Genomic DNA, 144,179 nt, shown 5'->3' on the forward strand with positions numbered 1-144,179 from the left:
TTCCTATAATTGCCTGATTTCATGTCAATCATGTTTTCAGTATTTCTTCAAAAGTTGTATATTATAAAATTAGTACAACTATACAAATTATGTTTTTAAACTTAAGACTACAAGTACAAAATGATATTAGCTTGTGTTCACCTCGTCAGATTGGCACGTGTGGTTGTGTGTGTCTGTGTTGTAGCAGTTACATGATCTCAAACAGCAAGCTAAGCATCCCGGAATTGTGCTGAAGATCCTACATGTACATTACATGTTTTAGGTTATAAATAATATCACATCAATGGTGCATCAAATCAGCCTTCAAAGGACAACCGAAAAGAGGAACATTGGAAAGTGTCAAAACACTCTTAAATTCTTTATTTGTGGTTTGTGAAGCAACAACAGGCTGCTGAGATGTTTCCAGCTGTGAGCCTCTGCCCTCTGGTCAGCTGATGTGGACAGGGAGGAGGGACTTCAGAGGATTCAACATCAGGTGCATCTTTATCATTGTCTTATATTAAGTGTATAGTTAGTCTTCAAATAAAGATTGTTCCTAGCATCTGTGTTGCAGTTTCTCTGAAGCTCTTCTGTTGATTGTCATCCTGTAGCCTACTTGAAACTCATGTTGTCTGTTTCTGTCTCGGGGCCTGGCTCTGGATGTCTGCTACAGTATGTGCCAACTTTTCAGAGGCGAAGGTCTGAACTTTTGCAGGATATTGTTTTTTAAAGTTATGTTGTGTTCGGGTCTCCCGTGACCCGTTTCACATTCAAATTATATAATAACTACGCTCTAGTTTTTTTTAACGGAACAAGGCTTCATGATATCCTCCACAACAGCTATATAAACACTACAAAACTGATTTTGACAATTTTAGCCAAGTCTGAAGGTCTCTAAAACATTTGTTGGACCAATCAAGATTCATTTTTGACTTTAGACACCACCCCCCTTCATCCACTGTAACAATAATTTAAAACTTTTTTTGGGGAGATTGTATTCTAATATTAGTCTATTATAGTCAGATAACGTAATGATCCACTGTCTTCACTATAGGAAATATAATGACTGAATTGAATCACATGTTTTACTTAAATATGTGGTGTAATGTTTTTTGGGGCCATACAATTAAATTACAACAGCATTGTACGGTTGTGAATGCATAATAAGTTAGTTATGATGTAGATAAAACAATATTGGATGATAGTCATTATTTTTGAGTGTTTTGGACTGAGAAAAATCTTGGGTTGACCCACCGACACCATGAACGGTAACAGCTTTTTAACACAACACAACGGTTAAGAATAAGATATTGCTAATATTGTAAGATACAGCACCAGGGCCGTCCCTCCCTACTGGAAGATTAGAGGCTCCACTAGCACCCCCCAAACCCCCCCCCCCAACGCTCGCGAAACAGAGGGTGTTTCTCAATGTCGAGGACGCTTGCTTGGTAGCACATGTCTTCCCGAGTCACTTGCTTCAGAAGCGAGGCAAGAAACCTTCCTAGCCTCGGAAAATGAAGAATTGTGGAATAGGCTAACACAGAGGTCTGCAACCTTTTTTAACAAAAGAGCCATTTTGCCCCCTTTTTCACCAATTTTTTTTGTCTGGAGCCGCAAAACATATTTGATGGCTTGATAGCTTATAAAGTTGTATATATTGTTATATCATAGACAAAAACTGCAGTTTTTTTGCATTTATTATTTATTACATAATAGAAAACTGTTAACCTCTAATAATAAACAAAGAACTCTTATAAGGAGAATTAAAAAAAAATACACAGGCCTCGCCTACTTTAAAATAAATCAACACAGCATGTTCTGCCCTTACGCGCTAGACAGTTAGCTAACATTTAAAAGTCCTCCAATAAAGATGCAAGGTTTTCTTTCTTGATGTTACTGTTCTTCTTTTACTTTGTAAAACTGTAACAATACAGAAATAAAACACAGATAAGTGTGCAGGCTTTACATAACATATAAGTAGCACTGTACAAACGACACACATACTACTATTAAAGGAATTAGCTATCATTAGCATCACTATTAGCTAGAAATAGCACAGATCACCATTAGCTATATTAGCACACATTAAACTAGCTTCAGACCAAAACTTACAAACTTCAAACATTCTGCACATAACACATCCAAATTGCACATGAATAACTCACAGACAGATAGTCTCCAAGGCTCAAGCATCACAGACATGAACACAGTTTACATGACGTCTCTGCTCCATGTGATGATCTCGTGCTCCGTTTACAAAAATCCTTGCAAAGCAGAGAGTCTCACTCTGACACGCCCCCAGCAAACCAACAAAACCAAGGAGCGCTCACTCTGATCCAAAAAACATGTCCCAACTACATAAACATAGAAATAGGCAGCACACTCCCCGCTTGAGATAATAACATTATATCACGACAAATGCAATTGAACTTGAAAGGGAATGTCCTCTGAAAACAACATATTAAGAGTTCTTTCTCTAAGACTCTGCAAGAAGGACAACAATTTCTGTTACAGGCCTAAGGAACACCTTGGCTGTCCCGTCCTTCACAATCCGCACTTCTACTTTGCGGACCCTCTTGTCACTGCTTGGAAAAGTCTTAACAACCAATCCCATTGGCCATTCGTTCCTATGGGCTTGACTGTCTTTGAGAAGGACGACGTCTCCTTCTTTGACGTTTGGCTCGTCTTGCGTCCACTTCCTGCGGCTCTGCAGAGTAGACAGATACTCTCCTTTCCATCTCTTCCAAAAGGTGTCGGGAAGGCACTGAACTTGCTTCCATTGCTTTCCGAGCAACTGAGCTGTATCGAAGTTTCCAGGAGGTGCTGAAACTGCACTCATTTTCTGAGTCAGGAGCATTGAGGGGGCATATCTGGGTCAGTAGACACAGACACAAGGGGTCTTGCGTTGATGATCGCCATCACCTCTGCCATGAATGTGCTCAGAACCTCATGTGTAAGACGTACTGGTCCACTAAGGAGCACATCATTTAGAGATGTTCCCTCATATTCAGCACTTGAGTCGAACACAACTCTTATTTGGTTTGGCTTTTGTGGGTGATACACACTGAATGTTGGTAGGTACCAGTGTTCTTTTCCTTTGACCAAAGGTGGCGCAGGCTCAGCTTGGTCATTGTCCAGCATCTTTTGCATGAACTTGATGTAATGTTCTTTCATTTCTGGCCAGAAGAAGGAGAAGAGACGTTTCAAGGCGTGTTCCCTGTTGCTTGAAAGGCGTCGTCTAGGAGAGCTGAATGGTAAAGGAGCTACCCAGCTGTTTCCTTCTTCTTGGTAGACCTCTGCATCCATGATTGCAAGGTAAGCTTTGTCTTCTATTGAGTGCGATCTTGTTGTCATCTTTGGACCTGTCGAACACCGAACACCCAAGATTGTCTGTAATCGCAGTGCAATCTGTGTTCTGCTTACATGCAGGGAAGGTGAGACTAGGATGCTGTGTCATTCCACTGAAGTCTTCTTTAACATGAATACTGTTTGGACATGGACTGAGATAAGATGTGCGACCGTTGTGCAGGATGTTGGTCTTGTAGACATTGACCTCTGATGGTTTGTGAGCTATTCCCAAGCATACTTCTCCCACAATGACCCAACCTAGGTCTAGCCGTTGTGCGTAAGGTCCATTGTGCGGTCCATTTGCTCACGTACTTTGTGCACCCTTAGGATGTCTCTCCCTAAGAGCAGAAGGATAGGAGCGTTTTGATCTACTGGATGAATCTTGTTAGCAACTGGCTGTAGGTGTGGGTGATGTAGTGCAATCTCTGGAGAGGGAATTTCTGCTCTTTCATCTGGCACCATGTCACACTCAATTAAGGGTGGTAAGGGAAGCTGTACTTTCCACTCCACAGACTCAATGACAAAATTAACGGCTCTTCTACCTGAAGTCTCCTCCCGACTTCCTAGAACAGGTTTTCAGGGTGTATGGAGTGGAGTTACCTTTAACTTCAAAGAGGTTGAAGAACTCTGTTTTGGCTAGTGACTTATTACTTTGTTCGTCCAACACCGCATACATCTTCATTGCCTTCTCCTTTTCCCCTGCAGGATATGCTTTCACCAAGATGATTTTGGAACATGAGCGTGAGCTGTAACCCTCCCCACAAACCTCCATACACTTTGAGGTCACTGATGAAGATGAGCTTTCACTTTGCTCCCCGCTTTCGTCTTTCCCAGCCGTAGCACTGAGCGTTTAAAGGAGGAGGGCCTGGATGCAGTGCGGCGATGTGTCTGTCACTGTTGCACTCGAAGCATTTGACAGTCAGTTTGCAATCTTTTGCCATGTGTTGAAAAGAACCGCAACATCTATAACAGATGCGATTGTCTCTGAGATATGCTTTGCGGTCTTCCACAGTTTTCTCTCTAAAGAGCTTACATTTTTTCAGTGGATGTGGCTTCTTGTGAATTGGACACTGGCGATCTGGCTCATCACATTTTGTAAAAGTAGGACTGCTTTGGGTCTCTGCTGGCTCTTCTGGGATGTCCGTTGTATGTACAGTTACAGAGGCTTTGTTACTTGGCGTGGATATAATAAAGCTTGGATCGTTCTTAATCTTTGCTTGTTGCTGGATAAACTTGGCGAAGACAGAGAAAGGAGGGAAGGCTACTCTGTAATCCTCCTTGTACTTGCTTCCAATGCTGGTCCACCTCTCTTGCAGATTATAAGGAAGCTTTTCCACTATTTCTCTTACCCCACGAGCTGTATCCAAGTACGAAAGCCCTGGCAGAGCACCTTCGTCCTTAGCACACTCAAGGAGGAGGAGAATGTCGCAGAGTTCTCTCAGTTTAGCATTGTCTTTGTTGGTGAGCTTTGGAAAGTGTTCTATTTTCTTGAGCAGTCTTCAATAACCTCTGGCCCCATAACACTCTTCAAGACGTTGCCAGACCATGTTCACACCTGCTGCAGGATTGAGTACGTGAACTGCACACATTCTCTTTGCTTGTTGCATGGAGTTGGGCCCTAGCCACTTAGTCATCAAATCTAGTTGGCTGTGAGTCCTTAGTGGCACTTATAAAGGAAGCTTTCCACGTCCAGTAATTTTCAGGCTTGTCATCGAATTGAAGAAGACCTGCTGTTACGGATGCTGTCTGTCTGCTCTTTAATCTGCCTCAGTGTTTTCAGCTGTGTGTGAGGTTATGCAAATGAGCTGTGTGGTTGCCCCAACATCATTGGCTGTCATCTCCTGGTCCACTTCCGAGGACGCTGATTGGAGCACGCCGGGCCCGACGTTCTCCAATCCCTGTGCAAGCCCAGCGCACACCTGCTGGAGAGGACTACAAAGCTGTGGACAATCATCACTCTGGAGGCTCTGTTGAGTGAACAGACGCCTCTCGCATTTTGCTCATCATTCTGTGGTTAATCTGGTGCGTTTATCTCTGTGTGATATTGTGTGTTAGTAGAGTGTAGAGTAGGGTAGTTAGTGTTTAGAGTATCGTTAGGATTTGTGACTGTTGCCTTTAGTTTAGCTGTGTGTTTTGTCCAGACTCCCTTTTGTTAGTTGTACCACTCTTGAAGTGAGGTTTTGTTTTGTTCTTTATTTAGCACATTAGTATGTATTTTCCCTGTATGCCTTTAGACTCCTTTTGAGTCCTCCCTTAGTTTGGTTATCTGTCAACCTGTGCCCTTTTGGCCCTTTTGTTTGTTTCAGGCTGCCTTCCTGCCATTTTGTTACACCTTGCTTTATAAATAAATCACCTATAATTATACCAATACTAATCTGGTCGTGTCGTTTCCCGTTTGTACCCCTATAGCCAAGTGGGAACGTAACACCTGCACTCACCATTTATTTTCTGGTATCTTGCGAAGTCTTGTGCACTTTGTGACTCATACTGTTGATCAGCGTGCTTCGGAGTACTGTGAGGGTAAGTATTTGAAGTCGGTTCATTTTGTATGTCTTTGTAGACTGACTTAGCTTGAGGTGGTTCAAACGTCTTTATTTTTCTTTCCTGTGCCTCCACTGCTACCTGTGTATGATGCGTTCCGGAACAGGTGTACTGAGACTGCGCTTGAACATACTTGGAAGTGCGTTGGACTGCACTGAAGCGCTCACCTTCAACAATGGGTTCTCGACTTAGCTTCACACTTTCAGCATCTGCTTCTTCATAAGCTATAGCTTTGGCACTGGAGCAGATGTAGACTGGCGTCAAGGTCGGCTTTTTGCTTTAGCAGGTCTGCCCTCTGTTTCATCACGTCAGCTTCTTTTTCAGCATAAGCTAATTGAGCACGAGCTGCTTGCCTTGGCATAGGCTTTCGTGGCGGACAAACTTGTTGCTGATGATCGCGGAGACGATCTAGAGGCTGCTCTGTATGAATATGACTTGGCATCAGAGGCTTGAGGATGTTCTTGCCACTTGGCTGTTTGATCCACAGTCTCTGCTTGCTGTTCTCCACTTGCTTCTTTGTGCGTAGTGGTGTCTTCATTATTATAGTTTTTCCCTGAGTGTAGACTCATGTTGGCTGTGTAGTGTACTATTACTTGAACCCGCCGTGCTCTTGTCTTTTTACTGTTCTGCCCTTACAGCGCGTATTCCTATGCGTAGCTAGACAGTTAGCTAACATTTAAAAGTCCTCCAATAAAGATGCAAGGTTTTCTTTCTTGACTTTACTGTTCTTCTTTTACTTTGTAAAACTGTAACAATACAGAAATAAAACACATAAGTATGCAGGCTTTACATAACATAAGTAGCACTGTACAAACGACACACATACTACTATTAAATGAATTAGCTATCATTAGCATCACTATTAGCTAGAAATAGCACAGATCACCATTAGCTAAATTAGCACACATTAAACTAGCTTCTGACCAAAAGTTACAAACTTCAAAAATTCTGCACGTGGACGTGGACTGAAATCAAAAGTAAAATTATATTTTTTTCTGAAATGTTACTCAAATTACATATCACTGAATGACTTAATACGTGAATAACTCAAAACTTTGTGAGACCCAATCTATTTCCTTAATTATTTGATATAATATGAACTTTTCTGTGCGGAAGTCCTAATAATTGTCTCCTGGTGTGACATTATGTTTAATGATAATATTTAATTCAGAGATTGTCAGACAGAGAAGAAATATATGCTCAACCATTATCAACTTGTTTTAAATATTCCCCTACAACCATAGTAATCAATTTAAATTTATAATCATGTTATTGCCCTACTAAATGATCTACACATAGGGACTTTTCATAAAAGTTTGGGTTATTTTCATTATAATAAGTATGAAACCTGATTGAACTAAAAACTATCTTTACATATCCATACTCTAAAAAACAGTGGGTTATTTCATCTACCCAACCATGGGGTTATGAAATGTTTAACCCATTCTGGGTTATTAATATGGTATTGGGTTATTTTTGTGAAAATGAGCCTGTACAGGGAGTTGAGGATGAATGGGATGAACTAGGGCAAGATGACATGACCAACCGGGTAGCCCTTTTTTTAGCTCATCTGAGGTCTAAACCTTCTTTGACATTCTCTAACTTAAACTTTATGGTTCAACACACCTCTAGTTTAATTGGTGATATTGTGGGCAAACTAGAATCAAAGACTATGTCTTTATTTCGTCATTTTGGTCTTGATCAAAGCCCAGAGGTAGAAGAGCTTGGGCTGGAGTTCTTGGAATTAGCCGAGCCTTTCAAAGGACTTGATACAGATTATAAACAGATGCAGTATTTTGCTAAATCAGGAAACTTCATTCAGCCAGTTGAGGAGATTTTCACTGGGGGGGCATGCTTTGTTCAGCAAAGAGCCTCTGCCACTGGCACTGTGCGACAAGTCTCAGTTCGTGAGTCATATCAGCGTATTCCGCTGCAGCGCCTTCTAACCAAGCTACTTGAAATTCCTGGGGTTTTACAGGCCATGCAAGAATGGCAGCAGAGAGAGAGTGATGCTCTTCAAGATTTATTTGATGGGCAGTTTTGTAAAACGCATCCACTGTTATTAAAAGAGGTTTCGATCCCACTTATGATTTACCAAGATGACTGTGAGACAGTCAATCCGCTTGGGTCTAAGACTGGGGTTCACAAGTTAGGATTTATATATTTCACCCTAAAGAGCTTGCCACCAGACCTGCTATAAAGTTTGCAGTCACACTTCCTTTTAGCAGTGTACAAATCCGATGACGCTGAGACCTATGGCCTTGATGCAGTGCTGCGCCCTATTGTGGAAGAGATCAGGTGTCTTGAGAGGGATGGCATCACTGTTGATACCCCCAACTTTCAAGGTGTTGTAAGGTTTACAGTGGTCCAGGTAGTGGGAGACAATTTGGGCGTGAATGCCATGCTTGGCTATATTGAAAGCTTCTCTGGAAATTATATGTGTCGGTTTTGCAGAATACATAAGGATGCCCGGAGGTCTCAGACGCTGGCAGATCCTGCACTATTGCGTGATGTCAATAGTCATGAGGCAGATTTGCGTACAGCCGACCGCTCCCAGACAGGCCTGAATAGAGACAGTGTCTTGAATGACTTGTCTTTCTATCACGTAACCGACAACATAGCACCTGACATCATGCATGATATACTGGAAGGCGTAGGGCCATATGAAGTCAAGCTTGTGTTGACTTCGCTGATTGAGCAGAAACATCTAACACTTGACAAACTAAACTACAGAATCACAAGCTTTGACTACGGCTTTTGTGATAAGGGTAATAAACCTTCTGTAATTAGTAAGGATGATCTAAAAAAGGTTAAAGGCGCCATGCATCAATCAGCAGCTCAAATGTGGTGCCTACTTAGGTTGCTGCCGACAATGATAGGTGACCTGGTCCCCATGCATTGCAAGGAATGGAAACTTCTCCTACTGTTACTGTTATGTATGGAGTTCATCTTCTCTCCTTCTCTTACTGTTGAAGCAACACTACTTAGCTAAAATCCTTGAAGAGCATCACTCTCTCTTCCTGGAGCTCTATCCTCTTCACTATTTGCTGCCAAAAGACCACTTCATGCTCCATTACCCAAGAGCCATTCAAAAGCTCGGACCCTTGACTCAGTTTTGGGCTATGAGATTCGAAGCGAAACACAACTTTTTTAAACGGGTTAGCCATGTAACATGCAATTTCCGAAACATTTTCAAAACCATGGCCTTTCGCCATCAGATAGCGCAGTGCTATCATTTGCTGTGTGGAACTGTGTTGAGCCACAATACAGAAGTTGGTCCAGGGCACACTACCTTTCTGGCCAACATTGAGGGAGTTAAAGACATCGAAAGTGGTCTAACAGGCATTCCCCTTTTCAGTGAATTGTATGAACCAGCTTCGGTTACCTTTAAGGGAACTGCATATCGAGCAGGCACGACTGTATTCCTGTCTTATGACCCAGATGGAGAGCCCCAATTTGGTCTCATAAAGTCCATTTTAGTACTAGACCAAACATCACACACACCAACAATAAAACTTGTTGTACAGAAGTGGGAAACACAATGGTTTGATAGGCATTTCTTTGCATACAGTGTGATTCCCACTCAAGTTTTGGCAGCTGTTGATGTGAGAGAGCTGCTTGATCACCATCCCCTACATGCAGTGAAGTCATTCAGCGAGACTGATGACAGTTTACAGTGTGAGAAAAAGTTTTTAGAGAGTACTTGTCCATGGACAAGTGAGTTTGGAAATGTACTTGTCCGAATACATTTTTCACTTGTCCAGAATGGACAAAAATTGGGGCCACTGGAATCTTCTTCTTCTTCGTCATCGTATTTTACATTTTCCCACGGTTTTTATGACACCGCTAACGTAAGTGAGAAGTGAGATTTTACTGCATCACACATAGGGTTGGGTATCATTTGGATTTGAACGATTCCGGTTCTGCTTTTCGATTCCGGTTCTTTGAGAGGGTAAAAATAAGTCCCATGACAAACTGGGAGAAAAATATAGTCATGAAAACATTAAGTCAAATCTGTATTCCTATTTACAAATCACATACTGTTTAATTTCTTACGGTTATTGAATACAATTATATAAAAATAATCTCTGCATTGTTTAGTTAGTTCTAAGTGGTGCAGTTTGAGAATGTACAATTGGCCCAGTCTCCTCTGATGTTACACTGCCTGTGAGACAGTCCAACCACACATGTCCAACACATAGGACATAACCTAATAATAATAATAATACATTATATTTATAGCCTATAGGCCTAGCGCTTTTCTATAACGCAAAGACGCTTGCACGCTTACACACGTCCTGCAATACACATGCTGCAGCTGCTCACTGTTTGTAAAAGTAAAGAAATAGTATTTTCATTTCCATAATGTACTTTCTATACCCTGCTTCATAAACAATACTGACATCCTGCTCCTCCGAGTCTGGGGTCCGGGGATGTGAGGACAGCGCGAGGACAGACAGGGAGGCTGCTTCACTTCATAAAGGAAATGGCGGTCAATATTAACAACACAGGAGTTAAAACGCTTAATAACCTTCATTACGTGTTAGAGAAAGAACATAAGAAAGTTTGACAAAGATGAGGCTGTTAAACTGGCAGCGGATCCGCTGTGTGTAGAAAGAGAGAGAGAGAGAGAGAGAGACGCTGAGCCACACCGAGCAGCGATCAGCTGATACGGAGCATAGAGAGAGAGCTGCAGTCCGCGGGGCTCGGCCTCGCCTCCTGTCCTCACAACTCTTATTAATCCCGGTACCGGAAAAATTGTTATTTGTTCCTACTCGGAACCGAGTGTTGCTTCCCAAGCCTGCCACTGTGCTACACTTCCCGCCCCGCTCCGTCCCCGTCTAACTGTACAGAAAGCGGCGAGATGCATTTCCTTAGGAATCGACAAGCAGAACCGAAACTAACACTTCTAAACGAACAATGGCGGACACGTACAATTTGCGAATGAGTTCTGCCTTTTGTAAACTGAATGTATCAATAATTTGTCAATAAATCAGGTCGAAAAACGTCACTTGTCCGCCGGACAAGACAATTGAAAGATCTACTTGTCCGATATTGTAAATAACACGTCCCGGACGGTGGGACGTGTACTTTTTCGCACACTGGTTTATACATTTCACTGCGCTATAGACTTTTTTAGAAAATCAGTTTACTGCCACCAGTACAGTAGTATGACACTTTGTAAATAGCATTTTGACTCGACAAGTCCATTTTTTCCTGCCATATTTGTTTAGTGGTTAGCTATAAATGCTGCTTAAAAGGTGCCTTTGGACTACAGGGATGATCATGCGATGGAGTACTGGGATGTTTCTGTAAATACTGGGATGGATGTGATAAATTGTACAGTAAGTATTTTTTGTTTAATCTGTCTACATATCGTTGCTGTTGGGCAGAAACCTTGTGTCTCCATATTTAAACTATGTTTTTTATATTTCTAAATGTACTAATTCGTCATAGTGTTGTACAAAAGTAGTACAAATAGATCTACAAGCTCCCAACGTCAAGAGCTTGTCGATTGGCTATTTCACAATTTTAAAATGTTAAAAATTATAAACGGAACAATTTTGGACATACACGGTTTCCACCCGACGGCGACGGGTAGTCACTGTCAGTTAAGAAGTTACATGTTTGTTTTATATCTTTTTCAATTTGCCGCAGATCTGCATGGTCCAAACTTGTCGCATTTTTCATTCACTCGGGTGAAGGGTTTCTGAGTGGTTTTGTGTCTCTTAGGGGTCAATATAAACCATACTTTACACAGGTCTCTGAATTTATCAAAACTTTGGCGTGGTGCATATCTTTCACACAATGCATACTGTGTGCAGTCTACTGAGTCTGCTGGTGTGGTACACTGATTTACATTACTGATGCTCATCCGGCAATTCTAGGTGGCTGTCACTGTTTGTTACATTAACCTGGGTTCTGTTTAGATTGAACCTGCTGTGCCACCTACAAGTCCTGATGTCCAACCAACTGCCACAACTCCACCCTCCATGGAGGACCAAACGGCACCTGTCGTACCAGCGATGATACCTCAAACACTACATATAATTCCACAATTTGTAAGCTCCACTTTTTAAGACTTGGGTTTCACTTTTTTCTTTAATCAACACTAAAGAGTAATAAACGATATCTGTGATGTTGTCCCTTCTTGCAATTTTCTCAGGATATCCGCCAGATTCTCACAGGCTCAACTGAAGGCAAGCTGATCCTGGGGAGCCTTGATGAGGATGTGATCATCCCTTCGCAAAGAAAGTGCCTTGTCCGTATTTTGGTATCTCACCTCATGGAGAAGTTTGGAGAGAGGTAATTAAAAATAGTGGGGTTTTTTCTTGTTTTTGCTGAATGTTATGTTGGTTTGAAAAAGGTATATGAATCTTCTTTCAGGGGAAAAGATAAGACGGGACACTACTTTCAAGTCTCACATTTACCTAGACCACCAACATAAACATGCACAACACATGTACCAAAACACACGTTCAGTAGTGTTTTTAATTTATTAGGATGCCTATTAGCTGCAGAATATGCTACAGCCATTATACTGGGGTGCAACACATGTTTTAGAAATACTTAAGATCTAATTTGACTCTGCTGGTAATTTAGTTTTTCTGTGTTTGCAGTCCTACCAGTGAGACAAAAAAGGCCTTGGCTGCAGCTTTGATTCATGGGTTTCCCTCCTTGAAGGACGAGTCGGACACAAGCAGTGGCTTCGTAAGTAATTAACATTTTATTGAGGAATTGATGCTAAAACAGTCAGTTGAACACAATATAACTCATCTCCCAGCACCAGAGTACTGGACTTCTGTGCTGTTTGATGCCCGGTGTTGTCAGACAGACATACAGACAAACCCTGTTCTAGATGGCTCAGCCACATGTTGTCGCCACACTATCAAAATGTGCCTCATCTCTATTCACCAAAGACTTTCATTTCTTGACAGGGATACTGGTTCACCCCAGGACGGAACCACCGCCCAGCCACTGGATTCCTCGAAGAGAGGCTTCGGAACGTCAGAAAGAGGATGAGAAAACCGGCTAGGTCACGGAGCACGCAGCAGACACCACCACAAAGTAGTGAAGCTGGCACTCGTAGGACATTCATACCAGGTAATCGTTGGAACTGAATAATTTGTTTAAGTAATACAGACACATCATTTGAGATTGTTAATATCCTTATGTGTACTTTTATAGAATGTACCATATCGGAAGAAAGAGCCATACAGTGTAAAGAATGGCTGAAACACAATTCGCAGCCCCTCAACCAGGTGGAGCAATACATGCAGGATACAGCAGTGTACAGGTCAGTAGGAATGCACTGAGGACACTAGCTGCAGCACTCATTCAATGTCATTTTGCCTATGCATGCACCTCATCATGGTACTGTTGCACCTCAAGTCATTCAAATCTGAACTACAGACTTCTCAAAACAAACTACTACTACACCTCTCACACCTATGACCTAACCCCTGCTCATTATGATGTTATAGTGGGATGGCTCAGGGGAGGACAGAGTACAGCAACTTGCAATGGGCCTGGTTTTCAAGGGACCAGTGCCATGTACCTGTCAAAAATAAAAGGGCAAAACACCAGTGGGAGCTCCATTACTCCCCCCCCCCCCCCCATAATCGACACAAACATGGGGATGAATGCATTTTACTATTATGCTACCAAAATGTGGAACACCCTACCACCAGCCATCAAGAAAGTGCAACTCCTTACCCTCCAAAACTGCCATACAAGAGCACCTGTCTGCAACTGCCCTCAGGGCTTTTTGTGTTATCCTTTTAACATTCTTGTACTGCTGTACTTTCTGCAAACTATCAAACAGGGCCAAGTCTTTAAGGGAAAACGGGTGGGACATTCAGGGGATCCGCCAAGAGTTCCCACATCTATTCACTCCAGGCATGGTAAGTTAGGAAGGAGTATATGTTTACATATGATGTGGATGCATTGTTTATAACAATCTTTTATCAGTATGTCAGCTGCCACATTGAATTTTCTTTTTCATTTAGATTGCACAGGACTTTCAGATCCTACATAGAGAGGCTGCGCCTAAGCTCTTCGAAACCTGGCTCCCTTTGTTTAAAGACAAGATCCTGCACCTGGCGAGACGGGAAGGGAAACTTATCTCGTCGCTTGATGGATTAACACCCGGTAATACATTGTTATATTGTACAGTAGACTTTATTTTGCTACTAAATGACCAATTCACAGATTTGCCATGCCACATATTGATACCTATAACATTGTCTTCCTACAGATTGTTTGGGGGAACTTGCTCTGAGCCAGTTACCAACACTGCTTCCACCAACTGTCTACAGGGTTGGCCGAAAAGTGTTCCGGTACACTATCGAGGAGTCTAAGGCTGCGGCCCCACGAGGACGAATTCGGTCGTTTGCGTTACTGTTTAGTGTCATATAGACCGTTCGGCCACACGAGGACGACCGAATATGGCACTAAACGACTGAGGAAACGACAACGGGTCCCAAGGTGGATAGAAATGCATACGCCACTCTCTGGGGGGTCCAACGGCTCCGTGTGTGCGCCCTATACGGACATTTTCAGATCACTGATAGTGATTGCGCAATAGCCCCGCCTCTCCCCACCTCTTCTGCTCACCTCCGCTTACCCCGCGCCAGTGCTGAAGTGTTTCGCCACCAACAACAACAACAATGGCGGATCGCAGAGTTGCTATCGTGCTCCGGACGCTATTGACCATGCTACAGTTGTTTGTGCAACATCTACAGCAATAATGATGAGGCAATAGCCCCGCCTCTCCCCACCTCTGCTGCTCACCCCCACGTCAAAGTAAACTGCACCCTGAATTCAGATTATTTATCTTTCTCTCGCGAGTGAAGTCTAATCTGACAGGACGGAGACACGCAGCTCTGCTCACCTGCAGCTCCTCCCGCTGCAGCAGAACACACACTTCAAGTCAGATCATCACCCTTAGCTATTTTAATTACCTCTCAAACTCCCTAAACTAGTTATAAATATGTTTATTTTTACAGTCGGCCGGGTCACTGATTACTGGATGAGCTGCTGCATGAGACAGACACTGGCGCTGTCCGAAGAGAGGGAGGAAAAAGAGAGGCTCCGTGTATTTTATCATTATATTATATAGAGTCGTTATTCATTTGTTTTAAAGCTCAATAAATAACAAAGAAGACCTTTTATAATAATAATTTTGTCCGGAAGATTTCAACTTTAATACACGCTGACTGGCGAAAAACTCTGCCCGGTTCCCTCGGCCCCCACCGCGGAGAATAAACAGAAGGGCAACCATGACAACCTTCTTCTTCGCTGCTTTTGTGGAGGAAGTTACAGTGCCACCTACAGGCTCCTGCATATGTACTGCAGCTTCTCCAGCGGTTGGAGCTAAACGGAGCGGTCTCGTGTGGGCAGACACTATCCGGATAATTATTGCATGTGGACGGAAGCCGTTTGCGATTGCGTTTGCGTTAATCCTATGCGTTTAGCCGTTTTCGTCCTCGTGGGGCCGCAGCCTAAGTTGGCCTTCATCGATCATAAGCCTGTAAGTCCCTCTGCATATCTAAAGGGAAATGTTATTCTTTTAATCCCTTGAACCCAGCATCCATATTCTTGGGGGGGTGGCGGGGACATTATCCAAAAATGGCAGCTAGATCGGCTATTTTTGGCGAAGAGATTTGGTGAAGATGGAAAACAGTGGTCTAAAGTACAGAGCCAACCAGGTCCAGTGGTTAAGAATGTGCCTGACTGCCTGTTATTCCTTGGCTCAAGAATAATTCAGAACATTGTTTCTGAATATGCATTTTATCAGCCACTGCCAAATCTTGCTTACTCTTTGCTTTTGCACAATCTTTTACTTTGTTTAATTTATCTTGTCTTTTGTTCTTTATTTCTTTCTCAGGTTGGAACAAACTTGGTGGAGTACCTCCATGAGGCGAAGGTGTCAAGACCTTACCCATATGTCCTGTCCCTGGGAAACGATATTTGGCACACCTCTCAGGCGTTCGTTATTCTTGATGGGGAGGCGTTGGAACAAAACACATTGCTTCAGGCAGTCGATGTCTGTTTCAAGGTATTCTATATCTTTGACATCGACTACACAAAGCAGTGTGAAGCTGTATGGAAATTCTTCCAAAATGCAGTGTACGAAATCAAGGGAGGAGAGGAGTCAAAACCGGCTACGTCCTTGCGTGCAGCAATACTCGCTTGCAAGTAGACTTGTGGTCTTGATCCTTTTCTTTTCTTCTGCTGGTCCTCCTGTTCTATTCTTTCTCTTCTTCTGCTTGGCTCAGAATAGGGTTCTATCTGGTTAAATCAAATATTGCAGGATTTTTGAAGTGTGTGTGTGTGATGTTCAAAATACTACCTAATGCTCAAAGTATTTTATGAGCAAGTTGTGTGCTGAGTTAAAAGAGCTAAATGGTGGAAGCATAAATTGTTAAAATGTTTATTTGCACATCTTAGTTTCCTGTCGTTCGGATCACCTAAAGGAGCAGTACATTTTTGTGATCATGTTGGAGGATTTTCTTTGTAACGTTTACATGGCCAGTATATGAACCAGTAAGTTCTGAAAAAACGTATGTTGCTATTAGTGGTTCTCAAACCAGAAGCAAAGATTTTGAGATTTAGAAAGGGCAGATCTACAAGCTCATAGCGTGGCACAAAGTGCTATGAGCTTGTAGATCTGGATGCTGTTATGATGTGTTTGTTCTAATGTGTGTTATGTACAGTACAGCCTGTAAACAACACACATAACACAGCCTGTGTTGTTTACAGGCTGTACTGTACATGCATAAATGTTAAGTTTTGTTTAAAGAAAGTTTTGCCCTTTATTGTGAACTGAATCTTTTGCCCTTTATTGTGAACTGAATCTTTTGCACTTTATTGAACTGTCAATTGTTATAACAATAAAATGAATATTTTTCTAAGATTCCAACATTGTTTAAAAGCGTTTATTGCATATTATATTATTTGCATGACCAAATATAGGATGTATTTTAAAAGGGTTTGTAATTTAAATGTTTAAGAGACATGGGTATTGCATTAAAAACATGACGATAATAACTTGTAGAATTAACCCATCGCAGCTATTATGACCCAGCATTTGGGTGTAATATTTAACCCAATCTATGGTAGAATTAACCCAGGGCTGTAATTAATTTAACCCAGCATTTGGATTAAATGTATAACCCATCTGCTGGGTTAAAATACACAACCCATTTCGTTGGGTCAAATTAACTACTGCTGGGTTGGTCCAATATTGATCCTGGCGTTGGGTTAAAAAACGACCCAAATGGGGTTGTTTTTAACCCAGCATTTTTTAGTGTAATGCTATTACTCTTCTTCTATTCAACACTTTTCTCAGGCATTTGAGAACCAAAATGCCTATTTTCTTGACTTTTCTTTTTGTCGCACCACAGGACATTCTGTCACACCGATGGACACCATTACAAAATATGTCAAGTTTTGTACAAAATCTTTATTATTTCATCTCTACTCTCTAAGGTTATATTCTGAACATCAGAACCAACAGTGCTATTTAAAAATGTGTATTGGCTAATAGCCATCATAACATCATGTCACATCATAACATGGACATAAACGGAAATGTGAATAACAATGGATAGCTTGAAACATATTCAAAACAATTCATTAAACAATTCATCCATAAAACTCATTAATATTCATTCATGAAACATTCAGTAGAGATAAGCAATTTCATTTTTCAGTAAAATTCATTGAACAATTGATAAAACTAATTAATAAAAACATTCAGAAAAGATAAACACATTCATTGTTAAGTACAATTCAGTCACATCTGTAGTTTGACTCGAGTGGTGAAACAATGTCCACTGTATAGCTTTTGGTGCTTGGGACTCGCATCATGTTTCTACATTCTTTCAGATCTCATTGAATAGTAACCAGTCATATTTGGTGAGCTGTGCAGCACGCTGGTTGGGCTCTGGCTGACCATTTTCTGTTTTCTTTACCCAGTTTTTATATGTTTTGTTTCCAACCACCACGTCTTCCTTCGTCCAGTGTTCCCATCTGGCTCGCTCGTCTGGGTTATAAGCCGCAGGCTTGATTTCATCATAGCAGCACTTTGTGCATGTTCGATTCATACAATGTAAGTCTTCAGTATTAGAAGTAATACTTGAGAGGAGATGTGATAGGCTTTTTGAGGAGAGTATACTCCTCTGTGACAAGCTGTCAATTCGGAGCAGCATGTTTTCATGCTGGTAGCAGGCACATGTATTACGATCATTTGATCGGGCTTCTGTGACAAAGAATGTCTTATATCGTACAAACTGTCTATATGATATTGCATGATGTGCTTCACATGTCTGGTTGTACTCTTTGTGCAAATCAACTAAAGATGTTGCTAGTACTCTCCTCTGCATTTTTTCTTTCCTACCAATAATGTCTTTTTTCCCAGGGAGAAGTCTGCTGTTCTCATCTCTAGTCTCCAGGACTCTAGGACTCCACTTGTGTTTTTCTTTGTCCAGCAATGTATCCTTGTTTGGATTGTTTTGTTCTTGAGGGACTTTTCCCACAAACGTTCCGTGTCTGTATGAGGCGTTGATTCTGATTTTCGTTTTTCTGCTTTAACTTTTTTAAGTAATTTCTTATTTTGAATCATTAGCTTCTTCAGCTGCTTTTTGACAGCGGATTTTCTTTTTAATCCCTTGGGTTTGATTGGAGCCATCTCATTGGGGGAATGTGTTGGTGTACTGCATAAAAGAGGTACTAGGACTTCTTTGACCTCTTCACGGCCAGAAGGTTGACCATCAGCCTGAGGTGGAGTTAGTTCAAGTATAGCCTTAATGGCCCTGTCCCTTGCCCTACATCTCCTTTTTGAGTTCTTCCATTTTTCTTGAAGCCGCTTTTTTGTTGCTGCTGACACAGACTTCACACTGAGGCTAACAATTTCTCCATTCACTCTTTTCTCCTGATATCTGCAGAAAAAAGGACAAAACCGTAAGCATTTCTGCCCATGTAATGAAACATTTTAGTCGTTTAATCATTCTTGGTGGCATGTTATATTTACTTTCTGCGTCTCTCTCTCAAGAGATCCTCTCTCCTCCTTGGATCTTCATTCAACCTCTCCCTGTACTTTCTTGTCCTATCCTTACTAGTCATCGTCTGCCTGTCTCATACCTTCCGCCTGGATCTCAAACTAAACAAATAGAAAACAGTAGAAATGTTTTACTTTCGGTGTACTCAAAAGGTTAGAAAACGTATTATATAAGTAGTCTAAATTAATTTTAAAATGCATCTATCTAGGCCTTATTTATAACCCACGTCCACTGGTGTGACAGCCATTTACACTAGTGTGACGTTGACTTTACGTCACACTATAGGACAATGCTGTCACACCAGTGGACATTTTCAGTTACATTGTCAGTTTGCGGCCTAGCTGTATGCTAGAGAGCCTTCAATCCAAACTTACAGTGTAAGGTTTGCATCATATTTAAATGTAAAATAATATACATTTATTCAAATGTTCATATCAACAATTTCATTTAGTCACACCAAAGGACAGCGTTATCGGTCCCATTTTCTGACAGTGCAAAAAAAATAGCAATATTATGATAAATATCTGAGCCAAAACTCACCCTCTGTTCATTGCATGTGGTCCAGGGATGTCTTCTGGAAGTTTCCTGGATAAATAAGGCCCTCTCTCAATGATGGGTCCCCAAATTAATGCCTGTTCTATATTCACAAAATGGTGTCACACTAGGTGGACATCTGTTTTGTGGACAAAATGTAATGCGTCATAAGCATTTGGATTTGGTACATGAATACTTAAAACCTATAGTTTCATAAAGTAAACATTGCTATTATGTGTATAAAAGGTATTTAAAGTATTTTATTGTATTATTTTGTTTATTACAGTAGTTTGAAGATTAGCAATGTGACCCCGGACAGTCACACCAGTGGACAATGTTCATGTTTCAAACCAAATATTTAAATATTAGAAGTATAGAGCTCATGAATTACAGATGGGTTGGTTATTGAAGATCAAGATGTTAATAAAAATAGAAATTTTAATAAAACATCACCAGTTATTATATATATTTGTCACCATGAACAGAAAAACAAGGCGTCACGTCAACCACCCAACACATCCAAATTGCACATGAATAACTGACAGACAAATAGTCTCCAAGGCTCAAGCATGAGGTCTCTGCTCCATGTGTTGATCTCGTGCTCCGTTTACAAAGATCCTCGCAAAGCAGAGAGCGCTCACTCTGATGCGCCCCCAGCAAACCAACAAAACCATGGAGCGCTCACTGTGAGCCAAAAAACATGTCCCAACTCTATAAACATAGAGATAGGCAGCACACAGCACTTGGGGAGTCCTCTGTACATTTGAAGAAAATTAATATAATTAAAATGGGCCCACTTTGAAATAAATCAAACATATAGCTGCACCCTAAAAAGAGTTAACTGATTGAATTATGTCTGAAGATCGTCAGTCTTTCTCTTCCGTGTTTTTCCTCCAATACGTAAAGGCTGCAGCACCTCTGACAACTTATTAGTACATATCAAACCGGTAAGCCAGCATCGTTTGCTGTGAAAGCATATAACTCTCGCAGCACCGAAGCTAAATAAGTTAATTTCAGGACAACTTTGGGAATTTTGTTTGTTTGTTATGAGTTTCAAATAGATTTTGAAAGTGGAGATAGAGAGTGAGAGAGAGAGAGAGAGAGAGAGAGAGAGAGAGAGAGAGAGAGAGAGAGAGAGAGAAGCAAACTATCTGCTTAGTTGCAATACTGCTCAAGTATGCAACTTAGGCCTATCAATTGTTTATGTAATTTATGTGCCGGTGTGTCCATGGTTTTGAGTCTGTGTGTGTGTTGAGCGCAGCGCCGTCTGCTTTTTGCAGTACAGTAACAGTAAAGTAGGACGAAGCAGCCAGGGGCGCCGCCACGGATTTTGGGCCCCATGAAAAGATATCACATTGGGCCCCACCACCAGGCCCAGGCCACGCCAACCAAGCACAATGCTGTAACCACACCTCCAGAACCCAACCCACTCATGTATGCTTTAAATAACTCTACCTGTACAGGCTTGCATCTATCTTGTAGTCCAATACTAACTGCACAATATTTACTGACACTGAGCGGTGCACATACAGTATAACACTGTGCAGACGTGCAACATTCTTCTGCAGTAGAATTCACTATTTGATACAACACTAACATTCCTGACAATAGACCTCAATAGTCACCTTTATGGTGTACATGCCTTTTTAATAACATTTTTTAATGGAACATTCAAAAATCAAAACATTCAAAAATCTAAATAAATAAATATAACTTGAACAAGTCAGGAGTGAAATTATTTATCTCTAACATATTCAACTGCCTGCGTCATCAATCTGTTCCCTCTGCCAAGGACAAGCGGCAAGAGGAATCAAAACAGGAGAAAGACACAACACATAGCGCAGAAAACCCTGAAGAATTATCACTGCACCCGCCTGAGGAATGTTCTGATTATGGGAGACATATGAGACACACGGAGGAGTCTCCACTGCCCGTCACCCCCCCCTGTCAACGCCTTTGAGGATACTCTGTTCACCCTTTCACCCTCGCCCACCCTCCTGGAGATCGCTGAACACACAAAGGAGATACAGAGGGTTGGCACCGATTCCTTCCTGGAGTTCAAAGACCAAACTAAGGCGATACGCAGGATTGGCACCATGTCCTTTACCCCCGCTCCTCAACGACGCCCACCAAAATCACTGCAGAGACTTGCACCATCTCCCCCGTCTTCATCACCGCGCCTACGTCAATCACCTCCCCCGCCTGGCAGCATGTCCTCTACCCCCGCACCATCTCCCCCGTCTCCATCACCGTGCCTACGTCAACCACCTCCCCTCCCTTCTCCGAAGCCTGATAAGGATGTGTGTGTACAAAACAAAACAAACTCTTACTGATATGTGATGGGTCCAGGCTCAAGGGCGTATGGCACTCTCAACTCTTTCCAGGACATGCCGGGGCCCTGCCTGCCAGTAGCTTTGCCGATATCTGTGTTGATAGGTAATAGATTAAGAGCGGTGAATCATCTTAGAAACAGGAAGCGCTCAAACGTTTGTGTGAGTTTATCTAATTTAGCAGTGATTCCATGTCAGCCACAGCTTGTTACAAAAACATGACTGATAGTGTGTTTAACAAACTTAAACTAGCTTTATTAAATGTCAGGTCTTTGGCAGGAAAAACATTTTTAATCAATGATTTTATCACTGAGCACAATCTTGATTTTATGTTTTTAACAGAAACTTGGATTGAACAAAATAACAGTGCAGCTGTTCTTATCGAATCAACCCCTCCCAACTTTAGTTTTATGAGTCAGGAAAGAATGCATAAGAAAGGGGGTGGAGTTGCTATTCTGTTCAATGATTCCCTTCAATGCAGGAAGACATCTTATGGAAACTTTGCTTCTTTTGAATATGTGGCCCTTCAGCTGAAATGCTCCTCTCGAGCTCTGTTCCTAAATATCTATAGACCACCCAAATACTGTGCAAGCTTTGTGATGACTTTACTGAACTGCTGTCTATAGTGTGTATTGACTTTCACCGTCTAGTCATTGTTGGTGATTTTAACATCCATGTTGACAACCCCCAGGACAGAGGGGCTAAAGAACTGTTTTGTGTTCTTGATAGCTATGGACTGACTCAGCATGTGACTCCTCTCTTTATATGTCTATGGTTTCATCAACGAGGCGTTTTGGGGAGTTCTTCTCTGTGTTAGAGTTGTACTCGCTACAAGGTGTACTTTGAGGGTTTTGACTCTGCACACCGTTTACATGCATAAAAACCTTCATAACACACAAGGGGACGGGTAATAACCGGAAAAGCATGACATGTCACCTTTAAGTTGTGAGCTTAGTGTTTTTGAACCTAAGAAACACTGATGCATTAATCAATAACAATAATCCACAGCTCCTCTCTCTGCTCCAGAGGATTTAAAAAATATATATCCCAATGCCACAAAAATGCATCAGTGACGTGGTTGAAATCTTGTCTCCAGAAAACAAAAAACTGAAACAAGCGGTATCAGTGACTGTGTGTTTGATGTGGCGCTTTGCAGTAACAGAGAAAAAATGTGGCTCTTAACCTCTGACTGGTTGGCCACTCCTGGTATAGGGAAACAACACTGTTAGCAGTAACTTGGTATGCATGTATTTCATGTTAGCTTAGCTTCTTAGCCTGAGCTAGCTTCTTAGCCTGAGCTACCTCTTTGCCCTTATTTGGAGCAGGCGGGATTAGACTCTGACGTCACAGTCGAGCCGTTAGTGGCCGACTCCGCCTACTAAGGGCTTCACGGCAACTCTGCAGAATCCTATGGGTCACGTCACGGACACTACGTCCATTTATATATACAGTCTATGGAGTAAACACAGCTGGCAGCCGCGGTGAAACTGAAGCGTATAGAGCGATACGATAGGAGCGATGAGAGCGAAGCGAATATTCGCATCGCGTCCGGTGTGAACGCACCATTATAGAGCCCCTCCTCCAACACACACGAACACGCACATGACCAATGAGCGCACGAGATAAGTTTGTGCACAGATGGAAGGCTGACAGGCAGGTAGGCCATCCAGTTACTTTAGCCGGGCCGGCTAAAATGATTGGCTTTTTACAGCGCCACGGCTTCCACAGATGACATTTTTTAATGGATTTTTTGTCAAAGCACTTCAGATATTCATTGCTATCGGGATGTTAAGAGCATTACATGGACAACCTGATCTCACCAGAATGCGTGACTCCACCACGACTCCTTAACACCACAATGCGTGGTGGACTCACGAACTTTGTTACATTTACGTGTCTGCACCACGCAAACAACCCCAATGTAAAGTGAATGAGGCTCCTTTGTCGTGGTGCACACACGCATTTCTACAACGTCCTTCAGGGAGCTTTTATTCTATAAAACGTTTTTAAAATCTACTTTATAGCTTGTAGTAACTCACGGGAGGCTTCTTTTATTTTATTTGTATTCATAATAATTTTTAGTTTTCGTCAGAATGTATTATGTTGCATTAGTTACGATTTTTTGTTCTAAAAAAACAGTGCATTGTGTGTAATACAACTGTGATTTTTATTACATTAGTTCGTTTTTAAGGAAGGCCAGAGCTTCAGCTGTGTCCAATAGATTGTTCCCTTTAGTTAACGTTTTTTTAAAAGAACATTATATTCCAATTTGATCATGTCCCCTTTATTGTATTACGGAGAGCAATTTGAGCATCCATTCCCATTGGATAACGGAGAATTTTACCCCGGAAGTAAGTATTATCCTTACTGTCGATTGATTTTACAGTGATATCTGCACGACTCATCAACTCAAAAACACCAGATTATCCTTGTTGATTACACAACATTGATTGGTTTAAGTTGTGTACAATACTTTTGTAATTTTCCCCTTCGATTCGGAGAAACAAAGATTTGTTCAGTTTAGGATGGCCGAAGACACTACACTACCCAGAATCCTCAGCTATTGTTCCGCGTTGCCTCAAGCTCTGTGATTGGTTGACCTCCAACTGCATTCCATATGAAAAAAAACGTTTCGTTAAAGATAAATCATACTTTATTCAGCAGTGCTTGCTTTACTCTTTGAAAGTCATCACATGAATGCATTGTAAATAGTACACATCTGTCGTAGTTCTTTCTTTATCTACAGAGATCTGGCCTCAAAATAGACCGGAAACTATTCTTTTACCGTTCTGTTTTAATTTCACAATAAAGTTAGTAGTAATAATTTGTTTGATATTATTGTTTTTTATTAACTACTCATGTTAAGACCATCTTTTCTGTGTTGCTGTGGGGTTTTTCCATCGCTTTTGTGTTACAAATATCAAAACAATAACTAAATATATCCGTCGTAAACTAAACCAGAAACAGCAGTATATTTTATTTTGTTAACACTGTAAACTTGACAGCTTTTTAAGCACGTTATTACACGTTTAGAGTAATATTGAAATCTTGAAAAGGGATGTCCAAAATAGCAATTATATACAGTTTTTAATTAACTAATTAATTTGTAGAGAATAACGAGTAATGTATATACTTTATAGGGATCTGCAGATAAATATTTAGTCTTCTCAAGCACCAACAATCATTACATTACATTACATTGCATTTAGCTGACGCTTTTATCCAAAGCGACTTACAGTAAGTGCGTTCGACCAACAAAATACAAGCTTGAAGAAAACAGAATCATAAAGTACATCAGGTTTCATAGAGCCAAACATTTCAAGTGCTACTCAACTGGCTTTAGATAAGCCAGTCCTCCAATCAAATATCTCTCCTGATTGTTGGCACTTGACAATCACCTTCCCTGAATTTTACTCAGGTGTAACTAAAGTCTGCTTTAAGGGTTGTTTATATTTCACATCATTAATCAGAATCTGTAAAGTAACTAAAAATAAATGTAGTGGAGTAAAAATACCAGGTTAACCTTAAAGAAAGCCCTCATACTGACGCTGTGTACAAGAAGGGGATGCGCAGACTCTATTTTCTGAGGAAGCTGAGATCCTTCCATGTGTGCAGCAAGATGCTGGAGATCTTCTAGTCTGTTGTGGCCAGTGCACTCTTCTTTGCTGGGTCTCCTGGGGGGGGGGGGGGGGGGGGGGGGCAGCATCAGAGCCGGTGACACCAGCAGGATCAATAAACTGATCAGGAAAGCTGGGTCTGTCATCGGCATCAAGCTGGACCCCTTTGAAGCTGTGGTGGAGAGGAGGACACTGAACAGGCTGTTGTCCATGATGGATAACCCACCCATCCTCTCCACCTGCAGCTGGACAGTCAACGGAGCTCCTTCTCCAACAGACTGCTGCAGCTCCGCTGTCACAAGGACCGACACAGGAACACATTCCTGCCCACTGCAATAACTCTGTACAATAAATCACCTCTGGCTGGAAGAGAACTCTCTGCTCCATAGTTTCTCTAATACAACATCGCTGTACATTGTACACATATATAATCTGTTCAATATTTGATATTCCATATTCCATTGTCATATATTTTTGAATATGTATATTTGCATATATAATATCTACATGTATATTTTTTATTTCAACACGTAGCCTATATTTTCTATTTTCTTTTTTTTCTATTCTTGTTTATTTGTGGTTTTGTTTTATTGTAAAATGCCTTTTATGCTGATGCAACAAAAACAATGTCCCAAATTGGGATCAATAAAGTACCATCTTATCTTATCTTATTTTATCTTACATCCGGACTAAAACCACCAGACTCAGGGACAGTTTCATCCCACAGGCCTTAAGACTATTAAACACCTGAACTTTGAAATAACATCCATAGCATTAATCTGGCTGCTACTTAGAAATTATTTGTTTAATATATCATATTCCAATACCTTGTATAGACTCTTATTGCACTATTTAACTTTTTACTATTTTACTAATTTTCTTTTTGTATTGACTTGCACTATTTTTTCTGTGTATCTGTTTTATTGCGTAGCACTGTTGGAGGAGCCTGTGACCTAAGGGGGGGGGGGGGGGGGGGGGGTAGGAGACGTTCGATTCCTGTTTTGAATAGTGTGCCGTCGATGGGTTTCATTCCATTTCAAAATGCTGTTTGTCGCTCAGCGTACACTTCGCGCACTGCCACTCCAACATCCAATCACAGAGGTTGAGGACAAATCACGGGGTTTGTCAAGCAAAGCACATGGTAATAATAATAATAATAACTGAGATTTCTATAGCGCCTTTCAAGGGACCCAAGGTCGCTTTACAGGAATTGGGGCGAGCACACACAAAACAAAACAAAACAAAGGTCAGACAGACAAAACAACAGATCGATTTAAGGGCCGAAAGCCTTGATGAACAGATGGGACTTGAGGGCCCTTTTGAAGGCGTCCAGTGTGGGGATGTTGCGAATCTCCACAGGGAGAGCGTTCCAGAGGGTGGGGGCAGCCACACTGAAGGCTCTGTCCCCGAAGGTTCTCAGTTTGGTGCGGGGGGTGGTGAGCAGGCCAGAGTCTGAAGACCGCAGGTTCCGGGGTGGGGCATGGGGGTGGAGGATGTCCGATAGGTACTGGGGGGCAAGGGCATGGAGGGTCTTGTAGGTCAGGAGGAGGACTTTATAGTCTATGCGGAACTTGACCGGCAACCAGTGGAGGTGGATGAGGGTGGGAGTGATGTGCTGCCACGGCTTTGTGTGTGTGAGGACCAGAGCTGCACAGTTTTGGACATACTGGAGCCTGTCCAGGGTTTTGTTGGGAACCCCGAACAGGACACCATTGCAGTAGTCCAAGCGGGTGGTGACAAATGCATGCACCAGGGTCTCAGCAACCGACTCCGAGAGTGACGGTCGGAGTCTGGCAATGTTCCTTAGGTGGTAGAACGGCCGATTTGGTCACATGACTTGACATGGGAATGGAAGGAAAGGGTGGAGTCGAGGATCACACCCAGGTTGCGGGCTTCAGGAGATGGGGAGATGGAGCAGCCGTCGACCTCAAGGACGAAGTCACCAACCTTCTGGAGCAGTGCCTTGGGTGCCACAACCATGAGCTCTGTTTTACCGCTGTTCAGCTTCAGATAGTTTGAAGACATCCATGTCTTGATGTCGTGCAGGCAGTTGACGAGAGACTGAGGGGGGAGCTGGGAGGATGGAGTGGTGCTGAGATACAGTTGGGTATCGTCAGCGTAGCAGTGGAAGTTGAGTCCATGATGTCGGATGGACTTCCAAACGATAGCTGAGGATTCTGGGTAGTGTAGTGTCTTCGGCCATCCTAAACTGAACACATATTTGTTTCTCCGAATCGAAGGGGAAAAATACAAAAGCATTGTATACAATTTAAACCAATCAATGTTGTGTAATCAACAAGGATAATCTGGTGTTTTTGAGTTGATGAGTAGTGCAGATAGCACTGTAAAATTAATCGACAGTAAGGAGAATGCTTACTTCCGGGTGTAAAATACTCCGTTATCCAATGGGAATGGATGCTCACATTGCTCTCCGTAATACAATAAAGGGGACATGATCAAATAGGAATATAATGTTCTTTTAAAAAACGTTAACTAAAGGGAACAATCTATTGGACACAGCTGAAGCTCTGGCCTTCCTTAAAAACTAACTAATTTAATAAAAATCCCAGTTGTATTACACACAATGCACTGTTTTTTGAGAACAAAAAATCGTAAATAATGCACCATAATACATTCTGACGAAAAATAAAAATTATTATGAAAACAAATAAAATAAAAGAAGCCTCCCGCGAGTTACTACAAGCTATAAAGTAGATTTAAAAAAGTTTTATAGAATAAAAGCTCCCTGAAGGACGTTGTAGAAATGCGTGTGTGCACCACGACAAAGGAGCCTCATTCACTTTACATTGGGGTTGTTTGCGTGGTGCAGACACGCAAATGTAACAAAGTTCGTGACTCCACCACGCAATGCAGTGTTAAGGAGTCGTGGTGGAGTCACGCATTCTGGTGAGATCAGGTTGTACATGGAATATAACAAAAAGTGTATCTCGAGCCGCTTTCTCAAACGTACCTACCCCAACTTTAATGTCAGCAAAACATTACAATTATTATTTACAATGGACTACGCTTAGCTAACAGACTAATTTCCACCATTCATGGACCACACCCACTTTTTCTTTTGAAAAACTGGGTGACATACTGTCGCCCTTTAGTCCCTCTCTCTTGTCTTTCTCTCCTTTCTATTCTTTCTTGAAAGCCTGACTTTGTTAGTCGTTGAGACATCGTACACACGTAAGTACTAGCATCCCTCCTCACATGCTCTCACTCTCTGCTAGAAAGGGCCGGTGCCGCACAGCGTTTGGAGGTAGGACCAAACCATTACATGTAAATAGAGGGAGGTGTTCGATGCTTTGGATAATTAACTTTTGGAAGAAAATAAGTTAAATGAATCGTAAGTTTAGTGAGTACATTATCAATATGACGTTATATTAATGTTAATTATTGATGATTGATGAAAGGTTACTTAAACATTTTTTATTAATGTTCTAAAGATGTTTGGGGCCCCTCTCAGTCACGAGCCCTTAGAATCGTCCTAACTTTTCACCCCCTTACGGCGCCCCTGTAAGCAACACACCGGTAGTTTCTGTAGACCTGTCTGCCCGTTGTGTGAGTGCACTGCGCGCATGCGCACTTGTGGCATTGTTTGGGATGACCTAATTAAAATAGCGTCCACCCAGTAAAGAAACCCCCACTACACCACACAACACTCGTCAAATCTGGACTGGATTATCCCACGGAGGCTAAAGATTCTTTATAACACAGTTTGAGATTTGTGAAACCTTTATTCTATTTGTGAAAATACAAACACAGGTGGAAGGCTGAGGTTGGTGCAGCAGGCCAGGATCAGAATCAGAGAGTGAACCTCCCTGCTGGGCAAGCCTTTATGCCTTCTTGTATCAGTCCAGATTTGATGAGTCTAGGTCTAGTGGTTTTAGATCAGGACCTGGTCTAATGTGGTCTACATGTAAAAAAAGCACTGAAATCTCCCTTTTTTGTATTTTCACAAATAGAATTAAGGTTTCACAAATCTAAAACTGTGTTATAAAGAATCTTTAGACTCTCTGGGATAATCCAGTCCAGATTTGATGAGTCTAGGTCTAGTGGTTTCAGATCAGGACCTGGTCTAATGTGGTCAGGATGCGAAAAAAGCACTGAAATCTCCCTTGTTTGTATTTTCACAAATAGAATTAAGGTTTCACAAATCTGAAACTGGGTTATAAAGAATCTTTAGGGTGCGTTCACACCTGCCTTGTATAGTCCGGTTGAATCGAACCCTGGTGCGTTTAGCCACTTGGTGCGGTTCATTTGGGTCGGTGTGAACACAGTCCGAGACCTCTGAAGTGAACTAAACAACCTGACTCTGGTCCGCTAAAATAGGTGGTCTCGGAGCTCTTGCTTGCGAACTCTGGAGCGTTTCATTGCTGGTGTGAACGCAGTCCGCACCAAAACATAGGAAGCGTAGTATTTACGTGTCACAAGCATGGCCGTATCCACCATTGAGGTCACCGAGGTCCGGACCTCGGTAATATTTTTCGAGCTGTGTAACAAAACTTGTGAAATAATTGCACTAAACGGGATTCTTTGTACTTCCATTTACTGACGATGAGGGCGCTGCATAACTACGTAGCCTCGATTAAAGCAAACAGAAGAAGACGACATGTATCAACCGGTATCAACAAACCACCGCAGCCCGGACTTGAACCGGAGCAGCGAAGGAGTGATGAGGTATCTCGAGATCTGAGTCCAGAGGAGGAGTGATGAGGTATCTAGAGATCTGAGTCCAGCGGGCTGCTTGTGTTTCTGTTCATCAGGACATCATATGAACAGCAGATCCTGTGTGAACGCTCTACGTTAGTCAGTGGACGTCCGACAACATGCACACTAACTTATATTGCAGCTATAGGCTATACTTTGGTTTACATTGCGTGAATAAACTAGCTAGAGAGCTGCAGTTAATTACATTCATCCAATGTCAGAAGGATTACCTTTTAACAAACGTTGTAAAGCTTTTCTTTCATTTCAATTTGAGTAAAACATTGAAAATATAACATTGTATTGTTTTCTTTTTACACTGACTCAGATATAATGAAAAGACTACGTCAGTCGAAGCTCAGCTTTGGTACGGAAGAGACAGGACAGGCAGAGAGAGAGAGAGAGAGAGAGAGAGATATGGAAGTCAGGGAGGAACTGCAGGTCCAGTCACACAAAAAGAATGTAGGCTTAATAAACCCATATTTATCTATCTGTTTATCTATTGCAGTTATGTCATAATAACATACAATTGTATAAAACACCGTTTGCTTACATCTTTGCTCTCTTGAGAATCAAACAAAACAGATTTAAATAAAACAAAGTGCAAACAAACAAGTGAAATGAACTAAATGGCTGAATTGCTTTTAATTCACTGGCAGGAGCGACAAGTGAGGAGGAGCAACAAGTGAACAACGAGGGAGAGGTTGAACAAAGAGAAAGAGTAGAGGACAGAGAGAGTAATGAACAGGAAGAAGACAGAGAGACTAATGAAGATGGAAGAGAGGCTGCAGGTTATGGAAAGGAGAGAGGCATGGAAAGTGAATGTTGACAATGTTTTGTGATCATGTTAGCCTCTTCTGCATGTCCAGATCATTAATAACAATCAACTGATTGTTATGCATTACACTTTCAAAAATAATTGATGCTGACATTGTCAGCCCACTGACATGTTTTGAAATCAATATATTATCCAATGTGTGACCCCCCACAGGACTTAAAAAGCACCTAACTAGATCATGAAAATCCCAAAAATCTCGGGGGGTATCCCCCGAACCCCCCTAACATGTTTGGACCCCGGTATTTAGAAAATCCTGAATACGGGCCTGGTCACAAGAACTGTCTTCAAAATCTTTAGCGAAAGAGTCTTTCAAGACATCCGCGGTTGTTAATGTAAAGAGTGAAGCAGAATTAAGTGTTGAACAGTGTCGTGTAAAGTAAAAATGCTCCGTCAACTACATAACAGTAAGAACACCTGTCGTCTGTGAAACACCCCTCCTTACAAAACACTGAAATCCGGAGTCGTGGCTGTGGTCTTGGATCATCGGTCCTGGATGGATATCCTCGTGGATTCATCTTCCTATTATACACACGTGCATTTCCAAACATTTGGACTACCTATGTTGCAAATGTATTATCTTTTCAATTTACACACGGCATCTATTGCACGTCTGTCCGTCCTGGGAGAAGGATCCCTCCTCTGTGGCTCTCCCTGAGGTTTCTCCCATGTTCCCTTTAAACTGGGTTTTCTTCGGAAGTTTTTCCTTGTACGATGTGAGGGTCTAAGGAGGACAGAGGGTGTCGTATTGTCATACTGATATTCTGTACACACTGTGAAGACCACTGAGACAAATGTAACATTTGTGATATTGGGCTATATAAATAAACATTGATTGATTGATTGATTGACATCTCCCTTGTTTGTATTTTCACAAATAGAATAAAGGTTTCACAAATCTAAAACCGTGTTATAAAGAATCTTTAGACTCTCTGGGATAATCCAGTCCAAATAAATCGGCTATGCAGCGATTTAAGAGGTTCAAACACGGAGGATTGTTCGTTCAGTGCTGTAAATTAAATGTCCCTTAACTTTCCCCTTAACTGCCGAATCGGTCGGATGCTCTGAATCGGAAGCGAACTTCAGCGTCGTCCACTGTGTGTGTGTGTGTGTGTGTGTGCGTGCGCGCGCGTGTGTGTGACACGAGAGTGGAGGGTATGATAACGTGTGACGTTTAATCAGCGTTAATAACATGAATATGGGCAACACACCCGAAAGATCATAAAGTCAGGGTAACGATAAACCCGCTCTGAAATGTAGGCTACTTAAATGAACTTCCCCGCCATAGTTTCTGCAAATTTATGTTTACGGAAGAAAATATATCACAGGGCTTTTATTTTGGAATGATCGGACCGGAAGTGCGTTGCTCATCGCACGGAGCCTGACAGCAGGTGGCCCGTCAGTCAGTGAGGAGGAGAACACGCAGCATCATGGCACCACTTGGTCTGAAAGCCATTGTCGGAGAAAGTGAGTTTATTATATTTCTAAATATATTTGTACTTTCATACTGACATGTTGACAGGTAATCCATACTTGATTTGTTGTTAATTAGTTCGAAAGCATGTAAAGTGACGGGTTGTCCCTTCACAACAGATGAGGACTTGAGGAATAAGGCGGCTTGTATTATGTCTCTTTCTCTATGTTGATGGTAATGAATGCCGATGAAGATGTGTTCAACTTTAAGTTGGGTAGTGCAATGCGCATGGACGCACAGACATTGCCTCTCAAATGTAAGTCAAATGGATTGACACACAAATATTTTCACACACAAACACACAAGTGTTTTGGCAAACTGGAGTGAAGTTTACATGGCTTTGTGAGCCATTATTGATGTATAAAGACGGTTATAGAGCACAGTCCTGGTTTGGTGTAAATCCGGCCTCACTAATCTTTGGCTGCGGATTAAGGGCTGTGACATCATTCAGAGCAGAGGAGAGGTTCCTGCTGCTCCCCCATCACTATGCGGGAGACATTACACACCATGGAGTCATTATTATTACACACCATGGAGTCATTATTATTACACACCATGGAGTCATTATGATGACGCAGAGCGACAGGTCTGTCTGGTCTCGGGACTAAAGATGTGTTGGATGAAATGGCTTTAAATACATGAGTATTTAAAGAAGGCTTACTCCAGGTTTCTCTCTGTTTTACACAGTTTCCGCCAGAGGTGGAAGAAGTATTCAGATGTTGTTCTTAAAGGGGACCTATTATGCAAAATCCACCTTTTCATGTCTCTTCTACATCAACATGTGTCCCCTCTTCTTCATGTCTCTTCTACATCAACACGTGTCCCCTCTTCTTCATGTCTCTTCTACATCAACATGTGTCCCCTCTTCTTCATGTCTCTTCTACATCACCATGTGTCCCCTCTTCTTCATGTCTCTTCTCCATCACCATGTGTCCCCTCTTCTTCATGTCTCTTCTACATCAACATGTGTCCGCTCTTCTTCATGTCTCTTCTACATCAACATGTGTCCCCTCTTCTCCATGTCTCTTCTACATCAACATGTGTCCCCTCTTCTTCATGTCTCTTCTACATCAACATGTGTCCCCTCTTCTTCATGTCTCTTCTACATCAACATGTGTCCCCTCTTCTCCATGTCTCTTCTACATCAACATGTGTCCCCTCTTCTCCATGTCTCTTCTACATCAACATATGTCCCCTCTTCTTCATGTCTCTTCTACATCAACATGTGTCCCCTCTTCTTCATGTCTCTTCTACATCAACATGTGTCCCCTCTTCTCCATGTCTCTTCTACATCAACATGTGTCCCCTCTTCTCCATCAACATGTGTCCCCTCTTCTCCATGTCTCTTCTACATCAACATGTGTCCCCTCTTCTTCATGTCTCTTCTACATCAACATGTGTCCCCTCTTCTCCATGTCTCTTCTACATCAACACGTGTCCCCTCTTCTTCATGTCTCTTCTACATCAACACGTGTCCCCTCTTCTCCATGTTTCTTCTACATCAACACGTGTCCCCTCTTCTTCATGTCTCTTCTACATCAACATGTGTCCCCTCTTCTTCATGTCTCTTCTACATCAACATGTGTCCCCTCTTCCTCATGTCTCTTCTCCATCAACATGTGTCCCCTCTTCTTCATGTCTCTTCTACATCAACATGTGTCCCCTCTTCTTCACGTCTCTTCTACATCAACATGTGTCCCCTCTTCTTCATGTCTCTTCTACATCAACATGTGTCCCGTCTTCTTCATGTCTCTTCTACATCAACATGTGTCCCCTCTTCTTCATGTCTCTTCTACATCACCATGTGTCCCCTCTTCTTCATGTCTCTTCTACATCACCATGTGTCCCCTCTTCTCCATGTCTCTTCTACATCAACATGTGTCCCCTCTTCTTCATGTCTCTTCTACATCACCATGTGTCCCCTCTTCTTCATGTCTCTTCTACATCACCATGTGTCCCCTCTTCTTCATGTCTCTTCTACATCACCATGTGTCCCCTCTTCTTCATGTCTCTTCTACATCACCATGTGTCCCCTCTTCTCCATGTCTCTTCTACATCACCATGTGTCCCCTCTTCTTCATGTCTCTTCTACATCAACATGTGTCCCCTCTTCTTCATGTCTCTTCTACATCACCATGTGTCCCCTCTTCTTCATGTCTCTTCTACATCAACATGTGTCCCCTCTTCTTCATGTCTCTTCTACATCACCATGTGTCCCCTCTTCTTCATGTCTCTTCTACAGAGGGAGGGAGGCGAGAGAATTCAGCCTCCTGACAGCCTGGTGGAAAAAACTGTTTTTTTAGTCGGGTAGTGCTCGACCTCAGGATGCGGAACCTTCTCCCTGAAGGCAGGAGGGTGAAGAGGCAGGTGGAGGGATGGGTGGGGTCACCCACAATGCCGAGTGCATTGTGGGGCGGGTGTTGTAGAGGTCCAGGAGTGATGGGAGTGAGGCACCGATGATCCTCTCTTCCTCACTATGCGCTGCAGGGTCTTGCGGTTGTATGCGGTGCAGCTTCCGAACCACAGCGTGATGCAGCTGCTGAGGATGCTCTCGATGGCGCCTCGGTAGCAGGAGAGCATGATGGGGGGGTACTTGGTGATTGACATGTTGTTGGTCCAGGAGATGTCCCCGGTGATGTGCACCCACAGGAATTTGGTGCCCTGCTCTTAGGGCTGTGCAATTAATCGTATTTTAATCGCGATTACGATTATGGCTTGCGACGATTATGAAAACAGTATAATTGACAAAATACATTATTTTGCTGGGTGCGCTTTCGCCCCTCCCTAAAAGCCCACTCGGCCACGTGGGAGTGACATGTGTTGTGAGTGTTCAGCGCGAGCGAAGATGTCAGAACAAGAGCAGCAACTCGTTAAAAAGAAGGGTAAAACTATTTCCACTATTTGCAAGTACTTTGTCTTTACAATTAAAAAAAAAAATTCAAAACCTTTATTTATCCAGGTAAAATCCCATTGAGATCAATGATCTCTTTTTTAAGGGAGACCTGGAGATAGTTTTCACATCGCTAAAGATATGTGCCCAGTTAGCACTGTTAGCAACCAGGGCTTTAAGCAACTTGTCAACACGTTGGACAAGCGTTACGCGATGCCGTCTCGGTATTATTTCAGCAGGTCTGCGCTGCCTGCACTATATGACAAATGCCGTGGGGAAGTTGAGAGAGATGTGGCTTCAGCTGACTACTTTGCTACCACAACAGACCTATGGTCTAGCCCAGGGGTGCCCAACCAGTCGATCGCGAGATGTGTCTAAAAATAGAACAACAATATTCTGTTTTATCGTTAATGTCCTGTAACATAATCTTCCTGAGCCAGAATAATGCACTTGAACGCATCAAAGCTTTGTGATTGGCCGGCGTCACCCCATGTGTCGGGGCGTGGCTGAGGGTCTTCAGTACAGGTGGCTTGTCACCTGCCTGTGCTCATCTCTGAAACCAGACTATGTAAACTCTTAAAGAGATGACATGAGCAGCCCTACCAGCATTTGCCATGGTGGCCTAAACATTTTTATTTGGTCTTAAATTGTAGTTCAACATTTATTTCCTGTTACTTCTGGACCATGACGGTTGGCCAGCCTTCAACGTTTAACTGAGTGGAATATGTTGAATATGTTTCACCAAAATGTTGGCTATATGTTAAGGAGTTTTCAGCAGGTTGTGACAGTGCACTGCATCATATTTGATTTAATTTATTTTGGTCTAATTTATTTTTATTTATCATATTAATAATATATGTTTAGTATGGTTTTGGAAGTGCGCTCCAACATATTTGTTGATCTTGTTTATTGGTAAAATATTATTTGTTTTAAAGTTCAATAAATGGTCAATGAATAATCGTCAAAATAATCGTGATATCAATTATTGACCCAAATAATCGTGATTATGATTTTTGCCATAATCGCACAGCCCTACAGCAGCACCGCCGATGGTCAGTGGGTGGGGGTGCAGGTTCTCCTGAAGTCGACAACAATCCCTTCTGTTTTCTCCACATTGAGAAGGAGAGTGTTATCTTTGCACCACCTGGTTCACCTGCTTCCTGTAGTGGGTCTCATCGTTGTTGCCGATGAGACCCACCACGGTTGTGTCATCCGCAAACTTGATGAAGTGGTTGGAGCTGTGGCTGGGTGTGCCGTTGTGGGTCAACAGGGTGAAGAGCAGGGGACTGAGCACACGTCCTTGGGGGGCCCCGTACTCAGTGTGATGGTGCCTGATGTGTTGTTGCCGACCCGTACAGATTGGGGTTTGGCAGTGAGGAAGTCCAGCAGCCAGTTGCAGAGAAAGGGGCTGAGGCCCAGGGTTGTTGCTTTACAAACCAGCTGCTGTCCACACAACATATATATTATTTGGGTCTCCAGGGATTTCGAACCATTGAGCATCTGCAGACACTCTAGTTACCAAACTGAGCCCTCACTGAGCTACTGAGTATTTTACTTTATAATACAGCTTGTAGGGGTGTAACGGTACACGTACCGAAATTATTCGGTACGGGCCCTTCGGTTCGGTACACGTGTGTACCGAACGAATATAACGTTAAACGTAAACAATTGAGAACGTGAACAACTTCTTGGAAGTAATTTCAGGTGCTGCGTCGCAGCATTCAGAGTAATTTCCTCACATTGGGCTCATCGCGTCATAGAGCGAGCAAGTCATTCCATTGGATGAGAGGGCATGCTATGAGAGCTGGTCAGAGGGATGCGTTCAAATTTAGTCAGTAATTTGAGGAACTGTCGAAAATGAATGGCGAACGCAGATAAAGTTGAGCTCGAAAATCCTCCAGCATCATTGAAGTCTCCGGTTTGGGAACATTTTGGTTTCGCAGTTACGTACAAGGATGACGGACAAAGACAGGTGGACCGAACCAAAGCTGTTAGTTACGCGGCTGGCAATACATCAAACTTGCACACTCTTGAAAAGGCATCACCCGAACGTGAATATAACCGGTACCAAAAGAAAAAAGACTGAAGTGCAAACCCAACTCCCGCTAGCATTTAGCCTCCACCACTCGCAAAAAGTTCAGACCGAGCCAAAGCTATTACAAACGGCAAATATCCTTATGTTGCCATGTTAGCAAAGCGCTACCTGGCTGTATCTGCTACCTCTGTCCCTAGCGAGAGGGTGTGTTCTCCACAGCAGGATACATTGCTAGTGCCAGCTGATCTGCCCTTTCAGCAAGCAATGTGGACAAATACATTTTTCTTTAAAAAAACATGAAAATACAATGACAAGCAAGTCCTAATGTCAAGCTGGCTGCTTAGGTGCTAGTACAGTAAAGTTCAAATACAGATTATTTCAGTTCATCGAAATGCTGCACCTTAATGTTCATTTTATTATATTTTGTATTTATTTGAGTGAATATTCACAGTTTAATAATAATTAAAAACCCAAAACTAATAGTTTATGTTTTGTGAGTACTTGTACAGTAAAGTTCAAATACAGATTATTTCAGTTCATCGAAATGCTGCGCCTTAATGTTTATTTTATTATATTTTGTATTTATTTGAGTGAATACATTATTTACAGTTTAATAATAATAAAAAAATATATATATATATGTTTTATTTTGTGAAAAAAAATTCTGCTGTACCGAAAACGTACCGAACCGAACCGTGACCAAAAAACCGAGGTACGTACCGAACCGAAATGTTTGTGAACCGTTACACCCCTAACAGCCTGCAATTTCTGTGACATTCCCTGACATTTACCATGTATTTCAATTTCCATTATGGTGTTGTATAAATCAAGACATACAATCAAAAAACGGACCTGTTGCTAACGTACAGTGGAACAAAGGAGCAGGCTAGCAATTGGGACATTTACAGAATGATTTAGGCCATAAGTATTTTGTAAGTAACCTACTGGTTATCTTTTGGGTAGTTTAGAGGAAAGTAAAAACTATTGATACCCAAAGTGTTCTTGAGTTACTGCAGCGACTAACCGCACGAGCTATCACCACTCTTCAGCTCACTGAGCACTCTGAAGCGTCTTCCTGCTCAGAGCCTCGGTGTGGTTTCCAGGGATGAGAGAGAAGTCTCTGGCTCTGGTTGGTTGAGAGGCAGTCCAGGTACCAGGATGTCATCGAACAATCACAAGTGAGTTTCTTGTGACGTGTCCTCTTTAAAGTGTACGGACACACCAATATTGGAAGACAGACATCCCAACCTGTGAGGTAGGACCGTCCGAGGCACACATCATCTTGAGATCCACTTGGGATTGTTTTCTGAGAGACATTACATAAGGTTTATGAATACTAACTTGTTTCACCCCTCTGAATCTCCCTATGATTACATCTGTTGAAATGAATTAGTTATTTTCAAAATGTCTAAACTTTGCATCTGGATTGGGATTATTCTGCTCATCAGCAGCCGCCTGTTGTTGTGTGTGCCGCCGTGAAGCTTCAGGTCAGGTGGCGTCCCACTCTTTCCCACACACTTCCTCCTAACCCTGTTGACCAGCTGCTTCACCTGGCCTCTCCCTCCTTGTCTCCAGCCTCCCTCCAACATCTGATGCACCCCAATGGAAATGTTTGTTGGTTAATCAAATCCTTCGTCCTTTAGGGGCGACACCCCAGGTGAAAAGTATAAGTAATCTATGTTTAGATGTGCAAATGGGGCCTTTTCTAATACTAACCTTTATTGAATTTATAGGAAAAACTGAGAAATAAACACCTACATGTGTATTTTAGGTACACGTGTAGATGTATTCTTACTACTACAACATGTTATGTAAGCAATATAGCCAAAAGATACATTCTGCTGCATCTGTCATTATGTCTTTCACAAGTACCGTCCTCAGCCCCACAGTGAGCTCACTTTCATCATGTGACCAAATGTGTGGCCACCTGAGTGTCTCTGTGGAACCAGGACATGTTGACGGGGGAGGATATTTTGGAGGAGGAGTGCAGTGTAATAATCTGTGTGTGTGTGTGTGTGTGTGTGTGTGTGTGTGTGTGTGTGTGTGTGTGTGTGTGTGTGTGTGTGTGTGTCCGCTGACACAGCAACGGGAATAGCTGGGTGGGAGGCAGTAAGAGGATTGCAAGGATTGGCAGATTAGAGCCGTGATTGCCGCGGGCCTTCGCGTCAGTCTGACAGAGGACAGATGCTCTCCCCCCACACACAGTTATTAGAGCACCAGTGGAGGAAATCATAATACATGTCGTAGGAGACATTTTATGGGTGTTGTTGGTGTCTCAGTTTATTTAATTTATATGTATAGTGCAATATTCTTTGGAACACTTGGTGGCGGGGTTTAGCTGCACCGGGTGTATAAAAGGGGTCATAGGTGACAGGAGAGGACGAGGACACAGGAGGAAGAGCATGCCGATTCTCCCACAGCGCACACAGCCCCGGCAGATGCTCATACTGTACCACAACTATTGACACAGTGTACTTAAACCTTGGTATGTAAAGCAATAAAACATCACAGAACTTCATCTGTTTGTGTCTGCGTCAGCATAAGAAGATACAGACAACAACAACAACAACAACAACAACAACAACCAAAGAACAAAGGAGAATTGCTATACATGAGCACAGTGACATACCAACTGATCGGTTTGCCCTCATAACAGTTCTGAGATCAGGCAGAGACCACCTTCACTGAGTTCCAAGTCTCTCTGCGGGCTAGTGAGGGGCGCAGAGTGTTGCTCCTAGTCCTGCAGCCATCAGATGTGGGCAGAACGAGGCAGGTCGACACATGTCATATCTGCAGCAGGAAATCTGATAGAACCAAAAATAAATCAACATGTTGACATTTCTCCTGGACATAACTACTGAAGATTCTTAAGAGTGGGTTAAAGTCAGTCTCCATAGTTATACTTCGCTTTATCAAAGCCAGCTCACCACAAGACTGATATCCAATTAGAATGCTTACTCAATCCCGGGCCTAATTAAACGGAGAGTTGAATGGTTGTGTGCGGTCCAGGTTTTGTTGTTGATGTCTTGACTATAATGACCTTTTCCTTCTTTTCAGAGATAATGAATGATGTCATCAAAAAGGCACGAGAAAAAGGAAAATGGAAGGTAACGCTCCTGTCACAGTGATTACATATGGCGTCGCTCCCCTATGATCTTGACACTGCATAATAAGATGTGAAAGAGAATGATGATTAAGCCCCCTGCTGTGTACCGTGCGGCAGGTGCTGGTGGTGGACAGACTGAGTATGAGGATGATCTCGTCGTGCTGTAAGATGACAGACATCATGTCCGAGGGAATCACAAGTAAGTTCCAGCTGGTCCCTCACCTCACTACAGCTGCGGCTTTGAAATAACTTTATGCAGGATATATGAATTCAGTTCAGCTGGGAAGGGTCTGTTTAGGATTCATTTCTAGATTGTGTAATTTAAGTATCTATGGATGGAGGAACTGTGTTGAATTGCTCACATTGGCTTTCCAAACACCTTTGTGTTTTATTAAAGGTCCCATGTCATGGCCATTTCCACTGATCATAGTTCCATTGTTGAGGTCGACTAGAATAGATTTATATTGTGCAATGTTCCAAACTCACATTGGTTTCTCACAGCATCTCTGTAAACTACGTGTATTCACTGAATTTCACTCTCTGCCTTTAATGGCTCGTTGTAGCTCCAATAGCTCCAATAGCTCCAGCCCCCCCCCCCTCCCTGTGAGCCCAGTGTGCTCTGATTGGTCGGGACGTTGTGAATCGCGCTGAGCTCCGTGGAGGTGTTGTTTCCTTGTTTAGCGATACACAGCGAAACACAGCCAAACTCACCCTGAGCACACACAAAGTCACAGCCGAAGTAAAAACAATAAGTGTGGCTTGATATTGAGTAAGAAAAAGCTTGATAGACGCTGTGAGAATGGGTCTGCAGAGAGTGTCGCCGCGATCCCAACTGTCTGTTATCAGCCTGCAGCCAGGGAGGAGACATCAGCAGAGCTGCCTGCACTGAGTGTGTGAGGAAGTCCGTGGATTGGTCAATTTGGACCAATCAGCCTGGTCATAGCTCTGGGCGTGGCTACTGGGTGTTCAGACGTCACAATGTCCAGGAAGAATATGAGAAATCTCCAACGAGGCGTTTTGGGGAGGTATTTTCTATGTTAGAGTTTTACTCCCTACAGGGTGCACTTTGAGGGTTTTGACTCTGCAGACCGTTTACATGCAGAGAAACCTTCATAACACAAGGGGACGGGTGATAACCGGAACAGCATGACATGGGACCTTTAAGCGTCGATATAAAGGAATCGCCTTTTTGCTTTAATCGCAGAGGGTGAGATTGATATCTCATCTCATGTGCATTTAGGAAACTGCAGAGCTAGCTCGTCAGGATGTTGTTAGCATTGCTTAGCTCAAAGACAACACACAACCTGTCTGAGTGTGCAGAAACACACCCACCAATAATGGTAAGGTGTAATGGTTATAATGGTTTGGATGAAATGTCACAATTCTGATTAGCAATATGTGAGGTGTGTCCACAACGAGTGCAAGTATTAAGCCTATGCCCTTTTTATTATGCGCGCACTAAAAGTTTATCTCAACAATCTTAGTTGTTATATATGTTTCGCAAACCAAAATGACTTGTAGGTTGACGACATACATATGTGTCCTGATTTGCATGTGTTATAATGTCACATATTAAAATGTCTATCAGAAATAAGAGTCCCATGCAGCCACAGTGATGAGTTCATGGTGCTGTCCATCACTCACATGACATGGATGATGTTACATTTTAAGATCTTGTAATAATTGCTAAATGTTTGCTGTAATTCAACAGCATAGTTCCGTAGCGCTGATGATGAATATTGATTATTGTTTCCCCCTGCTCTCCAGTTGTAGAAGATATAGGCAAGCGGCGTGAGCCTCTCCCCAGCATGGAGGCCATCTACCTGATCACCCCCTCAGACGAGGTACCGCTCACAGCCCCTCACCCTGGCTCTTCATGAGTTAACCGTACGAATACTGATTTCATCCTTCAGTATTTTGTTATTGTGTCAAGCAACTGACAACAGAATAGTTCAAAATGAAGTTCCAGTGGGTCTTATGGTTAGTGTGGTTTATGAAGATTTACATTTTTGTTCTTTTAAAACTCATGCAATGATAAAGTCAGACAAGATGTACAGTAGGGTTTTTGAAAAACTAATACATATCTGCATACACCGTAGAATACCGTTTTCTAGAACCAACATAGATCTTAGCCAGGCAGTGGAATCACTACTATAAAGCAGAACACGCATAACATATATAAACACAAACATGTTGATTGATTGATGTAGTGAATAATACCTGTTTAACATTGATCTCGATATTTCTAGTTCATGTTCATAGAGTCATGCTTTGTGTATCGGATATCATCAGTGTCATCTAGCTCTGCTCTGATTGGTTGAATGTAAGAGTAATATATACTGTATCCTATAAATATATATACAATATGTATATATAAATATATTGCTAGTTCTGCTTGAAGATACAGTAAGAAGCACACTGGGCTATTTCATTTCACTATCTTTTGAACAGAATTAATAACAGTTCTAGACTAAAGCCCTGTTCTGCTGTGTCAGTCTGTCGAGGGTCTGATCGATGACTTCAGAGACCCCCAGTCTCCAAGGTACCGAGGGGCTCACGTCTTCTTCACCGACAGTGAGTACATCCATTCCTCACCAACAACACACACATAGAGATATATTTCATGTAGTCAAGTTGACTCCTTGAACATTTATATTTTCTTTGTTGAAATACCCTAATCCAGTGTCATGTCAGAAGTGGTTTATGGCTGATCCAATATTAAAGTAGAGACCGTCCAATAGCCCCGCCCCCCCCCCCCCAAGCTTGGTACATGCCCATCTTACAACTCAACCTTTGTTTTGATGCTAACCACACATCCATACATTCATGATAGCATGTTGCAGGGTGAGGCCATTGTGGCGGTTACATATTCTATGCACAGACACACATGCAGACAACAACTTGTTTCTATAGGTAGAATACTTAATCATCATGATATTCTTGGCAGTTATGTCCCTTTTTATGTCGACTACTTATCACAGTTTGAGCGTGTGGCTGCACGTCATTGGATGAGACGTCTTCACAAGTCTACAATATTGCACGCTATCTGAAAATGCCCTTTGGAAAACCTTCCTTAATCCAACATACTACAAAAGCTTTCTCAAAACATCAGATCTCTTCAGAAGGGCCACAGGAACGAACACAGGAATCTGCCCACCATCATCACTACCAGTTAGCAGGCAGCCTTGGTGAGAAAGAAATGCATTAAGTAGGGATGCACCGATAACGATACCAGTATACTGTGCTCATGTACTTGTAATCGCAAATCTACTCTGATCCAACCGCACCCGACACCCAGGGGCGGCGGGTACTGTAGGCTAGGGAAGGCTAAGCCTTCTCAAATATTTGTGTCACTGCATCCTGGTAAAAGAAAAATATAATGTATCATGTTTGTGTCTTTGACATTAGCGCTGCTATGCAGCCACCTGTGCCCTGTACTACGAAGCCAGTTCAACAGACCCTGGATATGTTTGAGTTATCTTAACTAACCCTAACACACAAGATCTCGCTAAGCGGTCCTACGACGCTGGTTATCAACTCGGTAAATCAAGCCAGGGTTTCTTTCTCCGGCTGAGAGCGCGTTCACGTGAAAGGGGCGGGGTTAGCAACATTTGACCAATCACAAACAGGGACAAGTGTACTGACAGCGCAGCGTCATACTTCATTAATGAAAAGTAAACTAATATTAGACAAATATGAACTTTAACCATCCATGATTTAAACATATAATCCAGGATACAAGCCACATAGCTGCTCCTGCAAGGTGAATATAGAACAACTGGTTACAAAATAACTACAGAGTGTTTGAAAGCGTAACACAGTTTTTTGATATCACTGCCCCGTCTAAAACACGATCTGACTTTAATTACATTTGACTCGAGTGTTTCGTCAACTTAATGTGTTGCTTAAAATAATCCTTCTGCATACAGTCTGTGACACTGTGAGTGCTGCACGGCCAGATACGGCTCAGCTGACTCAGATCAGGAGATATGATACATTATGATATTATCGATGAACTGATTGATGATGTGATATGAATGATACGTGCGACACGTCGGCGTCTTCTCTGCATACGGCAGTTTAAACTGTATTTCCTTTATCCTGTAATATGACTTGATAGATTTAAACTCCGCACACTGAGCTCTGATTGGTCAGCAGGCGGTGCTTTCACTGAGTTGATCTCTTTTCTATAGACGCCGGAGCCGGGCAGCGTCAGGTAAAAAAAAGTGATTTAGCCTTCCCAAACCTGAGCCTCACGCGCCGCCTATGCCGACACCGCTTTACAGCAACGTGACGTTAACCTCTCCTCAGTTTAGCAGGTAGCCGGAGGAGGAGCAATTTCTGCAGTTCGGAAATATTTTAGGATAAGCGATGATGACAAAAGTAGAGCAGGCTACAAACTAAAGGGATTAATGTGCAGTGAGGCGTCATTACCAAGAAAGAACACCCAACTCATTATCCCGCTTAATACATGGTCACATACTAAAGAAACTAACCACTTTACTATTTTATTGACTAATTAATTTAACAGCACTGATCGATGTTCACAGTTCCTGTTCCACTAACAAGTCCTTAATCAATGCCAAAGCCCATACCGTGTTCCTGTGAGTGTTTTCTTCCTGTCTACTTTCTTTAGCCCTTTTTTAATTTTCCCCTCCTTGACTCCTCTCCTCGACTCCTATCCTCGCCGCATCAGAGCCGGTGACACCAGCAAACTCAATAAACTGATTGAGAAGGCTAGCTCGGTCATTGGCGTCAAACTGGACACTTTTGTAGCTGTGGTGGAGAGGAGGACACTGAACAGGCTGTTGTCCATCATGGATAACCCCACCCCCCTCTCCACCTGCACATACAGATAACCCCACCCCCCCTCTCCACCTGCAGCTGGACAGACAGATAACCTAAGCAATTAAACAACATCTTACATTTATTTTCACACAATACGTCTCCTTGCAGTATCAACACTAATTCGGCTGACTTTTATATTTGATCCAATTGGTAGATAGGCTGTATTTACACCATAAAGGTGCAAATCCAGTTTTGGATAGTCTGCCGTGGTTCCATCCCATTTCAAGTGCTGTTCGATGCTCGGCGTAACCCTCGGCGCACACTCAAACATCCAATCACAGAGCTTGAGGACTATCACGGGGTTTGTCAAGCGAAGCGGAGAGAATACTTACTTCCGGGTGTAAAATTCTCTAAAGCAAATGAGCTGCTCCGACCCTCGGTCCTGACGGACTCCAACTTGTGTTTATTAATCAAACAAATAAATAAACACAAGGATAATTATGTGTTATTGTTGAGTACATGGAGAATTGCACAGGGGAAAATAACGTATCTATGCCACAATTTTAGATGCGGATTTTGTTAAACTAATACGTTTGCGCTGTGGACCAACACTATACATTGACGGGGAAGGGGGTAGCAATAGAGATAACACCATTAAACAGTTGTTATGTTCATATAATAGTGATTTCAATGCCACCCCAAAATGATCACCAAATGGCCACCAAACTGAAAATGTCCTGGCTCCGCCACTGATGAAACACTGGCTTGCTTGTATCAAATCAATACATCCCATACATCATTGAAACGGGAAGAATCTCAGCTACAACACTAACTAAATAATTTCCATCTCCAGTAAACACAGCCTACATGGTAAGCATTTTTATAATATACAGTAATGTAAAATAAGCACTATCTTTGAACTTACTGCCAAAAATAATATGAAATCCACCCCTGGTGTCATTCCATCTGTCATCCATTGATTCTACTTGCTTTGACTGTTCAAATGAGATGTCAACCATCGAAATTGGATAAGGGGTTCCAGAGATATCACTGTGCAAAACACACCGGTCAATTTTGACCGAAAATAGCATGGGAAGGGGGGTATGAGCTAACGCAAGAGAAGGGTTAAGGATGCGCACCAAGCAACATCTCCAGGTGCTCCTTTGAGAACCAGGGCAAAACAGTGATGTGCACCCCTGGTTATAGCTCCTCCAGACAGCCTCCTCTCTCCTCTCTCCTCTACATCAGTGTATCCTTATAGCTCCTCCGGAGAGCCTGCTCCAACCTCGGTCCTCGATGGGCATTTAGAGAAATTAGATGTCCTTCAAAATGGCGCTCTGACATCGATTTCTGGTTCACTACAGAGGAGTCGAGGAGGAGAACATTTGAGAAATTAGAAATGGCTTTGGTGATCCAGCATGACATTTGTTTTCAACTTTAACAGCAAAGCAATAGTAGGGCGACAGCAGTGTTGTAGTCAAGTCACCAATTCACGAGTCCAAGTCAGGGCCGTTTCTAGCTTTTTGTGGGCCCTATACAAGATGCTGTTTGGGGGCCCTAGTTTTGACAGTTTTTGAACTACAATGGGGGGATTCCGAAGCCGTGAAGATGATCTGTGGAGATGCATCAATCTGTTACACTTTAATAGGAAAACAGGCTAATTTCACGAAAACCAAGCAATTAAAAATTACAAAAAATGATATTAAAAAGGTAAACAATAAGGCTCCTCTATGTCAATAAATGCAAGAAATGCAGCATTTTCTCAACAATGTTTAATTTAAATTTTTCATCTTCCTCAGACGTCACTTATTGGCTGTCAGCCAATGAGTGATAGTTGGGCTATCAGCCCAATGATGATTTGGACTTTATTACCCCAAAAACCCAAGCCACAGCTTTGCTATCATTGCAGTTTAGTCGTGTTTAAAACTCAGAAAGCACATGGCTACTTAGTGCTAGTGCACACAGGAGGGGGGAAGCAACCCCTCCTGTGTTGCTTCACCGAACAACACAGGAGGGGGCTTGGCTGTCTACAAATAAAGATGGCTCATTTTAATTCTCGCCAAATATATTGAGGCTGAACCTGAAATTTGAATTATCTGCTCCCATCATAATCTTGGCGATCTTGTTAAAATTGTGAATGCAGAATAAAAAATACTATGTAACTGGTTTGCAGTTAATAAATTATCCCTTAATGTGGCCAAAACAAATGACATGTTATTCAATACAAAGTCCATCCATCCATCCTCTTCCCAGCTGGACGTGCCTGGAACACCTCCCTAGGGAGGCGCCCAGGTGGCATCCTAACTAGGTGCCCGAACCACCTCAACTGGCTCCTTTCTACACAAAGGAGGAGCGGCTCAACTCCGAGTCCCTCCCGGATGACCGAACTTCTCACCTTATCCCTAAGGGAGACACCAGCCACCCTGCGGAGAAAACCCATCTCGGCCGCTTGTATCCAATACAAAGTCTGAGAGTAGAAATGACTGCATTATACAGATTTGCAATACAGAGATAGAAAAAGTTGGTGCATGTACATTTTTAGGACTGCTTGTTGACGAAAAACTCAATTGGAAGCACCATATAGATTATGTACAGACTAAACTGCCCAAAACAATAGGTATTTTGTATCATACTAAGAACATTCTTGAAGAAAAGATACCCCTTATAACAGTCTATTTCTTCCTTACCTTTACTACTGCTCCGAAATATGGGGAAACACGTGCTCAACAAATCTACAAAGAATAATAACATCCCAAAAAAAAAGTATTACGAATAGTCTGTGGTGTTGGTAAATATGAACACACAACTCCCATATTTAAAAAAACTCAATCTATTAAAATGTGTTGAGATAGTACAGCTTAAAGGTGGGGTAGGTAAGTTTCAGAAACCGGCTCGAGATACACTTTTTGTTATATTCCATGGAATGCTCTTAACATCCCGATAGCAATGAATATCTTAAGTGCTTTGACAAGAAATCCATAAAAAATGTCATCTGTTGAAGCCGTAATACTGTAAAAAGTACAACCAATCTGACAGGCCTGACAGGCCTACCTGCCTGTCAGCCTTCCATCTGGGCACAAACTTATCTCGTGCCCTCATTGGTCATGTGCGCGTTCGTGTGTGTTGGAGGAGGGGCTCTATAAGGAAGTGGCAGATTTTCTCCGGTTGTGTATTTTCAAATTCTAGCAATCTCGAGCCGGTTTCTCAAACTTACCTACCCCACCTTTAAAACGGTACTGATTATGCACAACATTTTCCATAAGAAAATGCCTAATAACATTCAAAAGCAGTTCCAAACCACAGCGTGAACATATGAATGTAAAAAAAGTCACTTGAAAATAAGTGTTCACAATGTTTATATGCAATTATGCATATATTATTATTATTATTATTATTATTATTATTAATTTGCCAAGTACATGTGTACCTATGTATATATTTATATATAGTATTTTAATTTTTTTTAAAAAGATAGTCTGCTTGAAGATAACGTAAGCACACTAGGCTATTTCATTTCACTATCTTTTGAACAGAATTAATAACTGCTATTGACATGTGCAGAAAATGACCCTATATCTAGTTTTCGTATATATATATATGCATTTATTGTTTTCCTGCCCTAACTTTTATTGAATTTTTTCTCCTGTTTTCTTTATTTCTTTGTACTCCTTAATTTCTATACGTTTTTGACGCAATAATGATGCACGGGAGGGCTACTTTCCACAAGCTATGCTTCAGCCCTCCCGCTTCTACTAATTTTGTTCATCTTTGTGTGTATAAATTAAACTTTTTATGTTTTTCGGATGAATAAAAAAAAATAATACTTTCAGCTTGGGGGCCCCCTAGTGGCCGTGGGGGCCCTCGCATAGTCCGCCGATAGGAAGAAACGGCCCTGTGCAGCGCGAGAATTCACGAGTCCAAGTCCGAGTCGCGTCAATCAGTGCGCGAGTCGAGTCACGAGTCCCGAAAATCGGCACTCGAGTCCGAGTCCAGGACTCGAGTACTCCATCTCTGGGCGACAGGACGCTCATCGACGGCCAGACATCTATCGACGGCCGAAATCGGCTTGGTGTATCCGGGCCTCACTTAAACACTTCTACTTAACATGTTCTTATCAAGCTCCATGTCCCACTTTGAACAGCAGGCCTAAACCACTGCCTGTGAGCTCAAATGAAAATAACTAACATTTGGCATCATAAGGTTTTTTCAAGTGAACAGAAGACCTTCAAAATATTTGTACAAGTTGTGTGGTACTCAAACTTACTTTTATATGTGAACAACTGTATATATTTTTAATTTAATAAAGTTGAAATATTCATGATTGATATAACATTTTCCAACTTCTTATGATCTCAGTAAGTCAGTGTGTTTCTCTGCCTTGCTCTCCAGCGATCCCAGACTCTCTGTTTGGACTGCTGACCAAATCCCGCGCCTCCAAAGCCATGAAGGCGTTGACTGAGATCCACGTGGCCTTTCTGCCCTACGAGTCTCAGGTACACATCGTCTACACTTTTGGATTAGGCTACATATGTTCATCTGATTAATCATCATGTTTGATTATAGCCATTTAAAAAACATGTGAAATTGTAAGTGTAGCTTGACAACTTTGCATAAAATACTAGATTGAAATATAAAGGTGCAGACAGATTTACAATAGGGGGGGGCAGTACTGAAGAGGATCAGAGCAGCAGCTTTAGCTTCAATTATCTGTTGTCCTGTACTTTTAATCCGTAGAGGGAGGCCCTGCCCTCATTGGATGACAGAACCATTGCTCATACTCTGCAGCCAATGGGAGCTCAGATAAGATGTGTGACAAGAAATAGCACAGAGATTGCTGTCGTGTCGTGCAAAATGTGAGAGCGTGTAAAACCTGATGTGAGCATACATTTACACTTGTATAAAATATCCACGTAACTGTGAACCAAATGTACACTTGTATAACATATCCACGTAACTGTGAATCAAATGTACACTTGTAAAAAATATCCACGTAACTGTGAACCAAATTTGAAGTCACGGAAGAAAAAAAAAAGTTTTGTAGCTTGTAGAAAAAAAATGAACTTAGAGATGAAATGTTCACTTGCAGAAAAATACATATTTTTTAAATATATTTTCCATTACAACTGCAACTTTATTTATTACAACCTCTCAAATCAGTCATTACAACTTGACGAATCTGCTCTGTGGCAGTATAAATCGACGAATCTGCGGTCTTGACTTTTGCTACACTTCTTGCGATAAATGTGTCGCAAAAGTAATTTTCACCTGTAGATGTGGGGGAGGGAGGGGGGTTGGAGCGAAGGGGCGGAGCTATCAGAAGGACGAGGCTCGGGTGACTGGAGACTGCGGGGCTAACGGTTCGTGTCGCTACCAGTCCTCTGACATGGCGCATCAATCAACGGTAAATTTTGCCCATAACTTGCCCAGTATTACTTTGAATATTATTATTGTGATTGAGGATTAAATCCGCTTTGAAGACCACCGTTTTATATCGCGCAGTTTAGCGGCGAAATAACGTCAGTCAGCCAGCTAACGCTAGCTTTGTTGAGTTTATGCTAGCTAAACAAGTAGTGGTTGTAGTCTATACAGCAGTAATTCATATATTATAGCCTACTGCTTTGGCACTAACGGTTGATAACCGTTTATGAAAATAAAATCAATTGAACTGTACTGAAATAATGACAAGTTTTATAATTGTCTTGGGCTCCTGCTGTGTTTTTAAAGCCTTTGTAAATTATCCATGCTATTTTCTATTTAGAATGAAGACTTCAGAATCTTAAAATCCCTTAACGTTTGTATGCAATTGTGCTAAATTCAACTCTGGAATCAAGCAAATATTAATATGTTTGCATGACATTAGTTATTTATATTTTGCCATCACTGAACTATATGTGTAATACATTTAAGTCAAGCTAAGGTACATGTGATGGTAGCTAGTTAGTGCTCTTACCTGTGAGGCCTCCTCTAAACAGCATAATAACCAGACTGTATCATTAAAACTAAGTACCAGTTCTAGATCCTTGACTTTAGACAAACAATTCAAAAGACAACATGTATTTAAAGACCAATCTTTATTTGAAGGTGCCTCTTAACCTGAGATATTAGTTATACAGTAATAGTATTGACAATCTAAAAAAACTGAACAACTCAACAGTCAACTTTATATTTCTTATTGTCTAAAGCATTTATTATTTACATTTCCCCCCTCTCATATTCAGTGTGGACGGATTGAGACAGCATGGTGTCCAGAGGGCTGCAGAGACTTCAGGGAGAAACCTCCGTGCGATGGACGTCCTGTCTGTTGGTTTGGAGAGGACTGAGGGTCTTTCCTCAGCGAGGAGGACCAGGCCTGATGGAGGAGCCCATTCTGGGCAAAGCTGATACCAACTGCACAGGCCTAGTCTGTCACTTTATTTGACTTAATGTGTTTACTTATACATTTAATAGGTTTACACCTATGTGCTTTTTATTTAAAACATTTGATTAACTTTTGGTTCACATTTCAATAAATTGTATTTGCACTCCTTTTGTCCTTTATTCTTACTGAAAATGTTAGATTACACATTCACATCTGACTGAAAATTGGCCGCATTTATTTGTGATGTTGCAAACTCTGCGGTACAAGGCACAAGTGATGTGAAACTCATAAAGTGAGGCAAATAGAAATAATCAGCTGATGGAGTGTAGATGTGGAAATAGGTGCATTCGATCAGCTGACTATGTTTTTCGCCACACTTTATAAGCCTGACTATAACCACCCCTTCTCTGAGGTGCAGGCAGTGTCACAAACAAATGATGGTCCTGATAGACTACAAAAATATTCGGTGTGCAGATCTTTGTCTTCACAATAAAAGTAGTTTCTTAGTGAATGTCCTGTACTGGTCTTAAAATCTCATAACATCAGCTTTTAATGTTCCTCTTGGATGTTCTTCTTGACCCTCAGAGAAGGAGAAGATGTCGTGTCTTTCGGGCATGTCCTTTCCTAACAAAAATTACAGGAAACATAAAACATTATTGCAGAACAAGTGTGTTATTTATGAAAGAGGTGTGTTTGTGTGTTATGGGGCTGTTGATATAATTATTTTATCAGATTATGAATGAACAGTATGAAATTCATCAACATTGAAATATATGTTATTATCAAAATAATATTTAAAGGTCACATGTCATGGTCCTTTCTACTGATCATAATACCATTGTTGAGGGATATTACAATAGAAAAATACTGTGCAATTTTCCAAACTCACATTGTTTCGCATACAGCATCTCTGTAAACTACGTGTATTCACTCTCTCCACTAAACGGCTCGTTGGAGCTCTTGCCCCCCTCCCTGTGAGCCCAGTGTGCTCCGATTGACCAATCCACAGACTTCCTCACACACACACGCAGCTCAGCTGATGTCTCCTCCGGGCTGCTGCTGATAACAGACAGTTGCGATCGCGGCGAAATTCTCTCTGCAGACCCATTCTCACAGCGTTTATCAACCTTTTTCTTCTCAATATCAAGCCACACTTATTGTTTTTACTTCGGCTGAGACTTTGTGTGTGCTCGGGGTGATTCACAACGTCCGATTGTTTCACGTTGTGAATCGCGCTGAGCTCCGTGGAGGTGTGATTTCCTTGTTTAGCGATACACAGCGAAACACAGCCAAACTCACCCTGAGCACACACACAGTCTCAGCCGAAGTAAAAACAATAAGTGTGGCTTGATATTGAGAAGAAAAAGGTTGATAAACGACAATACTTCATTAATTTAAACCAATATCTTTCTTGATTCTTTGTACAGTATGAACAAAGAGTCTTTGTACCTGAGCTGAAGTTCACTGCTGTGAGGAGTCCAGTTCTGTCTCTCACTCTCTGGTCCAGCCTGTCTGCATCACCTGGACACTTTAAACAAACAGATATATATGTAAAGTACCATGTGTACAAACAATATAACTGATTCTCTTCTGTTGAACATGTTGGATTGTGTATTGTCCGAGTCAGGGTCCTTTTTATTTTACTGTAACTTTGGAAATTGTGTTACCAATGCTTACTGTTTATTTGATATCAATTTGTAATACAATTAATAAAAACAACAAGGTTTGGGTTCGTTCTTCAGATGACTGTGACGTTAACTTGTAAGCTCAATAATGAACTCCAGTTCAACCAACCATATTGTAATATCTAAGTAATCATCTTGAAATATGACATTAATAATTGTAATATACACACATCTTATTGTGAGGTTGATTTCACATACACTACTTCAACGTTAGCTAAATAGAAAATAGCATGGATAATTTACAAAGGCTTTAAAAACACAGCAGGAGCCCAAGACAATTATAAAACTTGTCATTATTTCAGTACAGTTCAATTGGTTTTATTTTCATAAACGGTTATCAACCGTTAGTGCCAAAGCAGTAGGCTATAATATATGAATTACTGCTGTATAGACTACAACCACTACTTGTTTAGCTAGCATAAACTCAACAAAGCTAGCGTTAGCTGGCTGACTGACGTTATTTCGCCGCTAAACTGCACAATATAAAACGGTGGTCTTCAAAGCGGATTTAATCCTCAATCACAATAATAATATTCAAAGTAATACTGGGCAAGTAATGGGCAAAACTTACCGTTGATTGACGCGCCATGTCAGCGGACTGGTAGCGACACGAACCGTTAGCGAACAGTTAGCCCCGCAGTCATCCGGTTCGACCTGACTGTGACTGTGACTGACCCAAGCCTCGTTGTTCTGATAGCTCCCTCCCCCCACATCTACAGGTGAAAATTACTTTTGCGACACATTTATCGCAAGAAGTGTAGCAAAAGTCAAGACCGCAGATTCGTCGATTTATACTGCCACAGAGCAGATTCGTCAAGTTGTAATGACTGATTTGAGAGGTTGTAATAAATAAAGTTGCAGTTGTAATGGAAAATATATTTAAAAAATATGTATTTTTCTACAAGTTAACATTTCATCTCTAAGTTCATTTTTTTTCTACAAGCTACAAAACTTTTTTTTTTCTTCTGTGACTTCAAATTTGGTTCACAGTTACGTGGATATTTTTTACAAGTGTACATTTGGTTCACAGTTACGTGGATATTTTATACAAGTGTAAATGTAATCACACAAACTCAGATTTTTTTTCTGTAAGTGCTCACATCAGTTTTTACACGCTCTCACATTTTGCACCATATCTACCTTCATACTAAGAGTCCATTCACTGTATTAATGAATGCAAACACTCAGTTGCTAACAAGCTAAGACACACACGTGGATAACTGGGACAAATTTGGAGTAGAAATGTAATCAGTTCCTTGCAGACAGCGTGTAGAAAAGAATCCATATGAAGACTGTCGAGTTGATAATCTTGAGATACTAACTACATACTTATTTGCTATAAACTCTCAACTTTTATTCACTCTCTGTGCCACGACTTTGTCAGTCAAGCCACCACTCTGATGCACACTCTCCTGTATGACTTTTACTCACACGGTGAAGAAGTCCATTTCTCATGACCAACTTTCCGACTTCGTTTTTTATTAGCATCATCTCCGGGTTAGACTGGATATCATCCGGCTATTTGCCACACTTCATGGCACTGATTGTAGCTCCTATCACATGATCTCGACCTTGAGCTGCCATCAACTCCTGCCGGGACATTTGTCCTAGTGTGTTAAGCTGTAGGCGAGTAGGAAAGGCATATATATCAGGTATACAGTCAGGTGGAGCTCCAAGCTGTCCCACGTACCTAGGAGAGTCTCCAGCGGAGCCCAGGATACCGATTCGCTGGCATATGGACTTAACTCCAGCTTGAGAGATTTTTTGCCACTCAGTCTCTCCTTCTCTTGGTTCCATTCTTGATAACAGATCAGCGTCAATGTTGTTCCTGCCAGGTCTGTAGATAATGTCAAAATCATACACTGACAAATCCGACAGCCAACGATGTCCCGTAGCGTTGAGCTTCGCTGTGGTAAGCACATAAGTCAGCGGATTGTTGTCCGTACATACAGTGAGACAGGCTCCATAAAGGTAGTCATGGAATTTTTCGACCACCGCCCACTTTAGAGACAGGAATTCTAACTGATGAATGGGATAGTTTTTTTCTGAAGGGCTCAGTTTTCGGCTAGCGAATGCAACTGGTCTCAGTCCTTCTGGATGTTCCTGATTAAGAACAGCGCCAAGTCCGGCTAGGCTGGCATCCACATGCAACACATATGGTTTGTTTGGGTCAGCAAAAGCCAGAACCGGGGTTGTCGTGAGGCAGGGTTTTATTTCCTCAAATGCTTCAGAGCATGAGTCATTCCACCTCGCTCCAAATGGATCCCGTTCATTCAGATAGACATCTTAGCATATCCCTTAGTGAGGTTAGTCAAGGGACAGACAATGGAAGAGTAATTGTGGATAAATCGGCGATAATACCCACAAAATCCTAAACATTATCGTAGGGTCTTCAAGTTGGTAGGCCTTGGCCAGGTGGTGACAGCCTCAATCTTTGCTGGGTCTGCTGCTACACCCTCAGCTGAGACTATTTGACCCACATACTTGACTCACGTTTGACAGAATCGACATTTGTCAATGGAGATCTTGAGCCCTACTTCTTGGAGTCTGTCCAAAACCTTTAGGAGTCGTTCTTCATGTTCTTCCAGTGTCTTCCCAAACACAATCAGATCGTCCAGATACAACAGTACATGGAGTATAGGTTCATGTCTCCGACTGCCTTTTCCATCAGTCGTTGAAAAGTCGCAGGGGCTCCTGTGATGCCTTGTGGCATCCTCTCGAACTGGTAAAAGCCTAGAGGACAGATGAAAGCTGTTTTTTCCTTATCCTTCATAGCTATTTGATAATAGCCACTCCTTAAATCCAAGACAGAAAACCACTGACTACCGGATAGGCAGTCCAGAGCCTCATCGATGCGTGGTGTAGTGTATTGGTCAGGCACAGTACGGCTGTTGAGAGTACGATAGTCGATGCACATCCTTACATCTCCGTTCTTCTTCCTGACAATCACTATTGGTGACGCATATGGACTTTTAGACTCTTTGATTATGCCTGCTGCCAACAACTTCTGGATATGACGGCGCACATCGTCAATATAAGCTGGAGCGATGTGCCTGGAACGTTCACAAAATGGTCGTGGATCTGACAGGCGAATAGTGTGCTCCACTTCCTTGGCGTGTCCCACATCCAGTTCATCCAGAGAGAAGACATTTGGTCTCTTAGACAACTTCTGACATAGCCTTGTTTTCCATACTTCCGGAATAGGTGACTCTCCAAAGTCGATGGAACTGGCATTACAATCTTCAATCGCTGGCTGTTGTTTTGATGCTGTTGTAACAACATCAGTAACACAGAGATGACCTAACACAGTGCCAACTGGTATAGTTGCATCTTTCAGCGACTTGTTCTGGACTAGGACTATGAACTGATTAACATCCACAGCAATGCTTGGTATCACCATGGGCTGCAACAGTACACCTGCCGGCAGAGGGTTTGTGAGAGAGGCTTCGACCATCAATATTTCATTGGGTAAGGGCTGCTTTATCTCAATCTTGCAGATGACTTTACCACTGCTTCCTGCAGGTAATGTCAGGGGTCCAGGGCCTTCCCACTTCACACATCCGACTTCATCATCCTCTTCTCCTTTCAGCTCTGTAGTCCTCATCTCTTTCTCTTTCTCAGTGCAAGTGTTGCATATCCCGAAAGTGTGGGCCACAAACACCCCAGTTGCATCTTCACACAGCTGAGCTAACCACTTAGCAAGGCTTGCTTTGGTGTTGGTCCCTATGAGCACAGGTGTTTGATCTGGACCTGGTGGGTCAGGAGTCAGACTAATTAATGCCAGGGCGGACATAGCGGGTGGTGTTCCTGCCACTTTCTTCGGAAACTCTAGGTCTACCACTGCGTAGCCAAGGTACGGATAACTAGAGTCACCCAAGCCCCAGATGTCAAGTTTCTTCACTGGGTGAATCTGAGTGTCTGACAGATATATCCTGTACCAAGATTCAAAGATAATGCTAACCCGAGATCCACTGTCTAGTAGTGCATCACATAGGTGACCGTTCACTTTCACTGGCTCTAAGGATGGCGGCCCTATTAAACCTTCTGGTATGCGACAGGAGTCGAGCATGTCCACTGCACTCTTCCTTACTGTACAGGATGTATTGTCCTTGGGTGCAGCTTCACCTGTAGTGTTGGTCTTGGCCTTTTTGAGAGCTTGAATAAGTCTCTGAATCACTTTGTTTTGATTTTCAGGGTTTCTGAATTTTCCTGCCATGTGTCCGTTTTCCCCACAGCTGTAACAGAAGCGTTCCTCTGAATCAGTTAAGGGTCGGTTTGGAATATTAACAGTCATTGCAGTAGCTGTAGTTCCAGCCTGAAGGGACATTTTTGAGTTCACTTTTTGTTGCAGCTGTTGCACTTGTTTTATCAGAGCTACTACTTCTGGATCCAAATTAGTCTTTGTAGCTGGTTCTACGCTAACTGGCAGTTTTTCATTTCTCTCATTTTGTCTTGATGGGAATGTGTGGAGGCTGCAAACATTGATCTTACTTCCTTAATTTCAGCTCTCAAACTTTGTATTTCTGACTGTTTGTTTTCCACTTGAAGCTTAGCATGGACTGTACGCACTGATTGGTTCAGTTTTGCTCTGGAAGCTTCATACTCTTCTTCTGTGCGAATTTCACGCAGTAGTTCAAGAAAGGTTGGAGAGGTTGCCCTCCTCTCTCTGAGTCTTAGTTGAATTAACATCAAGTCAGCAGCTACTGCACCTTTAAGTAGTGGCTCGAGCCGTGCTCTATCCATACCACTGGCTGGAAGACCCCCTCTTTGTACTACTTTTGACAAGCATCGCTCTGATCTCCTCATGAAATCAGACAGTTTCTCCGCAGATTGTTGCTGCTGCAGTCTAAAAGCAAAATACATATCGTCCCCCGACTCTGCCAGTCCAAATGCACTTTCAAGAGCCTCCAAGCTTTTTTCTGGAGTAAGATCAGAGTCAGATAAGCATACTGCTTTTATCACCTCTAGTGCTGGCCCCTTTAAGCTTTCCATTATTCTTCTCCTCTTTTCTTTTGGGGAGCAGTCACTCTCTTCAACCATCCGGTAAGCTTGCTCTAACCAATGGTCACATTGTCCTTCCCCTGCTGGAGTAGGCATAGCACCTGAACAGATACGCAGACGGCGATATCCTCTGCTCTCCATAGATGGTTTAGCTGATTTGTCTAACAGGTCACCAACAGCACGAAGGATGCATTCTGTGGGTGAGAAGACTGACTGCTGTGTGAGTGTAATAGCTGTGTGTGTGTGCGTGTGAGATTCTTGTGTTTGATAGTGTGTGTGGTGTGTGTGTGTGTGTGTGTGTGTGTGTGTGTGTGTGTGTGTGTGTGTGTGTGTGTGTGTGTGTGTGTGTGTGTGTGTGTGTGAGACTGAGGCATAGATTGGGGCATACATCTTGTCTAGGAAACAGATATACCAGACAAATTAACAGAAGAACAATAACGATTCAATTTCTGCAAATAGATCAATTCAATAAATGCAGGTTAAGCTCTTTGTAGACGAAACGTGCAGAGTGTAAGAGTTGAAGTGTTGGGCAGCAGAAAGCAGCCGAGATCAGATCTCATGTTTGTGTCTCTGTCATGTCCTCTGTCAGGTCTTCTCTCTGGACAAAACTGATGCCTTTCAGGACTTCTACAGCCCCTTCAAGGCTGACGTGAAGAACAACATGCTGGAGCGCTGTGCTGAGCAGATGGCCACCCTGTGTGTCACGCTCAAAGAGTACCCTGGAGTCCGCTACAGAGGGTGAGCCCAGCCACACTCTTGCATTGTCTTGTTTTTTTGCCATTATGTTACAAATGTGAATGCCCTTTTATATATAGCATTAGTGCATTTGGTGTCTCTTGCCTCATTTTTCCTTAATGAGTGGATATGTATAAGGATGTCCAGCCTACTTTCCTTTCTTTGAAGTAACTCACATGCAAAGCCAATTCTGTGTGGCGTATTCACCTTAAACTGCAGAGTGAACCAGTATTTTGAATTTGCCTATTCTTAATTTCATAATGATCTAACAAGTTGTATACTGTGGTACTTGTCTGAAGCACTGCGGCAGTAAATGAAGCAGTGTTTGTGTGATGCTGTGTGTCGGCTTAGGGATTACAAAGACTGTGCAGTCCTGGCTCAGATGCTTCAGGAGAAGCTCGACGGCTACAAGGCTGATGACCCTAGCATGGGAGAGGTAGGGAAGTGGAGATAAATGACTTAGTTATTAATGGTGAACAATGTGTATATGTGTACATTTATATGTGTTCATAATGTCCTATAAGACAAACATCATTCCACAATAATCTGGCACAGAAGTATGTGACATGAATCCTCCCCAAATGGGGATATTTCAAACATATAATATCAATTCCTTGATATGACCAGACTTCAGTTGCACCGAGTAGAAATGGTATGTTGCATCACATGATTGACTGGCCGTTATTAGAGGCCATCAGTATCGTAGGTATGGTGTTTATCGTTATGATATTTGATTTATTTATTTAATAGGGACACTTCACATCAATAAACGTTAGCCAAGAGGCTGGTTTCCTTTTGCATCATTTTGATCCTGTGTTAAATCTTAAGTGAACTGTGAGTTGCCTGCCTAAGCAGAGTGTATGTCACTTGGTAATTACATTTTTTAAATAAAACACGTAGGGATACGTATTTTAATCACAACCATGATCTTTTTCATAAGTCTAACAACATAGGTTTGATGCCTAAACCTAATAAAATAATGAATTATTATTAAATAAAGTTGCTTATGCACATTTCGTCCTACCGGAGTAGTTAACATGCTTAAAGGCAACCTCCTGGGACCCGAGGAAAAAAAGTGTCTTCCAATTTCCTTTTTTTTGTGATTTCCTACTTATTTAGGGTTAAAAAAACATCTTGCAATTTAGACTTTTTTTATTTTATTTTTAAATGTTAAAGTATGTCCACTGTAGAGGACGTCGGGACCATATTAGTTTGAAAAGACAGCCAGAATTAACAGATAGACTATGTAACGTATTATGGTTGATATTAATACAATAATACATTCACCTTTATTTAAAACATGAATAAGTAATTGATCTGAACATTGCTGTTTATTTGGTCAGTAAAAAAGTAGTTTGGTTTTTGGTGAATCTTTCCAGATCTTCAAAGACTTTGTAGTCGAATTAGTGGGAAAGTACCTCATTGACTCCAGTCAGCACGGGCTGTAGGGTCATCTGGACTAGTTGTATGGATGTGGTCTCCATCTGACCTGCTCACAGAAACAAAGCTTGCATTCCTGCGGCAACTCTCGTGTGTCATGGCTCCACTTAAAATAAAACAACAATAAGACATACGTGCTACTCTTGGCCACAGGGGGCCATGTCTTTCCAGCTCGTCCCTATCTGTCTCTCTGTCTGTATCTGTGCGCTCATGGAGCCCCCTGCATCTTTCTTGACCCTCTTCTATCCCAGGTGTGAAATCCTCACCTCTCTCATCACCTGAGAGCTCAACATCTGAATCTCCCTGAACTTTCTGGTACAGGAAATGTCTGCTTCAGTTCCGTCTCCTGAGTCATTAAGTCCTGACGTCCACTAGAATGGACATTTATAAAAGAGTTGTTATTTGAAAACTTGAATTATTTAATTGCTTTCAGAACTAATGATATAGTTCCTCACATGTTAATAAACAAGAACATATATGATTTTCATGGTAAAAATGACAATTATTCAACAATATTTGACTTCTCCTCCTGCTTCTATAAAATGTAGTTTTTGGTATGCCAGCCATTTTGGATGAAAAGAAAGAGGAACTTCCCAGCATGCAATTTTAACCCACTACAGTGGACATGTTCAATGGGCTGGGTCCCAGGAGGTTAAACGGCCATTCAATGGGCTGCTAACATGGGAAATGTAGCAATATGAGTCAAGTACAATGTGTGTCATACCTTCACAGTGTGTGTGTCGTGTTTCTTTTCTGCTCTGATGCCTTCAGGGTCCAGACAAGTCTCGTACTCAGCTGCTCATTTTGGACCGTAGCTTTGATCCCGTGACACCCATCCTGCATGAGCTCACCCTTCAGGCCATGTCCTACGACCTGCTGGGCATCGAGAACGACGTGTACAGGTCAGACTCTACACAGGAACAGCTGGGAGTCAGAGCATTGTCCATATCTGTATTTGAATGTATTCTTTGTCGTCACTTAGTTTGGGTATACTCAGTGCGTGATGGGAAGTAACTAAGCACATTCTTTTTAGTACTGTACTTGAGTAAAATGTTGAGGTACTTGCACTTTACTTGAGTATTTCCATAATATTTTACTTTATATTTCAATTCAATTCAGAGGTAAATAGTGTACTTTTATTCCACTACATGTATGTAGTACCTTAAGTTACTTTGCTAATACAGATTAATGATCAAGCAGTCTACAAAGTCATTCAGACTAGCTGCACCTTCACCAGCTTGGAGAACACTTTAATGATCAGTCATTATAAAACATATATATATATTATTCTGACATGGACCAATCTGCACAACGACTACTTTGACTTTGGGTACTTTAAGTGTATGTTGATGCTGAAACCTTTGTACTTTAATGGAGTAACATTTTGAATGCAGGACTCTTACTTGTAACTCTGGTACTTTTACTTAAGTACAAGATCTGAGTACCAAAACCAACAGAACAACATAAAGAGACTGTTCTTCAGTGGTTAGACTCTCTCTTTCAGATGCACTCGTACTGTTTGTAAACCTCTCTCGCCCTCCCTGTCAGCTTTGAGACCAGTGGGATGGGAGAGACGAGGACAAAGGAGGTCTTGCTAGATGAGGATGATGACCTGTGGCTGACTCTGAGACACAAACACATCGCAGAAGTGTCAACGTGAGGGCTTTACTTTCTCCTCACACATGCACACCCCCACATGCACACCCCCACATGCACACCCCCACATGCACACCCCCACAGCTCCGTCACAAAGCCTCCTCCCTTATTTTCCTCCTCCATTTCTGCCTTGTGTGTCTGCACAGGGCTGTGACTCGCTCTCTGAAAGAATTCTCTGCCAGCAAGAAGATGAACACTGGAGAAAAGGTAGAGGACACACACACACACGCACGCACGCACACACACACACACACACACACACACACACACACACACACACACACACACACGCACACACACACACACACACACACACACACACACACACACACACACACACACGCACACACACACACCATGTATACATCACTTCAGGGGACATTACATTGACTTTCATGCATTTCCTGGAGACTTATCCTAACCGTAACCATAACCAACACATGCCTAACCCTTACCCTTACCCTTACCCTTAACCTTACCCTAACCCTAACCCTAATCCTAATCAAGTCTCCACCCTAAAATTAATGATTCCCCTCATGGGGACCTCCAATTTGTCCCCATAAGGGAGACGAGTCCCCACACGTGACTGTGTAAACAGATTTAGGTCCCCACAAGTATAGTAATGCTAGGCCACACACACACACACACACACACACACACACACACGCACACGCACGCACGCACGCACGCACGCACACACACACACACACACACACACACACACACACACACACACACACACACACACACACACACACACACACACACGCACGCACGCACGCACACACACAACAGCACACGTAGTCCTGCAGATCACTCCCACCATCACTAAAGCGTATCACTCCTCTGCGTCTTGCAGACCACCATGAAGGAACTGGCCCAGATGCTGAAGAAGATGCCTCAGTATCAGAAAGAGCTCAGCAAGGTAAGTGCTGGCGTGTTTGTGAGCATATACAGTTACAGCATGTCATGTATACACTATATATATATATATGTATTAAACACACATTTTGTATATCCAAGACTTGGAAGCGGTCAACTTTATTGTGCAGATTGTGTATTTATGAACCCGGAAACAAAGCCTGTTTTGTGTTTGTGCTGAGTCTGCTCTGTGTCACTAACACCAGCTCTCTTCTCTGGCCTATCCAGTATTCAACCCATCTGCATTTGGCTGAAGACTGTATGAACCGCTACCAGGGCACGGTGGACAAACTCTGCCGTATAGAGCAGGTACAGCAGGACGTTTTGAATCTGTTTCCAGAGTAAGAGTGTGGAGATGAAGGAATTGAGCTCTGAACGGCATTCCACAATATGAACAGATATGAGCAGATGCAGTCTGAAAGCAGAAGGCACTCGGAGGGTGCAGACCATGATGCACTCACATGCTGATTGGATCATTTCATGATGTTCAGAGTCATTCTTCCAAATGCGGTGTGTTCATGCACTACATTATCATTTGGAAACAAAATGGACTCCAAAAAGACGTGTTGTATTTACTGCTCACAGCTGTTTCTGATAGTTGTTGTTCAGACTTCAGGGGGTGTCCACATGCATTTCACCAGTTGTGATCATCCCACCTAATGGAACGTATCCCTGGCAGACAGTTGTATTCATCATCCTGCATGTCTGAATAGCATTATTAACTACTCAGAGGAGCAGTGTGCAGGATTAAACGGGGCCAAAATAAAAAGTATTATTCATTGTTATACTTTGAACTCGTCACGACCAAAAGAATGAGATTGCGAATGGCCGGCATCTCCCTTAGTGTTGAGGTGAGCAGCTCGGTACTCTGGGAGGGGCTCGGAGTAGAGCCGCTGCTTCTTCACGTACAGTGCCGGCCTGCCCCATGGATGTGTACAGAGAACTGGATTGGTGTTGGAGGTGGGACACAGACATGGCTGCCTCTAGAGAGAGAGAAAGAGTCACTTCCGCTCTCGGATCAGTCATGAGTTTTACAACTGTTAGACCCTGATGATTTAAATGATGGCTGACATAGTGTTCGTACTGGGTAGTCCTTATAGGTCATCTTTTTACAGTCGTCTCTTGGCCGATATAAGTCAAACCCCACAGAGAGCCGCAGTGACGCGTCCTAAAACCCGGAAGTAAGTTATCATTGTTACCACGTCCGGATACTTCGATAAAAAGCAATGCAATCTCTCCATAGGGTTTTGGAAAATAGCTCCAAATAAGGTCTGTGTTTGACACACATTGAAGAGACGGATCACGCTTTGTTCTACGACATTAAATCCATCAGCAGGGACCCCGCTGGTGATCTCTGAAGAGTTTACGTGTCTGAAAAACGATGGTTGTTACCAAGTGGCTGAATAGGACTACAGAAGTTGTCGAGGCCGTTTTACGTCATTACACCGAACACATAAAACACTCCCGCTAAGTTTGTTTGCCCTGTTCTGCTTGAAAGCAAGTCCCTGCCTCCTGCAAAGTGTTCAAACAAACACTTCAACTTGTACCATTTAGAGTCTGAATGTTTGAATATGGATCTGAAGTTGGCGTGACGTTGAAGCAGCGACCCTGCTGTAGCTCCTTTATAGCATAACGTTAGCATTTTGCTTCTGGCGACTAGATTTATGCTTCGAAAATTATAAAAGTAGGATAGACATGTGGAGATTATCCGGCTGAACAAAACGTGATCCCTCTCTTAAATGTGTTTCAACCACAGACCTTATGTCGAGCTATTTTCCAAAACCCTATGGAGAGATTGCATTGCGTTTTTGACGAAGGAACCGGAAGGAGTTTACATCCGGGTTTTAGGACGCGTCACTGCGGCTCTCTATTGGAAACATGACATGCTGCCCCCTTTGTCTTCGGAGCATGTGGCCAGACAGCACACATTGCACCTTTTTAATGCGTGCAGATGAATCTGAGTTAGACTCGTGCTGAGTGTTCTCCTCATTTGCTGATAGGATGAGACCGCTCCCTGATGACTCCACATACTCTAACTTCTAAGCTACATTTCTGCACAGAACTTCTTATCAGTATTGTTCAAACGGAACTTAAGTTAAGCTCTGCTTTCTTCTGACTGTTTTCAAGGATCTGGCGATGGGCATAGATGCAGAGGGGGAGAAGATCAAGGATCCCATGAGGCTCATTGTACCCATTCTACTGGATGCCAACGTCACTGTGTCGGACAAAATCCGCATTATCCTGCTCTACATTTTCCTTAAGAATGGTCAGATATTCACGGTTCCTAATGTTTTTCACATCAAATCCTTCCGAGGTTTATTTCTCCTTTATAATGACAAAATCAGAAAGGAACAGTGAGCGTGCTAAATGTGTATGCAATCCCATGTCTTTAGTTTCTCCACCCTTGTTCACTTTTAGCTTTCCTCCTTGGTGCATGCTGCATGTGTTCATGTCTGTATGTGTGCCAGGTGTGACTGAGGAGAACCTGTGTAAACTCCTTCAGCATGCTAACATCCCACCAGAGGACAGTGACATCATTTCCAACATGGCCCACATGGGCATTCCCATTGTCTCTGAGGTGAGCCGAATGAAGCTTTGTCTCAAGCCGGATCCTGTCTTGACATGTCATCAAATCCCTCATACTTCTTATATTGCATAATATAGAAAGTCTTAAGCTTGTCTTATTCTCAACATCTTTGAAATGGTATTGTGTGAATAACAATGTGAGACCCCAGCACAAAAGCACATTACATATTGTTAACTTATGTAACAGTCTCTTCTTGTCCTTGCTGCTGGTGTTCTGTATTCTGTCTGTGGCATTTAGGCCCACAAGTTATAACCTCCACCAGCGTGACCAGCTCTGTTTCTTCAAAGGTGATCGTGAAGAAAGCCAAGAAGCCGGATCGCAAGGAGCGAGTCAGTGAGCAGACCTACCAGCTGTCCCGCTGGACGCCTCTGGTCAAGGACCTCATTGAGGTACTTCTCACGCTATCATCAGACATTATGCAGTAACTTCACGCTTCAATAACCGTTATTAATGTTATACAAAGTTCTGATTTCACATTAGTTATGTGGCCTTCAATTGGGTAGTGTGTCAAATAAGACAATTAGAGCATAGGCTTTTCATATTAGTGATATACCGTATTATGCTTGACTTGGTCATCTTGAAAACGTTCTGACAGTTTGAGCCCACACGCCTACTTCTGTTTGATGAGGCTTAGCCCCACATGGACTGGATACATGTCTCTGGTTGGGGGATTTTAACATGAACTGTTCTGGTCAGTAACTTTTGACATGTGATGATTAACAATACTAACAGCCATAATTACATACAGAGAGCCAGAGCTTTGGATCTTATCAGCTGAGTTGCTCCACTCGATGACTGTTGTTTACTGTTTGGTTAGCAGACCTCTTAGTTGTTGTTTGGTGATTAACACAAGCTATGTTTTAGCCATTAGCCTCTACGCTATTGCCTAGCAAGTGTTGACAGACACTTTGGCACAATAGATCAATGGTAAGAGACGCTGAATCAAGAACAACCTGTTTGGATAGTGAGTGCCTGACTGTAGAGTAGCTGAGATGAACCTCCCTGGTGCATTCAGACAGCACAGCTGCAGCACAGTGGGAAATTGAAACTAGTTTCCATATGGTATCCTTAAAGCCCCTGTCACACTGTCCCGAAATTGACACCCGATGGACACACGATAAAGGAAATGTTCAAATTCGGCTGTGATCGTAGCAACATCGGGCCATTCGTAAGGGCATCTAAGCCATCGTGTGACCGCCGGTGGAGTTTCTCAAGCTCCGGCAGCAACTTCGTGAGCGGCAACTTCGTAAGGCACTCGTGAGGGCATCTTCTCAAATCGTGTCATCTTCATGTTATCATCGGTGCATTCGCCCTCACTCTGATCGGGGCGAATGCCCGATGGCACCGAGGATAACAAGATGCCCTCACGATGGCCTTACGAAGGGCAAAGTTGACACACGAAAATGAACCTTTGCAAGGTCCTTCGGCAATTTTTTGTTATGCCAAAGATTTTGCCACCGCTCACGAAGTTGCTGCCGGAGCCTGAGAAACTCCGCCGGCGGTCATACGATGGCTTAAGATGCCCTCACGAACGGCCCGATGCTACGATCACAGCCGAATGTGAACATTTCCTTTATCGTGTGTCCATCGGGTTGTTTTATTGCACAACAAAATCATGTAAATATATTATGTAAATAACCCAATTTGTGTTCTGTGAAACTAAAAAGGATATAATATATTATTTTGAAGGAGAGTTGACAGGAAGTTGTTGTTGCTATGGAAACAACATTACGGAGAAAACGTAATATTTTCTTCATATAAAGACGGATAAAGTAAAGAACAAAGTCTGAAGATATCAGTACAGCATCATAGTACTGTAACATAATTGTTTTTGGTACTTTCATTGCAGTTGTATGTCTTAAATGTAATGTAAATGTTTTCTTCGTGTGTGGTTCGGGGCCATCTTCGTGCGAAATTCACAATTCCATATTCGTGTGTCCATCAAGTGTCAATTTCGGGACAGTGTGACAGGGGCTTTACGGATGGAATATTTGACTAACCATCCTCCCTGTGATGTTAATCCCGTCTGAATGTGGCTTTATTTTGGGAAAGATGTGTAACATGCTTGAGTCGGTCTTTGGTGCAAACTGAATTGAAATGTGTTCCCACAGGATGCCATTGAGGAAAAACTTGACCCCAAGCAGTACCCGTACATCTCCCAGCGACAAGCATCTTCCAAAACCAGCGCTCCATCAAGGTGTGTGTTCTTCAATACATGGAGCTTGCACTTTGTGTAACGCTTTAAAATACAATGAATTGCTTCACTTTATAATTAACTTAGTAGATGTGAACCATGCAGTTAATGCTTCTGTATGCTTGTTTTACATCTTCCAGTGCTCGCTATGGTAACTGGCATAAGAACAGGGGCCCCACAGAGATGAAGACAGGGCCCAGGATCATCGTTTTTATTATTGGAGGGATGACGTACAGTGAGATGCGCTGTGTGTATGAGGTCACACAGGCCAATGGGAAGTGGGAGGCTGTGATCGGTGAGTTCACTGGACAGAAGTCCGTACACTCTACTGAAGAGTACACAGGATGTTTGGAATAACCCTTTGTATATGACATTACATGTTAAATCTAGAATGTTATTCCTATCAAGGTGTCTACAACTCTATTTCAACATTACTGCTACATTTTGTTGCATACATCGACTAAATACAGTTCAAATGCTATAATTATAATTTGTATACTGTACATTCAGAAAAGGTTTCAGCTAGTGAAGTATAGATGCTTAGTTTAATTCGAAAAGATTATTTACAATGACACAATATCCTCATAGTTCTCTGGGTTGTATTATTCATTATTGTTCTTAATGTGGTTTGTTGACATGTTGGCTCCAGCCGTGGCTGACATGCTCTTGGATACATCAATGTTTGGACCTTTATAAGGGTCTTTGTGGATATGGAAGAGTTTCCTGTGAAGCTTGACTTCAATGTTACACTGACCCCTGAGACAGTCCTATTTATTAGTAACCTGTAACTTTTAATACCCACTGTGAATTTAATATTGTTGTTGTCATGATCAGTTTAATATATTATGTTTATTACGTAATAAACCAAGATTCAGGATTGAGTCCTTGCTAAGCTTTCAGGCTGTTCTCCCCACAGGTTCCACCCATATTCTGACCCCCCTGAAGTACCTAAAGGAACTACAGCACCCAGACTTCCTGGACCCCAACGCCCCTCCAGAGGGCACAGAGGACCCAGAGCGCCCAGAGGAGCCGCCTGCAGAATGAAAACACATTTGGAAGTAAATACACAAATCATGCTGTGGTCTGTAAATCCCTGTTTGCCACCCCCCCCCCCCCCCCACCCAGTGAGCCATTGATCCCTGCTCCAGCTGAGCCTGGTCCTCCTGCTCCATATCTATATCTTGAAGCAATATGACAGCATTTTGGGCTTACCTCTCAGAGAGTATATTCTCTAATAACGTGCATGTCTTTATAGTGCACCACTGTCTCTACTGCTCCCTGCTAACTCTGCATATACTGTACATGCTGTTGGCAAGATGAGAACTTGGAGCACATACAGCTGACTACATTTATATAGTGATGGTCGAATCGTAAAGACCACTCAAAGGGCTTTTCCACTCATTCATCGTACACTGGAGGCCGAGGCTGCCACAAGGTGCCGTGTGATCAGGAGAGAGGACCAATCACAATCATCAGCCATCAGGAGCACGGTACAGTTCGTTACCCTGTCAAAGGACACTTTAACATGTTGACTGCATTGGCTGGGGATTGAAAGTAGTCCATGTTTCAGTTTTTACAAAGATAGTTTTATGACCAGGGATCAGTGAAAGTTTTTGTTTGATTTCCGAGTTAAGCAGTAAAGTAGAATTACATGTGTTCACTTAGTGGTAAAGTGTGGCTCTGTGTTCCCTCCCCAGTCAGTAGAAAGACTGAGCAGGAAGTGTGACTCCATGCCGACACAGTTGTATATATGTTGGCATTATGCTCCTGCTCCAGGGGCTTTAGTCAAGCAGTACACACTCTCTTTATGCTCTCATTGAACAGTATGTCCCTTATTGCCCACTGGGCGAGAGAAGGCAAACGTTTCTGAGATGCATATTTCCCCTTCCCTTGACACCATGTGATTCCAGCATTAGTGTCTGAACACAGGTACATCAACAGTTGAACAGCCATAATATACATAAGGAGAAATATACACAAGCACTCAGATAATAATGCTTCCACCGTGGCTGTGCTGTCCTCTACATGAGTAACCAACATCTTGCATGTTAAGCTTAAACCGTCGACTCATTTGCACAAAACGTCAACAAAACTAATGATCAAAATTGTGCTGCAATAATATAATCCTTGAAAGATGAAATATGCAGTTCTTTTGAGTTTACTTTTGGCATTATTGGTGATCACATAAATAACATTATTTTGGCATCAAAATATGATGGATCGGAGGAATTAAAAATAGGGAGATGTGATATATGGTGTGTCTTTGGTGAATAGATGTCCAAAGTGTGGCTTCTAAAGCTTCCAGTTGACGAGAGAAGCACTCTGTCACCGGCTCACACAGCATTCATAAAGCCAGAGAGCACGATCAGCAGGTTGCAGCTAAACTAGTCCTTGTTTTCCCTAAGATTCCCTTCACCAAATTCCACTTAAAACACGGACAACAATACACAAGAACCTGAAGAGCCTGAATCATTACATTACATTCATTTAGCTGACGCTTTTATCCAAAGGGACTTACAATAAGTGCAGTCGACCAACAAAATACAAACTTGAAGAAAATAGAATCATATAAGTACATCAGGCTTCATAGAGAAAAAACATTTCAAGTGCTACTCAACTGGCTTTAGATAAGCCAGTCCTTTATTAGTATATAAGTGCTTTGTTAATAGTTCTATCGCTCGAGGTGGAGTCGAAAGAGATGAGTTTTCAGTCTGCGCCGGAAGGTGTGTAAGCTTTCTGCTGTCCTGATGTCAATGGGGAGCTCATTCCACCATCTTGGAGCCAGGATAGCAAACCCACGTGTTTTTGCTGATGGGAACTTGGGTCCCCTTCGCAGCGAGGGTGCAGCGAGTCGTCTGGCTGATGCAGAGCGGAGTGCACGTGCTGGGGTGTACGGTTTAACCATGTCCTGGATGTAGGAAGGGCCAGATCCATTCACAGCATGGTACGCAAGTACCAGTGTCTTGAAGTGGATTCTAGCAGTTACCGGAAGCCAGTGGAGGGAGCGGAGGAGCGGCGTGGTGTGGGAAGATTTAGGAAGGTTGAAGACCAGGCGAGCCGCTGCATTCTGGATGAGCTGCAGAGGTCGGATGGCACATGCAGGTAGACCAGCCAGGAGGGAGTTGCAGTAGTCTAGGCGTGAGGTGACGAGAGCCTGGACCAGAACATCTGACGGGTTGAGAGTGGGTTTCTTCAGGAGAGGGTTTACTCTTGCCTCCTTGAGACTGTTTGGAAAGTGACCAGAAGTTAGAGAAGTGTTGATGAAATGGGTGAGAAACGGTAGAATATCAGGAGTGATAGTCTGAAGGAGGTTTGAAGGGATAGGGTCCAGAGGACAGGTGGTGGGGCGGGCAGAGGTAATGAGGGTAAGAACCTCACTTGGAGAGAGGGGAAAAGGAGGTTAGTGTGTGGGTGAAAGTAGGGTCTGGTGACCCAGCGGTGAGTAAAGGTGAGTCAGAAAAAGAAGAGCGAATATCATCAACCTTTTTTTCAAAGTGGTTAACAAAGTCGCTTGACAGAAGGGAAGAGGGGGAGGGGCTTTGGGAGGGCCCAAGAGGGTGGAGAAGATGGAAAATAGTTTTTTAGGATTGGAATAGGAAGATTGGATCTTATCTTGAAAGAAAGTGCTTTTTGCCTGAGAGATGGAAGCAGAGAAAGAGGAGAGGAGAGCCTGATAGGTTAGGAGGTCGTCATGGTGTTTGGATTTCCACCGTTTCCGCTCTGCTGCCCGAAGGACGGTTCTATTAGCACGCAGTGCGTCATTGAGCCAGGGAGCAGGAGGGGACTGACGAGCCTGCCGAGATGTGAGAGGACAGAGAGAGTCCAGAGAGGAAGAGAGAGTAGAGAGGAGAGTTTCCGCAGCAGAGTTTGGAGGCAGGAGTTGGAACGAGTCAGAGGAAGGGAGGGCTGAGAGCACAGAGGAGGCAAAGGTAGAGGGGGAGAGGGAACGGAGGTTACGGCGGACAGGTGCAGGATGAGAAGAGATTAGTTTGTTATGTTTGGAAAGGGGTAGAGAGAATGAAATGAAGAAGTGATCGGATGTGTGGAGCGGGTTTACAGAGAGGTTAGAAGTAGAGCAGTTCCTTGAGAATATGAGATCAAGGACACTGCCAGCTTTATGAGTTGGTGGGGACGGAGACAGTGAGAAAGCAAAGGCGGTTAACAGAGATGTTAGTTCGTCTATCTTCCCCGTCTGGAGGTTGAAGTCTCCGAGAAGTACAGTGGGAGGGCCAGTTTCAGGGATGTGTGAGAGGAGAGGATCTAATTCCTCCAAGAAGTCCCCCAAGGCGCCTGGTGGACGGTAGAGAACAACAATGGTTCATTGTATAGGATGGGTCACTGTGACGGCATGGAATTCAAAGGTGGAAGGAGTGCAGTTAGGTAGCTCGAAGAGGGAACAGCTCCATTTGGGAGAGAGCAGGAGACCAGTGCCACCTCCTCTGCCAGTGGGTCTGGGTGTATGGGAGAAGGAATATGCTGTGGAGAGAGCTGCTGGGGTGGATGTGTTGGATGGAGTAATCCACGTCTCAGTGAGAGCAAGGAAATCCAGAGACTGCAGGGAGGCGGAGCCAGAGATGAAGTCAGCCTTAGGAACAGCTGACTGGCAGTTCCACAGGCCGCCTGAAACTAGATGCTGGATCTCAGTGGAGCACGTGGGATAGACGAGAGCAGGCTGGTTACAACTATTACGAGATGCACGGGGCCAGTGATAATTGCGAGAGGACACATGAACAGGAAGGGAGAATATACACATGATTATAGCCTGAGGGGCTATATAATCAATCAGAATCAGAATACCTTTAATGGTCCCACAGAGGGGAAATGTACGTTGTTACAGCAGAAAAAGAGCCACAGACAGTTTAATGTTACATAATTATGTTACATGTGTCACATGCTTTAAAAAGTATTAAAGTTAAAAAAAAAAAAGTTATGATATGATTAGGGCTGTCAAACGATTACAATTTGTAATCAGATTAATCACAGCATAAAAATTAATTAATCATGATTAATCACCATTCGAAGTATGTCCTAAATATGCCATTTATTTATGTATATTGTTGTGGGAATGGAAAGATAAATGAAAGATGGCGGATATATCAATTTAACATACAGTATCTATGTTTATTATAAAAAAATTCTGTGTGTCAAAATGAAAGACAGCCCACACACCTATCAATCATCAAACCGTGGGGTCAAAAAATGTATTACCGCCGTTAACGCGATAATTTTGACAGCATTAGATATGATACAAAATATAATTAAAAGAAATGTTACACAATTTACAAAATACACATCCTGTAACAGTTCTTAGGAATTAGCAGCCAGGTTATTGCACAGTTATTAACGGCATATATATATATATATATATATATATTGCACATATAGCACATATTGCACATAGTTGGTTGGTATTTAACAGCAAGGGGTGTTATAGTTTGTGTTGTTGTGGTGTGTGTGTGTGTGTGTGTGTGTGTGTGTGTGTGTGTGTGTGTGTGTGTGTGTGTGTGTGTGTGTGTGTGTGTGTGTGTGTGTGTGTGTGTGTGTGTGTGTGTGTGTGTGTGTGTGTGTGTGTGTCGGGGGGGGGGCTACTAAGGGCTGTGCTGGTTGTATAGTCTGACCGCTGCAGGAAGGAAGGACCTGCGGTATCTCTCCGTGAGACAGCGGGGGTGCAGCAGCCTGTCACAGGAGGAGCTGCACAGTGAGGACAGGGTGTCCTGGAAGGGGTGGGACACATTGTCCAGCAGGGAGGACAGCTTGGCTGCCATTCTCCTCTCTCCCACCACCTCCACAGTGTCCAGAGGACTCCTGTCTCCCACCACCTCCACAGTGTCCAGAGGACTCCTGTCTCCCACCACCTCCACAGTGTCCAGAGGACTCCTGTCTCCCACCACCTCCACAGTGTCCAGAGGACAGAGCTGGCCTTCCTTACCAGTCTGTCCAGTCTCTTCCTGTCAGCAGCCGAGATGCTGCTGCCCCAGCAGGCCACACCATAGAAGATGGCTGATGCCACAACAGAGTCATAACAAGTCTGAAGGAGTGCCTGTGCTGTAGTGGCTTTGCTAAGTAGTTCTGAAATGAATCAGGGTTCATTAGTTTTACATTGCCTAATGATTTACAACAATGACAAATCAGACGAGCCATACTCACAACAGCTGTTTATATTTGGTCTCATTTTCATTGTTTTGTTCAACATTTCTATCAGTCGAACTGATGTGTCCCTACACAGTGACATTAATGCCACCAAGTTAACATACTAATATTAAACAATACAATCGCTTTATTTTGTGTTAAAACTGACAGGGAGTGCACCTGAAATGTCACTAAGAAGTCACGGTTGCATCAGGAAACTGTGTACGCTAGCATGGTAGCAACCAGTTATGCTATATGGGCCCCAAAGACATGCAATGATGTGCCCATTGAGCATCTATAGTTATCTATATAAGTTACAAGTTACTCTTCTTTACAATATCCATAGTAAACTAACATGGATATTTAAACTTACAGTACAGGATAATATAACTGGCTGTTTAACCTGGGTTTAAATCAAGAATATATTGTTGTTGAATTTTATTCGATGATTTTAAAAGACACCTGATTATTTTTTGCCAATGCTTTTGAAGTTCTCAGCTACTGTGATGTGTTAGCAATTGTCCATGATGGATGTAATTCCTGGAGTTACCGGGCAGGTGCTCGCCCAGTCAACCCATGTATGATTTTGTTTATTATAGTGTTCTGAGTTGACAAACAGATATTAAAAAGGGGCTTTCCTTTAATGATGTCTACGTTATTATCATTACAATACTTCTCTAAGGTAATTCGACTAAAAAGTGATCATCCCACGTGTTCTGTCTTCCAGGGTCCCTGCATCTTCACCCCTTCTCGCCTTCTGAAAGCCCTCAAAGACTTGGAGCAGTGGTCCGTCATCAGCCCTCAGCAGAAACCACAGACCCCCCAGCATGATGCATCACATACATGTTGTTTAAGATTCAGTTGTTGTTGTTTACTCATAAAACCCAACTGTTTTTAAGATTTATGACTGTGTTGATGTTGATCACATTTTGTCCGACAATATTTAAATTCTTTGTAATGTAGTCTACTGTCTATTGTGGAAAATAGATGTATGTGTGAATTAGGTTAGATGATCAGATGAGACTCAGGGAGTATGGCTGTAATGAAAGCTGCTTACAGAGTATACTGGGACACAGATATAAAACATGCTTTGACCTTGTCTGTGGATATTCTAGAAGCTGTCCTCTACCAATCATCTCTTTTCCTTTGTTGGACAACGACTGTTTCAAGTAGTGCTTTCCTTACTGTAGCAACCATGCCATTCAGTACAATCATATTTTCATTGATGTTTCGGAAGACTTGGAAATGCCAACATAGAGCCCCTGAGTATATATGTAGCTGTAGATCGAGCTTTGGAGAGATGCATACAGTGTCGTTGGATTGTCTCGTGCATGTGTCAGTTAACATACGTGTGTTGTTCCTGTAGAGATTCAGTTTGCTTTTGGCTTCCTGTGTTTGATGTGATTGATTATTGTTGTGTAGTGATTCTCTTTAACTAGTAATCCACTGTGTATGAAGAGAGATGTCAGTATTATGACGAGTATGTTCTTGTACGTTCAAATGGATGAACAAAACTCACAGGATGTGAGTTAGCTAATAAACTGCTTCCATATAGCTCTTCCCTTGGTTGTTTTTAATGTCTCTCCTGTGTGGTCTGAATGAATAGGAAACGCTCATTAGCTCTCCAAAGTACAATGTGAGAGTGTATTCAAGTAGAAGTCGAGTCACAAATGTGTCTTTATCTTTGCGTATAACACCCTCTATCCATGACAATGAACTCAACATTTCATTTGGTATAAACTCATGAATATTAGTCAGAATACATCAGCATAATTCTGTGATCAGTCATGGTACATTGAGTATTTAGGAGATTAGCCTTGTTAAATAATACTCTCCGAAAGGACAGCTGTTATTCGTCATGTAGCCACTGGAGGGAGCCTTTGCCAAACTAAAGCTAAAGAAAGCTGTTAAAGCTTGACAGCTGAGGCATTCTTTCTGAGAGAATGTGATGTCAGCAGCACAGCTGTGATTAAAGGCAATTTTTAGAGTTATTTACTAGTTATTTCTCTGTGGGCATCAGACCGGTAAACCAGCAGTGGGAAGCCGTGGAACACCAGAAATAATGCTCTGCTATCTATCTGGTTGAGGATCTGTTTATGTAACACTGTAGTCTACGATAGGCCCAAGGCAAAAAGGCAGTATGATACTTTATGAATCATTTTAACTCTATGGAAACCAGTATCCTGAAGAGCTGGAGAAACCAACAATTCATAGAAGTCAAAGTCCAAAGGATAATTCTCAAAGCCAGCCATAATGTCTTGTAACACGTTTAGTGTCTACATTCTGCTTCACCTTACCCTCAGATGTTACAGAGGGCAATCCAATCTTTACTGCTCTTGTGAAACTTATCTCCAAATAATTGGACTGCTTGGTTCATAGAGCCAACAAATGTTTTATAATTAGTTGGTAGAACCTTAGTCTGCGGTCGAATTGTCAGTTTAGCTTAGGAACCTTCCTAACGGAGTACCTCGGTGGCAGCGATGATAAGAGCTGTTCGAATTCTCTAGATCAGCGGTTCCCAACCTTTTTCAACTCAGGGCCCACTTAAAAATCAAAAAATAATTCGCTCGTATCTTTATTTCTCCTGTTTTTTTTGTTTTTTGTCTGAGATGGGGATGTCATCTCCTATATGTTATTGTTATGTCCATGTTTGTGTCTTTAGCCTGTACACAATTAATTAACCTGCTGCTCTAGATCAGAGGCCTGTACTACGAAGCTGGTTCAATCCAGCGCCATATAGATAGAAGAGTTACAACAACGGAAGTCCAAAAACGGTTATCGTCACGTGGTTCATGTAGACGAGGATCGTTCCCCGGAAGTTCATGGCGGGCAATGTGAATGCATTAGGCTTGTTTGAGACAAGCAAGACCTGCGCAGACCTGCGCAGTTGCGATCAACGTCTTGCTAGTGCGTTGCATGATGGTTAGTTATTTTGTCCGACTTGCTCTGGAGGCTCGCCCACATGAGACTTTGAAATCTCGCGGGACAAAGATGCCCGCAGCCTTGAGAGCGAGGCGAGTTGGCGCAGTTGCTCTCCACGAGCTGCGGAAGCGAAATGCTTGATGGGAAACGGCTCGCTGGTATCTCGAGCTGAGCGCTCATTGGTGGTTTTTACCACGTGCTGCTGATGAAGCTCTCCAATTGGCTGGCAAAAGTTTGTTGTTGTTTTGTGTCAGTTTTACGTCGCCACATCCATTCCCATTTGTCATCATTGTTCCACAATGTTTATCATGATGAAATTAATATCTATATATTTTATACTATACTGCTTACCGTTTTCATACTTTATATATCTTAGCATATTCATACACACTGTTCATACTGCTCACAGGCTGATATCTAGTGTATTCATACCCCACTGTTTATTCATCATTCAATTCATTCTATATGTTATTCTGTAGATTGTGTACATTACTTTCCACTTCACTGCTTGTTGCACCTGGTTAGAAGCTAAACTGCATTTCGTTGTCTCAGTACCTGTAATATGTGCAATAACAATAAAGTTGAATCTAATCTTGAGCAGGAACAAATGTATTTACTTAGTACATATCTGACATTAACGATTAAACACATTTGTGCATTCTTTATAAATGCAAACCGAGTCAAGCCGACTCCGGAGGTGGCGGTATGCACCTTCAAGTTGTTTGCAATCCGCCAAAAAACCGAGAGAAGAAGAAGAAGATGAAGAAGCCGTTTCCGAGCTGTCCAACTTCAGGCGAGCTTTTTGAGACCTCCCCCGGCTGCGATCGGCTACTCTCGTCTACTTTCGAGGCGAGCCGCAATGTGTCTCAAACAAGCCTAGTGATAACAGGAGATAGAACTACGATTTTTGGTAATTATTAGTGAATAAAGGTTTTGATTTGCAATATGTATGCAACAAATCGATATGTGTATGTATTTACATCAATATGTTTTAAAAAATAAAATCGAATTTGCTAATATTAGGATTAGTGTGAACAACTAGTTTACATGTTAGGCTATCAGTGCCTTGGTTAAAGAGCCTGTTGCTGTTTATTTATAGCTTTGAATTCTTTCAAACCAATATTATCTTCTTAAACTTGTATGGTAGTCAGGAGCATCACTTTCTAATGTTTATTGATACATTTTTAGAGGGAGGGGATCTAAAGTAATGCTTTAAAATTCAGATTGGATTCATTTCTACCATTTTCTTAAATTCATGGTAGTTTCCAACAAGTCCTCCAACTCATACGACCAAATGGGTCGATTGTTTAAGCCCTTATTACGACCAAATATGTCGTTTGTTCAAGCGCTTAATACGACCTATAATTAAGTTTGAAAATTGTCGGCCTCGAGTGCTCCCGTTGAATGCAAACGTTACAGAGGGTTGTTTATTCACAAATAACCCTCTCTGTAAAATCCTAAATTGTAGGATAGTTTGGCCATTAAAACGCTTTATGATTAGATTTCTAGCGAGAAGTATATATTGTACTTTTAGAATCCATGTCCAGTCGATATGTAGGATCTATAGTTTGATAGATGTTACGAAGATGATTTGAGGTTTCGTCAGGAGAACGTGTATATGCGGCAAGCTTCCATGTAAAGTTACGGGTTGAAAACAGTATTTCCGGTCTCGCCGTTTTCATAATAAAACCAATGATCAAATGATTTAACAGTGATATCTGCACTACACATCCACTAAAAAACATCAGTTTATCCTAGTTAATTATACGACATTAATTGGTTTAAATTGTGTACAATGCTTTTGTATTTTTCCCATAGGTTTTTCTCTTTCGATTCTGAGAGACACATTTCTTTTTTCAGAGGTTTTGATAGGCTAAAATCACGCCGCAATGCACGTCGGGATATGGTGTTTATGTGATATGAAATCGAAAAACATTAAAAAAAAAAATAATAATACTTTATTCCGAGTGTGCTTGCTTTTCTCTTTGAAAGTCATCACATAACGGCATTGTAATATACGGTTCGGCTGCATTAAATATTACATATCTGCCCTAGATATGTATTTATAGAGCCCTGATCAGAAGACCTTTTGACAAACTGGAAGAGATGCCGCCAAAACTGAATACGTGACGTCGATCATAAATATATCAACAATTAAACAACATCTTCCATTTCTTTTCACACAATACGTCTCCTTGCAGTATCAACACTAATTCGGCTGACTTTTATATTTGATCCAATTAGTAGATAGTCTGTATTTACACCATAACGGTGCACAGCTGATAGAAAGGGACTTTTTTGTAGTTTTTAAAGATATTACTGATTTTCTGAACTACCTTTCCAACTCCTCATGCAGTTGACTGTTACAGGTCTATACAGGTTCATGGTACAATGCATAAGCTTCACATCGAGAGACTGAAACTGTATTTTCCTTTACCGTTCTGTTTTAAACTCACAATAAAGTGAATAGTCATATTATGTACGATATTATTATGTTTTATTAACTAGACCACTGGTCTAAACCGCACCTCCTAGTGGTTAAAGCACGTTATTGAATGTAGTTGTTGAATAAGTTATTTTTATTTAGTTATTGATGAAAACATTTAAATATTAAGAGTAGCCTACATACAAAATAGGGGTCAATGATAGAAATATAGAATGGAAAATATCAAGAAGATACTGTAGTGATCTCTACAATAAAACAGTTTAGTGCAGGACGTCCAAAGATATTAACAGGAGGATGTGCAAAACAGACAAACTGATAAGGCTGAATTTTACTCAGGTGTAACTAAAGTCTTATTTAAGGGTTGTTTATATTTCACATCATTAATCAGAATCTGCAAAGTAACAAAAATAAATGTAGTAGAGTAAAAATACCAGGTTAACCTCTGAATTGTAGTGGAGTAGAACAAAGTAGTACATGCTGCTGTAACAAAAACATTTCCCAACTTGGGATCAATAAAGTATCTTATCTTAAGATGATCGATGGCTACTGCCATATTTGCTAAATGTTCATCTGAACCTTGACAAGTGCATGTTTCAGGCTTATCAATTAACAACAGGAGGGGTCACAGACATAAGACCAGCTGTCATGTGGGTATATTAATGCTGCCCATTATGGACACAAGCAATTTTCACCCATGTATTAATTATATGTTTTAAATTTGATAACACCAATGTGTTTTGTGTCCCCTAAACCTCCAGGGATGTATACAGTTTAATACTGGCAACTTCTAATTGTGGGAAATACGAAAACGTCTTTTAAAACTACATTTCCCAGTAGAGACGTGCCATAGAACATGTTGCGAAACACACAATAGCCAGCAAGTGTAATTCTGGGGGGGAGGGCCGGGCTGGACCCGTCCAAGTCCAGTTTGGATAGTCTGGCGTGGTTCCATTCCATTTCAAAGAGCTGTTTGACAGCGTAACCTTGTCGCACTGCCACTCCAATATCCAATCACAGAGCTTGAGGGCTAATCACGGGGTTTGTAAAGCAAGGCGGATGTTGTAGTCCCAAACGATAGCTGGGGATTCTGGGGTAGTGTAGTGTCTTCGGAAACTCTGTAGTGTCTAAACTCCGAAAAAACTATTTGTTTCTCCGAATCGAAGGTTAAAAACACAAAAGCATTGTACACAATTTAAACCAATACATATTGTGTAATTAACAAGGATAAACTGATGTTTTTTAGTGGATGAGTAATGGAGATATCACTGCGTAATCATTTGACAGTGTGGGGAATACTTCCGGTTTTATTATGAAAACTTCGAGACCGGAAATACTGTTTTCACCCACGCTAACTTTACATGGAAGTTGCCCCATATACAGTACACGTTCTCCTGGCGAGACCTCAAATCATCTTCGTATATCTATCAAACTGTAGATCCTACACATCCACTGGACGTGGATTATAAAAGTACAATATACACTTCTCGCTAGAAATCTAATAAAAAAGCATTTTAATGGCCAAACTATTCCCCAATTTAGGATTTTCCAGAGAGGGTTATTTGTGAATAAACGACCCTCCGGAGCATTTGCAATCGACAGGAGCATGTTGTTTCTTACACGACCACTAGAGGTGCTACACTTTAAAACGTGTCTCTGGGTCGTATTTAGCTGCTGAACAATCGACCTATATGGTCGTTTTTTGTAGGAGGAAAGGCTGATAATATCAGTTAAAATAAGTGCTTCAACATAGTTAACATTGCAGGAAAGCAATATATTAGACGTTAATTACTTTGTCAGGCTTAATATTTAATATTTAATGTTTAAATAAAGGTTAATCCGTTTTTCTGGTTTGCACCTCCTCCTATTAATATCTTTGTACATCCTGCACTAAACGGTTTTATTGTAGAGATCACTTATAGTATCTTCTTGATTTTTTATATTCTATATTTCTATATTTATACTTTCCCCCTATGAAAGTATGTACTCTTAATATTTTTTTAATCAAATATAACACATAAAAATAATAATTCAATAATGTGCTTTAACCACTAGGAGGTGCACACAAGGTGCACACAGCCATAATAACGTTGTATTATTAGTGTGTATGTACAACATCTGAAGATGTATAGTTTTATGCATGCTTTCACATAATTTTACAGCATATTGCTATACTATTTCAGACTCAGTATTTACATTCTTACATTCAAAGAAAATCAGTAATATCTTTAACAACTACAGTCCTTTTCTATCAGCTGTGCACCGTTATGGTGTAAATATAACCTATCTATGAATTAGATCAAATGTAAAAGTCAGCCGAATTAGTGTTGATACTGCAAGGAGACGTATTGTGTGAAGAGAAATTGAAGATGTTGTTTAATTGTTGATATATTTATGATCCACGTCAAGTATTCAGTTTCGGCGCCATTTCTTCCAGTTTTTCCAAAGGTCTTCTCATCAGGGCTCTCTAAATAAAGAACTACGGCAGATCTGTAATATGTAATGCAGCCGAACCGTGTATTACAATGCCGTTATGTGATGACTTTCAAAGAGAAAAGCAAGAGCACTCGGAATTAAGTATTATTTTATTCTTTTAAAATGTTTTCCGGATTTCATATCATATAAACACCAAATCCCAGCATGCATTGCGGCTAACACATCCAATCAGCGAGCTTAAAACCATAGCTGAGGATCTTGGGTAATCGCTCGAAATGCCTACGTCTGTTTCCGGTTATATTTATTTTGAAATTCAGTTCCTGACGGACGCCAAAAAAGCCCGAGATTATGGAATTAAACCAATAAATAAAAGCAAGGATAATTGTGTGTTATTGGTGAGTAAATAACAGTGTGTTATTTTGAAAAGAATAACAAATTAGAAGGAAAAACAGATTTAAAAAATACAGATTTCAGTATCCTGAGGCTCTGAGCCCCATTTATTTCCCTCACAGATGGCAACAAAAGTCCGAAATTATACGATTTAAAATAAAAGCAATAACTGTGGCTTGATATTGAGTAAGAACATGTTTTTATGAACCACACAGCTTCCGGTATTCCACGACCCGACCGGAGAAAAAGACGTGCTGCAGCCTGCAGGCACGAAACACGTTACCAGTAGAAATACATTGCTTTTAAAATCGTGCTGTGCAACACGAAAAAAAGGGGCCAATCGTGATGGTGAACACGAATCAATAGATTAAAAATCGTGTTGGTGAACACGAAATGTCGTGAGACTGGGTTGGAAATAGAGTAGCGGCATTTCGCCGACAACTGTAAACAGGCTTGTCTGTTTGAGCAACTGGCTCAGTGCAGAGAACAGGGTTGGGAGAGAGAGAGAGAGAGAGAGGGGGAGAGAGAGAGAGGGGGAGAGAGAGAGAGAGAGAGAGAGAGAGAGAGAGAGGGGGAGAGAGAGAGAGAGAGAGAGAGGTTGTTGTGTTGAGAATATTCAGGAGAATATTTGTCATTGTTCAAATGATAATAAACAAACATTTGCATGAAGCATATTTGTACACTCATATGTTGATAAGAGTATTACAAACTTGACAAATATTCCTCTAAGGAACATTTAGAACAGATAAAAAATGTGTGAATAATTTACGATTTCACAAATAAGAGCAGGTGACTTGTTCAGGAGGATATTATTGTGGTAACAGTTGCAGAAGGATATGAGAAGGAGACCAACTAGAGAGGCAGACCGTCAGCCACAGAGAGGTTACATAAACAAAAAGTCTCCCCATTTACAGTACAGTAAAACTCTATAAATATATGTGCAGCTTTTTTGTAAGAGATCAATCCTTTTTGAGCAAAACAGTCTCATTACACATTATTCAATAGCACTATATTCTCCCCAACACTTCATCGTTGAATCCAGAGCCTTTAATGTTGCATTACTCATACATGATATCACTTAACTCCTAACTATCTCACTGAGTGGGATTATGACATTGGATTACAAAAATATAATGTAACCATTGCAAATAGAATCTTCTTAAAATACATTTGTGATTTACTTCTACCGGCTCAATTCGGATGAATGGTTTTACCATATACATTTGGAACATATTGCAGGGTGGATGCAGTTATAAATCAAACATATTCCAAAACACTTTTCAGCTCTATTAAACAAATACACACTTTTTATGAGCAGCTCAAATAAAAGTCACATTTCTGACTGTTGTGTTCATCAGCTGCAGGCGTTCATTTGGGTGTCCTTAGTTACAAATGTATCATGGAATAAATAAAGTTTTGCTTGAAATTGTAGTGTACGAGCTATCCTGAGTGTTGGTCCCAAAACACAAGATTCTTTATTTCCCATAACGCTAGCGATAGCATCTTTTAGTTGGAAGTAATCATTTTCCATGTAATCTTCACCTATGCAGTTTATAACACCGTTTTGTAGTCATGGATGTGAGGTCTCCAATTCCACACTGAGATAACCCTGATGACATCACTATGACAGCAGGGTTATCTTTAGAATATGTTTTTGGGACAGCACTAAACGATTTCTATTTCAAAAGGTCAATTATTATTTTTTCAATTCCGTCAGTTTCATTTTTCAGCACTGGAGGTCGGCTATTGTGTACAAAACAGGCCAACATCGCCCCCTCAGGCAGACAGTGGGACAGCGGCCTGATGCACTGCCACGTCAGGGTCATTTTTATGACTGTATTTAATCTTTTTACCAGAACTGCTCGGACAGAGGATTTTACGGCTTTATGAGTTGGTCATGCTTTCTGTACAAAGCAGAAAAAGCACCTGACATTATGCTCTGTTCCTCATGAGGCGCTTTCACACCAAGTACTTTTCCCTGGAATAGTTCCCGGAACTTAGTTCCCCTGGAAATCTTCAGTTCCGGTGTAGGTACCAGATGTGTTCGGGGTACCAGATGTGTTCGGGTGTATTTCCGTCGCATCCGTCATATCCGTCATATTTTACGGCAACTCAAGAGGGCCATCACGGTCAAATTCCGAACATTTAAATATAGCCGACACTTCATTCTTTACTTTGTCCGTTATTATATGTAGAAGATTATACTTTTTCTCCGTCATGTTGTTTCCATAGCAACAACTTCAAACAGGCATAGCCTACACTTCATTCTTTACTTTGTCCGTTATTATATGTAGAAGATATTCATTTTTTCTCCGTCATGTTGTTTCCATAGCAACAACTTCAAACAATAACAAGTAACCGCTAGCCGCAAAGCTAGAATCACAGCCACTGCTCCGTTTTCGGAGACTTTGCACACGTTTTTTCACAAACACGCTAGGAGTACTTCCATTTGCTTCATCTTGATCTGTAGATGTGATTTGATGTGTCGTGTGTGTCCCCAACTCCTCTCCAAAGTTCAGATATTTAATAAAATACTCATGGGAGTTTCCTGAATTTTCATGCCCAAAGCCAAGCACTAGGCCCTGGGTAAATTAAGAGGCTGATCTCGGCACTTTTGTCCACTTTCCCTGGTGGTAGAAACTCAAGCCAGACATCCCTGGAATCGTCTCAGAGAGTAGATGATCAGTGGGGCCTTGTTTTTACTGAATGATTTGTTTTTTTATGGGGAATTCAAATATGAGCTTATTTCTAGGATTTTCGTAGACTTTGCACACGTTTTCACAAACATTTTCACGCTAGGAGTATGGGAGTACTTCCATTCGCTTCGTCTTGATCTGTAGATGTGATTTGATGTGTCGTGTGTCTCCCAACTCCTCTCCAAAGTTCAGATACTATATAAAAATACTAAAAGGTAAATAAAACATGAAACATAATGACAAAATAACAACCTGAAAGATATGTATTCTATCTACACATTTTGTAATTATCTAATATAGTGACCTTATAAAAGTGTTGGCTAAAGTAACGCAGAATATCAGAATATATATATTTTTTAATTGTAAATAATTAGAAACATTATTTATGTGCACAAGTACATGGGACCCCACCATAGCACCCCACACATAACAAGCTGTCCCGAGTTCCTCCGGCTGCAGTTCCGCAGACGGCCGGTGTGTGGCAGCAGAGCGCTGGGAGCAGAGGGAGGTGAGTATATGACGGATATGACGGATGACGGTTGCGACGGAAATACACCCGAACACATCTGGTACCCCGAACAGATCTGGTACCTACACCGGAACTATCTAGCAGATCGTTCACACTGGAATAAGTTCCCTGAAGGAAGATTACGCAAATGAAGCCGCTGACGTCGCTTCTTCTTCTGCTTTGGGTTTACTGGCAGGCCGCAAACCACTTCACGGCGTATACTGCCACCTGGAGTCCCCGGCCGGAAGTCCCCGGAGTTGGGGACTGGCTTCAGTAGCTGGGACTCCCAGCAGCTTCTACTGAAGCCTTCCGAGTAAATCGCCAGAAGCGCCGACACCTCCTTATCTCCACCATGCTTTCTTTTGTGTTGCCATAAGTTAGTCTCTCTCCGTTGGTGTGCTGGGCTAATGCTAATAATGCTAATAATAAATAAATAAATATAATAATAATAATAATAAATAAATAAATAAATAATAATGCTAATGCGAGCAAATAAAATGGCGTCTTCACAAAAACGTTTCTGCGTTTTACGGGGCGTGGTTTGCAATTCGCGAACTTTTTCCTCCCCAGGAAAGTACCACCTCTCTAGCAGGGACTGAAAAGGGGTTAAAAGGTTCCCAAGAACTAAGTTCTAATTCCAGATCTTTTTGGTGTGAACGCAAAATCCCAGGAACTATCGGAACTATTCCTGGGTAAAGTACTCCGGTGTGAAAGCGCCTATCGTGTGTATACACCTAAGTGATTCTGATAGAAGACCCAGGCTGAGTTTGCTGTACAGTGCTTTAGCAAAGTCTCAGTCCCCATCATTCACATGTGACCTTCATTGACCTCCACTGTGAAGGTGGATGTGGTTTCATTTAAAACATGGAACATCCTGCACTGCAAGCTATTTGTAGTATACATAAAATAAATTAGGAGTAATGTAGGATAGAATATTAGGAAATATGAAATGATCTTCTATCGTAAACTATTTTATATTATAAAAAGTTGTATAGAGTATGTTCATTTTACACTATATACAAACTAACATACCATTGAGCATTAGCATCCACCTTATTTGGAGATAAAACACCCCTGCAATGTCAGTACTACAGCAACTGTTGTCCAGTGGAAGGATGTTTGGTCGTTGGTTTTGGTGTGCTCCCTTCTGGTTGTACCTCCAAATAAAGTAGTGCTTTTCTGACTTTTCTGTTTACTTTCAACATGTTCAACATGTCTGGGAGAGTTTGTTTCTGTTCAAAGGTCATAGTATTCATTGTGGGAGTTTCAGTATAGCAGTAGAGTTTAGTGACATTGATGTGTTTTAAAGTATGTGTACTTAGTGAGTACAAATGTTATTGTTGCTAATAGAAATGAAAAAGATAACTATGTGAGCCAGAGCAGCTCAGCCTCCCCATATACAGTAATATAATATAATATATAATATCATATAATATAATATCACAAAACATTATATAAAATAACATAATAACTGCATGATATAATAACTGTTTTCAATATTAGTTGCTGTGGCAACCACACTATCAAGTCTAATTCAGTCCTTCTGGTGAAACAAACAATACAACTTAGTGTTTGAAAACGATGACTTATGACATATGACTATTCGCCAATATTAATGTAATATCATTTTCCATAATGAAATTGTGCAAATTGCTGTAGCGTGCAATAAACTAAAAGCTTTCCACAAAACCTTTTCCCTGAAATAAAACTGATAACATCATATTGAAACTCAAAGCAGTAAAACGGTGTCTTTCTAAAGTGCAAAGTCCTCATACTAGAGTCCTGGATCCACTACCAGGACGTCGATGTGGTCCTTCTCTTTGGTCTTGAAGGCCTCAGTGATGATCTTAGCAGCATCTTTGTGCTCCCGCCCTCTCAGGGACACGCCGTCCACCTCCAGGATGACCTGACCCTCCTTCAGCTGCGCACAGTTATCAGCTGAGCCTCCTTTCTGTTAACAGAGATATTAAGGGGAGGGGGGGGAAGGCAACAATCATTTGATATAATTACATCAATATCTGCATTTAATGACAGTTGAGTGTTTTTGTTGATGTTATACTAACTGTTGTAGCGACTATCAAATAAAAAAGGATGTACCTGCTGGATAATGAAGGGAGATCTGTCTGACCAGCTGTATTCATACTGAACAGATATAGTCTGGAGTTGCATATCCACAGAGGTGGGAGTAAGTCCTACATGTGCAAGTCATGAGCAAGTCTCAAGTCTTGACCTACAAGTATCAAGCAAGTTCCAAGTCAATGTGGTGAGAGTCAAGCAAGTCAAGTCATTGCTCAGGTCAAGCAAGTCAAGTCAAGTCATACGAAATTCTGATGAATAAGCCCAGTTTAAATCAGTTCAAAGACAGTGGTTATGAAAATGGATTCAACCCACACTATGATCTTCATTACATACACAGTTAATCATTTGAAATCTAATTTAGACCGATGACAATCATATTAGATTCATATTAACCCAAGAACTGCAGACCATATAGCTAGGACTCAAAAAGTCTGTTAAAAAAGGCAGAATTCCAGGTAAGAAAAACGTATATTTGCCATTACACATATTTCATTTAAAGGTGGGGTAGGTAAGTTTGAGAAACCGGCTCGAGATACACTTTTTGTTATATTCCATGGAATGCTCTTAACATCCCGATAGCAATGAATATCTGAAGTGCTTTGACAAAACAAAAATATCATCAGTGGAAGCCGTGGCGCTGTAAAAAGCACGACCAATCATCTGAGCCGGCCCGGCTAAAATAAGTGGATGGCCTACCTGCCTGTCAGCCTTCCATCTGTGCACAAACTTATCTCGTGCCCTCATTGGTCATGTGCGCGTTCCTGTGTGTTGGAGGAGGAGCTCTGTGAAGAAGTGGCAGATTTCTTCCGGCTGTGTATTTTCGAATTCTAGCGCACTCCAGCTGGTTTCTCCAAAATGACCTACCCCATCTTTAATTGTCTGTTAACACTAGAACCGCCAACAGCATCAGCGCCTACATAGATATCATTTTCAAATCATTTAGTGGGAATGCTGTTAACAGCATTCCAACTAACTGTTATTCTACGGACAACATTTTTATTATTCCGCCGACTTATTTTGGCCCTCTTCTTCTCCCGCATTGAACATCGCAGAAACTCTGTTCAAACATCAAAACGTTCAGCTCGGTCGGGAATCGATGGCTATTACTTTTCTCATTCATAACTTTCATAATTCCAGAGATACATCCCATAATACATCACATTTTTAACATTGAAGTCAATGGAGGAAATCTTCAGACTTCAACAAATCTTCATGCGACTTCAACTGCTAACTACTTTCACTCAGAAACCTCATTCCAACTTTAAAATGTTAAAAATAATTCTGACATTATTCGTATGAAACAACTTTTAAATCTGATTCTTACTTTTAGAGATATAAACATTTGTTCAGACCTTGTTTTAGAGGTTTTCTTCACATTTTAACATTAACTAGAGTGCGTGATGTCACAGCTAGAGGGTGAGAAATCTTGAAATTTGCCTTCATATATATTTTTTAAACTGCCATAATTCCCAAACCCTACATTCCTGGGACATAATTTGTCATGATAAACGTAGGAAAACATCTCGTAGCTTGAAAAATGCCTGTTGAGGGCATGAAGTGACAAAAACTTTCAAAATTCCTCTATTGAAGCCCATTGTAATTTCAGGCAGATATTTCCTCACGGTAGCAGCCGCACACCTTTAGTTAAACTGCCAAAAAGGCCACATTATTAACCTGAAAGTACACAAAAATTACACTTCAGATACCCAACTTCCTTGACATGCTTCACGTTTTGAAATTTCACAGATATCTGTTACGGTTCTTCCACAAAACGTTCACATGTAAGAGGTTCATCTCTCATTCAGAACAATGGAAACCTGTGATCTCTACAGCAGCAGACTTCAGATAGCAGACTTCAACAGTCCAGCCTTGAGATTTCTTCAAATGCCGTTGCCATGGCAACACAATGCTCGCCTTGAAACACGATTTTCTCATAGCTTCAGTGAAAATACTCCAAACAGCCCAGAACTTCACAGGTTTGATAACGATGCAGCCATCAATGCATCTAAGCGTAGTATGGGGTGTCATCAAATGCCGTTGCCATGGCGACAGACCACTCGCCATGAAACACGATGAGGCTGTAAGTCCAATCGACACGGTCCAATCGTCGTCCAATCTTCACTTGTATATCACCGGTCCATGCCTCAACAGCTCTACGCCAAATCTGAGATCTCACGATATGCCGTTTCCATGGAAACGCATCCCTCGCCATAAAACATGATGTCGCTATAAGTCCAATGGATACGGTCCAATCGTCCCCCAATCTTCACTTGTATATCACCGGTCCATGCCTCAACAGTTCTACGCCAAATCTGAGATCTTACCATATGCCGTTTCCATGGAAACGCATCACTCGCCATGAAACACGATGAGGCTGTAAGTCCAATCGACACTGTCCAATCGTCCCCCAATCTTCACTTGTATATCACCGGTCCATGCCTCAACAGCTCTACGCCAAATCTGAGATCTCACCATATGCCGTTTCCATGGAAACGCATCCCTCGCCATGAAACACGATGAGGCTGTAAGTCCAATCGACACTGTCCAATCGTCCCCCAATCTTCACTTGTATATCACCGGTCCATGCCTCAACAGCTCTACACCAAATCTGAGATCTCATCATATGCCGTTTCCATGGGAACGTATCCCTCGCCATAAAACATGATGTCGCTATAACTCCTATGAAAATGTTTCAAAAGTGCTCAAACTTGACATTTGTGAGATTTCTTCAAATGCCTTTGCCATGGCAACACAATGCTCGCCATGAAACACGCTTTTCTCATAACTTTAGTGAAACTGCTCCAAACGCTCCAAAACTTCACAGGTTTGGTAACAATGCAGCCATCAACGCATCTAAGCGTATTATGGGGTGTCATCAAATGCCGTTGCCATGGCGACAGATCATTCGCCATCAAGTTAGTTCAGAAATTTGCAGTTCAAATATTCTGCTGCTTTTCCAAGCCTTTTTACTTTATTTTCTTCTCTCATCACACATTTAAGCCCCCTGTGTTCATGTATCATTTCAATCTAAATTCTTCACTTTCTTCTTACACATTACATTTCAGCATAGCAGTTTAGCGTCAGCTTTTCAGCATAAAGTATTCCCACTAGCAATTTCTTCAGGAATTGCATTCTCTAGTTTAATTTGTAGATTTAAGTAGATTTAAAACTCACTTAATTGGGTTCATTTAGAAATGGCTTCAGTTTATCATCGTAACAGATACAAAAGTTCAGATTCATTTTACAATAAATCAAGGAATGATGCACTTCCACAAACAAAAACAACATAATTAAAACATTTCAACAAACTACTAAAAGTAGATGAACTACATTATTCAACAGTTTCCAGTTGCTGAAATATCGAACTCTTTTGAATTGTCAACTGTCTATATTGTATCAGAGGCCCTTTATGATGCTTATACTGGTCTTCATTTGTATATGCACAGCGTAATTATCTATATTTTATCTTGGTTGTTACAACCAATTTTGCTAGCATTGCCAGCTAGCGTGACTTCGTCAGCTTTGAAGGTAAGATTTCAGTAATGAATCGCTAGCAGCTTATATATCAATGATGCTGGGTAACTAACACGCAGGATTTAGATTGATTATGTGTTTTTATTGTTATTTTGGTTTTTATCTGCTGAACCTGACCGCGTCAGCCATCCTTAGTCGGCTTTTTCTGTATGATATGACTTAACGGAGCGTCCACACAGCAGTGTGCGTTGACGCTTGGCGGTGGGCGTGTCTGAAGCTTGGGGATTTTTTGGGAGCAACGCGACAAACAACCAATCACATGAATCTCCCGCTCCCGACATACAAAGCAATAGCAATGTTAAAACGAAGTAAACTGGAAATAAAATCCCCAAACAGGCGAAAACCTACCAGTTTCACCCACTGTCTCTGCCACCTCCCTCCATGCCTGGCTCCTCCGGTTTGTATCCCGGTAGATGAACAGAGACTGATCATACAGCACCGGGTGATTCACTATCGCTATAATGAATTTTCCCTCAATTTGTTGGAATATGAGGAAAAGACCTGCGTAGTCTCTCCCAGCATACACGCGGTTTGATTGGCTAGCGCTTGTACTGGCAGATTTGCATAAACGGGATTTCATTGGCTGACGCTTCTGCAGAGGCGCCAACAGTTGAACATTGCTCAACTTTTGAAGTGAGCAATGCCAGCAACGCTCCACGTCGCTTCCCAAAATGCAGTTCGGCTAAAAGTGACGTCACCCCATTCAAAGTGAATGGGCAGAAGTGTTGGAAGCTTCAACGCACGCCGCTGTGTGGACGGGCCGTAACTGCTAGCACTAGTAGAAATGAGGTGGCGTTTGTGATAAATATTTCATTTAATATTTCATTGAATTTTGGGATATACTAACATTTCATTATGTGACATGTTGACTGTACTTAGTTTTTTTTGTACTGTTCCGTGTTAACTCATCTGTACTGTACAACTAGCCTAGCGCTACTTTTTAATGATTGATGGCATGCTAGGATAGATTCCTTTGTATTGTAATATACACACTAGTTTAATGATTGTTCTTCAAAGATATTATTCAGTCTTAAAAAAATAATAGCCTACTGAATAGGCTACTCTACAGCAGTGAATGAAGGATGAGCCTAAAACATGGTCATGCATCCAAAATGTTTATTTTTAACAAAATAAACACTTTTTAAAAAATAATTAGCACTTTTTTTTATTCAGCCTCATATGTCAGCCATGGCTGTTGCTGCTGCTGCTGGAGGGTGCTGCTGCTGGAGGGTGATGTTGCTGAAGGAGGGTGCTGCTGCTGAAGGAGGGTGCTGCTGCTGGAGGAGGGTGCTGCTGCTGGAGGAGGGTGCTGCTGCTGGAGGAGGGTGCTGCTGCTGGAGGGTGCTGCTGCTGTAGGAGGGTGCTGCTGCTGGAGGAGGGTGCTGCTGCTGGAGGAGGCTGGTGCTGGCAACGGCTGCAGGTGATGACTGCTGAAAGAAGAGGAGGCTGGAGGCTGCTGACGGTGGACCGGGAATGGAGATGCCAAGTACATCGATGGCAACGAGTAAGGTGTTTGGCAGTGGTCTAGATGTTATGACCTTCGGTGCAGAGGTCTGTTGGGTCTTCTTTGCCTTCTTACTCTGACTCTTGCTGCCAAGATACCCTTTATGTTTATCCTTCCTCTCAGCCCTGATGCACTTTGATGCAATCCTTAACCTCAGCCTGATGTATGTTGAGGATTTTTTTCTTCAGGTCATGGCATGACAACCCAGTCTCACAAAAAAACGTGTAATAACTACGTTGGTCCACAACGTAAAACGTAGTATTTCTACAAAAACGCCTACATCCACTGCACACATAATCTGAAATAACAACTCATATTTATCGCACCAAATGACATCAAAAGGCATTTTAATCGCCAAACTAACCTTAAAATAGGCATTTTACACCGAGAATAAAACGAAGGTCGGCCATGTTTTTTTTTTCTGCAGGGAGAAATGTGAAGATCACGTGACATAGACGCCAGCCATTGGAATGAATGGTGAATGGTGACGTAGGGATCTTACAATTTCAGAGGCGTTTTTGTAGAAATACTGCGTCCTACGTTGTGGACCAACGTAGTTATGAGACTGGGTTGGGCATGAGGGAAGGTTGCTGTCCAGCAACATGGCTTCTTGTTCCAGCTGTGACACTGCATTTGAGGACTCCATGAGGGAATCGCTCGTCCTCACACGGAACAGCTGCTCCACGTTAAATAACGAAACTTGTAAATAGTGCCAATCCATACAAAGTGTAACCACATCATGTAAATATGAAAGCAATCTTTAAAAAATAACAGCGTTGGTTTAATCTATGACTATTTTGACCATGTTTGTGCTGTTTTTGCCATAGAGAAGCATTGCCACGGAAGTGCGTTTGGAACTATCCCGGCATACATAAACCACGTGACCGGCTGGCGGCGACATCAAAGAGTGTCGTAACTCTTATCTCTCTAGGGCTCTGCCCTCACTGAGTAAGTATTACTAGCATTAGTTATATTGTTAAGTACAACAAAGAATATCCATTCATTTTAGCTCATTTTAGCTGACTATTTTAACTGTTTATATATTACATTTTTGGATTCTTGCACCACATTCCTGCATCGTTTCTGAACATCTTTAGATTACCACTGGATTTAGTTAACGACCAACAGGTGTGTTCAAAGATCAAAGCATTTCCACGGTAACGCCCTGCCAGTGAACGAGAGACAGCCTGTCAGAGAATGTATTGACAATATTGTGCTGCATTATTGCTTCTAAGTAAAAAACTGTAACTCCAATCAGCTAAGTATCCTAGCCAGAGTATTCAGGATACCAGATGAACACCTGATGACTCTTGTGTTTGCTATATGCTTAAGTCAGTTTGATTAAATGAGCATATCGGTAAGGCCTTGACAAATCTCCAAATGATGTATGAAGAGTGAAAATTGTGGCCAGCCGAGCAATAGTTGGAAAAAAACCTCTTGAGATTTGACAGCTCCTCTAGCCGTGATTTCACCACTCTAAGTCTTAACCAGCTCTCCCATACACACCCCTTATAAAATGTGAAATAGTGTGACATTTTCGCAAAACGTGAACTGCGACTACGTGAGAACCGTACTAGCTATCAAAAAATATCCAGTTAGTCTAATAAAGTCCATATTCTCGAGAACCTTTTAAACTTATATTATTTTTGTTCTACGTTAAGGTATGCGGAATCTGTATGGGGTCAAAGTAGGGTGTTTTTGAGTTCTGTTCAAATGGATTTCCCATGCATTCCTATGGGGCAAATGATCGCAGTTTTAATGCGATTTGCGTGAAAACGGCTAGGCGAATCTTTTATAAAAGACATAGCAACCTGATCCCGGTCATTCCGCACGTGTTGATGTGTTTTTTGTGAGTTTCATGTCAACGCTGCCAGAGGAGTAGCATGACAACATTTGTGGCGGAAGAAGGAGAATAAGATGAGACTAGAAAATGCATTTGCTGGTGAAAATGCTGCAAACTGTGAACATTTGTTGCTGAATTTAGCTGAAAAAGCAGAATATTGTATTAGCTCAATGGTCTCTGTAGCTGCTTTTAGCTACAAAAAACAAGTAAGTGTGTTGCTGAACTTACCGGAGAAATGCAGAAAAGTGAAATGATTTGACTCAAAATTGTTACAGCTCAAATCCATTGCAATGACTTTGTTGAAAACTGGAAAGTGAAATGTTAAATTGGAAGAGGAGGACTGTGAAGCTGACCGTTGAGCAGCCCGACCAAGCAAGGAGGCAGAGGCAGAACGTCCAAATACAACCCGGTGTGGGCATTTATTACTCACGGGCACATGACACAGCCTCAATCTCGCTGTTCACGTGAGCACAGTCACCAGCCACAAGGATCTCACACACCCAACAAAACAGGAAACACAGAGCCTAAATACCCACACTAGTTAACCCAACAAGACACAGGTGAGGGGGGAGGAGACAACACAGGGCACCAGTTGCACACAATCAACAGCAACAGACAAAACGGGAGGGGAAACACTTTCAAACTAAACCACATGTGCAATATTACAAGGTCCGAAGCCGTCAGTCCACAGTGACGAAGTTACCTTCATCACAAGGACAAATAGAGAAGAAGCTTAATATTTAAAAGAAAAGGTTTAAAAAAAAGTATAAACAACAACATGTATCGCCTCAATGTCCTGGGGCCTGTATTACGAAGCTGGTTCAACCTAACCTGGATATGTTTGAGTTAGCCGGTTGGCCTAATCCAAAACATACGCGCTCTCGCTAAACGGTCCTACGACGCTGGTTATCAAGTGGATCGCTCAAGCCAGCCGTGTCCTATCTAGTTAGGTGCGCGTTCACATGAAAGGGGTGGTATTTGGAGCATTCGACCAATCACAAACATGGAGAAGCATACTGACAGCGCAGCGCGTCATACTTCCTGAATGAAAAGTCAACTATAATATTAGACATATGAAGAAGTTAAACTTTAAACATCCATGACTTAAACACTTGATCCAGGATCAAAGCCACAGAGCTGCACCTGCAAGGTGAATACAGCTGGTAACAGAAAAAGTGTTTGAATGCGTACATTAACAGGTTTATGATATCACTGCCCCGTCTAAAACACGATCTGACTTTAATTACATTTGACTCGAGTGTTTCGTCAACTTAATGTGTTGCTTAAAATAATACTTCTGCATTCAGTATGTGACACTGTGAGTGTTGCACGGCCAGATGAAAATGCAAGCTATTAATCAGATGCTTATGGAACCTATTTTTTTAAAAGGAAATAGCAGTATTCTAATGCTCCGAAATCAAGTTGTTCAAAGACAATAAAGACAATAAGACAATACTGTAAATAAAACAATGGCTTTGAACCCTAAGTCATTGTATAGCTGTCTCACCTGAATTGTGACTATGCGCGGCAAAGGTTGCCGTGTGTTGGCTCCTCCCTCTATAGCCATGCCAAGGGTGTTTGAATTCTTCACCACTCGTACCAAGGTAGCGTTCGGCACTGGTGAGCCACACTGCTGGGACACATAGGGAACACAGGTCACAAGCGACAGCAATTAAGAGCAGGGTCCAACTTCATTTGTCAAATGTGTAAAACCCTTCACCTTTATGCAACATTCAAAAGTTTGTATTATGGATGTGCCTTTTTTTGTACCTTTCAGGAACCAACAATTTTGAAATGCACCACCCAGCTAACTGATGGATGAGATGTTAAAGTGTTTGGACGTCATCCAATCATTCAAAATTACCTTCTCTACCTTTTATTTGTGCAACCGAGTGCTGCAGTGTAAATTGATTTTATCTCAAAATGTGTGCCATTATCCCTATTTGTACCATTTATGCACCTCACCCCTCATAGCCGTTTTTTTCGGGTTTGATGCCTTTCATACCTGGCTAAAAAAAACGAATTTGCACCTACCCTGAACTTAAATTACCCACTAACCCAGGGGTCGGCAACCCGCGGCCCACGGGCCGCATGCGGCCCTTTAAGCCCTCTGCTCTGGCTCCCTTGAGTTTAGACAAAAATAAGAAGGAAATAAAATAAAAGTATTTGTAGGACTATTTATATTTTGTTGCATGGTTGAAAATGTTTCGTATCTTGTATTTTGAGGTGATACTGTGACACATAAATAAAAAACAAAACGGTTTCAATTAGGTCAACTAAAATATGCGTCACATCCTGCTACGGTCCCGCGCGAGCGCCTTTTCTTGGAGGCGAATAACCTGACCCCCGGCTCGATGAGCGAACTATGGATAAATGAAAGAAAAGTACCGGAGGAACACAGGATGTAATTCTGCGTGGACAGAGTTATCTGCTTTCACAGCAAACGATGCTGGTTTACCGGTATGTTTGATATGTAGAGAGAAGTTGTCAACGGTGGTGCAGCCTTTACGTATCGAGGGAGAGGAAGCCAGCTGACGATCTTCAGTCATAATTCAATGGGGTATGTAATTTATTTCAGAAAACACTTTTTGTTATATTCCATGGAATGCTCTTAACGTCCCGATAGCAATGCATATATTAAATGCTTTGACAATAAATACATACAAAAATTAATCTGTGGAAGCCGTAGCGCTGTAAAAAGCACGACCAATCATCTGCCTCGGCCCGGCTAAAATAACTGGATGGCCTACCTGCCTGTCAGCCTTCCATCTGTGCACAAACTTATCTCGTGCCCTCATTGGTCATGTGCGCGTTCGTGTGTGTTGGAGGAGGGACTCTGTAAGAAAGTCTGAAGGAAGGGGCAGATTTTTTCCGGTTGTGTATTTGCAAATTCTAGCGCACTCGATCTGGTTTCTCCATTCTTACCTACCCTACCTTTAACTCTTGTTAGGGTGCAGCTATATGTTTTATTTATTTCAAAGTGGGCCCATTTTAATAATATTTTTTTTCCCTTCAAATGTGCAGAGGACTCCCCAAGTGCTGTGTTTAATTTATTTTAAAGTAGGCCTATGTATTATTTTTAATTCTCCTTATAAGAGTTCTTTGTTTCTTATTAGAGGTTAACAGTTTTATATCATGTAATAAATAGCATAATAAATGCGAAAAAACTGTCTGATATAACAATAAAAAACTATGAAATATGTTGTGCGACTCCAGACAAAAAGATGTTTTGGAAAAAGGAGCAAAATGGCTCTTTTGGTCAAAAAGGTTGCAGACCCCTGCACTAAACTAATGTAAGCATTTTTTCCTTTGATGCTTTGACTTGAAATGATGCTGCTTAAAACCCCCACAATATCAGTGTCTTATGAGGAAATAGGGAACAGGTATACGTGTGTTGATGGTCAGGATGCTGAAGGCAGAAAAACTGTGAGGACATCTGGTGGGCAGGTGGGATATGACGGTCCATGGATATCTATAGAACAAGATACGCTAACTCTTCAGAAAAGCAGCATTGCACAACATTTGTGTCCTGGACTGGCACCTTGTCTGTCTGTATAATGGATGCTATGGCTGGGATATAATAATAATAATAATAATAATAATAATAATAAGTTTATTTATTATAGCACCTTTCACAGAAATAGATTTCAGAAAGTGCTTCAAGAAGTAAGAACAAAAGTAAAAATGAAGACCACAGAAACATAAATACATTAACCAAATGAGTCATAAAATGTAAGGTCAACATATAAACAAAACACAGAGCATGTGGAATCCTGAAAGGAACAAACATAATAAAAGAACACATCACACACATTTCAAATAGAAACAAAGTAAATCTAAAAAAATCTTTTTTAAAAGCTTCTACAGAGACTGCAGAGCAGATGACTATAGGGAGAGCGTTCCACAGTGTTGGAGCACGACCTGAAAGGCACGGTCACCTTTAATTTTTAGACAAGACCGTGGGACAGCCAGTAGGCCCTGGTCTGAAGACCTAAGTGACCTACTGGCGATGTAAGGATGGAGAAGGTCACTTATATATTCCGGTGCATTTCCACACAGGGCTCTATATGTAATAACCAGAACCTTCAAATCAATTCTAAAACAAGTGGGGAGCCAATGTCAGGATTTTAAAATTGGTGTTATGTGTGTCATCCTGCTTGACCTGGTTAACAGTATGGTGGCAGCATTCTGGACCATTTGTAGGCCTTTGAGAGATGACTTGCTGAGACACGTGAAAATGGAGTTACAATAATCCAGCCAGGATGATATAAAAGCATGAATGATCATTTCAAGCTGCGCTAATGACACAACAGACCTGAGCTTTGTAATATTTCTGAGATGGAAAGAGCATGTACGGGTCAGTGATTTAACATGCTGATCCAAATGCATTGCCTGATCAAATGTCACACCATGATTTCATAGATTGGACCAAACAGCTGGGGAAAGGGACCCAAGACTCTATGCAATTTTCGGAGCTATACTGTCTGACGCAATGATGAGAACCTCTATTTTGTCTGCATTACGCTGCAAGAAGTTGTTAGACATCCAGTCCTTATGGCATTTAGACAGTTGTGTAACACAGATAATCTATGAGGATGATCAGGTTAAAAAGAGACAGAGTTGAATATCATCATTGAATATCAACAGTGGTAGGAAATATTACTGAATTTGCTGATAACCTGACGCAAGGGAAGCATATAAGGAAAACAAAATAGGACCCAAAACGGAACCTTGAGGCACACCACAGGTAAGAGCAGCAGTATCAGCAGGACCTATAGACACAGAGAACCATTTCAAGGCACTCCCTGAGACACCACCTGCCTGAGCCTTTCCATCATTATTCTATGATCCAGTGTCAAAAGCTGCGCTAAGGTCCAGCAGCACTAAAACGGAGCATTCACCCCTATCCGAACTTATTTACTTCAAGGCTGGATTATTGTAACTCCTTATTATCAGGGAGTACCAAGAAGTCAGTCAAGTCGCTTCAGCTGATTCAAAATGCTGCAGCTCGGGGACTAACCAGAGTTAGGAAAAGGGACCACATTACTCCTGTTCTGGCTGCCTTACACTGGCTCCCTATAGAACACAGGATAGAATTTAAAATTCTTCTTCTCGCCTACAAAGCCCTTAATGGGCAGGCGACATCTTACCTTAAAGAACTCATTATACCCTACTGGCCTACGAGGGCATTGCGTTCCAAGAATGCAGGGTTGTTGGTTGTTCCTAGAGTCTCTAAAAGTACAATGGGAGCCAGAGCCTTTTCTTATCAAGCTCCACATTTGTGGAATCAGCTTCCAGTTTGTGTTCGGGCGGCAGACACCCTATCCGTTTTTAAGAGTGCGCTTAAGACCTTCCTTTTTGATAAAGCTTATAGTTAGGGCTGATTAGATTCAGCCCCTAGTTTTGCTGATATAGGCTTAGTTTGTCGGGGGACATCTTACTTCTTCCTTCTCTCTGTCTATACCTGTGTACTCATGTTCCGATTAACCCAGCTTCCTCAAATGTCTTTCTTTTTGGTGTCTATATACGCCGGAATCCGGAGTCATGGATGATCCTGCGGTCCTGTGTCCTGCATCGCGAGCCCTGGATCTTGAGTCGTGGCTGTGGTCCTGGATCATAAGTCCTGGATGGATATCCTCGTGGATTCATCTTCCTATTATACACACATGCATTTCCAAACATTTGGTCTACCTATGTAGCAAATGTATTATCTCTTCAATTTACACACGGCATCTATTGCACGTCTGTCCGTCCTGGGAGAGGGATCCCTCCTCTGCTGCTCTCCCTGAGGTTTCTCCCATGTTCCCTTTAAACTGTGGGTTTTCTCCGGAAGTTTTTCCTTGTACGATGTGAGGGTCTAAGGACAGAGGGTGTCGTATTGTCATACTGATATTCTGTACACACTGTGAAGACCACTGAGACAAATGTAACATTTGTGATTTTGGGCTATATAAATAAACAGACATCATTATGTCTTTGGAGACTCTAAGGAGAGCAGTTTCAGTGGAATGCTTCTGAGGAAAACCTGATTGGAATTTATCTAAAGTCTTGTGTGCAGTAAAGACAGCAGTAAGCTGTTGGCAACAACTTTCTCTAACACTTTTGAAATAAAAGGCAGCTTGGATATCGGCCTGTGGTTGTTGTGAACGTTTGGGTCTAGGTTCGTTTTTTTTCAGCACAGGTTGAACTACTGCGTGTTTGTAGTGAGCTGGGACACAACCACATTTCAGGGAACTGTTTATAATGAAGACCAGGCATTGAGGCAAACGGTGAACTTCGAGCTTAGTGGATTTCCACAGTCGCTCTGTCCTACGACATCTTCGCCGGAGACAGCGAATGGTGTCATCCAACCAGGGAGAGGGATTTATGGAGAGGACAGATCGCAGTTTGCATGGAGCCACTTTATCCAAAATTGTGGAGCAATGAGTGTTAAATGATTCAACCAGACAATTAACGTCTGTTTGTGAACACAGTACTGTGCTTGGATCGAAAGCTGCACAAAACCTTTCAGCTCACATATGATTTAAGATGCGGGAGTATTTCAAACTTTTACTGGGTAGATAATCTAAGTTAAAGAACATGTTAAACAAAATACAACTATGGAAGGTAACACCTCGGAATACGCATCGTCAATGAATAAACCAAGCGTAAACACAAGGTCCAGATGATGCCCTCTCATGTGTGTGGGAGCAGACACGTGTTGAATAAAGTTAAAAGATTCCGTGACATTAAGAAAATCAGCAGCAAAGCCACAAGAGGTATCATCCAAATCACCAACCATAATATCCCTGTCCAACCTTATGATGGAGGATACAAAATCGCTGCATTCAGATATAAAAGAGCTGTTGAAACCAGGTGGTCTGTACATTCAAATACTATAAAACGGGTTAGAATGACCAACTTTGGTTGACTTCAGTTCAAAAGAGGAGAAGACTGCAGTGGTCACCAGGCGACACTGAAAACAGTTCCTGAAAACCACAGCGAGACCCCCACCCCGGCCTGAGGATCTCGGGGTGCAGATTAAAGTGCAACCAGGGGGGCACAGTTCGATAAAAGGGGTGTAATCCATACATTTCTTGCCACGTCTCGATCAGAAACAGAAAATCCAGCCTTTAGAAGTGAAACAAATCATTCAATAAGAAGGATTTAGTTAAAATGGAGCAAGCATTCAACAGCGCCATACTGAGGGCACAGTCATTGTGTATGTCATATGATGCTCTGCTACGCGTTGCATCAGTCTTTGCACACTAAGAAGATAGAGTTTCACTGATGTTCAGCAGAGAGAGGAAAAGAAGACAGTTGCTAAGCATGAAATACATGATATACTCCAATTTGAAACTGTTGAATATTGTTTGCATATGTTTTTTTCTCTTTCTTCACCTGCATCAGAATGTTTACTTTAAATCTTTGAATGATAAAACTCTTCTCTAGGTTTTCCCCCTCCCATATGTCTTCAGGCCTGCTAGTTGAAATAGCACGTGTAAATAGTTCTTATGAGTTCTTTAAAACCTACTTAAAGACCCAATGTAGTTTGAAAGTAATTTTCACAAATATTCTGCTGTTTTAGTCATTCAACTTCTCATGATACATAACATACTTCCAATCATCAGAAAAGCCTTGACATGCCTACAACCATTTTAAGATGAATGATAATGCAGCAGTTATAGAGTGCGAAACAAAAGGTGCTGTGTTTTTCAGGACAAGGTCAACCTGACAGATCCTGTGACGGAGAGAAAGGACAGCGCCGCCAAGAGACCGACGCTGAGGCTTCTAATGAAGTCAGCTCCAAAATATTACTGTGCAATTGTTTGTGTTTGGAAAGTGGAGTTCAAACATGAGTACCAGACATCTCTTTTATGATCTGCTTATTGTTTTTGATTTAGTATTTATTTTGTAATCTGTACTTGCATGCCCCAACTGGAATGAGATAAAACTATGATTTGTTCAGTTACATTTTTTGTATACATTTAAATGAAAATGTTCCACATGTCGCACTTATAAATGTTATAACTCTTGCTTTGGTGGCCAACAAGACAATCTAAGTCTGTGAATAGTGGTCAGGACCTGCTTTTGAGAACTTCATATCTTAAATCTTAAAATGTTACAATGACAAGAAAACAAATTTGAACAAACATTACACAAACAATACATTATTGAAAGCTTGTCTAACGCTGACATTAGTGATGTACCTCTCCTTGTATGCAGATGGCTTCAGATGTGTGTCTGTTTGAGTCGATTGAATCGAGGCAACAGGAGTACTGTTGAACAGAGCTGAAGTCACACATTCTTAACACATTGAGTTTAACAGACAATCTGGATAAGAACAAACTAACATCCAGCACCTTCTTGAAGGGATTATTTACCTGTCTGGTTCCTGGAGGGGGGGCATGGGCCCCTGGCTTTTCTAGATGGCCCTGTGGGTTCTTGCTGGGCCGAGGGCTGCCGTCCTTACTGAGGCCCCCTGCCTCGGCTAGTATCCACCCCACTGTCCTCACTCAGAGTCTGGCCACTGTCTGACAGCTGGGAGTGAGTGGCCCCTGATGAGGCCCCACAGAGTTAGTCAGTCCACACATGCCGCGGTTCTGCTGTTACCTCAGAACCACACAGAACCATTATTCACAAGACATGCTATCTATCTCATATATAAATATTATATATAAATATGTATTTCCAACATTTTAATAATGATTTGATGACACCTTGGTATTAGTAATTATAGTATAGTATTTTTTCCAGTACGGATTGTATATACTGTATAGAAAATATTCTAAAATATATATACATACAAAATCACAAAGGCAATGTTGTTATAGGTATTTGTAAAAAATAATAATTCTCGCCCATGTAGAGAAGGTCTCTGCAAAGGGGAACCAAAACACTCATACGTGTACCTCTTTGCTGTGTCCGGCAGTCTGCAGACAGCCAGTTCATGTCGGTCAGGATGACTTTGTGGTGAGGGCAGGGGAGCAGGGCCGGTCAGGACTACAGGTTGGAGCAGCAGGTGTGATGAGGGAGGGGGCAGGGGGAGGGACATGGGGAGGGGCGAGGGTGATAGATGAGGGGATTGCATGGGAGATGCAGCTTTTGAAGAATTAGCTGACTTTGCAAAGTAGGAGGACTTCTCATAGGAGCTAGATCTGTAAGCCATCCTGACAGATGCCTCTGAGGGCTGCCGGGGGGGCAGGAGGCCGGGGCAGGTGTGGGGTCCTGAGCTGTGCCAGCTGCAGGCCGCATGCTGGTGGAAGGGATGAGCGAAGTTGGAGTGGTTGTATTGTTCAGGGTCAGATATTTGAAGGGAACTCTGGAATGTGTGATTAAGTGCATTGAGGGAAGCGTGGTGGCTGGCAGCAGCACAGGGTGTTGGGCAGAGGGGGGCAAAGACTGCTGGGTGCTGGGGAGGGATTTGAGGGACTTGTGGAGGCAGTCCTGGAGCAGCCGTATTGGGCCAGTGAGAAGGGGGCTGGAGCTGAGCTGCCCCCGGCGGGCTGGAGGCTTCCTGCTGGGCTCCTTGTCCCTGGACAGCCTGCTGTGAGCCTGGGGGGAGGCATCTCTTGATAGTGTGGGAGATTCACCTGAAGCACTCTTTTCAGCCTGTCAATGAAAAAAGCTCCTCTATGAGTTTGAAAGCTAACAAAATGAACAAGGCTTATACAGATTACTGGTTCATTTAGTGACAGCTGTGGTTGCAGACTTTTCCTCTCAAAATGAAATGAGAGGATTAAGAGACTGGAAGCTAGGAAACCGCTGGCCTGGCTCTGTCCAAAGTTGAACAACTCCAAATACTCACAGCTCTAAAGCATTCAAGAAGACACATTCTGCTGATGTTCAGGTTCATATCAGTATGTAGTGTCTCCCCTGGGACATGTCTCCATGCTTTAATGTTCAGAAAGCTCTTTATCTTTCTCCTACTGCCTTTGCTGCAGCACCTCTTTTCACCCTCCGTCTGAAACCAGAGCCCACTCAGCTCTGATTGGTTAGTGGACGGCTCTGTCGTGATACAATACATCCTTAATGACCACCTCCTGGGCCTTCCTTAATCTTGTTGCATTGATCTATCATGTCCTCTGAAAATATAGTAATACTGTGGTGTGAGGCATTATATGTTGATTTGCAATCTTTGTCTTTATTAGGATCCCCATTAGCACTAGCATGAGCATTGGCTATTCTTCCTGGGGTCCTCACACACACAAAACATACATACACACACATACAACACATTAAAACAAAACAGCTCATAATTTCATGCAATTTACAGTGAAATGAAAAACTAAAATGGTCATCCAATTTCGCCATCCTAAGGCCAAACAAAAAAATACAAATAAGTGTACATAATAATATAGACACACCCACAGGCACAGTTCAAATACTTTATAATACTGAATAATTTTTAGCAACCTTTTGAATGTACTTGAGAATTCCTGAATGATGTGAACCGGTAAAGAGTTCCAGCTGATCATGGCCTGCTGTTTTCTGTCCCATAGATTTGGGTAATACAAACCTTCCTTCTATTGTATGTCGTGTTTGATAGTTATGTTGTGCATATTGCGCTATAAACCTTTGTGATAATATCTGGTGGTGAGTCACTGTAATATTTCTGACAAATTAATAAAATATAAGTTGACCTCTGTCTGACAGTTAACCATTTCAGTCTCCAGCATTTCAGTGACTCTGGTTCTGTAGGAGCACTGCAGTGCACATCGTGCTGCCTTATTTTGTGCTACTTGTAGTTTGTTTAATATTTTTCAGCAGCACTAGACCATATAACCAAACAATAATCAAGCTGCGACAGAACCAAAGCATCCAAACTTGTCTACTGACATATGGCAAATATTTTACAATTTTTTACAAGTGACACACCCCTTCCCATTTTACATACAACATTATCAATTTGTTTAGACCAAGATAATTTATGATCCAGGGTTATACCTAGCAATTTGTCTCCTTGACCTGTTCAATTTCAATATGGTTTAAATGTAGTTGCAATTTTGGTTCACCTTTTAACTGATGATTTGATCCTATTAATAAGATTTTGTTTTTCCGCATTAAGTACAACTTATTATTTATGACCCACTCTGATATCAGTAGATCTTTATTCACAACATTTGTCAACTCTCTTGTATTGATGCTGCATATATTGTTCAGTCATCTGCATAGATTACAATTTAGCTTTTTCTAACACTAATGGTAGGTCATTTGTGAAAATAGAAAATAAAAGTGGTCCAAAAATACCTGAGGTACTCCACAAGTGACTGTCTTAATCTTTGAAGACTTCCATTAAGAAAAATGACTTTGATTTGTCAGGTAACTTTCTAACTACATCAGTGTATCAAAATTAAAACCATATTGTTCCAGGGTGTAACAGCAAAGAATAGTCAATGACATCAAAAGCAGAACTAAAATCAAGTAGTATTGGACCTACTAACTTCCTATTATCTAGTTCGCCCTTCTGTCATTTGTCACAGCGGTGCATGTCGAATGGCCAAGGTTGCGGTCGAATAGTCCAAAAATCAGCTCCTAAGTTCTAACCCTATCGTCTATCCCTTGACCTCTGAGTGAAACGTGACGGGGTTAAGGGATAGTGGATAGGAGAATTCAAAAGGACTTAGGAGAAGAGACTGCGGTACTTTAGAGAATCCGAATGCACTTTCAGTTTCCGACGTGTTTATGATGCGCCAGCGGACGTCCTGAATGTGCGTCTGCTGCTGTGGGGAAACCATGGAAACTACAGTTTTCTATACAGCGGACTACAAACATGGATGCTCAGTAAGAACGAGGGACTACTGTAAACTCACCTAGAGACTCTGCACCGTGCTCTGATGCTGCTTTGCTTTATGAACGTGGACAACAGAGAAACATATTCTTCAGGACCAAAGTTGGAATTGAAAAAAAAAGGTTGATTAGACGAGCTTCCCGGTAGCTCCCAAACATTTTGAGATAATAGTCATTGTATGAAATAGATTCATGGTAATGCCTCGCAACACCAGATCTAATTAATACATCAAAATAAAAAATTTGCAGGAATTAACAACAATAGAGACAGTTAAAATTGGTCTATATTCAAAATCTAATAAACCTTTACATTTTTGGATTCTTGCACCACATTCCTGCATCGTTTCTGAACATCTTTATTACCACTGGATTTAGTTAACGACCAACAGGTGTGTTCAAAGATCAAAGCATTTCCACGGTAACGCCCTGCCAGTGAACGAGAGACAGCCTGTCAGAGAATGTATTGACAATATTGTGCTGCATTATTGCTTCTAAGTAAAAAACTGTAACTCCAATCAGCTAAGTATCCTAGCCAGAGTATTCAGGATACCAGATGAACACCTGATGACTCTTGTGTTTGCTATATGCTTAAGTCAGTTTGATTAAATGAGCATATCGGTAAGGCCTTGACAAATCTCCAAATGATATGAAGAGTGAAAATGTGGCCAGCCGAGCAATAGTTGGAAAAAAACCTCTTGAGATTTGACAGCTCCTCTAGCCGTGATTTCACCACTCTAAGTCTTAACCAGCTCTCCATACACACCCCTTATAAAATGTGAAATAGTGTGACATTTTCGCAAAACGTGAACTGCGACTACGTGAGAACCGTACTAGCTATCAAAAAAATCCAGTTAGTCTAATAAAGTCCATATTCTCGAGAACCTTTTAAACTTATATTATTTTTGTTCTACGTTAAGGTATGCGGAATCTGTATGGGGTCAAAGTAGGGTGTTTTTGAGTTCTGTTCAAATGGATTTCCCATGCATTCCTATGGGGCAAATGATCGCAGTTTTAATGCGATTTGCGTGAAAACGGCTAGGCGAATCTTTTATAAAAGACATAGCAACCTGATCCCGGTCATTCCGCACGTGTTGATGTGTTTTTTGTGAGTTTCATGTCAACGCTGCCAGAGGAGTAGCATGACAACATTTGTGGCGGAAGAAGGAGAATAAGATGAGACTAGAAAATGCATTTGCTGGTGAAAATGCTGCAAACTGTGAACATTTGTTGCTGAATTTAGCTGAAAAAGCAGAATATTGTATTAGCTCAATGGTCTCTGTAGCTGCTTTTAGCTACAAAAAACAAGTAAGTGTGTTGCTGAACTTACCGGAGAAATGCAGAAAAGTGAAATGATTTGACTCAAAATTGTTACAGCTCAAATCCATTGCAATGACTTTGTTGAAAACTGGAAAGTGAAATGTTAAATTGGAAGAGGAGACTGTGAAGCTGACCGTTGAGCAGCCCGACCAAGCAAGGAGGCAGAGGCAGAACGTCCAAATACAACCCGGTGTGGGCATTTATTACTCACGGGCACATGACACAGCCTCAATCTCGCTGTTCACGTGAGCACAGTCACCAGCCACAAGGATCTCACACACCCAACAAAGCAGGAAACACAGAGCCTAAATACCCACACTAGTTAACCCAACAAGACACAGGTGAGGGGGGAGGAGACAACACAGGGCACCAGTTGCACACAATCAACAGCAACAGACAAAACGGGAGGGGAAACACTTTCAAACTAAACCACATGTGCAATATTACAAGGTCCGAAGCCGTCAGTCCAGTGACGAAGTTACCTTCATCACAAGGACAAATAGAGAAGAAGCTTAATATTTAAAAGAAAAGGTTTAAAAAAAAAAAGTATAAACAACAACATGTATCGCCTCAATGTCCTGGGGCCTGTATTACGAAGCTGGTTCAACCTAACCTGGATATGTTTGAGTTAGCCGGTTGGCCTAATCCAAAACATACGTGCTCTCGCTAAGCGTCCTACGACGCGGGTTATCAAGTGGATCGCTCAAGCCAGCCGTGTCCTATCTAGTTAGGTGCGCGTTCACATGAAAGGGGTGGTATTTGGAGCATTCGACCAATCACAAACATGGAGAAGCATACTGACAGCGCAGCGTCATAATTCCTGAATGAAAAGTCAACTATAATATTAGACATATGAAGAAGTTAAACTTTAAACATCCATGACTTAAACACTTGATCCAGGATCAAAGCCACAGAGCTGCACCTGCAAGGTGAATACAGCTGGTAACAGAAAAGTGTTTGAATGCGTACATTAACAGGTTTATGATATCACTGCCCCGTCTAAACACGATCTGACTTTAATTACATTTGACTCGAGTGTTTCGTCAACTTATGTGTTGCTTAAAATACTTCTGCATTCAGTATGTGACACTGTGAGTGTTGCACGGCCAGATGAAAATGCAAGCTATTAATCAGATGCTTATGGAACCTATTTTTTTAAAAGGAAATAGCAGTATTCTAATGCTCCGAAATCAAGTTGTTCAAAGACAATAAAGACAATAAGACAATACTGTAAATAAAACAATGGCTTTGAACCCTAAGTCATTGTATAGCTGTCTCACCTGAATTGTGACTATGCGCGGCAAAGGTTGCCGTGTGTTGGCTCCTCCCTCTATAGCCATGCCAAGGGTGTTTGAATTCTTCACCACTCGTACCAAGGTAGCGTTCGGCACTGGTGAGCCACACTGCTGGGACACATAGGGAACACAGGTCACAAGCGACAGCAATTAAGAGCAGGGTCCAACTTCATTTGTCAAATGTGTAAAACCCTTCACCTTTATGCAACATTCAAAAGTTTGTATTATGGATGTGCCTTTTTTTGTACCTTTCAGGAACCAACAATTTTGAAATGCACCACCCAGCTAACTGATGGATGAGATGTTAAAGTGTTTGGACGTCATCCAATCATTCAAAATTACCTTCTTACCTTTTATTTGTGCAACCAGTGCTGCAGTGTAAATTGATTTTATCTCAAAATGTGTGCCATTATCCCTATTTGTACCATTTATGCACCTCACCCCTCATAGCCGTTTTTTTCGGGTTTGATGCCTTTCATACCTGGCTAAAAAAAACGAATTTGCACCTACCCTGAACTTAAATTACCCACTAACCCAGGGGTCGGCAACCCGCGGCCCACGGGCCGCATGCGGCCCTTTAAGCCCCTCTCTGGCTCCCTTGAGTTTAGACAAAAATAAGAAGGAAATAAAATAAAAGTATTTGTAGGACTATTTATATTTTGTTGCATGGTTGAAAATGTTTCGTATCTTGTATTTTGAGGTGATACTGTGACACATAAATAAAAAACAAAACGGTTTTAATTAGGTCAACTAAAATATGCGTCACATCCTGCTACGGTCCCGCGCGAGCGCCTTTTCTTGGAGGCGAATAACCTGACCCCCCGGCTCGATGAGCGAACTATGGATAAATGAAAGAAAAGTACCGGAGGAACACAGGATGTAATTCTGCGTGGACAGAGTTATCTGCTTTCACAGCAAACCATGCTGGTTTACCGGTATGTTTGATATGTAGAGAGAAGTTGTCAACGGTGGTGCAGCCTTTACGTATCGAGGAGGGGAGGAGCAGCTGACGATCTTCAGTCATAATTCAATGGGGTATGTAATTTATTTCAGAAAACACTTTTTGTTATATTCCATGGAATGCTCTTAACGTCCCGATAGCAATGCATATATTAAATGCTTTGACAATAAATACATACAAAAATTAATCTGTGGAAGCCGTAGCGCTGTAAAAGCACGACCAATCATCTGCCTCGGCCCGGCTAAAATAACTGGATGGCCTACCTGCCTGTCAGCCTTCCATCTGTGCACAAACTTATCTCGTGCCCTCATTGGTCATGTGCGCGTTCGTGTGTGTTGGAGGAGGGACTCTGTAAGAAAGTCTGAAGGAAGGGCAGATTTTTTCCGGTTGTGTATTTGCAAATTCTAGCGCACTCGATCTGGTTTCTCCATTCTTACCTACCCTACCTTTAACTCTTGTTAGGGTGCAGCTATATGTTTTATTTATTTCAAAGTGGGCCCATTTTAATAATTTTTTTTTCCCTTCAAATGTGCAGAGGACTCCCCAAGTGCTGTGTTTAATTTATTTTAAAGTAGGCCTATGTATTATTTTTAATTCTCCTTATAAGAGTTCTTTGTTTCTTATTAGAGGTTAACAGTTTTATCATGTAATAAATAGCATAATAAATGCGAAAAACTGTCTGATATAACAATAAAAAACTATGAAATATGTTTGCGGCTCCAGACAAAAAGATGTTTTGGAAAAAGGAGCAAAATGGCTCTTTTGGTCAAAAAGGTTGCAGACCCCTGCACTAAACTAATGTAAGCATTTTTTCCTTTGATGCTTTGACTTGAAATGATGCTGCTTAAAACCCCCACAATATCAGTGTCTTATGAGGAAATAGGGAACAGGTATACGTGTGTTGATGGTCAGGATGCTGAAGGCAGAAAAACTGTGAGGACATCTGGTGGGCAGGTGGGATATGACGGTCCATGGATATCTATAGAACAAGATACGCTAACTCTTCAGAAAAGCAGCATTGCACAACATTTGTGTCCTGGACTGGCACCTTGTCTGTCTGTATAATGCTATGGCTGGGATATAATAATATAATAATAATAATAATAATAATATAATAAGTTTATTTATTATAGCACCTTTCACAGAAATAGATTTCAGAAAGTGCTTCAAGAAGTAAGAACAAAAGTAAAAATGAAGACCACAGAAACATAAATACATTAACCAAATGAGTCATAAAATGTAAGGTCAACATATAAACAAACACAGAGCATGTGGAATCCTGAAAGGAACAAACATAATAAAAGAACACATCACACACATTTCAAATAGAAACAAAGTAAATCTAAAAAAATCTTTTTTAAAAGCTTCTACAGAGACTGCAGAGCAGATGACTATAGGGAGAGCGTTCCACAGTGTTGGAGCACGACCTGAAAGGCACGGTCACCTTTAATTTTTAGACAAGACCGTGGGACAGCCAGTAGGCCCTGGTCTGAAGACCTAAGTGACCTACTGGCGATGTAAGGATGGAGAAGGTCACTTATATATTCCGGTTGCATTTCCACACAGGGCTCTATATGTAATAACCAGAACCTTCAAATCAATTCTAAAACAAGTGGGGAGCCAATGTCAGGATTTTAAAATTGGTGTTATGTGTGTCATCCTGCTTGACCTGGTAACAGTATGGTGGCAGCATTCTGGACCATTTGTAGGCCTTTGAGAGATGACTTGCTGAGACACGTGAAAATGGAGTTACAATAATCCAGCCAGGATGATATAAAAGCATGAATGATCATTTCAAGCTGCGCTAATGACACAACAGACCTGAGCTTTGTAATATTTCTGAGATGGAAAGAGCATGTACGGGTCAGTGATTTAACATGCTGATCCAAATGCATTGCCTGATCAAATGTCACACCATGATTTCATAGATTGGACCAAACAGCTGGGGAAAGGGACCCAAGACTCTATGCAATTTTCGGAGCTATACTGTCTGACGCAATGATGAGAACCTCTATTTTGTCTGCATTACGCTGCAAGAAGTTGTTAGACATCCAGTCCTTATGGCATTTAGACAGTTGTGTAACACAGATAATCTATGAGGATGATCAGGTTAAAAAGAGACAGAGTTGAATATCATCATTGAATATCAACAGTGGTAGGAAATATTACTGAATTTGCTGATAACCTGACGCAAGGGAAGCATATAAGGAAAACAAAATAGGACCCAAAACGGAACCTTGAGGCACACCACAGGTAAGAGCAGCAGTATCAGCAGGACCTATAGACACAGAGAACCATTTCAAGGCACTCCCTGAGACACCACCTGCCTGAGCCTTTCCATCATTATTCTATGATCCAGTGTCAAAAGCTGCGCTAAGGTCCAGCAGCACTAAAACGGAGCATTCACCCCTATCCGAACTTATTTACTTCAAGGCTGGATTATTGTAACTCCTTATTATCAGGGAGTACCAAGAAGTCAGTCAAGTCGCTTCAGCTGATTCAAAATGCTGCGCTCGGGGACTAACCAGAGTTAGGAAAAGGGACCACATTACTCCTGTTCTGGCTGCCTTACACTGGCTCCCTATAGAACACAGGATAGAATTTAAAATTCTTCTTCTCGCCTACAAGCCCTTAATGGGCAGGCGCATCTTACCTTAGAACTCATTATACCCTACTGGCCTACGAGGGCATTGCGTTCCAAGAATGCAGGGTTGTTGGTTGTTCCTAGAGTCTCTAAAAGTACAATGGGAGCCAGAGCCTTTTCTTATCAAGCTCCACATTTGTGGAATCAGCTTCCAGTTTGTGTTCGGGCGGCCAGACCCCTATCCGTTTTAAGAGTGCGCTTAAGACCTTCCTTTTTGATAAAGCTTATAGTTAGGGCTGATTAGATTCAGCCCCTAGTTTTGCTGATATAGGCTTAGTTTGTCGGGGGACATCTTACTTCTTCCTTCTCTCTGTCTATACCTGTGTACTCATGTTCCGATTAACCCAGCTTCCTCAAATGTCTTTCTTTTTGGTGTCTATATACGCCGGAATCCGGAGTCATGGATGATCCTGCGGTCCTGTGTCCTGCATCGCGAGCCCTGGATCTTGAGTCGTGGCTGTGGTCCTGGATCATAAGTCCTGGATGGATATCCTCGTGGATTCATCTTCCTATTATACACACATGCATTTCCAAACATTTGGTCTACCTATGTAGCAAATGTATTATCTCTTCAATTTACACACGGCATCTATTGCACGTCTGTCCGTCCTGGGAGAGGGATCCCTCCTCTGCTGCTCTCCCTGAGGTTTCTCCCATGTTCCCTTTAAACTGTGGGTTTTCTCCGGAAGTTTTCCTTGTACGATGTGAGGGTCTAAGGACAGAGGGTGTCGTATTGTCATACTGATATTCTGTACACACTGTGAAGACCACTGAGACAAATGTAACATTTGTGATTTTGGGCTATATAAATAAACAGACATCATTATGTCTTTGGAGACTCTAAGGAGAGCAGTTTCAGTGGAATGCTTCTGAGGAAAACCTGATTGGAATTTATCTAAAGTCTTGTGTGCAGTAAAGACAGCAGTAAGCTGTTTGGCAACAACTTTCTCTAACACTTTTGAAATAAAAGGCAGCTTGGATATCGGCCTGTGGTTGTTGTGAACGTTTGGGTCTAGGTTCGTTTTTTTTCAGCACAGGTTGAACTACTGCGTGTTTGTAGTGAGCTGGGACACAACCACATTTCAGGGAACTGTTTATAATGAAGACCAGGCATTGAGGCAAACGGTGAACTTCGAGCTTAGTGGATTTCCACAGTCGCTCTGTCCTACGACATCTTCGCCGGAGACAGCGAATGGTGTCATCCAACCAGGGAGAGGGATTTATGGAGAGGACAGATCGCAGTTTGCATGGAGCCACTTTATCCAAAATTGTGGAGCAATGAGTGTTAAATGATTCAACCAGACAATTAACGTCTGTTTGTGAACACAGTACTGTGCTTGGATCGAAAGCTGCACAAAACCTTTCAGCTCACATATGATTTAAGATGCGGGAGTATTTCAAACTTTTACTGGGTAGATAATCTAAGTTAAAGAACATGTTAAACAAAATACAACTATGGAAGGTAACACCTCGGAATACGCATCGTCAATGAATAAACCAAGCGTAAACCACAAGGTCCAGATGATGCCCCTCTCATGTGTGTGGGAGCAGACACGTGTTGAATAAAGTTAAAAGATTCCGTGACATTAAGAAATCAGCAGCAAAGCCACAAGAGGTATCATCCAAATCACCAACCATAATATCCCTGTCCAACCTTATGATGGAGGATACAAAATCGCTGCATTCAGATATAAAAGAGCTGTTGAAACCAGGTGGTCTGTACATTCAAATACTATAAAACGGGTTAGAATGACCAACTTTGGTTGACTTCAGTTCAAAAGAGGAGAAGACTGCAGTGGTCACCAGGCGACACTGAAAACAGTTCCTGAAAACCACAGCGAGACCCCCACCCCGGCCTGAGGATCTCGGGGTGCAGATTAAAGTGCAACCAGGGGGGCACAGTTCGATAAAAGGGGTGTAATCCATACATTTCTGCCACGTCTCGATCAGAAACAGAAAATCCAAGCCTTTAGAAGTGAACAAATCATTCAATAAGAAGGATTTAGTTAAAATGGAGCAAGCATTCAACAGCGCCATACTGAGGGGCACAGTCATTGTGTATGTCATATGATGCTCTGCTACGCGTTGCATCAGTCTTTGCACACTAAGAAGATAGAGTTTCACTGATGTTCAGCAGAGAGAGGAAAAGAAGACAGTTGCTAAGCATGAAATACATGATATACTCCAATTTGAAACTGTTGAATATTGTTTGCATATGTTTTTTTCTCTTTCTTCACCTGCATCAGAATGTTTACTTTAAATCTTTGAATGATAAAACTCTTCTCTAGGTTTTCCCCCTCCCATATGTCTTCAGGCCTGCTAGTTGAAATAGCACGTGTAAATAGTTCTTATGAGTTTCTTTAAACCTACTTAAAGACCCAAATGTAGTTTGAAAGTAATTTTCACAAATATTCTGCTGTTTTAGTCATTCAACTTCTCATGATACATAACATACTTCCAATCATCAGAAAAGCCTTGACATGCCTACAACCATTTTAAGATGAATGATAATGCAGCAGTTATAGAGTGCGAACAAAAGGTGCTGTGTTTTTCAGGACAAGGTCAACCTGACAGATCCTGTGACGGAGAGAAAGGACAGCGCCGCCCAGAGACCGACGCTGAGGCTTCTAATGAAGTCAGCTCCAAAATATTACTGTGCAATTGTTTGTGTTTGGAAAGTGGAGTTCAAACATGAGTACCAGACATCTCTTTTATGATCTGCTTATTGTTTTTGATTTAGTATTTATTTTGTAATCTGTACTTGCATGCCCCAACTGGAATGAGATAAAACTATGATTTGTTCAGTTACATTTTTGTATACATTTAAATGAAAATGTTTCCACATGTCGCACTATAAATGTTATAACTCTTGCTTTGGTGGCCAACAAGACAATCTAAGTCTGTGAATAGTGGTCAGGACCTGCTTTTGAGAACTTCATATCTTAAATCTTAAAATGTTACAATGACAAGAAAACAAATTTGAACAAACATTACACAAACAATACATTATTGAAAGCTTGTCTAACGCTGACATTAGTGATGTACCTCTCCTTGTATGCAGATGGCTTCAGATGTGTGTCTGTTTGAGTCGATTGAATCGAGGCAACAGGAGTACTGTTGAACAGAGCTGAAGTCACACATTCTTAACACATTGAGTTTAACAGGACAATCTGGATAAGAACAAACTAAACATCCAGCAACTTCTTGAAGGGATTATTTACCTGTCTGGTTCCTGGAGGGGGGGCATGGGCCCCTGGCTTTTCTAGATGGCCCTGTGGGTTCTTGCTGGGCCGAGGGCTGCCGTCCTTACTGAGGCCCCCTGCCTCGGCTATATCCACCCCACTGTCCTCACTCAGAGTCTGGCCACTGTCTGACAGCTGGGAGTGAGTGGCCCCTGGATGAGGCCCCACAGAGTTAGTCAGTCCACACATGCCGCGGTTCTGCTGTTACCTCAGAACCACACAGAACCATTATTCAACAAAGACATGCTATCTATCTCATATATAAATATTATATATAAATATGTATTTCCAACATTTTAATATGATTTGATGACACTTGTATTAGTATATTATAGTATAGTATTTTTTCCATAACGGATTGTATATACTGTATAGAAAATATTCTAAAATATATATACATAACAAAATCACAAAGGCAATGTTGTTTATAGGTATTTGTAACAAATAATAATTTCTCGCCCATGTAGAGAAGGTCTCTGCAAAGGGAAACCAAACACTCATACGTGTACCTCTTTGCTGTGTCCGGCAGTCTGCAGACAGCCAGTTCATGTCGGTCAGGATGACTTTGTGGGTGAGGGCAGGGGAGCAGGGCCGGTCAGGACTACAGGTTGGAGCAGCAGGTGTGATGAGGGAGGGGCAGGGGGAGGGACATGGGGAGGGGCGAGGTGATAGATGAGGGGATTGCATGGGAGATGCAGCTTTTGAAGAATTAGCTGACTTTGCAAAGTAGGAGGACTTCTCATAGGAGCTAGATCTGTAAGCCATCCTGACAGATGCCTCTGAGGGCTGCCGGGGGGGCAGGAGGCCGGGGCAGGTGTGGGGTCCTGAGCTGTGCCAGCTGCAGGCCGCATGCTGGTGGAAGGGATGAGCGAAGTTGGAGTGGTTGTATTGTTCAGGGTCAGATATTTGAAGGGAACTCTGGCATGTGTGATTAAGTGCATTGAGGGAAGCGTGGTGGCTGGCAGCAGCACAGGTGTGTTGGGCAGAGGGGGGCAAAGACTGCTGGGTGCTGGGGAGGGATTTGAGGGACTTGTGGAGGCAGTCCTGGAGCAGCCGTATTGGGCCAGTGAGAAGGGGGCTGGAGCTGAGCTGCCCCCGGCGGGCTGGAGGCTTCCTGCTGGGCTCCTTGTCCCTGGACAGCCTGCTGTGAGCCTGGGGGGAGGCATCTCTTGATAGTGTGGGAGATTCACCTGAAGCACTCTTTTCAGCCTGTCAATGAAAAAAGCTCCTCTATGAGTTTGAAAGCTAACAAAATGAACAAGGCTTATACAGATTACTGGTTCATTTAGTGACAGCTGTGGTTGCAGACTTTTCCTCTCAAAATGAAATGAGAGGATTAAGAGACTGGAAGCTAGGAAACCGCTGGCCTGGCTCTGTCCAAAGTTGAACAACTCCAAATACTCACAGCTCTAAAGCATTCAAGAAGACACATTCTGCTGATGTTCAGGTTCATATCAGTATGTAGTGTCTCCCCTGGGACATGTCTCCATGCTTTAATGTTCAGAAAGCTCTTTATCTTTCTCCTACTGCCTTTGCTGCAGCACCTCTTTTCACCCTCCGTCTGAAACCAGAGCCCACTCAGCTCTGATTGGTTAGTGGACGGCTCTGTCGTGATACAATACATCCTTAATTGACCACCTCCTGGGCCTTCCTTAATCTTGTTGCATTGATCTATCATGTCCTCTGAAAATATAGTAATACTGTGGTGTGAGGCATTATATGTTGATTTGCAATCTTTGTCTTTATTAGGATCCCCATTAGCACTAGCATGAGCATTGGCTATTCTTCCTGGGGTCCTCACACACACAAAACATACATACACACACATACAACACATTTAAAACAAAACAGCTCATAATTTCATGCAATTTACAGTGAAATGAAAACTAAAAATGTTGGTCATCCAATTTTCGCCATCCTAAGGCCAAACAAAAAAATACAAATAAGTGTACATAATAATATAGACACACCCGCAGGCACAGTTAAATGTTACTTTATAATACTGAGATAATTTGTTAGCAACCTTTTGAATTGTACTTGAGAATGTTCCTGAATGATGTGAACTGGTAAAGAGTTCCAGCTGATCACGGCCTGGGCTGTTTTCTGTCCCATAGATTTGGGTAATACAAACCTTCCTTCTATTGCATGTCGTGTTTGATAGTTATGTTGAGCATATTGCGCTATAAACCTTTGTGATAATCTGGTGGGCGAGTCACTGTAATACTTCTGACCAAATGTAACAAAATATAAGCTGACCTCTGTCTGACAGTTAACCATTTCAGTTCTCCAGCATTCCAGTGACTCTGGTTCTGCAGGAGCTCTGCAGTGCACGTCGTGCTGCCTTATTTTGTGCTACTTTTAGTTTGTTTAAGTATTTTTCTGCAGCACTAGACCAAATAACCAAACAATAATCAAGCTGCGACAGAACCAAAGCATCCAGAACTTGTCTACTGACATCTATTGGCCAATATTTTACAATTATTTTTACAAGTGACACACCCCTTCCCATTTTACATACAACATTATCAATTTGTTTAGAGTTTACCGAGATAATTTATGATCCAGGGTTATACCTAGCAATGTTGTCTCCTTGACCTGTTCAATTTCAATATGGTTTAAATGTAGTTGCAATTTTGGTTCACCTTTTAACTGATGATTTTATCCTATTAATAAAGATTTTGTTTTTCCAGCATTGAGTACTAACTTATTATTTATGACCCACTCTGATATCAATAGTAGATCTTTATTCACAACATTAGTCAACTGTCTTGTATTCGATGCTGCATCATGTATGTCAGTCATCTGCATAGATTACAATTTGGGCTTTTTCTAACACTAATGGTAGGTCATTTGTGAAAATAGAAAATAAAAGTGGTCCAAAACAAATACCGTGAGGTACTCCACAAGTGACTGTCTTAATCTTTGAAAGACTTCCATTAAGAAAAATGACTTTGATTTGTCAGGTAACTTTCTAACTACATCAGTGTATCAAAATTAAAACCATATTGTTCCAGGGTGTAACAGCAAAGAATAGTCAATGACATCAAAAGCAGAACTAAAATCAAGTAGTATTGGACCTACTAACTTCCTATTATCTAGTTCGCCCTTCTGTCATTTGTCACAGCGGTGCATGTCGAATGGCCAAGGTTGCGGTCGAATAGTCCAAAAATCAGCTCCTAAGTTCTAACCCTATCGTCTATCCCTTGACCTCTGAGTGAAACGTGACGGGGTTAAGGGATAGTGGATAGGAGAATTCAAAAGGACTTAGGAGAAGAGACTGCGGTACTTTAGAGAATCCGAATGCACTTTCAGTTTCCGACGTGTTTATGATGCGCCAGCGGACGTCCTGAATGTGCGTCTGCTGCTGTGGGGAAACCATGGAAACTACAGTTTTCTATAGCGGACTACAACATGGATGTTCAATAAGAACGAGGGACTACTGTAAACTCATCTAGAGACTCTGCACCGTGCTCTGATGCTGCTGCTTTGCTTTATGAACGTGGACAACAGAGAAACATATTCTTCAGGACCAAAGTTGGAATTGAAATAAAAAAGGTTGATTAGACGAGCTTCCCGGTAGCTCCCAAACATTTTGAGATAATAGTCATTGTATGAAATAGATTCATGGTAATGCCTCGCAACACCAGATCTAATTAATACATCAAAATAAAAAATTTGCAGGAATTAACAACAATAGAGACAGTTAAAATTGGTCTATATTCAAAATCTAATAAACCTAATCTCATAATCGCAGTTGATGAAGTAAGTAACATTCATCTCATGTCTGAGGTCTTGGTTGTTAAAGATTGACAAACATAGAAACACATTCATGAACAACACTGTGATCCCGGCGTGTGCATCTTATTTTGAATGCAGAATAAAATAAATGTCACATACCATTGTCATGTTTTGTAAGGCATTAGTGTTCTCCTCCTGGTTATTTTCTGTCAAGCCAGCAACAGAGCCGTCAGTCTGGAAGAAACAGCATGTAGTCATGTAATACTGCAGGCATGAGTCTGTAACAAACACTTAAAGTACACTTTACTGTAGCCTACTTAATCATGCCAGATGGAAGGATTCTCCCCACAGGGCAAAATAACGAGAGCACGGCCGTTTAGAGAGTTAGAACAAAGTGTTTGAGAAACAGTTTTAATTTGTTCTGTAAAATCTGAATAAGGTGGTGGAACTACAGGCTGGAGTCTATCATTTCAATGAACTTCAGGGGGGCCCAAATGGTCCTCAAGCAACATGAGGTACAACTAAAATATCCATATCTTGTTTCTCTTGGGTTTTTTCCTGCTTATTTTGTGTTGTTATGTGCTCGCATGTTTACTTGTTTTTGTACTTGTTTGCATTGATTCTGTTTTTATTTTTTTATCATAAATTGTGAAGATGATCAGAAGAAGAGGAATAGAGTCAGTAGAGGAAGAGCTGTTGATGGCGTGCAGTCTTTGTTGTCTTCTGTCCAGATGTCCAGTTTCACTGATAAAGAGAGCATCACTAGGGCCAAAAGGGTGGGTGGAGGGGGTCCAGAGGAGGGGGTCCAGAGGAGGGACTCGGGCGGACGGCCCGGGGGCAAGGCAGAGTCCATGGAGGGGCGAATGCCACAGCGGGCGAACTCAGGGGGCCGAGCATGAGGGCGAAGGCAGCGGCAGGAAGAGTCAGGGGGCCGGGCTCGAGGGCGAAGACCCCGGCACTCAGGGGGCCGGGCTCGAGGGCGAAGACCGCGGCTATCAGGGGGCCGGGCCCCAGTTGCGAAGACCGGACAGCTCCGGAGGCCGGGCAGGACCCGGTGTCGACCGGACAGGAACTGGAGCCGGTGGGACAGGTGTCGGCAAGATCCCCCACAGAAGAGGACAAGGAGTTGGCAGGACTCCCGACGAAACAGGTGTCGGCTGGACCTCCAACGGCACAGGACATAGGATTGGCAGGACCCCCGGCAGAAGAGTAGTCGGTGGGGCCTCCAACGGCACAGGACATAGGGTTGGCAGGACCCCCAGCAGAAGAGTAGTCGGCAGGACCGTCAACGGGACAGGACATGGAGTTGGCAGGACCCCCAGCGGAACCTCTAACGGCACTTGAGTAGGGACTAGAGAAAGGACTTGAGATGGAACTCGAGAGGGAACTCGAGAGGGAACTTGAGCGGAGACTCGAGAGGTGACTGAAGAAGGAACTCGAGAGGGGACTCGAGCGGAGAATCGAGAGGTGACTAGAGAAGGGACTCGAGAGGGAACTCGAGAGGAGACTCGAGAGGAGAGTCGAGAGGAGACTCGAGAGGGGACTCGAGAAGGAACTCGAGAGGGGACCTGAGAGGGGACTTGAGAGGGAACTCGAGAGGTGACTCGAGAGGTGACTTGAGAGGGAACTCGAGAGGTGATTTGAAAGGAAACTTGAGAGGGAACTCGAGAGGGGACTCGAGAGGGGACTCGAGAGGGGACTTGAGAGGAACTCGAGAGGTGACTTGAGAGGGGACTAGAGAGGGAACTCGAGAGGGGACTTGAGAGGGAACTGGAGAGGTGACTTGAGACGGTCGGTACGCCGACAGGACACGGGGAGCTGGCGTCGGCCAGTACGGCGACAGGACTCGGGGAGCTGGCGTCGGCTGGAGAGCCAACAGGAGACGAGGTGATGGAGTCGGCCGGTACGCCGACAGGACACGGGGAGCTGGTGTCGGCCGGAGAACCAGTACTGGAGCCGAAACTGGAGTCGGGAACATGGCTACTGGGGCCAGGACTGGGGCTGGAACCATGACTGTGTGGGCCGGTTCAGTAGCCGAAACCATGGCTGCTGGGCACGGAACCGGAACACGGAACCATGGCTGTGTGGGATGGTACTGGAGCACGGAACCATGGCTATGTGGGCCGGCACTGGAGCATGGAACCATGGCTGTTGGGGCCGGAACCAGCGCTGCTGGGGCCGGTGCTGGAGCCGGAAACATGGCTGCAGGGGCTCGGGCTGGTGGCCTGGACCTGGGTCTCCTTCTCTTATGAGCCTTTTGGAGGCTCCGTGGACCTCCAAAAGCCAGACGAGACCCATCAAAGGTGTTCTCGAAAGAAGCTATGTTGGGAACTGTGGCAGGCAGGGGGCTAGCATGCCTGGGGCTAGCAGGCCGGGAAACGCATGTCTGGAGGAAGTTCATGATCCAGCCAGGTAAGAACTTTACTAACCCTGGTTTCTCTGTTGCCCTCTGGTATGCCTCTGCCAGGGCAGCCCTCTTTTGCTCCGCACTAGTTGCTCCCCTCCATCCACCATAGCTGCAAGCCAGCAAGTAGGTAAAGGAATACAATTCCACTTCAAAGGGATCATCCGCTGGGTCCATATGTGGTTGGTTCGTTTTGATACGAGGAGTGAAGCAGGTAGGACCCAAACACAGATAATACTGATAATACCTTTATTTCAAGGGCTAATATATCACATGGACAAACAAAACACTCCACGGTGAACTCCTTCACCAACAAAAGACGAACCAACACTGAACACAGGAAGAGACAAGACTAAATACAGGGAGGGGTAATCACAAGACGAGAAACAGCCGGGCAGGGAAGGAGAAACACAAGGGCCACAGGTGAACACAATCAGACAATTAGACAAACCAGGGAAACTAACGACAGGGAGGAAAAACACAGGGAGAGGGACCAGACAATATACAAGGAGGAAAACATGACAGGGAGAACCGAACAGCAAAATAAACCCAAACCTAGACATACAAAACTAAAAACGTGACATAACATAAGATTTGTGACAAGAGGTGGGTTTTAAGACGGGATTTAAAAACAGACAGTGTGGGAGCCTGTCTGATTATAAAGGGCAGGTCGCTCCACAGTTTAGGGGCAGCAGCAGATAAAACACGGGCTGCAGTCGAATAGTCCAAAAATCAGCTCCTAAGTTCTAACCCTATCGTCTATTCCTTGACCTCTGAGTGAAACGTCACAGGATTAAGGGATAGTGGACAGGAGAATTCAAAAGGACTTAGGAGAAGAGAGAATCCGAATGCACTTTCACTATCCGACGTATTTATGATGCGCCAGCGGACGTCATGAATGTGCGTCTGCTGCTGTGGGGGAACTATGGAAACTACAGTTTTCTATACAGCGGACTACAACATGGATGTTCAATAAGAACGAGGGACTACTGTAAACTCATCTAGAGACTCTGCACCGTGCTCTGATGCTGTTGCTTTGCTTTATGAACGTGGACAACAGAGAAACATATTCTTCATGACCAAAGTTGGAATTGAAATAAAAAAGGAAAGTGAAACTTATGCTCGTCACCCTCTCCCTCCGGTCCACATTAATACCAATGATCCCAATACGTATGATTGTATGAACTAAAGATCTTAAAATCAATACAAATGTATTTATTATAAACGTTAGTCCTTAACATCTATCACTGTGTATATCACCATTCAAACATCTTTTAAAAGTTGAACAAACCCCACACAGCTCAGTAAAGACTGTGAAATGTTGACTTTATTTGATCATTTCAGTAAAAACGTTCATATTTCTCTTTTTGATTATAATACTGATGAACGTTCAAAACAAAGCACTTTGGCAACTTACTACCTATGTTTTAAAATGCTTAATAAGCACCGTAACTTTCATGATATCATTTCTCGGTCATAATCGGTTGTTTCCGTGAACGGCCGACTGTTGAGCGACGTCAAATGCTGCGGCTGCAAGGCATTGTGGGGCAGCATTTTCGCTTCTCCTGTCGGTTAGGGAGGTCCAGTGGTTCCTAAGCTAAAGGAGGTTATAAAGGAAGTTTGAAACCTCCTTTCCTATCATTCTCATCATTCTAGAGAATTCGAAGGGCACTTATCATGGCTGCCACTGAGGGACTTCCGGGTCATTTCACTCCTTTAGGAAGGTTCCTAAGCTAAATGGACTATTCGACTTCAGCCACGGTCTCCTCTGCGCTTAGACTTTGTTGTTGGCGCCCTCAGGAGCAACTGATCAGCTGACCTGAGAGTGCGAGTGGGCGTGTAGCTCTGTAACAGCTCAGAGAGGTAGGGCGGGGCCAGGCCATTGAGGGCTTTAAAAGTAAATAAAAGAGTTTTAAAATGAATCCTCGAATGAACGGGCAGCCAGTAGAGTGAAGATAAAATGGGGGAAATGTGCTCGTGTTTGCGTGTGCCAGTTAGTAGCCATGCTGCTGCATTTTGCACCATCTGCAGGCGATCAAGGGAGGACGCACTTATCCCCATATATAGTGCATTACAATAATCCAAGCGGGAGGTGACGAAGGCATGGATTACCGTTTCAAAGAGGTCACTGTTTAAAAAAGGCCACTATTTAAAAAAGGCTTTATTTTGGCTAGCTGTCTGAGATGGAAGAAGCTATTTTTAACAACTGCCTTGATCTGGCTGTCCAGCTTAAGTTCAGGGTCCATCTTTATCCCAAGATTTGTGATGGTAGGCCTGGTGGAGTGGCCCAAGGATCCTAGGTCAACAGGAGTGGTCCGAGGGGCATCAACAACCATCACTTCGGTTTTGTCATCATTTAATTAAAAAAAGTTGTATGACATCCAGGATTTAATGTTTTCAAGGCTGTTTAACAGTGGTTTAACTGAATATGAGTCGTTCTTTTTAAGTAGCACATATATTTGGCAATCGTCTGCATAGCAATGGAAAGCGATACCGTGCTTCCTAAGAATGGATCGAAGAGGGAGCAAATACAGGGAGAATAACAGGGGGCCTAACACTGAGCCCTGTGGAACCCCACAAAGGAGAGGAGCAGACGAGGACTCAGAGTCCGCAAGGCTGACGCAGAAAGTCCTACCAGTCAGATACGACCTAAACCATTCGAGGGCTTTGCCCCTAATGCCCACCCACTGCTCCAAACGAGCTATCAAGATCTCATGGTCCACTGTATCAAAAGTGGCCGTTAGATCAAGGAGTAAAAGGATAATGTGAGTGAACAAGTAAAGGAGTTTTTATGTATAAATGATATCCTGTCTAAACATCAGTCAGGATTCAGAAAGAAACACAGCACCATCACTGCGACAATGAAAGTGGTAAATGACATTACTACTATTTTAGATAATAAGCAGAGTTGTGCAGCTCTATTTATTGACCTTTCCAAAGCATTTGACACCGTTGATCATCGCATTTTAAAGCAGAGGCTACTCAGTATTGGCATATCCAGCCATGCAGTGGGGTGGTTTGTAAACTACCTCTCTGAAAGGTCCCAATGTGTTCATTTTGATGGACTGTCTTCTGAATGGTTAAACATTTCTAATGGTGTACCACAAGGTTCTGTTTTAGGACCACTTTTATTCTCCATATATATTAACAGCGTAGGTGATAATGTGGATGAAGCTACTTTACATTTTTATGCGGATGATACTGTGATGTATTGTGCAGGTCCCTCCATTAAAGAGGCTGTTGTTAAATTACAAGCTGTTTTTAACACTATTCAGACTCAGCTCTCTGAATTAAAGCTTCTTTTAATGTGGATAAAACCAAGGTAATGCTCTTTTCAAAAGCTAAAAAGACACCAGAGCCTGTTTTAGATATTGTAACTACGCAAGGAACAAAACTTGAAGTTGTTGCCTGTTACAAATACCTTGGTATCTGGCTTGATGATTGTCTCTCTTTTAAACTCCATGTCAATAACCTGCTTAAAAAACTGAGGGTTAGGCTAGGTTTCTTCTACAGAAACAAGTCCTGCTTCTCGCTTGAGGCCAGGAAAAGGCTAGTCACTGTGACCTTTTTACCTGTGCTGGACTATGGTGATTTGTTGTATATGAATGCACCTGCCAATTACCTGAGCAAATTGGATGCTGCGTATCACAGCGCTCTGAGATTTGTCACAAATTGTAAAGTGCTTACACATCACTGTACACTGTATACCAAGGCAGGTTTACCATCACTCTCTGTACGGAGGCTCAGTCATTGGTACACGTTTATTTATAAAGCTTTGTTGGGTAAACTCCCGTATTATATCTGCTCTCTGATAACACAGAGAGTTGCAAGCAGCTATTGTCTGAGGTCACATGATGTAGTCTTGTTAGATGTGCCAAGAGCAAGGACTGTCTTAGGTAAGACAGCTTTTATGTGCGCAGCTCCACTTGCTTGGATCAATCAATCAATCAATCAATCAATCAATCAATCAATGTTTATTTATATAGCCCAATATCACAAATGTTACATTTGTCTCAGTGGTCTTCACAGTGTGTACAGAATATCAGTATGACAATACGACACCCTCTGTCCTTAGACCCTCACATCGTACAAGGAAAAACTTCCAATCTTCAGCAAGAATTGAAACTGAGCAATCTCATTCCTCTGCATGTTTTTAAAGCTAGGCTAAATGAAATGCTTGCTGATACTATGGGCACTTGTAAATGTCTATAACTATGTATCCTGTAAATATAATGTATAATGTCCTTTATTGTTTTATGTTTCATGTGGAACCGATATGCTGCAGGTCTCCCTTGAAAAAGAGATCTATGATCTCAATGGGACCTCACCTGAGTCTGTTGCTAAAAGGATAACATTAAAAACTCTTAAAAGAGCTGATTCCGTGCTGTGCAAGGTTTTAAAACCAGATTGGAAGACCTCGAGAACCTTGTGCTCTTCCAGAAAAGCGAGACGTTGACTGTATACAATCTTCTCTTGGATTTTGGACATAAAAGGCAATTTGGAAATGGGCCTAAAGTTTGCAAGAACTGTGGGATCCAGACTAGGTTTCTTAATAAGTGGTTGTACAACTGCATGTTTCCAATTTTCCGGAACAACCCCTGTGAGCAGACTGCTGTTAACACTAGAACCGCCAATCGGATCAATTTGACCCAGTGCTGTTTTTTATTGTAAATAACTTTTTTTCAATAACATATTAAAGTCTCCCAGTCCGTGACTTTTCCTGAAAGTGTGTTATGTAGCACCCTATGTTGTTAAAATGTGTCAATATGAAGTCAGATTGAAGAAATCGCCAAAGAAATTTCCATTTATACCTATTTCCGCCAAGCGGTCATATTGACCCCACCCCTTTTCGTGCTATTGATTTCCGGTGTAAACACACATGACGTGTTGCTATAGCAACACCTTTTGTCTACTGCGGTTCCTTATAGATTGAGAGATAGATTGAGAGAGAGAGAGATAGATAGATAGATTGATAGCGACAGTCTGTAGTGAAGGACCGCGCTCCCGCTCACGGGAGAATGCTCGCTCTGTGCTCCGCAGCAAACAGCTGTTTGCTTTTCACCCAACAACGACAACTGCCTCACGAAACGCTATGTTGTACCGTTAAAAAACGAAACAATTTAACAAAATTGCTTGTCGAAATACCAATACCACAGGACCATTTTTCTTTTTAAAGCAATACTTTTACCTTGAAAACCAATGCATTCTAATGCTGGGTCAATCTGACCCCGGTGGCGGTTCCAGTGTTAAAAACTTCAAGAACAAGAGGTCCTATAGTGGGGAATACCTCTTTAAAAAATCCAGGAGGGACAGGTTCGATTGGAGAACCAGAGGGCTTTATTTTGGAGACAATCTCCTGCACAGAGGACAGAGTCATAGGCTCAAAACGGTCAAAAACAGCAAAGCAGGGGCCAGAGACAGAGGTGTCGTTTGATGGAGCAGTGATTTGAGTCCTAGTTGAAGTGACTTTATTAATAACAAATTGAAGAAAATGTTCACAGACTGCAGGGGAGGTCTCCACACAGGTAGTCTGAGGGGCATTAAGAACTGAATCTATTGTCTGAAACAGTACACAAGGTTTGTGACAGTTTAAAAGAATGATGTCAGAGAAATGTTTTATTTTTGCCTCTTTTACAGTTTTCTGATAGAGACGCCAACACTGCCTCAGTGCCTCAGCATTTGAAAAGAGACTTGTAGTTTGTCCTTATTCCATCTTCTTTCAGCTCTACGGCATTCACGTCGGGCAGCCCGAGTCGTGGCATTTAGCCAAGGCTCGGATTTAGTTTTGGGTTGCCTTGTTTTTAATGGAGCCACAGTGTCCATAGCAACTTTACGTGTGGAGTGAAACCATAAGCTAAGCTCCTCCGTAGTGTTAGACATAGGCTCATGGATAACACAGTTTTCATGATTAAACACGGCCGAAAACTGACCAGCAGTGGAAGTGTTAATGATACGAGATAGCCGGGCAGCAGCTCGCGGTTTGACAGTAGTACAGGCAAGTGTAACATCAAATAAAACAGGCATATGATCTGATAAAACAGCGTCACATATCTCCAAGTTAAGAACAGGCAAAGCATATGATAAAACAATATCAAGTGTGTGTCCGCGTTCTTGCGTGGGGCCAGACACATACTGAGCAAGACTAAAAGAATCAACGAGGTTTAAAAAATCCTTTGCCATAGGTCAGGACAACACACATGAATATTAAAATCCTCAACAATAAGGACACGGTCATATTGCGGCATAATTTCAGCCAGAAAGTCAGAGAAATCATTTAGGAAGTCCTTATTGTATTTGGGATGTCTATAGACCACTGCACACAGCACTGTGTGAGAGCGGCCGAGCTCGAACACGCTCAGTTCAAAGCTGCAAGGAGATAATGACAGCGATAGTTGCTGACATTTAAAATCACTCCTGAAAACTATAGCTACTCCTCTGCCTCGGCCCGAAGTCCGTGGAGAGTTCAAATAGCAGCAATCTGGAGGTAAAAGTTTGGTAAAGGCGCTGGACTCACCAGTACCGAGCCATGTCTCAGCCACGAAGAGGAAATCCAGTCCTTTTGAAGTGAAGAACTCCTTAATGACAAAAGTCTTGTTTGCCCCCGGACCCCCCGAGAGGAGGCGACGACCCCCCAGAAGGATGTTCGGTCCACCCCCCACTTATAAAAAATAGCACTGCACCCCTGCACCCCCCCCCAACCCAACAACTCCTGGGCTAAGCCCCAGATCTCCTGCAATCCTAAATCCGCCACTGATGGGCCAAGTCAACAATCACAAACATTTGGCAACCCCACAGTGCCATGATGTCTGGGAAGGTTTCCTTGTGTACCCGATAAAAGCAATTCACCCAAAATGTAAATTATTTGATTTAATCATTTGACATAACACCCCTGAGGCCTGTACTACGAAGCAGGATTTTCGCTTAGCCGGCTAACTTCAGGGAAAACTCTGGGTTTCCGGTCCTACGAAGCTGGTTCCCTTTTTAGCAGGCTAGATCTCCATGGTAACGTAGGCTGTGCGGCTAACCTGGTCGGGACCAGGGGCCTATACTACGAATCTAGTTCAACATATCCTGGATATGTTTTGAGTTATCCGGTTGACTTAATCCAAAACAAAGCTGCTCTCGATAAACTGTCCTACAACGCTGGCTATCAACTCGTTGCTCAAGCCAGCCGTGTCCTATCTAGTTAGGTGCGCGTTCACATGAAAGGGGTGGTATCTGGAGCATTCGACCAATCACTAACATGGAGAAGCGTACTGACAGCGCAGCGTCATACTTCCTGAATGAAAAGTCAACTATAATATTAGACATATGAAGAAGTTAAACTTTAAACATCCATGACTTAAACACGTTATCCAGGATCAAAGCCTCAGAGCTGCACCTGCAAGGTGAATACAGCTGGTAACAGAACAAGTGTTTGAATGCGTACATTAACAGGTTTATGATATCACTGCCCCGTCTAAAACACGATCTAACTTTAATTACATTTGACTCGAGTGTTTCGTCAACTTAATGTGTTGCTTAAAATAATACTTCTGCATACAGTATGTGACACTGTGAGTGTTGCACGGCCAGATACGGCTCAGCTGACTCAGATAAGGAGATATATGATACATTATGAAGTGATATGCTGCGGACTGTAATGTTACTTTGATCCGGTTACTTATGTTGTGGCAGATATTTAAGTAAGCTTTCTTAACGCTAATGTTATAACAGTCAGATTGCTCTGAAGATGGAGGTGATATTCTATTAATGTTCACGTTCACACAGACGGTGATTTGAACTGCAACGGTAGTTTAAACTGTATTTCCTTTATCCTGTAATATGACTTGATTGCTTTAAACTCTGCACACAGCAGAGATGGGGACTCGAGTCTGCGACTCGGACTCGAGTCGCACTTAAGTCGCACACACAGAGACTTCAGACTTGACTTGGACTCGTGACCAAAAGACTTCAGACTCGACTTGGACTCGTGTGTTGGGACTCGTGAACAATCATTGTGTTTTCTATTTTTGGCGTATTAAAGGTGGGGTAGGTACATTTGAGAGAAACCGGCTCGAGATCGCTAGAATTTGAAAATACACAACCGGAGATAATCTGCTAGAGGCTGCTACTTCCTTATAGAGCCCGCCTCCTCCAACACACACGAACGCGCACATGACCAATGAGGGCACGAGAGAAATGTGTGCCCAGATGGAAGGCTGACAGGCAGGTAGGCCATCCAGTTATTTTAGCTGGGCTCATTACGCAGACGTGCGCGCCTCTGTTACTACCTCGTAGTAACACAATGGTGACCGGCGGCACACCTGCGGCTGTACCGCTTGTAATTAGGTTCAACTACAAAAACTTCGAACAAAACGCCGGCGGCACCAACAAAAGGAGCGCACACTGCAAAGTCTGCAATATCAAAATCAAGGATGCTGGCGCAACAACGTCCAATTTCATCAGACACTTGAAAAGTCACCCGGAGAGGTCAGTCACATTAACGCATGGACGGTTAGCAAACATGTTTAGCTCAGCATCAGCTATGTAATGTTCACTTAGCTTGCTGCTAGCTTTGTAACTGAATATTTGAAAAGATTAGTGAATTTCTTGTCACACTTGTTTGCGTTGAGTGGCGTTGACATCCAACTCTTGACATGACATAAAAAAGGTCGGTAACGTTAATCATTACGTTCCGCTGCCACCATCTACTGGCTAACGTTAAACGTAGAAAAATACATAGTTACATACATAAATACATCTGTGGGTTTATAGGCAGGTTACAGGTTTATTGTTGACCACGTAACGTTAATGTTACAGGTTTATCAGGTTACCATGACACTGGCTTTGAGTGAGAGGATAGAGGAATATGTTTATTAATAGTAGACTTAAAAGATGTCATTAGAGACCCAGTGTAATTAAACAATACGGTTGATACAAAGACGTATTTGACGTATTTCTGATTCTGAAGTGTTTTGCTTATAAGTTGTTTGCATTTAGCTAAAGTGTGATGTTTTTCCTCATATTGCAATAGCCTGTTTAAAGTGATCATATAACAAACAACTAATCAGTACTGATACTGTATGCTAATAGATATAGGAGTGATAATAACACAGTAAATGCTTTGAATTTCTTAGATATAGCTGTGCAGTGTTCTTAACAGACTGGATAGCAGCAGACAATAGAAGGCTTATTACAACCAGAAGAGACATGAGACTTTTATTTGTTAGAGACTTGAGACTTGACTTGGACTCGTGACCAAAGACTTGAGACTTGATCAAGTCTCACCCCACAAAGACTTGAGACTTGACTTGGACTCGTGACCAAAGACTTGAGACTTGACTTGGACTTGCAAAAAAAGACTTGTGAACATCTCTGGCACACAGTTGTTATCAGCTGTTCCACTATGGTTTCTACCTCAACCTGTAATAGATGTATCCTTATTGAAACGGTTACATTCAATGAAAAATAAAATCAATGTGTGCAGGCTTACGTGAACACTGTTCTACATGAACAATATGGGCAGTTTATAAATTAAATAAATCAACAGTATAGTGGCGATATGCTCCAAGTGGAAGCGATTCGCCATTAAAGCAAAGAAGAAGAAGAACTCTGTGCAGGCTAGGCGTTCAGAATAGGTTATGTAGCCCGCTAAAAAGTGAACCAGCTTCGTAGGACCGGAAATCCCTGAAGTTAGCTTGCTAAACCAAAATCCTGATTCGTAGTATAGGCCCCAGGTTAGGTTGCAGGCTAAGAGCTCAACTCAGAGAAAGCACCGCCTGCTGACCAATCAGAGCTCAGTGTGCAGAGTTTAAAGCGATCAAGTCATATTACAGGAGAAAGGAAATACAGAAAAGCTGCCGTTGCAGGAAATACGGCCGGCAAAAATCACCGACTGTGTGAACGTGAACATGAATAGAATATCACCTCCCATCTTCAGAGCAATCTGACTATTATAACATTAGCGTTAAGAAAGCTTACTTAAATATCTGCCACAACATAAGTAACCGGATCAGAGTACATTAAGTACAGTCCGCGGCATATCACTTCATAATGTATCATATATCTCCTTATCTGAGTCAGCTGAGCCGTATCTGGCCGTGCAACACTCACAGTGTCACATACTGTATGCAGAAGTATTATTTTAAGCAACACATAAGTTGACGAAACACTCGAGACAAATGTAATTAAAGTCAGATCGTGTCTTAGACGGGGCAGTGATATCATAAACCTGTTAATGTACGCATTCAAACACTTGTTCTGTTCCCAGCTGTGTTCACCTTGCAGGTGCAGCTCTGTGGCTTTGATCCTGGATCAAGTGTTTAAGTCATGGATGTTTAAAGTTTAACTTCTTCATATGTCTAATATTATAGTTCACTTTTCATTCAGGAAGTATGACACTGCACTGTCAGTACGCTTCTCCATGTTTGTGATTGGTCGAATGCTCCAGATACCACCCCTTTCATGTGAACGCGCACCTAACTAGATAGGACACGGCTGGCTTGAGCGATCCACTTGATAACCCGCGTCGTAGGACCGTTTAGTGAGAGCACGTATGTTTTGGATTAGGCCAACCGGCTAACTCAAACATATCCAGGTCAGGTTGAACCAGCTTCGTAATACAGGCCTCAGGACTAAGGTTTTTCTTTAGTCTTCTGTTTATTTATTAGTCACTGATGGAATTAACTTTAAAGCTTCAGTTTATAGATTTTTTTAATGCACATCTCCAAATACCTCTTGTTCTCAGAAACTATTTAATAATAATAATAGTAATAATAATAATGATAATAATCAATTTGATTTATAAGTGCACAAAACTCAAAGTTTTACAGAGTCAAATGTTAGCAACAAAATAAAAAAGAATATAAAACATTAAAAGCATTAGGCAGTCAAGGCAACAAATGGGTGGTTAAAGTTCTAGTAAACGACTCTGTTCAAAAGATGGGTTTTTAGGCCTTTGTTTGGGTCTGTGGTGTTGCTATGAAGCCAAACTGCAAAGAAATATCAATCTATGAAAATGAAATATAACATAACAATAAAACGTAATGTTTGTTGCAGAATAACTAAGTGTCTGTCAATTAAATCCAATTAGCCTTATATTAGGAGTTGTAATAGAATAACCACACATATTATGATGACAGCACACATGTATTAACGGTCCTCACATTTCAGAAAAGTGACCATTCATTTTGTAAAAATTAAGTAATGAATAAGTATGCTTGTATAAATATGAGTATTATTTGGGGACACTGTAATAGCTGAAGGTTGAAAATGATAATATACTGTATAAATGCTACTTGCAAAATGCATGATGGGATACTACCCCCACCTCACAGGTGAGCAAGAACACTTCCAAGCATCTGGACTGCATGGGGACTCGTGTGGAAAATATTGAGAAAGGCCTCACTTGTTTAACAACTTTTTAAAGTTTCGATTCTGTATTCAATGAGGTATCTTCACATCATTTTCACTAGTATTTTTATCAGAAGATTTGGTTAGCAGCGATGTAAGATAAACATGTAAGCAGGTTGTGATTTTTATGCTCAAATTTTAACATGCCACAGTATTGATGTAATGTAATGTGGGATAATGGACCTACCATAGCAGGGTGGCCGTGTCCTGCATACTGGTTCCAGTAGCCCTGAGGATGCAGGACCCCCGGACCTCCATGCCAGGCCTGGTGGGCTTCTCTCTCACGATGCAACACCAGCCTGTCGTACAGCTCCAGGTCCAGGGGGGCCACCAGACTTCTCACGTCTGCCAGCATGGACAGCTGGAGCAGAGAAGAAGAGAAGCTGAGATAAGAGCATGCTTTGTGTGCTTTAATATGGATTACAGCATGTTATCGAATAATTCAAAGAGCAGAGAATATCAACTTCTTGGGCATTTAAAGAAAAACATATTCCCAATGTAACATGACCATATACATGAATGAAATTGCCGCATAATTTAGAGACAGTTTTCCAAAAATCTAAAATGAATGGATCTATATATGAATTTAGTACCTTTGCATGTGTGTTAAAAAGCTCACAGAGAGCCATGGTCAGCGGCTCCACTCCTATGTGTCCCTCCTGGTACTCCTGCAGGTAGTAGACCATGGTCTGCCTCTCTGGCTCCGTCAGCAGCATGTAGGCCTGCTGCTCCAGAGACACCTGAGCACCTGGGGGGCCCACGCCTCTGTATACTGCAGGCTGACAAGAGAGACAGGTTGAGAGATTGAACAAATGTGAGTGAGTGAAACAGAGGTCACAAAGAACAGTTATCTACATCCCAAAGCATGCATCTGGAACAACCTGATCTCACCAGAATGCGTGACTCCACCACGACTCCTTAACACCACAATGCGTGGTGGAGTCACGAACTTTGTTACATTTACGTGTCGGCACCACGCAAACAACCCCAATGTAAAGTGAATGAGGCTCCTTTGTCGTGGTGCACACACGCATTTCTACAACGTCCCGCAGTGAGCTTTTATTCTATAAAACGTTTTTAAAATCTACTTTATAGCGTGTAGTAACTCACGGGAGGCTTCTTTTATTTTATTTTTATTCATAATAATTTTTATTTTTCTTCAGAATGTAAAAATTACATTAGTTACGAATTTGTGTTCTCAAAAAACAGTGCATTGTGTGTAATGCAACTGTGATTTTTATTAAATTAGTTAGTTTTTAAGGAAGGCCAGAGCTTCAGCTGTGTCCAATAGATTGTTCCCTTCAGTTAACGTTATTTAAAAGATAATGATCATGTCCTCTGTATTGTATTACGAGCGTCCATTCCCATTGGATAACGGAGAATTTTACACCCGGAAGTAAGTAGCCTATTCTCCTTACTGTCGATTGATTTTACAGTGATATCTGCACTACTCATCGACTAAAAAACACCAGATTATCCTTGTTAATTACACAACATTGATTGGTTTGAATTGTGTGCAATGCTTTTGTATTTTCCCCCTTCGATTCGGAGAAACAAATGTTTTTTCGGAGTTTTAGGATGGCCGAAGACACTACACTACCCAGAATCCTCAGCTATCGTTTGGGACTACACCATGTGCTTAGCTTGACAAACCCCGTGATCAGTCCTCAACCTCTGTGATTGGATGTTGGAGTGGCAGTGTGTGAAGTTTACACAGAGCGTCAAAAAGGACTTTGAAATGGAATGAAACCCATCGACGGCACACTATTCAAAACAGGAATCGAACGTGTCCTACCCCCCCCCCCTTAGGTCACAGGCTCCTCCATGAAGCTGTCTCCGTGTCTGGTGGATTTAGTCCGGATGCTGCGGTACCGCCTGCCAGACGGCAGCAGACAGAACCGTTTGTGGCTGGGGTGATGGGGGTATTTTATAATCCTGAGGGCTTTCTTTAAGGTTAACCTGGTATTTTTACTCCACTACATTTATTTTAGTTACTTTACAGATTTGGATTAATAATGTGAAATATAAACAACCCTTAAATCAGACTTTAGTTACACCTGAGTGAAATTCAGTGAAGGTGATTGTCAAGTGCCAACAATCAGGCGAGATATTTGATAGTTGGTGCTTGAGAAGACTAAATATTTATCTGCAGATCCGTTTAAAGCATATTCATTACTCATTATTCTCTAATAGTTCATTAAAGACTGTATATAATTGCTATTTTGCACATCCCTTTCAAGATTTCAAGATGTTCAAAGGTTTATTGACATATCATATACACAATAGTGTAGTTATGCAATGAATGAACAACTTGGGTCACAGGTTCCTCAACAGTGCATTACAAGACATCTATCAATGTGTGTGTACCTCCACCATTACACTGTCGTATTCTGCACATTTCTTATACTATCTACATACATAAGATTATAATTAATGTGTATAATATCAGTTAAAATAAGTGCTTCAACATAGTTAACATTGCAGGAAAGTTGATTGTCAAGTTCCAAAACAAACCATGCAATTTAGACTTTGTCGGCTTAATATTTATCTGTAGATAGATACCCCCAAAGCTGTTTTCCTATTTAAATGAAGACCTTAACCTAAAGTATTCTTTAATGTTTAATTAAAGCCTTATTAGTTAGCACATCCTCCTATCAGGCACTAAACTATTTTATTCTAGATATCATTTGAGTATCTTCTTGATATTTTCTATTCTATATTTATATCATTGCCCTTCTACTTTCCCACTATTTTGTATGTACTCTTAATATTTAAATGTTTTCATAAAATATAACACATTCAAAAGTGCTTTACAAAAATGAAAGACATTAAGAAAAAGGCATTTTAAACAGTCGTTAAAAGCAACACAATCTTGCTGCATTGCAATTACTCTAAACGTGTAATAACGTGCTTTAACCAGTAGGTGGTTTGGGTTAAAAAGCTGTAAAGTTTACAGTGTTAACAAAATAAAATATACTGCTGTTTCTGGTTTAGTTTACGACGAATATTATTTTGTTATTGTTTTGATATTTGTAACACAAAAGCGATGGAAAAACCCCATAGCAACACAGAAAAGATGGTCTTAACATGACCCAGCGGTCTAGAAGTTAATAAAAAACAATAATATCAAAACAAAATATGACTACTAACTTTATTGTGAAATTAAAACAGAACGGTAAAAGAATAGTTTCCGGTCTATTCTGAGCCCAATCTCTGTAGATAAATAAAGAAATATTTAATGCAGCCAAACCATTTATTACAATGCATTCATGTGATGACTTTCAAAGAGTAAAGCAAGCACTGCTGAATAAAGTATGATATTCTCTTTTACGAAACCTTTTTTTATATGTAATGCAGTTGGAGGTCAACCAATCAAAGAGCTTGAGGACTGATCACGGGGTTTGTCAAGCTAAGCACATGGTGTAGTCCCAAACGATAGCTGAGGATTCTGGGTAGTGTAGTGTCTTCTGCCGTCCAAAAACATCTTTGTTTCTCCGAATTGTAGGGGGAAAATACAAAAGCATTGTTCACAATTCAAACCAATCAATGTTGTGTAATTAACAAGGATAATCTGGTGTTTTTTAGTCGATGAGTAGTTCAGATATCACTGTAAAATCAATCGACAGTAAGGAGAATACTTACTTCCGGGTGTAAAATCCTCCGTTATCCAATGGGAATGGATGCTCACATTGCTCTCCGTAATACAATAAAGGGGACAGGATCAAATCGGAATATAATGTTCTTTTAAAAAACGTTAATCATTATCTTTTAGATAACGTTAACTAAAGGGAACAATCTATTTGACACAGCTGAAGCTCTGGCCTTTCTTAAAAACTAACTAATTTAATAAAAATCACAGTTGCATTACACACAATGCACAGTTTTTTGAGAACACAAATTCGTAACTAATGTAATTTTTACATTCTGACGAAAAATAAAAATTATTATGAATACAAATAAAATAAAAGAAGCCTCCCATGAGTTACTACAAGCTATAAAGTAGATTTAAAAAAACGTTGTATAGAATAAAAGCTCACTGCGGGACGTTGTAGAAATGCGTGTGTGCACCACGACAAAAGAGCCTCATTCACTTTACATTGGGGTTGTTTGCGTGGTGCCGACACGTAAATGTAACAAAGTTCGTGACTCCACCACGCATTGTGGTGTTAAGGAGTCGTGGTGGAGTCACGCATTCTGGTGAGATCAGGTTGATCTGGAAAGTCTTCGGATGTGACCTTCCAGCCCCCCTCCTCATCCTGCGACCCTCTGCTGTGACTGAGCTCAGGGAGATTCAAGATTCAAGGCATTTATTGTGTAATTTGTACATAGCTTCCGTGTAGATATGTCAATGAAAAACTGAGGTCACAGGCTCCTCCAACAGTGCAACATATTAAACAGATAAAATAGTGCAAGTAAATACAAATAAAATAGAAATAGTGCAAGAAGAGTCAAGTACAAGTAATTTGAATATGATATATTAGATAAATAATTTGTAAGTTGCAAACAGATGAATGTTATGGATGAAGGCACCGCTTGGAGGCTGCCATCAGAACTTGAATGCCTTTAGAACTATAGTGCTGTTATCTTTTTTAAGCATCCCACTTGAGAACTAACATTTTCACTGTTGGTAGATTCACTGTCCCAATGCTTTGCATCAGCTGTGAAAACCTTCATATAAAGTAAAAGAATAAATAGGTCATTTGGTTACTGTTCAAGAAATGTGTTCAGTTTGACCTGACACACTACTATAAGGACTTGTTGTACTCATTAAAACAGACTATAATTTATCATGAGTTTTTATGTTTTAATTGGCTAAAATATGTTTAGCTGCTTCCCCTGTATACACGATAACATGTATAGACTTCTCTGCATGTTCAGGGGCTTGTATGGTTAGCCTAATAAGATGGGAGATGCTTTATGTGGTATTCATTTATTAGACATGAAGGAATATATGATTTGTACCTGTCTTGGTTTGATATGTTAAGTTGCAGATACTGCATTTGGGTGAATGGAGGTACAAACTAAGACACCTGTGCAGACATGTCTGCTCCTGTGATAGATATAAATGTGTAGCATCCACTCTGTTGCCCTGATTTCACATGATTATGTTTGATGTCTGCAATACTGTATGAGCTTTTTATTTTAATGTTACTTTTAATTGTGTCCATGTCCTTGCATGCATGCTGCACTGAGAAGTGTTTTTTTACTAAAGATATAATCAGTAAGTAAGTTTATTTTATTTGTATCAAAGTGAAGATTTACCGGAGATACTAGAAGTTTTTCACTCAAAGACTGTTTAGTAGGTTATTTTCTCTTTATGATTTCATGCTTTCTTCCATGCTTCTGGCTGACTGAGCATGAAGCAGCCGTTGGGTCAGTCAGTGCTACTGAATGGTTCAAGAAATGATAGGTTCAAACTCCCTAGACTCAATACACATTTTTTTCCATGTTCGCTATAGATTAGAATACGTGTTAATACAAATAAACAAGGCAGCCATACCAGAAAGCAGGCAAAGGGATCATACAATTCTCCTGGGAAGAGCTGACTTAAAAAGTAAGGGTTGCATTTATCCTGACACAATGTGGATACAAAACCTTTACCTTTAAGTGGCAATAGGCTTTTAAAGACAAGTAACCATCGCAATATATTGTTTAACCTTCCATTGTTAAGAACAAACAGCAGGCAGAAAGTCATTTCTGTGTTTACTTTGAGCCAGCCACTTGCTATACTAGCTAACCAAATAGCCCTGCATGTGGTAATGATAGAACAAAGCCTCTAGAAACACATATTTTGTGAGGTTGTGAGAATAAACTTAAATGTGGTAGTGTGTTTACTGTGTGTGTGTGTGTGTGTGTGTGTGTGTGTGTGTGTGTGTGTGTGTGTGCGTGCGTGCGTGCGTGAGAGAGAAAGAGAGAGAGAGAGAGAGAGAGAGTAGCAGAGAGAATTTTGCAACCTAAATAAAAATGAACCCCCCCCATCAAGTCAATATGATAAAACTACTTAATGCTAGTCGGCCTTAGCAGGTTTTTGACTTTGCTTAATATCGGCTGCATATTCAGCATATAGCACTGTTCCTAGTACTCAGGCCACATCAGTAAACTGATTCTACTCTCTGCACCCTTCGACATCATTGTCATGATATCCTCCTCACCCTCCTGTCTGGACATTTTGGCCTTACCGACTCCGCCCTCTCCTTCTTCCACTCATACCTCTCTCACCGGACACGATTTGTGACCTACGCTGGCTGTAGCTCCTCCTACCTCTCTGTTAACCACGGTGTCCCCCAAGGCTCGGTGCTCGGTCCCCTCATCTTTACAGTCAACCCTGTCTCCTCAAAATTACGTTCCCACGCATTCTCAATTATGTTAAGCTAGTAACGTATTTTCTACCACATTACGTTTGTTTTGGACGTAACTCAAATATGTTTATTTTCTCCATATATTTGCCATTTATTGTCTTGCTTTCCTACAATGCGCCCCATCATGCACGGGGCTGCTATTAATTCGAATAGAAAAGAATGTTACGATCTCACGTTTTCTGGCCACAGTAGTTGTTTTTGAGAATTTTACATCCGGAAGTAAGTATTATCTCTACTGTCGATTGATTTTACAGTGATATCTGGATTACTCATCAACTCAAAAACACCAGATTATACCTTTTAATTACACAACATTGATTAGTTTGAATTGTGTACAATACTTGTGTGTTTTTCCCCTTCGATTCGGAGAAACAAATAGTTTTTTCGGAGTTTATGATGGCCGAAGACACTACACTACCCATAATCCTCAGCTATCGTTTGGGACTACACCAGTCCGCTTTGCTTGACAAACCCGGTGATTAGTCCTCAAGCTCTGTGATTGGATGTTGGAGTGGCAGTGCACCATGGTTACACCGAGCGTCAAACAGCACTTTGAAATGGAATGAAGCCCATCGACGGCACACTATCCAAAACAGGATTCGAACAAGTCCACCCCCACCCCACCCCCCAGAACTACACATGCTGGCTCTTTGTGTGTTTCGCAACATGTTCTATGGCGGCTCTCTACTGGGAATTGTAGTTTTAGAAGACGTTTTCGTATTTCCCATAATTTGCCAGTATTAAACTGTGTACACCCCTGGAGGTTTAGGGGAGGGGAAACACATTGGTGTTATCACATTTTAAACATATAATTAATAAATGGGTGAAAATTGCTTGTGTCGAAAATGTTCAGCATTAATATATACCCACATGACAGCTAAGGTCAGAAGAGCTTTATTTAATTATGTCTGTGACCCCTCCTGTTGTTAATTGATAAGCCTGGAAATAGTACTTTTCAAGGTTCAGAGGCAAATTTTGCAAATATGGCAGTCGTCATCGATCATCTTAAGATAAGATAAGATATACTTTATTGATCCCAAGTTGGGAAATGTTTTCATTACAGCAGCATGTACAACATGCAATTTATTGAGGTTAACCTGGTATTTTTACTCCACTACATTTATTTTAGTTACTATGCAGATTCTGATTAATGATGTGAAATGAGCAAAATTCAGGGAAGGTGATTGTCAAGTGCCAACAATCAGGAGAGATATTTGATAGTTGGTGCTTGAGAAGACTACACATGTATCTGCAGATCCCTATAAAGTATATTCATTACTCGTTATTCTCTACTAATGGTTAATTAAAAACTCTATATAATTGCTATTTTGCACATCCCTTTCAAGATTTCAAGATGTTCAAATGTTTATTGACATATCATATACACAACTACAGTGTAGTTATGCAATGAATTAAACACTTTGCAGGTTCCTCAACAGTGCATTACAAGACATCTATCAATATGTGTGTATACCTCCACCATTAAACTGTCATATTCGTCACATTTCTTATACTATCTACATACATCTTATAAGAGTATAATTAATATGTATAATATCAGTTAAAATAAGTGCTTCAACATAGTTAACATTTGTTGAGATCTCCATATTAGGATGAATACTTAAAACAAAAGTTAGTTATAATCAAATATAATCAATCATATTCTGGTATAAACCCATAATGAAAATGCTTCTTGATGGGTTTTGAATATGTATGTATGTTTACAATTTTATTTGTTGCTGTTTTGATAACTTTGCGTTTTAAAAAGAGGGTGTTGAGATCTCCATATTAGGATGAATATCAAATCAATCAAATATAATCAATTATATTCTTGTATAACCCACAATGAAAATGCTTCAGGGAGAAAGCTGAGAGAGAGGGGGGGTTTTTGCTCTCGGTAAGGTTCTCTCAAACTTGGTAAATATCTCTCGAATTTCTTTGTTGAAAGATGAGTGAATTTCTTTGTGAAATGAGTGGAATGAATTGATGTTTGTTGAAAGTTAGTACCCTGCCACCTGTGAGGACAGGTCCTCCGAATTCAAGCAGGACTAGTTGAAGTATACGAATGTCAAAATGAGAAAATTAACTGATTTGTTGAATGAAAGTTTGAATGTGCTTTTTATTAACACTGGTCTTTTATGAGGTAAGACCTCTAAAATTCTATAAAAATCACAACTGAATTGGGCAGTTGAAATTACAATTTATGGTAATAAATGTAAAACTGTGAGTTAAAGTTTCATATTAGAACATGATCACAGCCTGATAGGTTTAGTATGATTATAATGTTGTAAAGAGAGAAGGTAAAAACCCTGTATTAGTTTGGACCTATTTTTCTTCAAATAAACTGATCCCACCTTTTGGACTGGGACAACTTAAAAGACATCAGCGCTCTCCTCTCCTGCTTCAAAGGTAAGATTGCACCCTGCCACACTCACACTTAGGCAGGGCCACACCTCATTTGCTGATATCAAAATCCTTCGGGATCGCTTAAACAGATTTAAGAGAGTCGTCTGAATTGAAACAGCAGTTAATTGAACCGGGTTCTTCAGGAGTTAATAGAGGTGAGATCTTGCTGACGTTGGTGGATCTGAGCCAAGCAGTAAACTTACATAGACTCAATAACTTCGGTTAGGTCAATTAGTAGGTCAGAGTAATTTCCCGGAATAAATTATCAGCTCCTCCCGACTCTTAGACATTGCAGGAGAGTTGATTGTCAAGTCCCAAAACAAACTATGCAATATATTAGATAAAGTACTTTGTCAGGCTTAATATGTATCTCTAGATACCCCCAAAGATTTTTCTTATTTAAAAGAAGACCTTAACTTAAAGTATTATTTAATGTTTTAATAAAGCCTAATTAGTTTGTCTGTTTTGCACATCCTCATATTAATATCTTCGGACATCCTGCACTAAACTGTTTTATTGTAGAGATCACTTAAAGTATCTTCTTGATATTTTCTATTCTATAATTCTATATTTGACCTTCTACATTCCCCCTATTATGTATGTACTCTTAATATTTAAGATCCAATCTCTTGGCAGAACTACGGCAGATGTGTAATATTTAATGCAGCTGAACAATTTATTATAATGCATTTATGTGATGACTTTCAAAGAGTAAAGCAAGCACTAGCGGAATAAAGTATGATTTTATCTTTCACGAAACACTTTTTTCATATAGAATAACCTAGGTGCACTGCCACTCCAACATCCAATCACAGAGCTTGAGGGCTAATCACGGGGTTTGTTGAGCAAAGCGGACTGGTGTCGTCCCAAACGATAGCTGAGGATTATGGGTAGTGTAGTGTCTTCAGCCATCCTAAACTCCGAAAAAACTATTTGTTTGTCCGATTCGAAGGGGAAAAACACAAAAACATTGCAAACAAATTAAACCAATCAATGTTGTGTAATTAGCAGGTACAATCTGGTGTTTTTGAGTTGATGAGTACTGCAGATATCACTGTAAAATCAATCGACATTAGAGAGAATACTTACTTCCAGATGTAAAATTCTCTAAATCAACTACTGTGGCCAGAAAACGTGAGATCGTGACATTCTTTTCTCTTTGTATAAACGTATAGTATCCTAATAATAATAATAATAATAATATAGGCCAGCAAGATTGTTCGAATGAATAGCAGCCCCATGCATGGTCAGGCGCATTGTAGGAAAGCAAGACAATAAATGGCAAATATATGTTGAAAATATATCTTTTTCTCTGAAGAACCAGCACCTCTCTGAAGAACCAGCACCTTACCGTGGTAGAGAGGATTGTGTGCCCTGATGAACCTGGGGGCTGTGTTGTCTGGAACCTTGTGTTCTTGGTAGGGTCTTCCATGGCAAATTGGTCTCAGGCAAGGGGCCAGACTAAGATTGGTTCAAAAGACCTCATGAAAGAAACAACAAGAAGTGAGGATACCTGGCCCGGAGGAAGCCCGGGGTCCCTTTCTGGAGCCAGGCCCAGAAGGAGGACTTGTCGACGAGCTTCTGGTGGCCAGGCTTGCTACGGAGCCTGGCCGGGCTCAGCCCGAAAAGGCAACGTGGGCAACACCTCCGCTTCTCCATCCCGCGGGCCCACCACCTACGTAAAACAGCGATGGGGTCGGGTGTGCTGCCAGAAGGGTGGCAGTGAAAGCGGAGGGTCTCGACGGACCAGACCCGGGCGACAGAAGCTGGCTTTGGGGACGTGGAACGTCACCTCTCTGGGGGGGAAGGACCCGGAGCTTGTGCGGGAGGTGGAGCGTTACCAGTTGGATCTGGTTGGGCTCACCTCTACGCACAGCGTCGGCTCTGGAACCTTACTTCTGGATAGGGGTTGGACTCTATTCTTCTCCGGAGTTGCTCAAGGTGTGAGGCGCCGGGCGGGTGTGGGAATACTCACAAGTCCCCGGTTGGTCGCCTCCCTACGCCTGCGGGTTATGGGGGGGGAAAACTCTGACTGTTGGGTGTGCTTATGCACCCAACAGCAGTTCAGAGTATACGGCCTTCTTGGAGACCCTGGAAAGAGTCCTGTATGGGGCTCCTGAAGTGGACTTTTTAGTCTTGCTGGGAGACTTCAACGCATTACATTACATTACATTGCATTTAGCTGACGCTTTTATCCAAATCGACTTACAATAAGTACATTCGACCAGGAAGATACAACCTTGAAGAAAACAGAATCAGATAAGTACATCAGGTTTCATAGAGCCAAGCATTTCAAGTGCTACTCAACTGGCTATAGATAAGCCAGTCCTTTATT

General features: G+C 41.8%; 4 protein-coding genes and 1 long non-coding RNA gene across 5 annotated transcripts; 2 read left to right on the forward strand and 3 right to left on the reverse strand.

The window, feature by feature from the left end:
* The first annotated feature begins 10,585 nt into the window (after nucleotides 1-10,585).
* LOC139434477 (uncharacterized) lies at nucleotides 10,586-16,745 on the forward strand. The gene is made up of 10 exons (XM_071204318.1): nucleotides 10,586-11,213; nucleotides 11,799-11,930; nucleotides 12,035-12,174; nucleotides 12,489-12,579; nucleotides 12,807-12,972; nucleotides 13,057-13,165; nucleotides 13,694-13,772; nucleotides 13,878-14,019; nucleotides 14,126-15,400; nucleotides 15,758-16,745. Exons 1-9 carry the CDS (start codon nucleotides 11,160-11,162, stop codon nucleotides 14,284-14,286), a joined length of 1,074 nt encoding a protein of 357 aa, XP_071060419.1. The 5' UTR covers nucleotides 10,586-11,159; the 3' UTR covers nucleotides 14,287-15,400; nucleotides 15,758-16,745.
* A 15,601-nt stretch (nucleotides 16,746-32,346) lies between these two features.
* On the forward strand, nucleotides 32,347-75,522 carry LOC117452535 (syntaxin-binding protein 1-like). The gene is made up of 20 exons (XM_034091228.1): nucleotides 32,347-32,428; nucleotides 40,418-40,467; nucleotides 40,584-40,665; nucleotides 42,234-42,310; nucleotides 42,962-43,040; nucleotides 49,644-49,747; nucleotides 58,888-59,036; nucleotides 59,385-59,469; nucleotides 61,245-61,375; nucleotides 62,022-62,129; nucleotides 62,276-62,336; nucleotides 62,989-63,054; nucleotides 63,279-63,359; nucleotides 65,178-65,316; nucleotides 65,519-65,628; nucleotides 65,925-66,026; nucleotides 67,749-67,834; nucleotides 67,972-68,126; nucleotides 68,748-68,889; nucleotides 74,688-75,522. The coding sequence occupies exons 1-19, from the start codon at nucleotides 32,392-32,394 to the stop codon at nucleotides 68,873-68,875; spliced, it is 1,830 nt and encodes a 609-aa protein (XP_033947119.1). The 5' UTR covers nucleotides 32,347-32,391; the 3' UTR covers nucleotides 68,876-68,889; nucleotides 74,688-75,522.
* Nucleotides 52,139-53,946, reverse strand: LOC139434387 (uncharacterized). The gene is made up of 3 exons (XR_011643734.1): nucleotides 53,869-53,946; nucleotides 53,062-53,133; nucleotides 52,139-52,236 (listed from the first exon to the last, which is right to left on the reverse strand). It is a non-coding gene; the product is annotated as an uncharacterized lncRNA (long non-coding RNA).
* An 11,319-nt stretch (nucleotides 75,523-86,841) lies between the features above and the next one.
* LOC117452171 (whirlin-like) lies at nucleotides 86,842-103,246 on the reverse strand. The gene is made up of 4 exons (XM_034090650.1): nucleotides 103,207-103,246; nucleotides 102,679-102,785; nucleotides 95,823-95,948; nucleotides 86,842-87,306 (listed from the first exon to the last, which is right to left on the reverse strand). Exons 1-4 carry the CDS (start codon nucleotides 103,244-103,246, stop codon nucleotides 87,130-87,132), a joined length of 450 nt encoding a protein of 149 aa, XP_033946541.1. The 3' UTR covers nucleotides 86,842-87,129.
* Nucleotides 103,247-103,297: 51 nt separating this feature from the next.
* On the reverse strand, nucleotides 103,298-143,503 carry LOC117452173 (whirlin-like). The gene is made up of 8 exons (XM_071204258.1): nucleotides 143,358-143,503; nucleotides 143,196-143,305; nucleotides 133,673-133,851; nucleotides 133,267-133,440; nucleotides 116,053-116,752; nucleotides 115,523-115,695; nucleotides 108,682-108,807; nucleotides 103,298-103,906 (listed from the first exon to the last, which is right to left on the reverse strand). The coding sequence occupies exons 1-8, from the start codon at nucleotides 143,501-143,503 to the stop codon at nucleotides 103,298-103,300; spliced, it is 2,217 nt and encodes a 738-aa protein (XP_071060359.1).
* Between the last annotated feature and the right edge of the window lie 676 nt (nucleotides 143,504-144,179).

Source organism: Pseudochaenichthys georgianus, chromosome 9 (assembly GCF_902827115.2).
Source record: "Pseudochaenichthys georgianus chromosome 9, fPseGeo1.2, whole genome shotgun sequence".
NCBI lineage: Eukaryota > Metazoa > Chordata > Actinopteri > Perciformes > Channichthyidae > Pseudochaenichthys > Pseudochaenichthys georgianus.

Coding starts and splice junctions, on each gene's coding strand:
- LOC117452171 (XM_034090650.1), bottom strand. CDS start 103,246: ATGAACTGGCTGTCTGCAGACTGCCGGACACAGCAAAGAG. Junction 95,949..102,678: donor CCCCTCCAGGAACCAGACAG/GTAAATAATCCC, acceptor TATGTGTCCCAG/CAGTGTGGCTCACCAGTGCC. Junction 87,307..95,822: donor CGCGCATAGTCACAATTCAG/GTGAGACAGCTA, acceptor CTCTGTTAACAG/AAAGGAGGCTCAGCTGATAA.
- LOC117452535 (XM_034091228.1), top strand. CDS start 32,392: ATGGCACCACTTGGTCTGAAAGCCATTGTCGGAGAAA. Junction 43,041..49,643: donor TCACGTCTTCTTCACCGACA/GTGAGTACATCC, acceptor CTTGCTCTCCAG/CGATCCCAGACTCTCTGTTT. Junction 63,055..63,278: donor ATCAGAAAGAGCTCAGCAAG/GTAAGTGCTGGC, acceptor TGGCCTATCCAG/TATTCAACCCATCTGCATTT.
- LOC139434477 (XM_071204318.1), top strand. CDS start 11,160: ATGGAGTACTGGGATGTTTCTGTAAATACTGGGATGGATGTGATAAAT. Junction 11,931..12,034: donor TACATATAATTCCACAATTT/GTAAGCTCCACT, acceptor CAATTTTCTCAG/GATATCCGCCAGATTCTCAC. Junction 12,973..13,056: donor TCGTAGGACATTCATACCAG/GTAATCGTTGGA, acceptor GTACTTTTATAG/AATGTACCATATCGGAAGAA.
- LOC117452173 (XM_071204258.1), bottom strand. CDS start 143,503: ATGGAGAAGCGGAGGTGTTGCCCACGTTGCCTTTTCGGGCTGAGCCCG. Junction 143,306..143,357: donor CCGGGCTTCCTCCGGGCCAG/GTATCCTCACTT, acceptor AACCAATCTTAG/TCTGGCCCCTTGCCTGAGAC. Junction 115,696..116,052: donor CTGCCGGACACAGCAAAGAG/GTACACGTATGA, acceptor GGCCTCATCCAG/GGGCCACTCACTCCCAGCTG.